The sequence below is a fragment of the Mixophyes fleayi genome, chromosome 2, assembly GCF_038048845.1.
Source record: "Mixophyes fleayi isolate aMixFle1 chromosome 2, aMixFle1.hap1, whole genome shotgun sequence".
In the NCBI taxonomy this organism is placed as follows: domain Eukaryota; kingdom Metazoa; phylum Chordata; class Amphibia; order Anura; family Limnodynastidae; genus Mixophyes; species Mixophyes fleayi.
In genome coordinates this window covers 193,910,029-194,054,207 of record NC_134403.1, presented here as the reverse complement: position 1 = coordinate 194,054,207, position 144,179 = coordinate 193,910,029, and the positions used below count along the sequence as shown (strand labels likewise).

Genomic DNA, 144,179 nt, shown 5'->3' with positions numbered 1-144,179 from the left:
GGTTACCCTACTTCAGCCTATCGCTTTGGTTACTCCCTCTTCCACTCAATACTCTTTCTGCTGAGAAATTGCTGTTGACACCTTCCTAGGCCAGACTGGAATAGCTTATACAGAACAGTTACTGGAAATTCAGTATTGGTGTCAGGTGGTTGGGTCGAGACAAGCTAGGCCTTTTACAACAATGCAAAGAATCCCCAAACAATAATAAATTATATTTATTACAAATCCAAACTATGTCCTTTTGATAAATTATGCACAACTTAGAACGAATGCACTTTTTAGACAATTGTGTGGAAAATACCTCTCACTGCTATGAATCCTTGTTTGGTTTCGGACTTATGGAGTGCTCTTAGCTGTTGTGTTTAGGCAATAAACAACCGGAGCCCTCCCCCATCCCCCTCCCAGGCTATTATTTAAATAAAAGTTTATTTATACTCCTTTACTTCTGCTTGCCATAAAGCGTAGGTGGGTTCATCAGTATGTAGTCATCAAAATTGCCAACTCCACCAGTTCAGTCTTAGTTATAGTAATTGCAAGTAAAGTCACAGTTGGATACCCGTGTTGCCGGGTGTCATGGTTCCACACACACACATATATAAACTTTTCAGTTGCTGTCATATGCAGATAAGCAGTGGTTAACATTTCAGAGGTTCTTGCACTCACCACATAACCAGCGTCACTTCTCCTCCTAGTCTAACATCAATAACCAGGGAATCTCCATATATCCATGCACAGTCTCCCAATATACAGGGACCCTCCTATTCACAGCCCCATTGCTGCTGGCAACATCTTGCCTCTATACAGTGTTTTCTCCATACAGATCATATGCAACATTCCAATGTCCAGGGACTCTTGGAACCACCAAATGAATAAATCAAAAATCTTATTTGTAGTGCTTGCTGTCTTATTCATATATTCAAATACATTTTCTTTACAAGCAATCTATTTGTCTCAGGTGTCTATTGTTTTTGAGAGGTGGTATCAAAATCACTTGTCTAATGTGGATATTCAAACCTTGACTGGATTTTTTCTCTGGATATTGAGCGATCATCGGTATCCAAACTTGGGATATATCCCCATCACTGTAAAGTTCAAAAAGAGGATATCTAGAGTGGAAGGAGAAGTGATGATTATGGCCCTGGTTTACCCACAAGCTGCTGCAGAACGACAGAATGTTCCCATCATTAAGAAATGGCAATCATTTCAACACCTTGACCCAGTGGTGTTGAGAAGTCAGGGGGTGTTGCTACCTGACCCTGACTATGTACCCAATATGCAGGGCAGGGTATTTGTAGGGAGTGTGAGTCTGAGACAGATGGTCTAAAGGTGTGTGTAAAAGCCTGTTTCGGAAAGTGATATTTCTTCGGGTTAGTAGAGATAAATCAATAAGAGAAATGATCAAGATGTCCCCAGTATTTTCACTAAGTAATTGGGATTTGGCACTGTGTAAAGGGGTCGAGCACCAACCCTCTGGATCATTCCGAGAATGGTCCAGAGGGTTTGTGCTCACTCCAGCGCTGGTCTCTGAGTGCCGCGATCGGCTTTTAGTGATACAAGTCACATGACCTTGTCACTGGGGCGGGAGTTAAAAATCTTCCCCTATATAAACCCGTCACTGACACTTGCTCAGTGTCAGTGCAACTAGTTTGTTGTGCCTCTGACTCCCCTGTCGTTCTCTATTGCTGCATTATCCTTGGAGCTCCTAGTGTACCAGCTGTGCATGTCTGACAGTGGAATCTCCTAGTTTACCATTTGCCAGAACCGTGCACCACTTATCACCTGTCTGACCAAGTCGGTGGATTCTTTTCGTTTACCTATCAGCCTGATACCCGTGTACCAGTTCCTCGCTTGTCTGACTACTCTCTGCCTGATATCCTGTGTACCAGTTCCCGACTTGTTTGACTATTCTCTGCTGATATCCGTGTACCAGTTCCTGACTTGTCTGACTACTTTTAGGCTGATATTCCATGTACCAGTTCTCGGTTTGCCTGACTACTCTCTGCCAGATATTCCGTGTACCAGTTCCCGGCTTGTCTGACTACTCTCTGCCTGATATTCCATGTACCAGTTCCTGGCTTGCTGACATTATCTACCCACCTCTCGGGTACCTACACCACGTTGGTACTGCCGCTATCCCTGCAGCCACCTTCCTACTCCTAGTCCTGCAGAGGTTTCTTCATTTTACTCGAGACTTCCTCCTTTGGCTCGGACCTTGTGTTAGATCCTGAGGGCCGCAATCTGCGGGTTCCATGCAGCTAAGTCCATCCCTCCTTGCGGTGGTTCTTGGTGAACACCGGGGAATCCGTTAGACTCTGCGCCTCTGGTCTGCCAGTGTTAATCAGGATTGAGACAAGTACTCCTGAAGTTGTAACAATAAGAAGCTATGTAGTGTTAATTGCCCAATATACAAACGTACATATAAAATATAATTGTGCAAAGGTTCACAAAAAGCTTAAAGTTCTGCGGTCACCTACACCCCGTGATGGAAGAGCCGGATTGTCTTATCTTCTCTTCTCCATACTATGTTCCCCTTCTTTATACAGTAAGTTGGTGGTGTCCCTCTGTTATTTCAAAGCAACTGCTGCTTTAGTACCATGAGGAAGAGGAGCTATAATGAGTCAGTGCCTAAAAGCTTCTGTCTTCTTGCCATTTAATTGGTAAAGCCAGAATGCAGCACCTGGCTCTCTCTTGGGCCTCATCCCTGTGGGAGAAAAATTACCTCTTTTATTGAACTATTCTGAGTTTCTGAAGGCTTTCAAAAACATTTTTGATGAGCCAGGACGAATCTCTAGTGCAGCCACGGAATCCGTTGTTTACGTCAAGGATCCCAGACTGTTGGACAATACGCAGTTCACTTTCAGAACAATGTCATCCGAACTGTTTTATCTGTTTATCGGTTTATCTGATAAGATAAAAGACGAGCTGGCCACCCTGGGAGCTTTTTTCTTTGCTTGACGATCTTATTTCTATGTGTGCAAAGGTGGACTTACATTTCCAAGAGAGATCACAAGAGAGAGAACGGTTTCGGCGCCCTAACATTCGTTTTACTCCTCAGTTCCAGACTCCCCATGCACCTGCTGAGGAACCTATGGAACAAGGGCGAGCTCGGGTAACTCCCGAGAAAAGAGAAAGAAAATTTAAAAACAAATTATGCCTCTATTGCGAAAGGAATGGTCATCTTATTGGTACATGTCCTATCCGTTCGTGAAATGACAAGGCCTAGCGAGACAGGGAGAGGTCTCGCTAGATTCGCTTGGTCTCTCTCTCCTATACTCTTTTCAAAAAGAGAATCTCCTTTTCCCTGTTCTTCTCTTTTCTGAGAAACACTCTATTTCTCTATCTGCCCTTTTAGACTGTGGAGCAATGGGGAACTTCATTTCTGCTTCTGTAACTGGCATGTGGCATTTCCACTGTTTCCCTGGAACGTCCGGTACGTCTCACGGCCATTGATGGCTGTAAGATATCTGGGGGTTTGATTCAGTTCCAGACAGTTCCACTTACACTTCAGATTGGAGCCTTGCATAAGGAGAAGATTTCCTTATTAGTGATTCCTAGGGAAATAAATCCTCTAGTCCTAGGCCTTCCAAGGCTTCGCCTCCACTCTCCTACCCTGAATTGGCAATCTGCTCAAATCCTATCTTGGAGACCACAGTGCCACTCCCGTTGTCTAAACAAAGTAGTATCTCTCTGTTTCTCATCTGCTGCATCTCTACCACCCCAGTACCAGGAGTTCTTGGACATCTTTTGCGAACAGAAGGCTACCAAACTTCCATCTCATCGCGTCTGGGATTATGGTATTGAGCTTTTTCCTTGGAAACCTATTCCTCGCAGTCGCATCTACCCTCTCTCTATTCCGGAGACACAGGCCATGTCGAAATATATTCAAGAAAACCTAAAGAGAGGTGTCATAAGGAAATCCACCTCCCCTGCTGGCGCCGGATTCTTTTTGTAAAGAAAAAAGACGTTGGTCTTCATCCGTGCATAGATTTTCATAACCTTAATGCAATAACTGTCAAAAACAGTTATCCACTGCCACTAATCTTGGAGCTCTACAATCGAAATCAAAGGAGCCACCATCTTTTCCAAATTAGACTTAAGAGTGGCATACAACCTCATCCGCATTAAAGAAGGGGACAAATGGAGGATGGCTTTTAATACTCATGATGGCCATTTTGATTATTTGGTGATGCCTTTTGGGTTGTGTAACGCCCCAGCGGTGTTCCAGAACTTCATGAATGAAATTTTAAAAGATCTTCTTTTTCAGTTTGTTGTCATATATTTGGATGATATTCTCATCTTCTCTAGGGATCTTTTCTCCCATAGGAGACATGTTCGGATTGTCCTTACTGACCTCACGAAACATCATCTTTTTTGTAAATTAGAAAAATGCCTTTTTGAACAAGAAAAATTACCCTTTTTGAGATATATTCTCTTGGGGCGCAACCTGCAGATGGATCCCACTAAATTGAAAGCCATTTTGGAATGGCTGCTTCCCACAGGTTTAAAGACCATTCAGCGGTTTCTTGGGTTTTCTAACTATTACAGGCAATTTATCAAGGGATACTCCACCGTCATTGCTCCCATTACTGCTCTTACCAAGAAGACTGCGAACCCTAAACTCTGGCCTCCTGAGGCTCATAACAACTTCAACCAACTAAAAATGTAATTTTTCTCGGCACCCATTCTGCAGCAGTCGGATCCCCAGCATCCTTTTTTCCTGGAGGTAGACGCTTCCTCCTATGGCACGGGTGTGGTGTTATCTCAACGGGGTCCTATTGGAAAATTGCACCCTTGCGTTTTTTTCTCTCGCAGATTTTTTCCAGCGGAGAAAACTTATGGGATCCGGGTTCAAGAATTATTAGCCATCAAACTTGCCCTCTCAGAATAGCGGCATCTTTTAGAAGGAGCTTTATATCATGTGTCCATTTATACTGACCACAAAAACCTTCTTTATCTCCATTCTGCTAAGTGTCTAAATCCTCGTCAGGCCAGATAGGCGATATTCTTTTCGAGATTCAATATTAAGCTGACTTTTCGCCTGGATCAAAAAATAAGAAGGCTGATGCACTTTCCAGATCCTTTAATTCAGACGATCTGAATTCTTCTGAAGAGCCTAAATCTGTTTTGGATCCGAACCGCATTCTAGCTCCCACTCCTCTTGAAATCCTCAGTTGTCCTCCCAATAGAACATTCATTTTGCCTCATCTTCCCCGTAAGTTATTACACTGGGCTCATGTCTCCCATTTTGCACCTCACACTGGAGTCAAGAAGACTGGAGAACTTCCTACCCGTTATTATTGGTGGACCTCGGAGCTTTAGGAGGTAAAGAACTTTATGGCAGCTTGTTCGGTATATACTCAACATAAGGTGCCTCGGCCAGACCTTTTGGCCTGCTGATTCCGTTACCCATTCCTGAAGTTCCTTGGTCTCAGCTTTCCATGGATTTCATCACCGATTTACCTTCCTCCTGGTCGCAAACAGTCATCTGGGTTATCATGGAATGATTCTTGAGAGCAGCCCACTTTGTACCTCTCAAGGTACTTCCCTCTTCCTCACTTTTAGCAGATCTTTTTATTAAAGAGGTGTTCTGTATATATGGTTGTCCTCTTCACATCGTTTCTGATCACTGTTCACAATTCATTTCAAAATTCTGGAGGGCGTTCTGTACCAAATTAGGTATTAAATTGGACTTTTCTTCAGCTTATCACCTGCAGTCCAATGGACTCACCGAAAGGACTAATCAAGAAATCGAAAAGTTCCTTCGGATGTTTGTGTCGGCTCATCAGACGGATTGGGTTGAACTATTTGCTTGGGCAGAATTTGCCCATAATAATCATTTCCATGAGGCAATGGTGAATTCACCCTTTTTTGTTATGTACGGCTGACACCCGGGACCTCCAACGTTCTCTCAAGCTCCCATTTTTTCAGTACCGGCAGATGACACCCTCACACGCAACTTTGTTCTTATTTGGGCTCACACCACAACCAATTTGAAGAACTCCACCATCCGCTCCAAGGGAATTCTACGTTAAGAAGAGGCGTACTGTTCCTAAGTTGGTTCCTGGAAATGAGGTTTGGTTGTTAACCAAGAATATCCATCTAAAAGTTCCCAGTATGAAGCTGGCACCTAGATACTTTGGGCCTTTCCCCATTGCTGAAGTTATCAATCCAGTAGCCTGCAGGCTTAAACTTCCTGTCACACTTTATGCAGGAAATATCACTGACTGGTATTACCGCAACTAACCTGAGAGGCGCGGAGTCTAACACACCACCGGTGTTCACCAGCGACCCCCGCATGGAGGTTTGGGCTTCGCTGCGTGCGATGTGCAGGTCGCGGTTCTCCCGGGAAGTCACCAGTGCAGCGATTGGAGGGTAGTCAGACAGGCCGAGTCGAAACCAGGGAAGCGAGGTACCACGAGGAAAAGGCAAGAGAGTAGTCAGGAACAGTCCAAAGGTCAATACCAGTGCAGGCAACGAAGTACAGGGGATATCCGGAAGAGAGGTCAAACAAGCCAAGGAGTCAAATACACAGGAGAAAAACAAACTAATAGCTGGAGCTGGTAGAACCAATACTCTGGCACTCAAATGGTGCCAGAGTGGAGTTTAAATAGTGGCTGGCAGGAAGTCCTCATGATGGAGTTCCGGCGATCAGCCTCAGCTGATCGCCGGGGAAGCGTCTGGGTTGCCAGGCAACCGAATCGGCGCATCGCGCGTGCGCGAGCGCCGCGGTCACGTGATCGCGTCCCGTTGCTTAGCAATGGGACGTTCCTTCCGGGCAGAAGGTGTCCGTCTCCGGCACCCAGCGGGGGTGCGGAGGCGGCACCTGACAGTATCCTCCCCCTCTCTCTTGCGGGTGGTGCAAGAATCCTGCAGAAATTTTGCCAGCAGACGTGGAGCATGGATATCCTCTTCACAGACCCAGGATCTCTCCTCCGGGCCGTAGCCTTTCCAATGAATAAGAAATTGGCGTTTACCTCTAGATATGCGAGATTTTAGAATACGCTCAACTAGGAATTCTTCGCCACGAATAGTCTTGACTGGGGGAGGTGGCGAGGATTTACTGGAAAATTCGTTAAGAATGAGTGGTTTCAGCAGAGAAATATGAAATGTATTATGAATCCGCAGGGAAGCTGGTAGATGAAGCCTGTAGGTGACTGGATTAATCACGGAGGAGATGGAGAAAGGCCCTATATAGCGTGGGGCCAGTTTCATGGTAGGAACCTTGAGTCCAAGGATTACGGGTAGCTACACACTTTAGCTCCTACCCGAAGACTTGGAAGGTCTCTTCTATGACGATCAGAAAAGTGTTTGTACTGATTAGAAGACTGTAGTAACCTGGAACGAACTTGGGACCAGATTTGGGAGAAATTGCGGACCAAGTCTTGTGCGGCAGGTACTGAGGAATCCGATAGGTCGGAGAAGGTGGGGAGAATAGGGTGTCTCCCGTAGATGGTAAAGAAGGGAGATTTGCCTGTAGACCCGTGTTGGTGGTTATTGTGAGTAAATTCCGCCCAAGGTAAAAGTTCACTCCAGGAAGATTGTTGGTTTGAACAATAACACCTCAGAAATGCTTCCAGATCTTGATTGGTCCGTTCCGTTTGCCCATTCGTTTGCGGGTGGTACAAAATTTGACACTAATACCCAGCTGTTTGCAAAAGGACCTCTAGAACTGGGAGACAAATTGGACTCCTCTATCAGAGATGATGTCCCTCAGGCAGCCATGCAAGCAGAAGATCTCTAGAATAAACAGATGGGCCAACTGGGAAGCAGAGGGAAGTCCCTTGAGGGGAACGAAGTGGGCTAGTTTAGAAAAACGGTCCACTACTACCCAGATGGTGTTAAAGCCATGGCTGGCGGGAAGGTCCGTGATGAAGTCCATACTAATACTGAACCATGGTAGATCTGGAATGGGCAGAGGGTGTAGAAGGCCAGCCGGGGATCTCCTAGGCGTTTTGTGTTGAGCGCAGACTTCGCAAGAGCGGATGTATTTCTGGATGTCCGAGAATAACGAGGGCCACCAATATAAGCGAGATAGGAGAGCAACTGTCTTCTTGACTCCAGCATGACCAGCAAATTTGGCGTTGTGGGCCCATTTCAAGAGTTTGATGCGTAGATGTTCTTGCACAAAGGAACGACCAGGAGGAGGAGTCTTGAAAGAGGAGTTGGTCAAGGCTAGAATTGTGGAGGGATTGAGGATAGGTTTGACAACCATGGATGACGAGACATCGGAGAAATCAAAAGATCGAGATAATGCGTCAGCATGCAAATTCTTGGAACCGGGCCGGAAGGTTAGTATCAGCTGGAATCTGTTCAAAAATAGCGACCAGCGAGCCTGTCGTGGGTTCAGACATTGCGCAGACTGTAAGTAGGTGAGGTTTTTATGATCAGTATACACTGTGATGGGAAAGTGTGCCCCCTCCAACAGATAACGCCATTCCTCCAGGGCTGTCTTGATGGCGAGGAGTTCCTTATCCCCAATTCCGTAGTTGGTTTCACTGGCAGAAAATCTCTTAGAGAAAAAACCACAAGGAACAGGAAAGCCTTCCGAATTCTTTTGGGATAGTACCGCTCCGATTCCAACGGAGGATGCGTCCACCTCTAAGAAAAATGGCTTATTTTGGTCAGTTTGGGATAAGATGGGTGCAGACAAGAAGGCCTCCTTGATTGCTAGAAATGCTCGTACAGCCTCTGGGGGCCAAGACTTGGATTGGCCGCCTCTCCGAGTGAGAAGAGTAATGGGAGAAATTATCGTAGAAAACCCCTTAATGAATTGGGGATAATAATTAGTGAAGCCTATAAAGCGCTGGGTAGCCTTGAGCCCAGAAGGTTGAGGCCAGTTACGAATAGCCTCCAATTTGCTTGGATCCATCCGAAGACCGGAGCCTGATACAATGTATCCTAGGAAGGGTACTTGAGAGCAATTGAAGAGACATTTCTCGAGCTTGCAGAATAGGAGATTAGCACGTAAACGGGAAAACACCTCTTTCACATGTATGAGATAAGAGGACAGATCTTGTGAAAAGATTAGGATATCATACAAATAAACAACCACTGATTGGTAGAGCAAATCCCTAAATATTTCGTTCACAAAGTCCTGAAAGACAGCTGGGGCGTTACTTAGCCCAAACGGCATCACCAGGTATTCATAGTGGCCGTCTCTGGTATTAAATGCGGTTTTCCACTCGTCTCCTCTGCGAATTCTGATTAGGTTATAGGCTCCCCTAAGGTCCAACTTCGTAAAGATCCGTGCTCCTCGAATACGGTCAAAGAGCTCAGAGATTAAAGGAAGGAGGTAGCGATTTTTAATCGTGATGGCATTAAGTCTCCTGTAATCAATGCACGGTCTGAGAGAGCCATCCTTCTTCTTTACAAAAAAAAAGCCTGCACCTGCTGGAGAAGATGATTTCCTAATGAATCCCTTTATGAGATTCTCAGCCACATATTCCGACATAGCCTGTGTCTCGGGCAAGGACAGTGGGTATACCCTGCCTCTAGGAATGTTCTTTCCAGGGATGAGGTCGATGGGGCAATCCCAAGGCCAATGAGGAGGAAGGATCTCGGAAGCAGTTTTAGAGAACACATCAGCGAACTCAGAGTAGACTTCAGGAAGGTCCTCCAAGGCAGAAGTACGGAGACAGACCAGCTTAGGTCTAGATGGAGAAACAGATTCCAGACATCTTTTTTTGCAGGATGAACCCCAATGGATAACTTGAGCTTGCTGCCAGTCGAATTGTGGAGAATGGAGCTTCAGCCAGGGTAGACCCAAGATGATAGGGTTAATGGATTGGGGTAGCACAAGGAAACTTATAGTCTCAGAGTGAAGTGCACCTATCTCCATCCGAAGCGAAGAAGTAGAGAGAGAGATTGAGCCATTGGAGACTCTATTTCCATCCACCGCAGTGAGCATCAAATGTTGAGACAAGGGTATAGTATCCAGGCAGAGTTCGGTCACTAGCTTGGAAGAAATGAAGTTCCCTGCGGACCCCGAGTCCACAAAGGCCCAGGTAGTAAATGGGCCATTAGGGAAAACCAAGGTGACTGGCATCAAAAACTCCGACTCCTTCCGAAGGTAGGGAGAAAGGGACTGAGGTCCTAGGTTGACCTCCCTATTATCACCTAGGAGGTGGCGTTTCCCGGCCTCTTGGGACAAACAGAGAGATGTCCTGGTTCACCGCAATACAAGCAGAGGCGGTTTTTCATGCGTCTCTCACGTTCCTCTGGGGACAGACGAGAACGGCCGATCTGCATAGGCTCCTCTGTATGCTGAGTAGGAGGAATAAAGTTAGGTGCTAAACGAGGAAACGTCCGGCGAGTGCGGTCCAGTTCGCAAGCTCGTTCTCTATGGCGGATGTCCACCTTGATACACAAGGATATGATGTCATCCAGAGTGGAAGGAAGATCACGAGAAGCTAAATCATCCTTGATGCACTCATTAAGACCCTGCCAGAAGGTAGCGATGAGAGCTTCGTCATTCCACCGGAGTTCGGCTGCAAGGGTCCGAAATTGTACTGCATATTGTCCTGCTGTCAGAGAGCCTTGGCGTAGTCCTAGGAGACCAGAGGCGGCAGAAGAGATTCTTCCGGGTTCATCAAACACCTTGCGGAATCCTTCAATAAAGACCACAGAATTTTGTAGAATTGGATCATCTCGTTCCCAGAGAGGGGAAGCCCAGGCCAATGCTTGCCCTGATAGAAGAGAAATTAGATAAGCCACTTTCGCTCTTTCTGATGAGAAATTCTCCGGAGCTAACACAAATTGAATCGAACACTGGTTGAGGAAACCACGGCATTTCAATGGATCGCCATCATATTTCTCAGGAGGAGGAAGACGGAGACCTTTGACGGTAGTACCCCTAGCGGGGATGGTAGGTTCTGATGCCTCAGAGGACGTGGTGGCCGAGGAAGTGGTAGATGGTAATGCTTGTAAGGAGTCCAAACGGGAGATGACCCCCTGAAGGCATTGCAGTAGTTGGGCCTGGTTGGACTTTTGTCGTTCCACTCTTTGACCCAGGTGAATTAATAAGTCGCGGGCCGAAGGTTCGTCCGGTCCGCTCATGGCCAGAGTATTCTGTCACACTTTATGCAGGAAATATCACTGACTGGTATTAACGCAACTAACCTGAGAGGCGCGGAGTCTAACACACCACCGGTGTTCACCAGGGACCCCCGCAAGGAGGTTTGGGCTTCGCTGCGTGCGATGTGCAGGTCGCGGTTCTCCCGGGAAGTCACCAGTGCAGCGATTGGAGGGTAGTCAGACAGGCCGAGTCGAAACCAGGGAAGCGAGGTACCACGAGGAAAAGGCAAGAGAGTAGTCAGGAACGGTCCAAAGGTCAATACCAGTGCAGGCAACGAAGTACAGGGGATATCCGGAAGAGAGGTCAAACAAGCCAAGGAGTCAAATACACAGGAGATCAAGAACTGTAAACAAACTTATAGCTAAAACCAATACTCTGGCACTCAAATGGTGCCAGAGTGGAGTTTAAATAGTGGCTGGCAGGAAGTCCTCATGATGGAGTTCCGGCGATCAGTCTCAGCTGATCGCCGGGGAAGCGTCTGGGTTGCCAGGCAACCGAATCGGCGCATCGCGCATGCGCCGCGGTCACGTGATCGGCAACGGGACGTTCCTTCCGGGCAGAAGGTGTCCGTCTCCGGCACCCAGCGGGGGTGCGGAGGCGGCACCTGACACTTCCATCATCTCTTCGAATTCCCAATGTTTTTCATATTTCGCTTTTGAAACGAAATGTGAGGGCTGCCCACATAAAAAACAAGACATTCTGGGCCTGAGTCATCATTGGACATAAGTCCTGCTGCGTGCTGTATTTTTGTGTGAAATTGTTCTGTTTATGCTCAGAAGCTGACTTTATGCCAGTGAATCCAATTCAAGTCCAAATGCAAATCAGATTTTCTGCCTACAATGTTAAGCACGGAACGGGAGATGAAAGGAGCATATGCACATGGGCAATGTACAGTAAGGGTATGTCAAGGTCGAACGCACGTATATTTATAATATTCAAGCTCTGGGATCTCTGAGGTTCGTGATTTTTATCAATTGCACCAGCAAAAGGGCAGATGTAAATGCCGATTGATAGTGATGGACTCAGATGCATGCCGGAACATGTGTTTACAATTAAGAGCTGTAAAAATGCATTTTATGTACAGTAGGCATTAAGAAGATCCTGGTATTTGTATTTCATCTAAAAAAAAATGATAACTTTTTTTTAATTTAAATGTATTTTTATTATTATGATTATGGTATTTACAGATGTATTTAATACATATGTGGCCCAATCTTCTATAGTGCCATCAAAGGCCATGCCAATATATCCTGACACTGTACACTAGAGCAATGGCTGACTTAAAACATGTGTTCCAGATCTGGACCTATATGACACTTTGGAGTTTTTACGCTGGCTCCCACTTTCACTGATTCACTGCTCATCTCCTGGCGATTTCTTTGTGCAGCGATGAATGTGGTTTTATCCTCTTCGCCAGTTTATGTAGTTTTGATTATACACACAGACCACTTGAATAGATTAGGAAAAACAACCTCTAAACCGTTTTTTTCTGCGCATAAGATGACAGTTGTGCACATGATAAAAATACATTTCATAGAACACACTTCTAACGGCCACCTCTGTGGAACTATAAAGTAGTCTACATATACTACAATTTGGATTGTAATTCCCAGTCAGTTTGGGCCTACATATCATCATCATTTGTTTATTAGGCGCCACAGAATCAGTAGCGCTGAACAGTCATCTTACAGATATTAAAAAAACACGAGTACAATAAATATAATGACAGATACAGGTAATAACATGAATACAATTAACCATAGTAATGCCTCCATGGGTAGTCATGAGCTAGCAATAATATCATGAGTTATAAGAGATCAGCTTAAGACATGACAACAAGGATGTACAAGGGAGACAGAGACATAAGGAGGAGAGGATCTTGCCTGCGAGAGCTTACATACACAATGATGTGTGGCTAATTTGGTCTAAAACCATCTGGCTATCCAAATGGCTGCAGGTATGTCAAGCTTAATACATAGAGTTGTTATTTACCCTCTTTGGCATATTTCACATTTTATTTTAGTATACCATGAAATTAAAATGGTTTGAATAAGGAATTTTTACTTGTCATCATCACAACATATTATGTAATGACACAAAAACAACAACTTTAAAGTGTTTTGTTAACTACTATTAAAGAACAGACAATTGATTATATACATATGCACCCTCCTCCCCTCCATTTTTTTATACTTGGTTGAAACACATATAGCTGTAATTATAGGTACATTTCTTTCTACCAGCTTTGCACCGTCCTCTGGACATAGCATATTGCTCACACAACATGTGCAGTTACAAAACAAGGAAATGTAATCAAGATACTCTGCAATGAATACAAAAACATACAGTGAAACAGAAGGTGAATAGATCCTACATATCATAAAGAGAACATATAAACATGTAATAAGTACTACATTCACAATGGAGTTTCCCCAATAAGGATGTAGTAGTGGTCACTCCCATGTAGGGACAATGAAGGAGAGGGGGGGACACCTGTCATGGTAACAACTGTCTCCCCTATGTTGTGGGGACCATTGCTCCCCTTTTGGCCACACTCTTCTGCTGCTTAAGAACTGGCAGGAGCAGATCATGGAGCTGCTCTTAGCCTATCTTCTACATTAAATTACTGTAGTAGAGTTCAATGAAGGACAGGAAACTATTCGCCTGTTTTATTGTTGGCATCAGTTTCCTGTTCTGGAAACAGAGCTGACATTAGCCGATAATCTGGTATCTATTGTGACCTGAGAAGAGCAGGGAATGGGCATTACACACCAGAGAACAGGATCTGTATTATTGTTGAAAATGGCATAATTCCATCGAATTCAACCTATTATGTTTGTCCTGTGTTGATCCAAAGGAAGGCAGAACAAAACCCCATTGAGGAAGCTGCTGATTTAACCTTACAGTGGGAACAAATTAATGCCTGACCCCTCAGATGAATTTCCTTTAAAAACCACCCCAATATTTTTTCCTAACAGTGGTAGCTGCAGATACCATTTTTAGCATAAAAAAGCAAAACTTTTAAATCAGATAATTGTCAATAACCACCTCCCTTGGTAAAAAAAAAACAACAACAATCTGTAGTTTGACTACTATTACAGTGAAGAACCTTGTTCTATGCTAATAGCAAATCTATACTTCTTGCAGCCAAAGTTGATGTCCCTTTATCACCTGCACATTCCTAGGTGTAAAAAGTCACGTCTTTGCGTTGACCTTTGTATATTTATACAAACACATACAAACAAATTAAGTTACCTCTAAGGCACATTTTTTCCAATGTAAACAAGTCCAATTTGTGTTCCTTGTAAATTAAACATCTCCATTTCTTTAGTAAAGTTGCCAGTCTCTGAATCCTTGTGATGATACCCGGAGATGAAAATGTATATTCCAGGCTCTTGTTGGGTCAATATCCCCAACGCAAACTACCTCAAGGCTACTCATCCCTATTGGACCCCTTTTATGTGACTTAGGGCATTGGGTACCTTGTTGCAGGTAAAAATAATGATGAGACAGGTGCAAAATAAAACAATGGATTTTTAAGAAGAGCACCGCAACCACCGTATAAGTGTTAAAATGGTTGACCACACTGGTCTAAGTAGACACACATAGGATACATACACACAGTAATAGTCAGTACATATCACAAAATCATCTCAATCTCCGCTGGTTTTAGATTTTTAAACCCCTGGCATTTGCCACTTTTTGGCTTACTGCATACCGGGACCAGGTTCCCCAGGAAAGAGACCTTTTTTGTCTGGGCTTATCTAGGGATCCTGGCTCTGGGTGATATGACTACACCTCATTCCCCTCCTGGCTTTCCACTGGGATAAGCTCATTTGAGCCAGACAATTTGTCATGGGGAAAAATGCATGCTAAACATCCAATACATTTACACTACTGACTACAGGCGGAATGTGTGCCCTAGACACCCCCCCCCCCCCCCCCGCCCTGGTGACTCCCTGATCACCCCCTTCCCCACTGGTGTTCCTAATATGGACCTGGGGCAGGACAGCATCTTCTACTCTTGGGTGTGTGGCCGTGGTCTGTGACATCATAGCCAAGTGCCACACCCACAGCCCATTACAAACATGGAGGTGCAGCAGAAGATAAGTAGCTGTGTTAGTTTCTGTCGCTTGGTGTGTGAGTGCTGCAGTGGCAATATACCCACAGAATCAGTGACATTATGTCACTCAACCAGTGTTTTATGCACCCTCTACACAGTGGAGCCCTGGGCCACCGCCTAGGTTTCACTAGTGGTAATGCCGGCCCTGAGAATAGTCAAAGCTTGCACAGATAATTTAAGACTTACCGTTATTGTTAATAATAATAAACATACATTGAGGGCCTGATTCAAGTCCGAAAGCAACTTGCACGTACGTTGCAAATGAAAAAATAGCACAGACCTTAGTGCGTAGTTCCAACCTTATTGAAATCCAAGTGTATCTCAAAATACATTTCCATTTCAATCTGGGTATAAGTTCACTCTGCCTACACAGTATTTGCCTTACACGGACCCACAGAACAGTCCTTCGTTTGCCCAGAACCACTTGTCCACATGTCCGTGGTTAAGTGGACAGTGGGTACAACCGCATTTTTCAGAGCACTGAGGACACTTGATCGAACTTCTCTGTACATTTTTGGTATCACCTGCCTAGTGAAGTGGAATCTCGACGGGATTTGGTACCGGGGACACAATACCTCCATCAACCCTCTAAATCCCACTCCACTGATGGCGGACACCGGGCGCACGTCTAACACCAACATTGCAGTTACAGCCGCAGTTATATGCTTTGCAATAGGGTGACTACTATCGTATTTTGTGGTCATGGCAAACGACTGTTGGACGGTCAATTGTTTTGTGAAAGACTTAGCGGTCTTACGACTTCCCCTCTGAGAAGATGACCGACTAACAGCAGCAACAGCAGCAGTGGCAGTAGTAGGCGTACCGCTGCAGGATTCCTCGGATGAATCCCGTATTGGAGAGGACTCAGTCTGGCTGCTGACTTGGGCTGCAGGACTCAATCTGATGGAGATCGTGGAGGAAGTTGACGAGGAGGGTGTTGCTGGTGTGTATCCAACTGGACCACGGGATTTAGGTGTCCCTGTACCGATGACGGTCCAAGCCCCAGTTCCTGAACTAACCACTGAACTATGAAGGTTATTCAGGTGACATATAAGGGAGGATGTCCCTAGGTGGGCAAGATCCTTAACCCTGCTTATTTGAGCTTTACATAAGCTACATATGGCCATACATTGGTTGTCCGGATTTGGATAAAAATAACTCCAGACCGAAGAGGTTCATTTTTTGGTCTTCTTACCAGGCATGACGATGGGCTTTTTCATCCCATGGACATCAGCTGTTTCCCCCCCTGGTGCCTCATTTACAATAACCACATCACCAATCTCATCATCAAGTTCCTCCACAGCGCCAGCTACATCATCAATAGCCTCCTCCCGAGCCACCTCTTCCCGTACAGTGATGGGAAGGTCAGGCTTGACAACCACCAACACCCTTGGACTCGCCTTGGGGATTTGTGATAATTTCTCTTTAGAAGGCAGAGTTGTTTGCTGTTTTGTTGCTGACATCATAACTCTCTTCAATTTTTTTGTAGGGGGGGAGGAGGAGGAGGAGGGCTAAGATCCTTGGGTGAAGATGGACCACTAGTCATGAACACGGGCCAGGGCCTAAGCTGTTCCTTGCCACTACGTGTCGTAAATGGCATATTGCCAACTTTATGTTTCTCCTCAGATGATTTTAAGTTTCTCTTTTTGCTTTTTTTTGAGAACTTGGGCTTTTTGGATTTTACATGCCCTGTACTAGGAGATTGGGCATCGGGCTTGGAAGACGACGTTGATGGCATTTCATCGTCTATGTCATGACTAGTGGCAGCAGCTTCAGCATTAGGAGGAAGTGGGTCTTGATCTTTCCCTACTTTATCCTCCAAATTTTTGCTCTCCATTATATGTAGCACAAGATACTGCAGAATGTGTGAACTTGGTAATATTGCAGTACTAATGGGCTTTTACTGCAGGATTGGTTTTGCAAATTTTGTTGTAATTTAATTTTTTTTTAAAAAAAAATTTGTATTTTTTTTTTTATTAACTTTTTTTAAATTTTTTAAACAGCAGATATAAAACAGTTCTTGCAATTCACATACTAAGTATTCTGGGTACAGTAGTTCCACAGCAAACAGTCTGCCTGTCTGTATTCATACAGACAGGCAGACAGTTGGCATGTGTCAGAGATTTTTGCACTCCACTACCATCCCAATATCCAGGGACTCTTCTCCATCAGAGCTCACCATCCCTTACACCAGAGACCCTATTCTATATCTTATAACCACATTGCCTTAGTGCAGCAACTCCCTTTCATGGTATGGGGTTACATTCCAAGGGGGCTTTCCTCCTGCTGCTGCTTTACAGACTATAACCCCCAATCTCCATAGACCTTCCTTCATCACTCTATTGAAGCTGGCAACTAATTGTATTTCTGCTTCCAGATAATGCATCCCAGTAACCAGGGATTCTCTGACTGCAGCCTCGCAGTCTCTCGAAGCACTCCCTTTACTGCAGGGTCCAACCATGCTGCTGTACAATAAGGGCACAATAATTATTAGTTCCACATGGCATCTGGCCATGAACCCTCTCCCAGGGTCCTGATATTCTTTGAGTTAATTAATGCAGTGACTCTTAAATATTGGGTCTCTCTCCCCTTTTTTTTCAGAATATTCTCCTGGAAGAGGCCACACACTCACCCCTTTCTGTTGGCTTCTCCTTGTGGACAATTCCCTATCAACATTTATTTTGCTCCTGGTGTACCCCTGATGGTGGGAATCCCCCTCTGTCATTGCTCCAACATCACAGGCTTTAAATGACTGGTGCCTCGCTGCCTCTGCCTCGCAACCCCCTTCTACAGGTGCCTCCAATATTTGTCCAGACTCCCTAATGGAGTCACACACTCATGGTTTCACAGCATCTGACGCACAAACCCCTTCTGCCAGAGACCTGGGACCTTTCTCCCAACTCCTGAGTCCCAAAACTGCAATATGCCCACCTCCATAGAGACGCAGAAATCCTGAGTCTTTTAAAGACTCCGGTCCCCACATGAATTCCCTATCAGCAGCGTTAGGCGCTGGTACGCCGTGCGGCTGGTCACACACCCAATCTGGTCTGGATGCATGTTTCTCACTGCTCTGCTGATTGTTACGTTCTATGGATTCTGCGCCACATTACTATCACACCTTCTGAATAGTCTGACACTTATCTGTCACTCACCAGACTGTGAGTGCTTCTTCCCGTATGTTTAGGAACCGTGGCCGTCCACCATCCTGAGGGTCTGCGCATGTGCAGCCCTTTCAAACCTTCAGTACATGTTCCTTTTAGTTAATTGGCTGATCAGGCAACACTCCCTATTTAAAGCACCTGCTGTCTATACCTCGTTGCCTGATCTTGGAGTCTCATTCCCCATGAGCCTCTGAAGGTGTTCCTGTGTTTCCTCGTGTATTCAGCCCAGCTGATTCCTGTGGTTTCCAGACCACTTCAAACTCTCCTGTGTTTCATCGTGACTGCACCAGCTGATTCCTATCCGCTGCCTCCGTGCACTACAGTTACCAGCTCACTTCAACTCTCCTGTGTTTCATCGTGACTGCACCAGCTGATTCCTATCTGCTGCCTCCGTGCACTACAGTTACCAGCTCACTTCAACTCTCCTGTGTTTCATCGTGACTGCACTAGCTGATTCCTATCCGCTGCCTCCGTGCACGACAGTTACCAGCTCACTTCAACTCTCCCGTGTTTCATCGAGACTGCACCAGCTGATTCCTATCCGCTGCCTCCGTGCTCAACAGTTCCAGCTCACCTCAACTCTCCCGTGTTTCATCGTGACTGCACCTGCTGATTCCTATCCGCTACCTCCGTGTATCTGCAGTGTCCTACTTATCGCTACCCTCCAGTACTCCTCGTGTCTGCAGCCAGTTGATCCGCTCTCCGTGCTTCTACAGTGTTCCTGCCTGTGTCAACTCGCCTGTCTGCATTGGATCAACGCTCCGCTGCTGTCTTCTCTGCCATACCACTTCTACTCTTCAGTGATCTCCAGGTGTCCAGTTCTATATACTACTGCTTCCTGAGTATTGTTTCCATCGTTGCTGGTCTACCTACCTGTGCGCTGCACCTACTTGGTTACCGCTTCCATTTTCCTAGGACTTCGTATCCTGCCGGCCTCCTGCCGCTCAGGTATCCCTGCACTCCTTTCTGACAGCCTGCTCTCCTGAACCACGGTATGCATACTTATCATTGACTGTCCTGGTGTATTGCATACCTTGCTGGACTGAGTTGTTCTTCTCTGGAGTGGCCTATCCACTGAGACTATTGCCATCATTTGACTGTGTTACCTTGTAGTCTGGATAGTTCCTGTGACTTTGTATATTTGTGCAGTGCTGCTCAGTTATTATTACTTTGTGCATATCATCGTGGGATCAAGTTCAGTGTGCCCGTGTATACTCTGCATTACATTTATCTCCCCGTGCTCCTCCTCACATATATATTTCAGTGGTACAACTTGCTAGAGGCAGACCACTGATTCCTGTTTCCTGTGTCACCTGTTTCCAGTATCCTTCCACATAGCAGTGGTACAACTTGCTAACGCAGACCACTGACTCCCTGGATACCTCCACCTGGATTCCGTTCCCTCACCTAGACAGCGGTACAACTTGCTAAACGCAGACCGCTGACTCTCATCACCTCCTCGTTACTTCTGGACATTCCTCCTCACTAGAGCAGTGGTACAACTTGCTATCCGCAGACCACTGACTACCCTCACGTTTCCTTTGTCCATTCAGTTCCTCGTGTACTATTACCTATATATTACCAGTGCTGCTAGTCATAGACTTTCCACGAGCATGCTCTACCATCTGCTGTCGCCTGTTCCGTGATCACCCCGCTACCAGAGTACCATATTACCACCTATACTGCTCTGGTAAGTCCATCACCTGGTGATCCCTGGGTAAAGACTCCTAGTGCCCGTGACATTATCTCTCTCAGTGGTTGCTATTCCACTGACCTGTCATCTGGCTGAAAAGCTCACATCTACTGTGCCTGAAGATTACTTTACTGATGCTACTGATTTTCCTAAAGCTTCTTCTTTGCCAGGTTTTATCAGCATTTGTGCTGCTCCACACTACCACAGCAGTACTAGCCAAACAAATTGGAATTACAGCTTGCATTTGTGGATCACTCTACTACTCAGTACTCGCTACTGCCAAAAGTAGTACTGGTTGAACTTGTGTACTGCATCCTTCCTGTTCCATCATTCATACCTGCTACATCAGTATCTAATTTGTGCTTCATCCATCCCAACTGTCGCAGTACTCAGATTACTACTCTCAAGTCAGTCTATTATTTTTACTTGTAACCTATTGCGCCAACCTTTCTCTGCTAAGTTATCATTACTCGAGAAAAAGTCCTGGGGGTAAATGTATTAACTTCCAATTTTTTTCAACTTGATGCTTGTCGGCGAGTTTGTAGTGAAAATTTAAAGCGGCAATAGCTTAAAGGCAAAACAATGCCTTTAAAGCCATTGCCGCTTAAATTTTCACTGCAAACTCACCGAAAAGCGGTGAGTTGAAAATATACATTTACCCCCAGGAGACAGCCAAGCACCAACGAATATATAACCATTTCTATGGTTGCAATAGGTTATTACATTTTATATGGAGCATGCAAATAACACATTATGATGTGTATGAAAAGGACTATAGGACTTTTGCATTTACTACTAACACTGTCAAGCCATGATATTGTTGGGCGTAAGTGTATACATTTGAAATACTGCTGTTTTGAGTTTTACATGTCTTGAGACACATGCAAATTTTTGGGCAGAATATTTTATGTGTATGTTTGGGATGCAAAATGCATCAAACTCTAAAGTAGGCCCCATGTGGGCAACTATCTGGATAGACAGTTACAAAGAAAGTTGTATTCACTAAGAGCCTGATGCGTGAAGTAAAGTTGCATCATGGTGCACTGCCCATGCCCCCAAATTGCATTTGTATATACAATTGACTTGTCCCTTGTGCTTGGAGTTGCGGTTCATTGTCAATAATGTGCAATTGCAGTACAGTAAGAGCGGATAAAAGTTATGTTCTCCTTTTGAAAAACATCTTATTTCAAAAAATATGTTAGCTGAGAGATCTAAATTTCACACTTTAACTGGGTGCAAATTTTGGAGATGATGATGACTGTTACATTCAAGATGCATGCAACTAAAAATCCTGGGCTTAATTCATCAAGGAACGCATACTGAGCGCAACCTACAATTAGTAAAAAACAGAAGCCGGAATTCATCAAGGCACGGATCTCAAGAAATGAGTGCTGTTGTATTTGGGTGTAGGTCTGCTGTGCACTGATATACAAGGCACTGCACGATACATCCAAAGCATATGTGGATTATAAATTTGCAAAAGAACGAGAGAAGAAAAAAAATCTATAATTAATGCCACGAGTTAAAAATAAAAGGCCTGATTCATTAAGGAAAGTAAAGCAAAGTAAATTAGTTACTTTAAACCTTGGTAAAACCATGTTGTAATGCAAAGGGTGCAAATGAGTTTATTATTTTGCACATAAGGAAAATACTGGCTGTTTTTTCATGTAGGATACAAATACTTGATAGCTTTATTTTTACGCTGACATTAAAAGATTATCTAGGACATGCTCTACCCCAATTATATATCTGTCCTCACATTTTAAATTTACCCTCCAATGCAACATGGTTTTTTAATAAATCAGGCCCAAAGGCATTAATGATCAAATAGTAAAAAGAAAAAATTTTTTTCCCCCTCCATGAAATACATTTATTAGTATGCTGTTAATGTCTACTGAACATAAAATAAATTTTTACAGTTGCTCGTGATTACAAACACATGTTATAGCATACATATGAGGCAGTCATCAGTACTGATCAGGACGTAGACTAGAGATGTATTTGAAAAAAAGTAATACAGCAGAAACACAAATAACTTTGAGGAGCTCAGAGCTTGATCTGGACGTGGCTGCGTGTGTTTGGCACTCCCCTAATGTACTTTGATTACTGCAAAATACCCCTTCCCTGGCCTGTTCCCTCCCCGAAATCACAGGTTGAAGTAAGTGTCCTTTGCATTTAAAGACAGAGCAGACAGGGCTGCATTTACTGGTGTATATGAATCAGACCTACTAGCATGGAAACTTTCTGCTTTCAATTTTACATCAGGCCCTAAATATTAACTTAACATTAACTTATAAAGCTTATAAAGCCCTGGGAATAAAAATAAATAATTGAAATGTAATACACAATAAGAACTATATATACAGACACAGATACAACGTGGCGCTTCACTCAATAATCCAGATAAAAGTCCATAGAGATGTGTTATAATAAAATCACTCCTCGTGTACATGCGGCTGCCACACTCCCAAGAGCTGGGTGGTCGGACCGGAGAAATCTACAAGCAAAAAAGAGGGGGTGAAGGGGGGTAGGCTCCTAATAGTGTAGTATTATTAGAACACTTTTGTTCCACCAAAATAAATATTCATAAATGCGTACCAGACATATGTAGAAATAGGCATATAGCAGACAATCAGTCCCACAGGTTCAGTTGATGGTCTTTAGAGGTTTCAGATATAGAATGCAAAATGCTTATCTGTGTCTTTCAATGTTGTTTGGTCATCTTAGATGTTCTTTGCCACTTTCAAACAAAGTAAGGAAACCGCATATGATGTAAATTTGCCATATAAAAAATGCACTTTAATAAACATAAACTTATTGCACTCACAATAAAACAAGTAAAATCAGCTTATCTGCTATTAAAGTGTTATGAACCAGAGGCACCCCTTTCGTCAGGGTGTCCAACGTGCCAAAAGAGGAATGTTACAGATGTTCCACTGTCTGTCCAGCAACCGTTTATAAATCACTCAAACATATATAATAAGACTTCATCAGGAAATAAACAACCAATTCATCCAGCGCTGTTTTTTGTAGTGTACAGCACCACCTTGCTCATATGCGCTCAGGCACGGTTTCTAACACTCAGTCTTGCGATGAACACGAGAGACCTCCGTCCACAATAAGAACTAATCTAGCATAGTCCTCTTCCGCATGTTCAAGGGAAAGCAAGGTTGCCACTAAAACTACGCATCCTATCTGATTTCATATACAAGAAGCAACAATAAAACTGACTAGAAGAGAGCAGTGGCGGGGCCATCTTGGGCACGCTGGGCAGTTGCCAGGGGGCTCCACGAGCATAGGGGCCTTATATGCTTGCCAACTTTTCCGTATAATATTCCTGGAGATATATTCAGAACCTTCAAATGCTCTTTATTAAGAAGTTTAAGTGGACTAATCACCTCAGTAGCAGCTGTTATCTGTACATGCGATCTTGCTGTTGCGAATACATATCTTGACCTTGACGAAAATAACGTACACGTACTAATTGTACATAAATGGGAGAGTGGTTGTGTAGGTAAGGCCCCAGTGCACTGCTTTGCCCAGGGGCCTATAATGCTGTTAAGTTGGCCCTGAGCGGTGGATCATGTGTTGCTCCAAACCATTTTTAGTGATGCTTCCAAATAAACATTCTCAATAGCCTGTTTTGAATGACCGCCAATTTAGTAAAATCTGTATCTCGAGCATGTTTGTATAACCTGTATGCATCTGTTCCCATAGAAAAAAATGGGGAGCCTGGTACACCTTCCAGCAGTTATAGAAATGGTTTCTGAAAAGATGATGTTGTGTTGTGAGCTATGCAATAATTAAACAGAAACACGTATCCCTGGATGGTTCCATGTGTGTTAGTGACAAGTTCCTGCTGGGGAATTACAGGGAGAATAAATAGACTGAACATTGCATTAGAGATGCATATGTGAGGCAGATTCTTTTAAGGTTGAAAACAAACATTCAGCTCTACCTCTCACCAAGCTGTGTTCATTTGCTATTGCTTTTGTTCTCCCTGCTTTCACTCTCAATGTTGTGCATGTATCCCCCTCAGATGTATTGTTCCCTCCTGCAGAGTTCCTTACGTTAGGAATTAACTGACGAGATAAGTCAGCATGGCGGCATTCTGATATTAACCAGCTCTGTTCTAAATTACAAAGAAAAAACAGAAGAAATCACAGAAAGGAGATGTCTGTAACCTTTGGCGACTTTCTCATAACCTTTCACCTCTCTATCTGCCTAAACCTAAAACATCTTGATGTGCGTGGGAGGAGGACAAATGTTCTCACTAAACTTCTCTGGGACATTTTACCTATTATTTTATTGCAAAGCCTATATTTATTTATATGCGTCTGCTTACAAAAGAATAGGCAACATGTAACATGCTCCCTCTTATAGTTAGACAACCCGCCTTTTGAATCCCAAACCTATTTTCCACTTCTCATCCAAAATGTGTCTTTTTGCATCTTACTTATCAATGTGTATGTATAAACTCCTCAGTTATTTCTCAAATATTTCTTTTTTGACTACTAAATTTAGAATAGCATTCACCCAGTATATTTGTGTGTGTTTTTATAGTAGCATGGTGGCTTAGTGGTTAGCACTACTGCCTCACAGCACTGGGGCTATGAGTTTGATTCCCGACCATGGACTTAACTGTGTGGAGTTTGTATGTTCTCCCCGTGTTTGCGTGGGTTTCCTCCAGGTGCTCCGGTTGCCTCCCACACTCCAAAAACATATTAGTAGTTAATTGGCTGCCATAGCCGTAACTTTGAATTCTAGTGCCTAGGGCGATAAAGACAAATGCCGCCCCCCTAGCCCTCAATTTAACCAAATGGACCTAAAATATTCCTAAATTGCACCCCCCTTCAGAGTTGCGCCCTGGGCAGTCGCCCCCTGTTGCACAGCCCTAGTTACGGCCCTGTTGGCTGCTATCAAATTGACCTTGGTGTGTGTATGTTAGGGAATTTGGACAGTAAGCCCCAATGCGGCAGGGACTGATGTGAGTGAGTTCTCTGTACAACGCTGCGGAATTAGTGGCGCTATATACATTGCTGATGATGAACTGCACGTAACTTGGCTTTGCATATTCCGGAAGTCAACAAGGAATGGATCTAAAGATACGTGTGGTGGTGACTACAGATGTAGATTTACTTTGCTTTTGGAGACCAGATACTACAGTATATGTACAATACCTATGTGAAATATAAGACCTCAAAAGAACGCACAGAAAAAAAAAAAATGAATGTTACATGTCAATATTATAGTCATTTATAATTAAACATGGACATTTAAAAAAAAATGTATACAGTATATTTTTCTTTCTAGAAGAACATTTAATAGGGTGTTCTTAAAGTGTACTGTACATAAAAGACATTTTACAGTTGTTCCTGATTACAAACACATATTTTACAAGGCATACTTAGCCGTCATAACTACTACACGGGACTTAGACTAGGCCTCTAGCTGGAGCAAGAGATATGGCAGAAAACCAGCGTACTTCTGCATCCGTCTGAGTTTGACTTGGACGTGGCTTACAGCCTACTGTAATAAGGCTGTAATAAGTGCTGTTTTGCGCTCTAAGATGATTTGGACGTGGCTCCCTTCTGATGTGTATCATCCGGTTCTGAGCATGCGCAGAGTGATTTTATGGACGATATTCACAAAATCAGCAGATACATTCCTAAATGACTCAGGTCCTTTGTTTTTAATACTCAGCTTTGGATTATGTATCTCCATATGTTATCTATCTGGACTCTCATGACTGGGAACATTATCTGTATGTCTCCCCCAAGTTGCATTTTAGACCTAATTGGCTACAAGTTACAACTTCTATGGATCTAAAAAGACTGCCATTGCCAATCAATATCTGATTGTAAGCCATCTGATGTTGGTCAGGACAGACAGTAAATTTAGTTAGATGATGTCAACATCTGATTGTGCATATGGTCATGGTCTTTCAGCTCCGCATTTCCCTGTATCAGTATTTGGATAACATTGTGGCACAGTGGTTAGCGTTACTGCTTCACAGCACGGGGTCATGAGGTCAACTCTGATCAGGGTATGTGTGGATTTCATATGTTTTCCCTGCTTTTGTGACAGTTTCTTTTGGATGCTCGGTTTCCACCCACATTTCAAACTGGTAGGTTAATTGGCTTCTGATAAAATGGACCCTAGTCGGTGTGTGTGTAAGGGAGTTTAGATTGTAAGCTCCCCTGGGGCAGGGACTGATGTGAATGGATAAATATTCCCTGTGCAGCACTGCGTACTACAAATATCATATATATATACATATAAATACATATATATATATATATATATATATATATATATATACACAAGTTAACCCGTGCATGATACTCATGCATTCTAGTCAAATCAAGGTACTTAAGGTGCTAAAAAGGTTCTTGTCATGCATTTGGGCCATAGCCCAGGCCTCCTCAGGGGAAGAGCGTTACTTCCCGACGTAAGCGCCCTTTTTTCCACATGTCACCACCTCATCATTCTTCTCCATCACCTCATCCTTCATCTTTATCGCCACATCTATCCAGATGTCTATCCAGACACAGGGATCTCTCTCAGCGGTCCTGAGTATCACACTCCTCTCACTCTGTCACCCCCGGCAACCACCAACCACTCCCCACTGTCACCCCCGGCAACCACCAACCACTCCCAACTGTCACTTCTCCTTCAAGAAATATATATATATTTTTTTTAAATCTTTATAAACACTTTTAACAATTAACAAATTAAATTAACAAATTAAAAACATCTTAGTATACCAAATTTCAGCCCTTTCTGAATTTTTTTTTCCACACACTCTAAGAAGTAGGTCAGTGTATAACTCCGCCCAGCAGGTGGCGCTGCAGCTTGGTTTTATTTTTTCCACACACACACAGACAGACTAACACACCCCACTAAGCATTTATATTATAGATATATATATATACATATATATATATACATATATACATACATATGAACATACATACATATATATATATATATATATATATATATATATATATATATATATATATATATATATATATATATATATATATATATATATACACACACACATATATATACATATATATATATATACACATATATACAATTCAAATGCTATTAAAAAGAACACCATTCAGTCTAGCAGTGTGTGGAGGTTGCCAATGATGGTGTGGGCTATGATTTGGTCCTTTGGCCTCCAGCTGACATCCCTGTGCTATAATATTCACTATTTTGCTGTATTTATCAAAGTCTGTCCTGCACAATCTAGATGGAATTTGTGTTTTTTTGCTTTCATGTTCCTATTGCCTAGTTACACATTTAATACAGTTACTTGTGATGTTCTTGTTCTGCCTGTTTGTGCACCTGTCTGTCTGGCATTCAGCTATTTGATTCTGCATACCTACCATGCCCCAATCAACCAACCCTCCAAATGAACAACATCAACTTCTAGATTGCAAAGCTGCATATATTTTGCACAAATCAAGACTACTGGGGATTTATGAAATTCAATTACTATGTAACATTCACATTTCAGTACTAGGGAATATACCATGGTTTGGTGTCACATTGTCACATATTGAAAAAGATTCATTGTATGGTGGCTCCTTTTCTGCTACAAATGAAACAGTGATAGGCACTGCTTCTATGGATTACAGTTGTCATTGGTTGCATCCTAATTCTTTCTAGTGAATCCAATCAAAGATCACTAGGAAAGGTTGTAACCAGAGCTGTAACTAGATACTTTAGTGCCCTGGGCAAGAGAAAACTTTGGCACACCATCCAATGGTGTGGATATGACTAGCCCTCTACAAGCGCAAGACCATTCTCCAATCCTGTACTTCACTCTCCTACCTGTTTTTATAGCTTTGAGTACCTGGTGCTGCTGTTGGTGTGTTAAGCTCAGTTGCTGCTTGGCTAGATCCTGGAATGTTGGGGTTCTGTTTGAAAAATAGATAGTTCCTTGGCAAGCTAAGCAGTGAGTCAGCATTCTAGGCCTACCTCCTCACCAACCAGTCGGACATTATATCAATAGTTTTTTTGTTTCTTGAGTTACACACTGTTTTGTTTCTTCCAAAATTTATATACTGAGCTTAACACACCAGCAGCAGCACCAGGTACTCAAAGCTATAAGAACAGGTAGGAGAGTGCAGTACAGGGTTGGAGAAGGGTCTTGCGCTTGTAGAGGGCTAGGCATATCCACACCATAGGATGGTGAGCCAAAGTTTTCTCTTGCAATATCCCGGGTTTTTCAAGCTGGGATTTTGCTGTGTCACAGAGCACCCCAACTCAGAGACACTGTTCACATTGCACCTTTGACGCTGGGAATTTCTCAGGTTCATCCCGTTCATACTGAACCCGGGTCTGCCCTGGCAATAAGTGTCAGTCATCACAAGAGGAGCTTTAAATGGTGAGAGGGCTGAAAAATGAAGGTCATTTAAAGGAAACTTTTTTTTGCACACAAAGATGAGGCCAAAGTCAATGGTGACTGTTCACAGCATTGCTTTAATCATGGCCGGATCTGTTAGTATTACTTTATTTTATTATTATTTCATCTGTTAGTATTTTGCTATGTTATAGTACACTGTTGCGTCCTTTACAGTGCCTGTGATCTGTTTTTTTATTTCCTCCTCCTCTAATGGCCAGCAGCTCACGCACTTCTCCCTCTAGCCAGTGTGTCATACTTTCTCCTATCTCTCTTCTCTGCAGCATTGAAATGATGTTAACCTCCAGCATTCCTATTCCCCCAATCAGCTTCTTATGTGAGACCCGAATTGAAAAACCAGGGTCGCAACGTTCACACTGCAGGCGACCTGGGAATGACACGGGAATAAGCCTGCAAAAGTCCCAAGTCTAATTCCCAAGTCATCAGACCCGGGAATTTGCACTGACCCCCTTTCACACTGAGCCTCAACCTTAGTCATCGGAGCTCGCCCTGGCAAAAGCCCGGGTTTTTTAGGCAGTGTGAATGGGGTATTAGTCTGCCAAAAATGATCAGGGATTAAAAGGAGACTGGTCTTTATTATGGGTCCACCTGAAGATGTTTTTGTGTAGAGCATGAAATATACAAAAAAATAATAAATAAGTTATGTAATTCATCTTTTTAATAATTCTTATTTTAGTTTGTCAAGAGTATTACGAGTATAGGTATCAGTGCAATTGGACAATACAATCAGGAAACAGCAAATGTAAGGTAAAGAATAAACAAGTCAAACATAAAAAAGCATAATAAAAGCATTGACAGTGCATCACGATATGAAAAAGCATTATCAAATTTTTAAGGCTTAGGTGAATTTAGGAGTGGAGTGACTAAAGGATAAATGGATGCGAAGCAGGGAGGCAAGGGGCAGAGGTGTCCTAGCAACTCAAAATTAGGAGTTAGTCACAAACAGCTGGGCATATAGGGGAGATGGCATCACAGGGCTGATTCTTAATGCTGAGGTTTATCCAAATATGTATGCTTGTAAGGGAAAATCAGGGGGTGGAGGAAGAAGAGGAGGAAGGACATCTACTCTCTGCAAAAGCCACAGAGCCCATACTTGATTAAACTCATGACCTCTATCACGGTAGCAATACGTTAATTCATCCATGGTGTCTAATTGCTAAATTAGTTTATGTGCCAAGAAGTAGACAGAAATTCTTATTATTTTGGCTAATAAGCTGCTGTTAGAGCGTGTGCAGCTAGCTTCCTAGAGAATTTATTGAGTTCTTCAACAGGGTAGCATAGCAAGAATACACAAGAGATCTTTGCTACCAGGTTCTTTAAGAGGCTATTAAGAAATATGTGTATGAGCCATGGTGCCCCTGTGGCTGCAATTTCTCCTGCTATCATATGAAACAAGGGAAATATTTTAATGAGCCTTTAATGGAAAAAAGGAATTATATTTGCATAAAGATTGTACCTCAAAGTTTTACAGGGCTTAAGCTGGGTACACATTACAGAAATTTCGACCAACTTTTTATGCAGAGCGATTTTACATGCGATTGATGATCCGATCGCTCGGTCCATGGACTGCATACACACTAGCCTTGTTTAGGACGATAAAGGGAAGAGCAGACGTCCCTTTAGCAACTTTTTACAGCCATGTTGTCGTGAGCAATGACTGTAATTTCGTACGCACTGTTGTGGATCGGTCGGAAGTTTATACACACTACACAGCGGAAATGAGATTGTACCGAAAATATTAAACGGTACGACCAACCAAATGAGGCGATAATCGTACATTTGGGCAGACTTTCGACCATCGTGTCACTGCACACACTGACCCGACTTTTGAATGAGCGGTCGTATGTCGGCTGTTTGAGCCGATTATTGGATGAAAACAGTGTAGTGTGTACCCAGCTTTAGGGACAGTATTGTGTTTGAATCCTGCAAACTTGTGGGCATTTGTGGCAATTTTTAATGTCCTTTTCTCTACTCCTTAATTTCTCCTTTTTTTGGCAGCTGAATCTATTCCAAGTATGTCTGTGTCTCTCTAATACTTTTATTAAATCGATAAGCACATATATGTTTTGTTTTATTGTACTGTTCTTTGTCTTCTTTCAATATAATAAATACAAATGAAGAACAATGTGTGTAATTCTTGGTAGATGTTTAATAAAAGCTACTGATGGGTTTTATCTAATGTATATGCTTCCTCCATGCATAGAAGCCATAAAATAGAATAAGGAGGAGATTGTGAAAAGAGACCTGAAAAACCTGTCAAAGAGATGCTAATTTTATGGCTCTGCATTTTAGAGTTTAGGACACAGCAGTAAAGAGGAAAACAATACCCTCCACACAGTTCTTTATCTCCTTTAAATCAGTTTAGGATTGAAGACACAAAGGGTGGTTGCTTGGGGCCAGAAGATTTAGAAGATTAATAATTTCTTTCCCTCCTAGTTGAGTGGCAATAAATGGTTAGTGTTGAATGGACACATCTTGTGGGAGTCTTGATTTTGTCTTCATTTTTATATAATGTTCAAAGTTGAGCTCTACCCTTCGGAGTACCATAGATTTCAATGTTAGAATACAATTTCCAGTTACATGTATGCACTATACCGTGCTGTGATTGTTCTTGGTTGAAATAAAGCATGACTATCCTACTATTACAGCATCTGATCATTATGAATGTCTATTATATTTTAAATCAAGCTTATTAAGCAAGTGATGCTGTACAGTTGGTTAGTGTTCTGCTCAGCTACATTGTGAGAGAAATGAAACCACAATTGGGGTTTTACTGCACATGCACCTGACCCTTTGCATGCTCAGAAGGGCAGTGTGTGAGGTCCTGTACGACATTGCCGAGTCTCCCCCACCTCCAGGCCCCATGTAGCATATAGGTGTATCTGAAGCAAAGGTTTGACAATCATCATCAACTCCAAAACTTGCAACCAATATATGTATGTGCAAATTTTTATTTCACAAATAATGTATTTCAAGATCTAAAACTCAAAATTAGATGCATGTCAAAGGGTAGTGCTTAATTTGTGTCTGTATGCCTCCTACCATTCTCACTACGATCTCCAAACATAAGCTCTAACTACTTGGAGTTAAGACCTGGGGGCATCCAAGTACCTGTGAGCAAATCAGCCCTATGGGAAAGACGGCTGCTATAGGCGAAGACCTCTACTGCCTGTTCCAGGAGTTCATGTTTGGGACGCTAGCCATGACACAATGGACACCCCTGAATGTGAATACATGAAAGCTGATACCTGAACACCTTGTATTCCAAAAACACGTGATCTTTTGTGCAATATTGCCTCTCAAGAGAATAGCCCTTTGTGTATCTGCTTAAATTCAGTGCAGTTTCAACATGCACGTAGTAATCAAGGTCCTTTGATTTGTGCTCCTCTTTCAAAAGTTTTTAATAGTACCCATTTAATTTTCAAACATGGCAGAAATAAAAAGGAAAAAGTATCTCATCATCATCATCACCATTTATTTATATAACGCCACTAATTCCGCAGCGCTGTACACAGAACTCATTCACATTAGTCCCTGCCCCATTGGAGCTTCTTTATTTAAAACCACATGAAAAATCATAAAACTTATATTCAAAAAGTAGACAAGTACAATATTCCCCAGCTGGGGTAAGATTAGCGGCTTAGTCCTGGGGTCTTTAACTCAAATAATTGTTCTACCAGGTGGATAGGAAATCTTATTCAAAGACCCACCGCCCTGGAGAACAAGATGTCAGTGCACCCAGTTTTCCAGTGAGGACTCAAGTAGACCAAATGGAATGGAGCCATGTTTCTAAAGCATTGACTGTATAGTGATACATATTACTTGCTCTTCACTATTTCCTTTACTACTGCTGCCTACAGCTAACATTTTCCTCAAACGTTGACTACATGGGTAAAAGCCCAATGACATATGTGAATATGCTTTTTTTTTCATGTAGCCAATACACAAGTAAAGCAGTAATTGTCACTGGGTATGAAGGTACAGTGGAAGGAGCAGTGAAAAGATGAAGGTCGGGGGACACTGCAGGAGGTGCGTTAGACAGTTTAGGGGAAAGGAATGCTGTCTATCTAATTCATGTCCATTATGTTCTTCAAATACTTACCTGCTCCTCTGGTGACCTCTCATAGTTTGATAGTTTACCAGTTAGTCACTACTGGATTCAGAGTTGGTCTGCACAAAGAGTCAAATAAAATGGAGTTTCATACAATCAATACATATTTTACTTAGCTATGTGGCAAGTAAATTTATGGGAGATTTACAGCGTCACTCAGTAGTTATTATTATCTTTTTAATTATAACTTGGTTGAAAAGTACAGACTTCTGACCTAAAGAGAAGGAACTAAACTGGTTTTGCACACAAGAACTGAGTCTTTGTTCTCTGTTTGTGCATTACTATATGAAAATCTGAATATAATTCTGTGTGCATGCCCATATTCAGTATGTAGTTCAGTTCTGTATACAGATCTTTTACAGTGTACAGAACACTAATAAAAATGTTTAAGAGATCAGAACGGTGATTTTCAGCTTCCTCCTCAGGCAAGAAAATGTTGGTGCAGGCGTTTTTATAATGAATTTTGTAAAACCAAAACATGTGAACGAGTCAAGCAGACCAAATAGAATGGTTAAATGTAAACATTGTTCTATCTGCTTTTTTTCCATTACATCTATACATTTCTCTTTATGGGGCCGATTTATGAATCTTTTTAATGCCTTAACTCATGTAATACTTTTCACACGAGTAAGACAAACTTAAGTATCTGTGTAATTTATCAACCCTCTAATGCCAGAGACATCACAATTATCTCTTAGGGAAGGATGCCTATGCCTGTTTGTATACATATAACTGAAGAACGTATTTTAATCTGTTTGAGGCAGTAAGGGTGTAAATATTATTATTCATCTATCTCATGAGATGTTGACATGGGTATAATCAGCACATACTAGTGGTTACTAACCATATTGGCATATAAACCCTTGAAGAAAATTAGTTGCATATGAGTCAATTTGGGAAGAAGACTGTGAAGATTTATGCAATAGAAATGTTGCTGTTTTATATTTATAAATATATTTTTAGAAATTCTCACAAAACAACCGTAGATATCATAAGGCGCTCAACTCAATATTTGGTTTAGAAAACAGTCCATACACTAGTACACCTTGATGAACTTCCTTATGTACAAGTGGCAGGCAAAAATATGTCTATAAAAGAGGAGAAGGAACAGGGCGCCTAATAGTGTAGTATGTACAATGTTTTCAGATCTGCTGTGGGCAGCACGGTGGCGTAGTGGTTAGCACCTCTGCCTCACAGCACTGGGGTCATGAGTTCAATTCCTGACCATGGCCTTATCTGTGAGGAGTTTGTATGTTCTCCCATGTTTGCGTGGGTTTCCTCCCACACTCCAAAAACATACTGGTAGGTTAATTGGCTGCTAACAAATTGACCCTAGTATGTCTGTCTGTGTATGTGTGTGTGTGTGTGTGTGTTAGGGAATTTAGACTGTAAGCCCCAATGGGGCAGGGACTGATGTGAGTGAGTTCTCTGTACAGCGCTGCGGGATTAGTGGCGCTATATAAATAGATGATGATGCTCTGGGGATGCTTATCTGGATCCTCGAAAGTTTGGACCCAGGATGATGCAATATCCAGGCACACTAAACAGTTTAGTTCTGAAAACCGCCAGAACAGTTATCTTCCTATGGGCAATACAAAGACTGTGCAATGGCTTCGGCCTCTTTCCTGCTGCTACTCCATTTCTTTCAATGTGTCCATAATTGCAAAGCAATACCTGGGAATTATACAGATAAACGTGATTTCTTTGTCTATCTGGTACGCTTAAACACAATCGGTGGAGGTGGTGTTATAATTATTAGTATATCTGAAGATAATACACTATCTCTGGTTGTTTTAATTTTTTGCCTTATGTTTGGGAGGCCTTCGAGATCTGAGTCCGAGTACCTGGGACCCTAACATAGATGAGCTTCATTCACTCATATACTCGGTACGCATAATCATATCACCTTGGGTATTGGACACTACTGTTACATACTGCACTATTAAGCACCCTGCTCCTTCTTCTCTTTTATAAACATAATTTTAGAAATGTATATCAAATTAAAATTGTAATCTCTGTCATGCAAATGATCTTTACATTATAATTCTATGTCACTGTAAAAAGTGAATGACAAACTTCAATATAACATACAATTATACATATGCACATTTCAATCTCTTTAAATCACTAATCTGTAATTCTAATGGTGAGTAGCCTTAAACTTAAATCAAAAGTGTGCTTGGCTTTAGCACATGTCCTATTTGGCCTACTAGCGCTGGGGTTAATTATGAGACAATGGTTGACAGGCCACCAATTCATTATATTTGCACAGAAGTGACCTGGGGTCGGTGTAAACCAGATGTAAGTGACCACTGTGTACGGACAGATGTCAGGGGTGCAGACTTGCTTTGTACAGATGTACTTGTGCCAATTGTTTGGTGGGTTACCAGGGAGAATCAGAGCAAATGGAAATAATGTGTTCAAAGGGGAAAGAGACATAGGGAGAGATTAGAAGTGTGGCAGCATCATCCTCTTTACGGAATCAGAATTTTAAACAAACAAAGGCATTTCCTCCCAATTAGCCAATTTTAGAGTTTTGTGAGCAGAAGAACTAAAAAACATACTGAAACAAATCTTTACTGACAAAGAAGCTACAAAATATAAACTCATACTTAATGAAGTCATCTGTGACTAAAACAGGCTCGGTACAACCATTTAACATGAGGGAGACAAATGTAGTAAAATAATTACTGAAATATATTCTCATAGTCACACTATATAATAAGTCACCAGTAAGTACTGTACTGGTAAAAACAATAAATGTTCAGGGAAATCTTGGACATCTGCTCTGACTAGTTTATGCTCATTTCCACATCTCTGGAATTACCAAATATGTCATTATGCATAGCTCAAATATAGAAACAAAACCCTATATAATACATGTCAAGAGCCTGAATTCTGTCAATACTATTAATTACAAAATCTGGTTCCTGTGATTCCTATTTTTGCCTTTATATGTGATTGCCTTTGCTTTATCCGATTATTTAAGCTTTGTCTTTGTCTTTCTGTTGTGTCACAATGCATCAGTTAAATATTGGGTTTCAATTGCTTCCTTCTTAAATAGGTTTCTGCTCAGATGCACTCGGACACAGCCCTACAAGCCTTTAAAACTCTTTTAATGGGCATGTACTATCCCTCTGCTGTGTGTATAATGCTTCATTGTAAATCAAATCGTCATTAGACACAACCCTGCAACCATACAACAATAAAAGTGTCCTATTATCTTTCCTGGGTAAAGTGCCATGCAGAGGTATAAAAGAATACAAATATTTCTGCCTAAAGTACCCGTGAAATGTCTTTTTTTATGCATTGGTAGGCACACTTCTTAGGAATATCCTATATATTGAGGAGATAAAAGAGTTAATGGCTCTTTTCAAGCGTAGGGGCTTTCAGTGGAAAGAGAATAGGAATATTTAACCCTTCTTTTTTTAAATAATGAATGTTACCAAGATAGTTAACAATATTGTTTGATATACTGTAAGCTGTGGTTTAAGCGGCCTTGTCAATTGAGTCAATATTTTTGGAGTCACCCTACAGAGTTATATTAATTAATAACGTAGGCCATATGTATTCATACTTTACAACTACAAACAAAAATACATGAAGCAGTAATGTGGATTCAAAGAACAATACACAGCATTACAAATATAATTGTATTTTTTCACCCAATGTATAAAGAAAAGGACTGACCCGTCGATAATAGATGCCTCTTACATGGCTTTTCCTACATTTATGAATTATTCTTCAAGTGTGGTTCAAACATTTCACACTGGATATAACAAAATAACAATACTATATATGTGAAGAATAGTAACTAGTAGAAATGACCTTTAGAGTAACGGGATAACAGACTTACCTTTGTTGATCTTCTTGGTTTTTTTACATTGACTTACTGTATGTAATAATATTAATGTACTTCTAGTATGAAATGGTCTTGGTGACACAAAAGGCATCCCATTGAAAGAAGTGGATGAGGTCTGAATGCTACCGTCTCTGAGGTGTGGTAAAATCAGTCTGTTTTACCCAAAAACAAAAAAAGGCTCTGCAGATAAAATCATAAAAACACTTTAAACAATGGGCAGTCTATGCCCATGGAAGTTTAGTAACCTTTATTGTCAAACAAGAGAGAAGAAGAAATGATCGAATGGGGCACTCATTAATGGGTGTAAACATATATATTGTTATTATATAAATATGTAAAGTTCTAATAAAATAAATCTTTATTAATATCAAATTAAAAACTGTTGTCTAGTAGCGAAATATTAAAAGATGATGATTGACACATACAATGATATAAACACAGATTCAGTTAAGATAGACAATTATTAATTGTCTAGCCGCGGGGCTACTTTTGTATCATTTGGCTCATTTGTATTAATTGGATCATAGCTCCACCTTATTGAATACTTCTAAACTCCAAACTTTATTCATAACTCATTATAGTTCCTCTATTATCCTGATAAAAGGACCTCTTTACAATATGTTCTCAATAGATAAATCCAGCAGTAGGTTGTATAGATTCTAATTTGCCCTCAAACACCTCAAGGGTGATAGTGGTTTCAACAGGCTTATACTAATCCACTTGTGGGATTATGGGGTTAAGTATCCTGTCATATAAGAATCAATGACTCCCAATATATGGGGATAGTAACCTACCCTATCATAACATAACTCCCTTTGATGATACCATAAATAAAGACCTTGGAGGAGTTAAATATGATTGCCTTAGGTTGTATAATAAATATCCCTCCAAAATGGGCTGCCTATGTTCAACAATAAGGATTCTGATTCTTTCCTCCACTTAATTGTTTAAATTCCGCTATCAATTCCAGCGCTATTGAACCCCATATGAACATGAGCCACTATTGCTAACTGCTCAAGATATTATCTATCTATTGGTTAAAGAGGTAGAGATTGGATCTAGGTTCTAGGAGTTTAGTGAGTAGCGAGCGCGGCATCCCCCGACGCGCGTTTCGCTAGTAGCTTTAACGAGGCAAGCCGATATTACGGCTTGGTTGAAAATATAAAGGAGAGAGCCCTCCCCTTCAATGACGTGTTGCAAAGCAACGTTGTAGCAACCATCGGGTTGCAAGAGGTAAACTCCGGAAGGAAGATATGTAAATATACTCCCCTTCGATGACTCCTTCCTTGGTAACTTGACCTTGTCTTCTCTCACCTATGTGATCTCTCTGACTTCTCCAACTCTCCCTTTCCACTGTCCGATCACCATCTACTCTCCTTCAATCTGTCCTTTTCCCCTGCTTCCCCTCTCCCTAAAACTACCCTCACTAGGCGCAATCTTGATGCTGTCGACCCCACTTCCTTTTCCTCCTCTCTTGAAACTCTTCTATCCCCTCTTCCCTCCATGATCTGTCCTGACCAAGCCGCCTCTCTCTATAACCACTCTCTCACCACGGCCCTGGACGCGATCGCCCCTGCCTCTTCAGTCCGTCGCCGCCGCCTAATTCCCCAACCCTGGCACTCCAATTTCACCCGCTTTCTTCAGAAGTGCACCCGTGCTGCTGAATGCCTCTGGAGGAAATCTCGCTCCCTGGCTGACTTCCTTCACTTCAAATTCATCCTCTCTTCCTACTGCTCCGCCCTCTCCCTTGCCAAACAATCCTTCTTTAAGTCCCTCATTTCTTCCCAGTCCTCTAACCCCCGCCGCCTCTTTGCCACATTCCCCTCTCTCCTCACCCCTCCCCCTCCTCCTATCCCACTCTCCCTGTCTGCTACTGATTTTGCCTCCTTTTTCTCCTCCAAAATTGAGGCCATCTGCCTTAATATCTCCTCCTCCCTTTCCTCTCTTGCCCCCCTCTCCGCTCCTCCCTCCCTGGTGCTCCTTCCGCCCCACTACGGGTGAAGAAGTACACTCCCTCATTCTTTCCTCTCCCCCTTCTACCTGCCAACTCGATCCCATCCCATCTTACCTTCTTCGCTCCCTCTCCCCCACTGTGTGCGACTACTTAGCTCACCTCTTCAACCTGTCTCTCTCCACTGGCACTGTCCCCTCCACCTTCAAACATGCCCTTATCTCTCCTATTCTCAAAAAACCTAATCTTGACCCCACCTCACTCGCCAACTACCGTCCCATTTCTCTTCTCCCCTACGCCTCCAAACTTCTCGAGCGAATTGTTTGCAGCCGCCTCTCCCGTCACCTCTCTGACTATTCCCTCCTTGACCCCCTCCAATCTGGTTTACGCCCCCTCCACTCTACTGAAACCGCCCTGACCACTGTAACTAATGATCTCCTCTCTGCTAAATCCAGGGGTCACTTCTCCCTGCTCATCCTCCTAGACCTATCTGCAGCCTTTGAAACTGTAGAACACCCCCTCCTCTTGCAGACCCTTCACTCTCTCGGCCTCTCTGGTTCTGTCCTTACATGGTTCACCTCATACCTCGCCAACCGTTCTTTTTCTGTATCCATTTCCGGCTCATCCTCCCCCCCCTCTGCCCTCCCAATTGGAGTCCCTCAGGGCTCTGTTCTTGGCCCTCCACTCTTCTCACTTTACACTTCCTCCCTCGGTGCTCTCATCACCTCATTCGGCCTTCAGTATCACCTATATGCCGATGATATTTAACTTTACATCTCTTCTCCTGATCTCCCCCCCCCTCCTCTCTCGTGTATCTGACTGCCTCTCTGCCATCTCTTCTTGGATGTCCTCACGCTTTCTTAAAATTAACATCGCTAAAACCAAACTCATTGTTTTCCCTCCATCTAAATCCTCATCCCATCTGGATCTCTCCATAACTGTTAATAACTCCACCATCTCCTCTGTTCCCCAACTCCGCTGCCTGGGCGTCACCCTCGACTCCTCGCTCTCTTTTGCCCCCCACATTCAATCCGTTGCCCAATCCTGTCGCTTCCAACTTCGCAATATTGCCCGCATCCGGCCCTTCCTTTCTCATGAAGCAACCAAAACCATTATCCATGCTCTTATCATCTCCAGGCTGGACTACTGCAACCTTCTCCTCACCGGCCTCCCCGGCTCTCATCTCGCCACCCTTCGTTCTATACTCAATGCAGCTGCGAGGCTCATCTTCCTTTCTCGCCGCTCCTCTTCTGCCTCACCTCTCTGCCATGCCCTTCACTGGCTCCCCTTCCCCTACCGTATCCTTTTCAAACTTCTTACCCTCACCTACAAGACCCTCTCCCACTCTACTGCCCCCTATATCTCCAACCTTCTCTCCATCCACACTCCTGCCCGGTCCCTGTGTTCGGCCAATGACCGTCGCCTCTCGTCCACTCTGATCACCTCATCCCACTCTAGAATTCAAGACTTCTCCCGAGCTGCCCCCCTCAACTGGAATGACCTCCCACGCTCCATCCGTTTGTCCCCTAACTTGTGCTCCTTCAAACGGGCACTCAAAACCCATCTCTTCCTTAAAGCCTACCAGCCTTCCACCTAACCCTCTCTCCATGTTCACTCCCATCCCCTTGCTCCTCCTCTGTTGGGGTGCACGCTTGCTCCCTCCCCTCTGACTCCCTTTGTGCCGGCTGTCTGTTTCCCCTCCCTTTAGGATGTAAGCTCTTATGAGCAGGGCCCTTCTCCCTCCTGTCTCTCTACCTTCTCTTCTGCTCCTACTCCATTACATCTGCTTTGCCTGGAGCCTCTGAAGTTTTGGTACTAGTTGTTTATTGTTCTGTACTGTTATTCCCTGTACTGTCCATTGTTTGTACTGTGTTCGGCGCTACGGAAACCTTGTGGCGCCTTATAAATAAATAATAATAATAATAATAATAATAATAATAATAACTCATATTCTTCACCCCCATGTCTTGTTAGGTCCTGCCATCATGAGAAGAAATATGCTATCAACACCATCACACTAAGTGATTTGTTGGCATGTACACAAAGACAGGCACAACTGTGCAGAGCATGATGAACAAGCTGCCTGCTGGCTATGCCTTCACATTACAAAAGCTAAAAAACACAACAAAACGTCACAGTATCTTATTAAGTAGGCACCACCCGACTGCATCTACAATATTTTATGAATATAGGACATGGTGCAAATATTAGGCAATGGTAACAAACTGAAATACAGTGCCCCAAACTCTTTGGAAGAGATTATCTGCGGATAATAAGATGAGCAGTTTGAAAAATTTGTAAATAGATCTCTGACTGAAGAGTGAATGTGTAACAATACATGTTCTATAGAACACATCTATATAGCACATCTACATAGAAGTTAAAAAAAATGATTAGTAGAAAAGTAATGTGACACAGTTTCTATTTATCTTTCGAACAGCATATCACTTAGTAATAACAAACTGTTTAACAATGTTTAAAAAATAAATGTTTTGTTAATAATTTTGCATTGTATACTATCATGAAATTAGGGCTGTATTACCATATATGAGAAATAGGAACACATTACAACTATGGTGGGCAGCACAGTTTTATTTTTATTTTGTTTTATATTTTATTTAAAATTACTTTTTTAGTTTTGATTTTTATTTTTCATTACTTTACCTTTAGCTGTGCAAATAATGTTTAGAGGGATGTTGATGATAGCGGTACGATAATGTGGGATGTATAGACACTAATGTTGTAATCACCTGGGGGCGCGATATTCTGAGGAACACCATTGAATCTACCCCATATAGTCTTGTATATACCCTGACGTTTTGCCAACATTTTGTAGGTTAACTGAACAGGATTAAGTGCTGATATACTGATAACCTGTTAATGTCACTTATGAAAAGTGTTTTGCTCTCCTAAATTAAATAGAGCATTTTACTGCTGAAATACATATGTCTGATAACAAGGTATGTCATCTCATGCCATTTTAATCTACAATGAGCTAAGCAACTTGAACCCGCTGATATATAACAAATATATGCAAGGTGTAAAAAATAAAATAAACTCAAAATTTGTCACACTTTATACAAAATATTTTGCACATACACATTCCACTAAATATATCTAGCCTGCTGAGGTATAAACCATATTGTATGTGTGATTGAAAGGTAATTTTAAATAACAGGTTAATATATAAAAACCAAGCTAAATGTTAACTGCTAGATCTGCCTTGTGATTGGGTTACAGCTCAAGCCAACTTTTCTGAGCTTTCTTTGTATCCATTGTGAAACATAGTGTATAAATGACACAAGCACTGCAGGGACCCCAGTATAACCAGACGGATAGTGACTGAGGGGGACTTCTAAAGAAAAAGCCATCCTTGCAAAATATTTGCAATTCAAATCAGAACTGATTTAACCTACTTCAAACCACTGACCCCAGCATTTATTGACTAATCACTGCTAATAATGGTTTCAGACTGTCAGTCTAGCAGATCCTCCTCACCAGAGTTGGAGAGAACAGAAAGCCCCAACTTCATGGCTGGGCAAATGTTCCAGAAACTGTGTGCGGGACAAAGAATGCCAACTCTGGGAAAAGTAAGATCCAGCAGAAGAGAGAGTCACGAGAGCCTACATGATCTGCGTCTTAAGGTGAACAGTCGTGAACGACAACGAATGCATGACCTTAACCAAGCTCTGGATGGTCTACGGGAAGTTATGCCATACTCTCATGGGCCATCTGTACGTAAGCTCTCCAAGATTTCAACCTTGCTGCTTGCTCGTAACTATATCCTTATGCTATCCAATTCACTGGAGGAGATGAAGAAGTTGGTGAGTGATGTATATGGTGGTCACCGTCTGCCTGCCTGTACAAGTTCTTTACATCTCCAGCATATTACAAGTCTACCACCTGTTATGCGCACAATGCCACTCTCAGATGCCAACAGTTACATGGGATTGATGACTCCAGAAGTTCACCGCACCCCAGCTTCTCACCATTTTTCAGAACTACTTTGCCATTGCGCCATGTGCCAGCCCTTCTCTCACCAACTGTCAAGGACTGTATCCAACCTGCCAGCTTCAAGACCAGGCAAATTATAGATAGTATGCTGCTATGCTTGTCTGCCAAATGTTCCACCTAAACTCTCATTTCCTCTATAAATAAGCTGCTTATACCTGATGTTGAACAATGAGTAGTTTGTGTCTATATGCTAAAGACAATCTAAAAAACTATTATGAACAAGATTTGTTTATTTCTGTAACCCAACTGCAGAAGTTTCTAGTAAATGTAACATTAATTACTTCTCTGTAGAACATGTAACTGTCTATTACAGAGGTCTTGATGTCCTATATTTTTCATTGTACAATGTAGTCATTTTTATAAATAAAATGAAAAAAAAAATACAACTGTGAAGTTTATTTTTGACCTGAAAATCCAATGCTCTAGCTATTTTAACCAATATGTTAATTATTTGGATTTTGTAGTTGCTTTATTATGTATAAGATCTACCTGCACTACAATAAGCTCAATAAAATAAAACAAATAATTTCCAAAGTGCAGCATTCCTGCTTGAAAATGACATGTACATTTTTGTCTCTTCCTAAAAAAATACAAAATTATTGCTGTTAGAAAATATTGTTTTAATTAAATAGTAGATGCTTGTGACAGACTGTAAAAGCAATCATAAATATAGGTATTCATGCTTTGGATAAACATGTCTCTTATGAGAATAAACTATCAATGACTAAGATAAGCAGTCTATTAAATTAGCCTACAATGTTTCAACATTCTACATTTGTACTGGAGCTTGTAATACTGATATAAAGATGTGTGCATGTTGAAATTTATTACACATTACAATCACATCTTACCTTGCTCTTGTTACTACTTATTTTCCAATTGCAGTTGCCTGTGTTGGAATCATAATTTGTTTATTTTCATCAATTAAAGGTGTTTTAAAACTTTTGGACAAAACCCCCCCTTAATATCAACTGTCCCAACCCCTATATCAAACCAGGAACCACAATTACAAAAATCCAAAAATAGCTCATGCCTATAAAGAGTTCAGTCTGTCTAGTCCTCTTCAGTACAGCTCCACAGAGATCCTTTGAAGAGGACTGGGTGGATTGTTGTACTGCAATGGGCAGTTTGTTCAACAGCAATGTAATAAATGAACACAGTGCTCTCATAGGGAAACATGACAGTTCATGCTCTTATATATCACAAATTACATTGGCTGTCAGTAAGAGTGCCAACTCACCAACTTATTAAGTTATCCCAGCTAGAGCAAGAAAGGAAAAAAATGAGCTGCTCTACAGGCTGGCATTAAGTTGGGATCTGGTGAGTTTTCAACCTTACTGACATCTATGCCAAAAGTGACGTTTACAAAAACTGAATTTTTTTCCTAGCAGAGTGCTGTGTTAATTTGTTACATTATCATGTGGTCCAGCTCCCAGTAACAAGAGGTTTCAGGAGTGATCCGCCTATTTGCTATATGGGGGATAGGGCAAATAAAATTAATTCTGTTCCAAGAATGGCAATTTAAAAAAAACCAAAACACTGTTTGAAATATCCAAGTCAGCAACAAATTGCATAAATAGCTTGAAAATTATTCTCGTGTATGCCTGAAAATACTGTATACTCATGGTTATCCCAGAATGTAAATGAGCAAAATAATGTTTGATATTTTAATGGCTTAATTTATCCCAATTTTTCAATATTGTGAAGTCCATCAAAACAGGGTAATTTAATATAAAGTATTGTTTAGTCTCCTTACTCTGATACGCTAATGGTTGTCCACTGACATACACAATTAGCGTTTATCCTCACCCTTGGAGTATGTATAGCACAAGTTTAAAAACCTGATATATACAATACAATATAATGTGTCAGATATAAACTTGAATAGAATAGTGGCACATTTGGGACAAATTACGATTACATTTTGCAAAAGATCAGGAAAGCAACCATCGAACACCACAGATACATAGCTTCAGACAGCACAAATCCCAAGGTGACATATGAGAACAGTTGCTGTTTCAAGGAATAATTTATAGCATAACCAATGATGAGGCATCTGGCAACACCAGCACCAATGAATATAGCAGCAGCATCAATGTGACTGTTGAGAGCACTAATCTGGAATTCCCACAGTACCAACTGGGTGCATGGTTTATGTGTCCCACTGAGGAAAGTAGCATTTAGTACTATTTGGCATCTCCAATTAGGTTTACCAGGTCTGACATTTAATATTAAGCACTTATAAAAGACACATGGTGCAAACATTCATCTTAATTGAGAAGCAGCCATGCATCATGTCTCTTTCATATGCCGTGAGAGGGGGGAGGGGCTAGTGTGGTGGCTGGCTGACGTCCACCACATGACACATGACCCATGTGCTGCAGAGAGCGCGCGGCGCGGATGGAAGGTGAGTGTTATTAGTGTGTGTGTTTTAATAAAAAAGGGAAAGATAAAATACCTGTACAGTTGTAAATCCCATCTTATTCCCGCATTGTGCACATTTATCCAAATAAAAATTGATGATTCTGTTGACAGCTGTTTAGTATTTTACAAGTTGATTGATGCTATCTATAGTTGTCCCATTTGATGGCTGATTGCATCAAATTCATTGTTTGATTGTTGCTTTTTTTATATATAGATTGAGTGTTAAGTGCATAAAAAAACAGCAGAAAGAACAATTTAAGTTTAAGTTTTATAATGGACATCAAAGGTAATTTACTTACTTGTAAGATATGTAGCATACCTACTTTTCTACAAATATGTATATTTATTCGTAAACATAACAAGATCCATGCCAAAATTACGCATTTGGGAACCTTTTTCCATGCACACATGAGTTTGCATGACCATTTCTGGCGTTGTGGCACGCATGGGATTGTGCATATTAAAAAAAAATACAAATGTCAGTTCTCTTTTCTTTATTAAATTTTCAGTTTTTCTCTTAAATAGCTGTGCGGATTGGTGTAAAAGAGAGGTTTTGAAGCTCTGTGAATGAAAAGAGTTGATTATGTTATGTTTTGTCAATGCAGTGTGTGGTCAGCATATATATGTGTGTGTGTGGGGGTCAGCATATGAATGTAGCTTGTGTGGGGGCCAGTGAATTAATGCACTGTGTGTGTGTGGGGGCCAGTGAATTAATGCACTGTGTGTGTGTGTGGGGGCCAGTGAATTAATGCACTGTGTGTGTGGGGGGGGGCCAGTGAATTAATGCACTGTGTGTGTTTGTGGGGGCCAGTGAATGAATGTAGTGAGGGAGGGAGGGTGGTCTTAATATAATGTAGGTAGGCTATTAATTTAATTGTGGAGTGCACGTGGCGGCTAATTATTGGGTGCTATTTTATTTGTGGGGTGATGGTGGGGCTATTTAATTTAATAGTGGGTCCTATGAATTTAAGATGGAGTAATTGGACCTTTAATTTAATGCTGGGGTGGTGAGCTATTAATTGATTGTGGGGCTGTTTGGGGAGAATGAGATCTATTTATTAAATGTGATTATTAATTATTTAATGCCTGGGATTGTTGTGGGAAATGCTATCTAATGTCAGGGTTGGTTGGAGAGAAAGAGATCTATTTAGCAAATGTGAATATTATTATTTTAGTGTTGTGGCTGGAGGGAGGCCTAATTATAAAACGTGAGTGCTATTAATTTAACACTGGGACTGTTTGCAGTTTTCTAAATTTTATGTACCCATTTTTTTTCCCCCCAAATAGGGCCTCCAATATTCCAGAATGCAGACAACCAGCAAATGAGCTAAAGACACCAGCAGCCACAAGTGGTGACAGTGACAAGAACAGGTAGGAGAGAGCAGTACAGTCTGCCAACTGTCCTGAATCTGGTGGGACAGTCCCGAATTTGGGTGACTGTCTCGCTTAGAACAGTTGGAAGGTATGTCCCGCTTCACCGTGTACTGCTCGTGAAGGCAGAACTGTGTGCACCCAACAGTAGTGCACACTGTATTGCCTGTTTATTTGTCTAAAATGATAACCATGCTACATCATAGGAGCCCCCCTGCCTTAAGTGCCCCGGGCCCCCCAAAGCCTTAATCCAGCTCTGTATGTGAGGGGCCACTGTGTGTGTGTGTGTGTGTATTATGTGTATGTGAGGGGCTACTGTGTGTGTGAAGGGGGAGGCCCAAACCAATATCTTGCCTAGGGCCCCATGAGGTGTAAATCTCGCTCTGATAGATATATATATATATATATATAATCATGCATTTGCAAATATGTGTAACAGAATTCTTTCAGTAAAGTTCTAGCCAGTGTGCTTTACTCTGCTTGAGAATGAGGTCTCCTGTGCCCTGAGTCTGCTGCAGTCCTGACCGTGTGCACCTTTCTTCATCTCTCCTCCTTCTCCTGTGTGAATGGTGGCTGAGGGGATTGGACTAAGACGCAGCGTGTAAGTGTATGCTTGCTTGGCTAGATGACCAGCGCAAACTACACACCGCTACATCGCTGCTGGTGAGGTCTCACTACTCACTGTTCCCCCCCCCTCTCTCATTTTACCACAGTGGGAGGAGGTGCCCTGCTAGTGCCACTGCTAACGAGATCTAAGCAGGCTTTGCTAGACGTGCTACATACTGTGCTCAATATTACAGGTTGAAAGAGCCATTACCTCCCGGCTTCTTTGGGAGCTTCCACAATTTCTCCACAATACTAGTGACTATCTGGCAATTTAGACTGTGGTGCTCCTCCATTTTATCTACCTGTCAGTTCCTTTGGGCTGTTGGGAGAAAGCTGTGCTGCCATCTGCTGGATCAGTGACATTTTGCTCTACTCGTGGTATCTTGGCATATATTGAATCTGTTACTCCTTCATTATAGTTCTATGTAAGCTCTTCTCGGTTTGCGGGTGTGGGGCTGTGCTACCATCTACTGGACTTATGTATTACTACAGGGCTCACTTTTTTGCCTTGCTGGCTCTGGTGCCTCTTGGCAGCTGGTGGACCTATCACCTCTTCCGACAGAGACCAATTAATAAACCTCTTTCCCCTGGAGTAACAGCAGTGTCTTAGCTCCTCCCCTTTCATTATCCTGAGCTACAGCCATGGGGAAAAAAACTGTGGCCCCCGTGGCCGGAAAACTTAAAAAGTATGCACTGTTATGGCTCTTCTACCACCGCAGAAGCTGCAGGCGCCTGTAGGTTGCCCACGGAACTCACTGACTCACCTCCGCCTCCTGCAGATGACACCTCTTCCACTTAGCAAGTTCTTTGGCCATTACCTCCTCAGAGAAGAGGTTAAGGATAGCATTGGGGAGAATTAGGCAAACCTCTCCCTTATCTGTCAGGAAATTAAAAAGATGAGGGAGCGCATAGAGGCTGAGCAACAGATATCTATGCTGGAAGCCACTACGGCGCCCATTAAGCAGGACATGGTTAACATCTCAAAACAAAAACCATCGGATCTAGAGGACCGCTTGCGCCGTAACAATTTACGCTTTGTTGGCCTCCCTGAGAGAGCGGAAGGCTCCAATCCTTCCTCGAATCTTGGCTCATAACTGCATTCGGAAAGGAGGCCTTTACTGCACAGTTTGCAGTCGAGCAGGCTCACTGCCTACCTCCCCAGCCCCCACAACCAGGTGCTCCAGCTCGAACATTTATAGGTATACTGTTTCACTACCAAGACAGAGACGCTGTTCTCCAGCTGGTAAAGACCAAGGGCACACGTAAATATTAAAATCAACCTGTGTCAGTCTTCCCTAATTTCGCACTTAAAGTCCAGAAGTGTAAAGCCCAATTTGTCCAAGTAATGAGGAGGCTTTGAGACCTGCAGCTCCTATTCGCAATGCTATTTCCTTCCTGGCTACATGTGGTGGTGGATGGCCAGACGCATTTCTTTCCTACACCCAAGGAGGCTGGATGGCAATTCTCAAGCTGATCACAAGGTGACACAGAGAAATTTAATTCATACTGTTTCTTCTTATTCAGATCTAGGGCAGGGGACCTGCTAGTATAGTTATGTAGAATGTTATACTACGAGTTCTTTGATTTTCAGAAATGTTTTGGATGCAGTGTGTGAGGGCTATATATCTTGGGAGAGCTCCTTGTCACAAGTTAGTAGCAGATATTTCTTAGGTTAGTTAGATAGTTAAGTTACAGGCTGTTTATGGGATTAAGTGTACCCATGTATTTTTGTTACGTATGGGGTGGGGGTGGGTTGGGAAAGGGGTTAGTTTGTTAAGGGGTCCTAATGACCGGGTTATACGATCCCTGGTCCTAGCACAGACAAAAAAGTACAAGCCTGACATAGCCTGGTGGAGACTCATTTGCTTGGAAGTCGTGTTTTGGCCTTTAAGAAGTCCTGAGTGGGATGAGCCTACCACTCTGTCCACTCGACACATTCTCGAGGGGTGTTGGTATTGGTGAGAAAAAATTTACGATTTGTGCTTGAACTGGTGCAATTGGACTCTTATGGTCACTCTGTATTCCTCCATGTTCTGATAGACAATTCTCCTTCCATATTGGTGACCGTTTACATCCCTCCACATTTAAACACCGAGGTGCTCAAGAAGGCCTCCAAATTTATTGCACTTTACCTGCGTGCTCCTGTAGTGTGGATGGAGGACTTCAATGCAGATATGGACGCTGGTCATTGACAGGTGGAGGGAGACGTCCCCGATAGTAAGTTAGGGTACCTTCCCCATTGCCAAATTAGTAGCAGACTTGGGACTGTTTGATATTTGGAGGGCTCGCTTCCCCTCACAGTGAGTGTTCTCCTGTTACTCCTCCTCTCATCACATCTTTTCCCACCTTGATCTCTAGTAGACTGACCCCCTTTATTCGTGAAATTCGCCATTTTCCAAAGGGAAAATCCGACCACTACCCTGTGCTACTGGTCGCTGCCCTTTCCCCAAAAATCGGAATCCAATTCTGGAAATCAAACCCATTTTGGCTGACACTCATGGGGGCGGGTAGTTATCTAATTGCGGACTGGGAGGGTTTCTTTTCTGTAAATGTCACCACAATTAGGCCACCGTTCTTTTGGGATGCCGTTAAAGTCTACCTCCAGGGTACTCTGATCAACCGAATGGATTGTCATAAGCGGTTCTCTAGGGAGGAGAAATCTGGCCTGGAGCAGAACTGTCTGGATTTTGAGCAGACCTATCTAGCCACATGGTTGCCAGCTGACCGGCTGCCCTGGTTACATGCGCAGAAGGCATGGGCCCAATATTTACTAAATCTAACCGCCGAATTCTCTTCTTCAGACAAGCCCTGTATGCACAGGGGGCCAAGAATGGTAGTTTCATTGCGCATTTAACTAGGACGGAGCTGCAGAACAACACTGTCACCGCCATCTCTGACTGGTCAGGAACCACCCACTTTCAAAGGGAGCGTATTGATATTGTTTTCCGCACTTATTATTCCGATTTGTACCCCTCCCGGGTAGACGACTCCGCACCTCAGTTGCACGAGTATTTGGCTTGGGTGCGTCTCAACAAACTTCCCGGAGGATGTGGATTGCCTTGAGACTCGTATCACTGTGAAGATTTAAGTGGCCATAGTGTCCTTTCCCTGCGGTAAAGCACCGGGGGTTGATGAGCTGCCCATGGAGCTTTACAAAAAATTTGATGAAGTGGCCACTCTGCCGCCGTCCATGTCAGAGGTGGTAATAGTTGTAATCCCTAAGGTCTGTAAAGACCTGCTGTTGCCCGAGTCCTACAGGCCTATCTCTTAGCTGATTCATGAAGACCAGATGGACTTTTTGCCCAGAAAATCTACATCCATCAACCCTAGATGATTGTTTACTCACTTACAGATGCTGATGGGGGGGGGGAGGCAAGAGGATGGGGCTGTTGTTGTATCCCTTGACAGGGCCAAGGCATTTGATTCAGTGGAGAGCATTTGTGGGCAGATTTGGAATTGGCCTTAGATGTCTTGGTGTCCAGAAATAGTACTAATGGCCACACTACCTCTCCTTTTGATCTGGGCAGGGGCGTGAGGCGGCGCCCTCTCCCCACATCTGTTCATCATAGCTATCAAACCATTGGTGTGCCTGACAGGGTGCTTTATGCCGACAATATGTTCTTTTTCCTGAAAGACTCGGAGATGTCTGTAGTCATGCTGTTGAGGCTTGTGGATGAGTTTGATGGTTTTTCTGGCCTGAAGATCAACTGGTTCAAGTCTAGTATCTTTCCTATTGGCAGGAGACTCCCTGCATCTACTGCCGCGTCCCTTTCATTTCAATGATTGTTAATATTTAAATACCTGGGTATATCGTTCACGAATCTGGTTGCTGACTATATCCTGTTGAATTTTGACTCAGTGATTAGCTATCTTCAGGCCAAGATTTCCATCTGGATAAAGCTACCCCTGTTCATGTCTGGCAGAGTCAATCTAATTAAAATGGTCCTTCAACCAACATTTCTATACATGCTGCACCACTTTCCTATCTCCTGAGATGGCTTTTTTTCCAAATTAACATGCACATGTACTCTATGGTCTGGGGGGGAGAGGCGGATGAGATTCAGGGGTCTTGCCCTTCCAGATTTTAGTGTCCACTACTTTGCTGCATAGTTGGCACATCTCCGGCGGTAGCTAGGGGATTCCCCGATGGATGACTTGCTGGGCTCCCTTGCTAGGGGGACAGGATTTGAGAGGCCACCCATACAGGCCCTACTGGGCACCCAAGTTATAAGAACTGTTCCTCCACTCCTCTGACTAGCTTTGTTGATTTGGAATGCGGGGGATGTTGGATAGTATGGGGATAGACTGACACTCTGCTTTGGTTTAACACCGCTCTACCAGAGCACTTTAAAGTACGGCAGCTCCCCCATTGGCGAGCTACGAGGGTCATTTCGCTTGGACAGCTTACTCTAATGGTACCCTCAAAACGTTTGCTCAGCTGTGGCTGGACTCCCCCCTGCCAAACTGCCTATTTTATAACTATTTGCAGCTCTGTCACACTCTGATGTCACAGTTCGGCCAAACTCCTCTCTCCTTCTGCCTGGACCCTCTTTGTCTGCTTCTCCAGCAGGTGGGCTCATCTAAGACTATCTCTTTACTTTATGCTAAAGTCCGCTCCCTCCTTACTGCTGATAATCTGGATGGGCTACGTCTGGGATGGGAGACTGATTTGAGGCCCTTGGACGACAAAGACTGGTGATTTATGCTCAATAGTGCTAAGGAGGCTACCCCTTGTACCAGATATAGACAAGTCCAATTGTACATTCTACAAAGAGTTTGCTATTCTCCACACAGGCTGCTCCAGATGGGTGCTAGATCTGACTTGAATTGTCCAAAATGTGGGGATACTTCTGCCACCTTTTTGCATCTGTTCTGGGGCTATCATGTGGTTGGAGACTTCTGGTCGAGGGTGGTGAAGGGCATACGGGACGCTGGTATTGAAATTCCCCTGAAGTTCCCTAGGACTTGTGTGTTTGGTCTGGGGGAGGATCTGTTGTTGGGGAGGAGTGTAACCTGCTATGTTATTAATTTCCTAGCGCTGGCAAAAGTTTTTTTTAAAGGTTATTATCACTAGAGCATGGATGGCCCAGGACAGACCTCACTTTAATGACTAGGTAGCCCTAGTTAATGAAGCTGTAGGGCATGAGCGATTTGCTTACTGGCGCATAATTACTATGCCGAAATACTTTAGGTTTGGTCAAGATGGACTAAGTCTTTATATGCAATATGCTCATTGGCAGCTGACTTTGACCTTGACTGTTATTTCCTTATTACTGCAACACTGGTTCACTCACCCCCCCCCCTCCCTTTCAAACTTTGAATGGCAGTGGTCATCCCGCTGTCTCTCCTATGGGTAATGCTCTTGCTGTAGCATTGTGAGCAAGCAAGCTGGAACCCTTCTGATAGATCGGTGCATATTATTGTGGTTATGTTATGTCTCGAGAAAATGCGTTTGTTATGTTATATTGTACTAAGTAGCATATATTAGACCACTGTATGCTGTATGTATTGTAACTGTGTCTTATTTTTCTTTTATGTTTTCTTTTTCTGTACTGTCTTTGAAATCCAAATATAAATATTTGATTAAAAAAAATAAAAGTATATATATATATATATATATATATACACATACATATACACACATACATATACACACATACACGCACACATACATGAGATATATGAGACTCATGAATGCAAGATTTATTGTGAAGTTTACCTTTATCTTTGCAGTAAATATAATATAAAAGTGAAAGTAAATCCAATACTTAGCTTCCACTATGTTCAAGAGTCAATTTCCAGGACCCCTCTTTCATGCGAAAGATGGAAAAACCATGGGCACCTTTCTGCATCAAGGTCCAGTCATGAGACAAGGGTCTCTCTGGCTGTATTCCAGCTTTTATACTCGGAGAACAAAGGGTCATAGAATCAAATTACATATATGGGTATAAACATATTTTCAGACTCTCTATTGGTACATACTGATAAATATATTCTCGCTCATGTGCAGAAGCATCTGAGACACCGCCCTGACATAAAATGTGGAGATGTCTCAGCCCAGCCTTTGATCAGATAAGCATTTTACAATACACACAGAAAAGTATGAATACAACAAAATAGAGCTCAGTGGCCATTTTGATAGGCCTGTCACAGTCGGTTTGAAGAGTTCCGTGACTTCAAGCGTGGTACTGTGATAGGATGGTATCTTTGTAATAAGACAGTTCGTGAAATTTCATTGCTGCTGGATATTCCACGGTCATCTGTAAGTGATATTATTAGAAAGTGAACGTGTTTAGGAACAACAGCAACTCAGCCACTAAGCAGAAGACCCTTAGCAGTCATCGACATGGTCCGTAAAAGTCGTCAAAGCTCTGCTGATTCCATAGCTGAAGAGTTACGATCTTCCACTGACATTAATTCAAGCACAAAAACTTGGGGCTGGAGCTTAATGGAATGGGTTTCCATGGCCATGCAGCTGCATGCAAGCCTCACATCAATAAGACCAATGCCAAGTGTTGGATGGAGTGGTGTAAAGCACGCCGGCACAGGACTGTGGAAACGTGTTCTGTGGAGTGATGAATCACGCTTCCCCGCTTAGCAGTCAGATGAGCGAGTCTGGGTTTGGCGGATGCCAGAAGAACGTCACTGTCACACAGCGCTTATTCGGCTTCCATAAACAGAGACTAAGATATTCATCTGTGCCTCATTAAGCAGACCTCAAACCCTTAGTCTTGATCTGCACATGTGCAGACTGAGTACCTGTCTGCTTCTGGCAAGATTCCTATTGGTTCCTGGTTCTGGCTCTAAACTTGAAAAGGCACTTCCTCCCTTTCCTCTGGGCCTGTTGATCAAGTTACCTGTCTGATTATGTTCCTACCTATTCTGTGAGCTTCACCTGGATCGTCAGTGCCTCTGCTGTGTTGCTGTTCCACAGGCTATACCGCTCAAGCTTCACCAGTCTCCGCTGTGTTGCTGTTCCATGGGCTATACCGCTCAAGCTTCACCTGTCTCCACTGTGTCGCTGTTCCACGAGCTATACCGCTCAAGCTTCACCTGTTTCCGCTTTGTCGCTTTTCCACGGGCTATACCGCTCAAGCTGCACCTGTCTCCGCTGTGCCACGGGCTATACTGCTCAAGCTGCACCTGACTCCGCTGTGTTGCTGTTTCACGGCTACACTACTCAAGCTGCACCTGCCCCTGTTGTATTGCTGTTCCACGGGCTGGATCACTTAAGCTACACTTGTCTTCATTGTGCCGCTGCTACACGGGCCGTGCTGCTCAAGTTACATCTGACCCTATCGTGTCACCACTCCGGATTGCATTACTCAAGCTTCATCTACTCCACATTTACCTCTGTGGCTCAGTGGCATTACAGGTCTCATCATCTAGCTGCTTGTTCTCATCTTCTCCCGCTGGCTGAACTGTTCCTATTCATCTAAGCGTATTAAGGCATTACATGGTATCTTACCCTTGCTACATCTTCTGTTACTATATTGCTTCCTAGACTGTTACTTATACCTTCGATGTTGTGCTGCCTTATTGTAGTTCCATATACCTGCTGCATTACCAACTTTACTTTGTTGCTGGACTGTTCATGCTATTGCTATATTTGAATATATTGATTATATCTCTATTGTATTCACTTCATACGATATTGCCGGTGGCACTGTTCACCTTGTACTACGTTCCTAGTGTCAATATACTGAGACTGTCCTGTTGATCATCAAGTCATCATTAAATCGCTGATTGTACTTTTATCCTGCATCTGTTGTCTATCCGCTCTCTGGGTGTAGAACTACAACTTTACCAGTGTGCCTACATTACACCAGTCACTATCACTCCCCTGGGACCCTGCCCAACACCCCTGGTAGGGACCACGACCTGCGGGCGAACGCCGCTGAGTCCAAGTCATCTTGCGGTGACCGCTGGTGAAAACCATTCGCCCGTTAGACTCCGCGCCCTGCTAGGGGTAACATCTGTTGGGCGGATTCAAGAGTCCAGAATACCAAACCGTGACAGTCACCTGTCTGTCTGTGAAGTTTGGTGGAGGAGGGATAATGGTATGGGGCTGTTTTTCAGGGTTTGGACTAGGCCCCTTATCTCCAGTGAAGGGCACACTTAATGCTTCAGCATACCAAGTCATTTTGGACAATGCTATGCTTACAAGTTTGTGGCAACAGTTTGGGGAATGCCCTTTTCTATTCCAACATGACTGTGCCCCAGTGAGCACAGCAAGGACTACAACGACATGGTTTGATGAGAAAGAACTTGACTGGCCCATACAAAGCTCTGACCTCAACCCCATCAAACACCTTTGGAATGAACGAGAACGAAATTTGCGAGCCAGGCCTTCTTGTCTAACATCAGTACCTGACCTCATAAATGCTTTACAGAATGAATTGGCACAAATTCTCACAGAAACACTCCAACTTCTTGTGAAAAGCCTTCCGAGAAGAGTGGAAGCTGTTATCGCTGCAAAAGGGGGACCAACTCCATATTAAAGTATATATATCAAGCATCCATATAGTTATTGTGTGTGTGTGTGTACAAAACTTTCAACTGGACCCTTTATTGAAGAATAACCAGAATATTGCCATAGTAGTGCCTTGCCCTTGTTTATCTCATGTAACACATTTGTAGATGTGGTGAAATATTTTTATAAATAGTGTTTGTGAACACAGCTACAATTTTCATAACGGTTTGCCATTGTTTAAAATAATCTATTTTTGGTGAGATGCATAGAAATGCAGGATTGATACTAAAAAACTATCTTACTGCATTACACTTGGAAAAAGGAGAGAAAAGAACAGAAGGAAGGAAAGAAAACAGGATTTATACTTACGATAAATCTTTTTCTGAGTCCATCTGGGGGACACTCCTTAGCCATGGGGTTGAGTCGGGGGGAGGAGTCTGGCACCCAAAGAGTTAACTTTTTTCAGCTGACAGCATATCACCCCCGCCAATTCCCACATACCTCAGTTTGATTACAAAAGCCATTAGGAAGATAGGCCAATCAACCAAGACACACCACTCAACCGAGGGGGGAGTGGAGACAAAACAACGAAAAGACGGGGGGGATCGGAGTGTCCCCCAGATGGACTCAGAGAAAGTGATTTATCGTAAGTATAAATCCCATTTTCTCTTTCATCCATCTGGGGGGACACTCCTTAACCATGGGGACTTACAAAAGCAATCCCTCTGAAGGGTGGAACCACTCTGATCTCCTTGCACGCAGAACACTACGGCCAAAGGAGGCGTCCCCAGACGCAAATATATTACATTTGGAACAGACAATATGTTTGGCACGCCCAAACACTTCCACAACCTTTATCAGAAAATACAGACTAGGTTATTTAACATATCATAGTATTTCTGATTAAATAAGACAGGTTTGGAGAACTTTATAGTTTTCCTTAAACACAGTTCTCTCAACACCTCATAGTCTTATAATACACATGCATACACAGAAGAAACAAAGTGATACTTAGCGTGGAAGATATGTGTCAACAGTGCACTTCTCTCCAAATGACTGTTGCATCTGTCCTCCTTTTGAACTTGGGCGCCAAAAGGGATCTTCCACGTGCTCACTCAGCGGGGGGGGGGGGAGGGGGAAGCGGTGTTCCTCAAACACATTCCCCTTCCACTGGCTCTCCTTCTGTGTTGTTTACCTTAACAGCGTTTTGCCCTTTCTCTTATATTAGGGGAAAACCTGTTAGAATGTGTTCCCCGCTAGCGCTATTCAAAGCGCGCCATCCTCAAGAATTCACTGCCATCCCCATGGGAGGAGGAACTTGGTATACTCCAGCTGGCTTCCGGGGAACCTCAGCAGTAAAGGCGCTCTCTGCCTAATGGCAGCGCCCGTCCTGCATCAGCGGGGAGAGTCTCTTGCCGACTGCTTCCCGCTGTGAGAAGCGCTTCTTACCTCTCTGTCAGCGGGCCCCCCCCGACAGGCGCTTCTCCCACGAGTCAGCTCCGTTTGCACGGAGCCTCTCGCCACTGTCAAAAGAAAAAAAACTGTAAAAGAAAAGGAAAAAAACCTATAACCAGTGAACCCTGTTCACGGTCTCTCTTGGAGCTCTTCAGGTGCAACCTTCTTTCAAGGGCACCCAATTCAAACTGAGGTATGTGGGAATTGGCGGGGGTGATATGCTGTCAGCTGAAAAAAGTTAACTCTTTGGGTGCCAGACTCCTCCCCACGACTCAACCCCATGGTTAAGGAGTGTCCCCCAGATGGATGAAAGAGAAATGTATATTGAATGAGAAGGCAGTTACTGTAATGCAAATTTATTTCACAAATCTTTATTGTGGCTGTTTCTCATATCATCATATTAAGACTCTGATCCCGAGTTGAACTTACACCAGTTTCCATAGTGTAAATTAGCACTGTGCATGCTCACAAAGAGAATGCTTGCATCTAACATTTGCACCTGATTACTGTGGAGAGGCGGAACGGGGGAGGAAGGGATGTTTTGATGCAAATATGATCAGATGCACACCCGCACGGGCAAAAATATAGGCCTGTCAGGAAGCATTTCTGTTGAGGGTGTGTGAGGGTTGATGTAAAAGCGTATCCATGTAGCTCATTGCAGGTAGTGGCAAGACTCCACGTAGGGTCTCACCACTATTACCCAATACAGAGTGGATTTACCATGCTCTGATCAATGAGAGCAAAGCCACTCTGTTGATTAGTCCGACAGGCAGCGAGGCTGCTCCTGGTAAAGCATGGCCTCCGATTCCTGTAGTTTTTGTATTTTTTCTAAAGGGATTTTTACTTGAAGCTTGAAGAGAGAATCAGGGCCCCCAAGGTGAGAAATAAATTGATGATCGAGGATGTGTGGGGTGTATATATTTATAATAAAGGACTTTTTACATGGTATTTTTATTTTACTTATTTTACTGTATTTTCTTTCTACTGTATCTCTAATTACTCTTCTATTCCAGCAATAACTCCCATTTCAAGAGTTAATGCGGGTTTCAGGCACCTTTACATTCCGGATATATTAATCGAGTGTATGCTACGCATAAGGGCTACTGCTTCCAGGATTTATTGTTTGCGCCCATAGTATTACAGTGTCCGTACTCAAGAGATATCCAATGTAGATATCTAGATGTACACTGTTACTCTCTATTATTGTGTTCCCAAAAAATTGTGCATTACGCCATAATCCTGTCTATATGAAATTTCCGCTAGGTCATTCATACTCTGAAATGACGTGACAAACACGTCACCACCCGAGATAGCTTTTGATTAAATGTGACGTGTGCCAAGTATAAAGGATGATCCTTTCTTTTTGTCAGAATTACAGCTATCAGGTATCACAGGTAGTACAATCCCTGCTCTATTCACTCTCAAATTATCATCCAATCTCTCAGCTCCCATGCCCCTCCAAGCTTCTCAAATGCCTACACTTGTCTCACACTTTCTTTCCTCACACAACCTATTGACCCATCTTCAGTCAGACTTCCGTTCACAATACTCCACAGACTAAAGTTGTCAATGATTTGATTACTGCTAAATCTAAAGGCCATTACTCACTTCTAATTCTCCTGTATGTGTCGCATTTTACAATGATGACCACCCTCTTCTCATACAAAAGCTACAATCCCTAGGTCTTTAAGACACTGTACTATTCTGGTTCTCATTCTACCTATCTAATCGCTCTTTCATTGGTAATTTCTCTGGATCCACTTCTGCTCCACTTCCTTTATCAGTTGGAGTGGCACAAGGCTCAGTATTAGGTCATCTGATGTTCTCTAAATATACCCTTTTCCTGATCTCTCACCATCTGTCATGGCCCTCGTTATCGGTCTCCCACATTAACTATTGAAATGCCATCCTTACCGGTCTTCCCGAATTAGACTTTCACCCCTACAATCTATTTTACATACCGCGGCTAAATTGATTTTCTTTGCAAATTGTTCCTCCACTGCTGATCCACTTTGTCAATCTCTACATTGGTTGCCTGTTTTTCACCAAATCCAACATAAAATACTTCTAACAAAACAGCACCAACATACATCTCCTCACTTGTCTCAAAATATCTCTCAACTCGACACCTCCGTTCTTCACAAGCTCCGAGTCCCTCATCCACACTCATTACCTGTCTCATTCATCTTTTTGGGTTATAACCACTTTGTGGAATTCCCTCCCTAACACAGTAAGAATTTCCTCTAGCCTTGAAGCGTTCTCTGAAAACCAACCTCTTCAGGTAAGCTTATAAAATTCCTCAACCACACTATTAACCTATGTAGGTTACCCTATTACCACCCATTACACCCAGGGCGAGGAACGTCCGGCTGGTAGGCCGTATAAGGCCTGTGACCTCAATTGTTCTGGCCCTCTGCCATCCCCTGCTTCTCCATCCAAAATAATTTTTTTTTGTTTAAAAAAACCCCCAAAAAACAAAATGCTATGTGACAGTCAGGACCGGGGCACGCCTCCCTGAGCACAGAATGTCAGGCTTGACGGCATCACATCTGACAGTTGCAGTGCGAATTGCCCAGGGAGCAGCCACAAGAAGACAGAAGGTAAGAAGACAGAAGAGAAGAAAGAATGCAATAAAGCGGTAAGTGAAGGGGAAAAAAAGCAGGATGAAGGGTACAGTAAGGGGAGACAGATAAAAGAGAAAAAAGCAGGATGAAGTTGATTATTTATAAGTTGACAATTTTTTATGGCCCCCGACTGATGTTATAAATATCCAAATGACCCTTGGCAGATAAAAAAAAAAAAATAAAAAAAAAAAAAAAAAGATTCCCCACCCCTGCTTTACAAGACAACTTTTTGACCAACATTGCTATGTGACTGGATCATACAACGCACTAAGCACTTTTTACATTTGCAAGCTGCCTGGACCAATATGCAATACTTAACACTTAACCTCATGTATTAAACTCCCATTGTTCCATAGATTGTAAACTTGCAAACAGGGCCCGCTTACCTGTCTGTCTGTATTACCCAGTCTTGTTTTATTACTGTGTTTGTTCCCAAATGTAAAGAGCTACAGAATATGCTGGAAATATATAAATAAATATTAACTGGTCAACAGCATTTTTGCTGCCCAACATGTTAAAGTTGTTTTAGTACTAGTTTTTGGTGCTGATTCCAGATTTCCCAGATTGGCTTCAGTTTTTGAGATATGAGGGGGTTACGCAAATTTGTTGAAAACCGACGATTTAGCGTCATCAGATAGGTATGCTTGTAAATAATACATAGGTAATTGCAAAAAATGAACACTTTATTTTTTCCTGAAGCACACACAAAATTCCTTAGAATAATTACAACTAATAAGTTAGAAATCCTGTAAAAATCATTTGTAAAGCAAATATTCAATCGTCAATTTTCTTATACCTGTCAATAACGCTGCCTGTAGGATTTTCTTTTGTACTGTAACTTAGAACAGTCACGCTGGAGGTTCCAATAGTAGTCCGCCATCGTATGTATGTCCCAACTGCCCTGGTATCTCTCCTCCATCACCTTGATGTCCTGTTGAAACCACTCCCCTTGTTCTTCACTGAAAGCACCTAGGTTATGTCGAAATTTGCCTAAATGGCCTTGCAGGAACTGCACCTTTATGCTCATATTAATTCCCAAATTTTGGAACTGTGTGAGCATATATATTTCTTACCAGTTCTTCATAATTTTCTGCTTTGTTATTGCCCAAGAAATTCTTCATAAGTGAACCAAAACTGCACCAAGCAGAGGCTTCATCATTCATACTTGGTATGAAATTTGGGTCATTAACAAGTTGTCGGATTTGTGGGCCAATAAATATCGCTGATTTGATTTTATCTATACTTAGTTGCGGGAATGATCTACATAAGTATATGAAACAATTACCATATTTCATCGTTCCTCCTGAGAGAAAGGCTGAGGTGTCGAGGTACATCCTTCAAATTCATTTCCACTGTTGTCTCCTACAGCAGTACCTGATGGCAGAGTGGTAAACACTGGCACAGGAACATCTTCCCCATATGGTATAGGTCTTCTGGCTGATTCCAAGTCAGGGTAATCATACTTGAGCTTCTTGTACTGATTAAAACCTTGAAAGCACATAAATAATAGTCATCACAGTGATTTTTTGGCTCTCTCCAAACCATGGGCACACCAAAGCTTAAGCTTTTCCGTTTAACATTTTTCCAGTGTTGTAGGTCCTCTACACATGGTTTGCAAACCTTATGTGGTGCCCATGCCTTGTCCTGGTCTCCTAATTTGATCTCAAAATATGCCAAGTAAACTTGTTTCACAAAGTTGGTGATGGGTTTTCTTTGTTTCACAAGAATATAGCTACCACATATGTAGCAGTATACATCTGGGTCATTCAAACAGCTTCTATGGGAGGAATTTCTTTTTTTCTTTTAAATCCCAAAGTTATATTAACATTATTTAAATGTTTGACCAAAGTGTAATAAGCTGCACAACATGTTATGTTAAAGGAAACATTAATTTAAAAAAAGACAACTCAAAAAATATCCACCTATGGATATCAGCAGCAACGCAAATGTTGTAGGAAAAGCAATTAAGAGCTAGAATAGTACCTCAAATATCTCGAGAACCATAGCGAATTGCGAAAAACAAATTACATTTCTGGGGGTAAATGTATGAACATGCAGGTTCTTCAACACCCGCGTGTTCAGGGTGTTCGGCGATTAAATTTCAAGCGGCGCTGCATTGTAAAGGGAAACTTCCCTTTACAATGCAGCGCCGCTTGAAATTTAATCGCCGAACACGCGGGTGTTGAAGAAACCGCATGTTCATACATTTACCCCCTGGAATCAGCACCACTGATATACCCCAAATCCATTTAAAGTTCTTGGGCAGCAGAAAAAAAGTTACATTTTGTTGAGCAGTGTAGTTATAGTATAGGGTGGTACATAAGCGTGGAAACACTCATTTACAACAGTAATTAGTAAGGAAATATTAATCCAGTGTCTATTAATATTTACTTACTCATTTTCATTTTAAAATGGTGTTTCCACACTTATGTACCACCCTGTATTTATTGAGTTATTTATATAGCACCTCCATATTACACAGTGATTTGCAGAGAATATTTAATCATTCACAACAGCTCATGTCCTAATGAAGTTTACAATCTATATACCTTACCACAGACACTAGGGCTAAAGTAGTCAGAAGCCAATAAACTAAACAAAGAACATACAAACTCCCCACATATGTGCTGCCCAATCGCTATTCTAATAATTATTCCAAAAATATCATAATTGGGAACTTTATGGGCCTCTCTTCCGAGATGCGACAATTGCTAGTATGCTATTTTACATAAGATTCGTCTAAATGTCTCCCTGAAACGATGCCAAGCCGAGACCACTAAATCCTGACAGTCAGAACAAGACTTGTAACGCCGTCATGATATCTACCATCAGGTATCGGACCACTGGGACATGAACTAGGAACCACGGAGATGATCATGGTTTCTGTCAGAACTCAGTAGAGCCGCCCGCACACTTCCGGCCTGGTGGTTATTGTCGGAAGTGCGGGATCAAAGGTTGGTAAATATTGGTGATGTCACGGAGCCAACATGGCGGAAGGGTGAGAGTGGTGTTTTAGGGTCCGAGATACCAAAAAATATAAACAACACCCGAGAGCATATTACATTTTCTACAAGGCAGCGAATGAAAAATCCTCTAACCTCTTGCGCATCAGATCTGCTATTTCACACACACATAGTGTCATCATGACACCTCCTCTATATGTTAGACTACACCAGTCTAACATATGTCGCACGGTGACACAAGTCCTCTGCTTTATGTGCATTGCAGATCTCTGTAATGTGTTTCATATGCCTGCATAGTAATAACACGATTACTGCACAAACGCATGTCATTCTTATGTATGCGTATAGCAGAAGATCCTAAATATAATATAAACATACACACTCTTCTCGTTTCCTTAGCATATAGGACTTTCTATGGCTACAGTTTGCAGTCGTTTTGTAGTTCTGTATGCTGTAAAATGGCCATTAGCACTTTGAAATGTGTGTTTGCATATACTTAGGCATCTATTATAGAAATGCTCATGTGTGTTGGGTATACAATGCCTTGGTTTATCAGGCTTCTTAGGCAACTGATTGAAGTCGGCAATTAATTTGTTTTAGCTTTATGCATGCATTCTTGTCACTTGCGTTTTTTTATTGGTCTTTTTTATTTATATTTTGCAAAGCGTACTAAAGAAATTGTACTACAATACCATGGTTGAATTAATCCTTTTAGTCTCCATCCTTTTACAATGCAATATTGCTTATATTCATTAGGCCTTTTTAAAGTTTTGTTTTCTTCTAATTACCTATTCCTTTCTTGCAGCTGTGTACTAAAATTATATATACTATTTTGCTTGGCAGGGAGGATGGGGGCTGGTGGAGAAGTTGGCTTCAGCAAAGTTACAGCAATGTACGGGAAAAGGTATGTAGTTGTTTAGCACTAGTGAATAATTATATGTTTAAGTATTTTAAAACAACATTTCTCTGTCATGCCTTTGGGGGACTCTGCAAACACTCCAACAAAGTGTTCAGAGGATAGCTCCTCCCTTACTTTGCCCCTCCTAGATGGAACCATCTTCAGGTGTTTTTGTTTTTTTGTGTCTTTTTGAGTAGGGTGTTCTTTTAGCGCTTTTGCCATGGATTTTTCATTGTTTTATGCCATTCTTCTCTTTTATTGGGCTCAAGAATGCCTCGCAGGGAGTGGATAGCCTACAGACTTCCTTTAATCTGGGTCCTTGAGCCAAGGTGAGTAGCCTGCGGCTTACCTCACCTTCAACATGCCGCAGCCGTTTCGACTCTCAGCCTGCAAGAGTTTGTCAGCAGCTGTACAGATACACCGTTCGAGTGGCTGGTGCTGACAGGCTCAGCTCTGGGTGGAGCAGCTGTGTTTGTGGTCAGGTTCCCCTGGGCAATGAGCAGTTCTACAAATGAAGAGAACACTTCAGCCGGAGGACGGCAGCCACAGCAGATCTCAGAATCAGAGAGAATAGCTGTGGCTTCTCTCACTCAGGAGCTGCAGCATATGTCAGCGGGGGCACATTCACATTTTTTCTGTTCCTTGCTGGTGGTGAGTAGGAAAGGGCAGACTTGGCTGGATTCCTCATTGGGGATTGCATTTTTTTTTATCCAGCCTGACGTCTCTCCTGCTGTGCTCCTCCTGTTGGTGCAGTTTTTCACACTCTATAGACTTTATACCTGTCTGGTTTGCTGTTTTCAGACTCATTTCTACCCCATTAATCTTGTGTAGTGTGAGTGAGCCCACCTATATATCTATGTTAATTTATAGTTACTGTATACTGGGCTCCCCAGGAGGCACTGCTACCCATCAACTTGCTGGAGTTCAGGGCGATTTACACCTTTTAAAGGCTCAGGGTATTCTGACTGGCAAGCCCCTGAAAGTTCAATTGCACAATGCTATAGCAGTAGCCTACCCGAACCACCAGAGAGAAACTGCAGCACCATGGGCGTGAAGGAGATGGTGTGGATCATGTCCTTGGCGGAATGACATGTTCCCGTGATATCGGCCATTTTCATCTCGCGGTCAGCCAGAGACCAATCCCATGACGCTCTGTCTACACTTCAAAGTCCCTCTTTTCTGCGCGAAGTTCAGGGACCTCGCTGTGAGGTACACCAATGCCATTACTCTTCTGTGGCAGTTTGCCTTTGGAATCAGTGGATTTCCATTATGTCACCTTGACGGTTGTGTTCTTACGCTCTATCTCTTCTGCTTATAGGGTGTCCAAGTTGGGGGCGCTGTGCTTTAACCTCCCCTTTATGGTGTTTTATTCGGATCAGGCTGTGCTTTGCACTAAACTTTCTTTTGTACTTAAAATGGTATTGCATTTTCACTTAAACCAGGATATTGTCGTTCCACTGTTTTCTCCTAGGTTTCAGTTTTTTGATGTGTCTTTGCAGCTTCTGGATGTGGTCCAGGCCCTCAAGTGCTATGTGGACTATGTGGTTCGTAAGACAGATGACTTGGTTGTTCTGTATGAAGTGCACAGGTGTGGTTGGCCGGCATCTAAGTTTCTTGCTCATTGGATCACTTCCACTATTCGGTTGACTTGCGGTCAGGCGGCTTTGGCCACTGCCGAAGGACTTGAAAGGTCATTTGACCAGGGCTCTCTGTTTCGTGGGCGGCGTGTCATGGGCTGCTACATGGTCGTCTGTCCACACCTTTTCCAAATTCTACAAGTTGCAGGGCTTTGCATCTTAGGATGCTAGCTTTGGGTGCAAGGCTTTACGCGCCGCTGCTTCAGAGCAATCCCTCCCGTAGGGTCCGCATTGGAATGTCCACATTGTTGCAGGGTCCCCCAGTGGCATGACAAAGAAAACAGGATTTTTTTTACTCATTGTAAAATCCATTTCTCAGAGTCCATTTGGGGACACTGCACTCCCTCCCTTTGCCCTAATTCTTGTTTCACTTTGTTAGGCCCTATCTTCTGGACTTTGTTTTTTGTTTTTTTCTGTTTTTTTTCTTTTATAACAAAGAAAAACACCTTAGTTCTCTGGTATCTTCGTCCCAGACGTTTGGTCTGATATCCCTCCCCTCCACCAGCGTGGTAGAGGATGTAGTGGAAATGTCGACAAAGATAATGTTGTCATTCAGAATGTCGACCTGTTCATTCGTCGGGGTTAAAATGTCGACATGCTGTAAAGTCAACAGTAAAATGCTGACAAAAAGCATTACATTTAAAATGGCAATGTTGCAACAGTCAGTACAATAAACAAAAACCAACAAAAAAGTAAATACATTTTTTAAAAAACAAAGAAGCGTGCTCACAGCTCCAAAAAGCTTAACCGACCATAGTGCTATCAAAATTGGGGGGGCCAAAAACTTTAGTGTCCCTCTCTGATTTTACTATTAACAGCACTAGGCTTTGGGCTGGTGGCACTATGGCAGGGGAACCCTGTTCAGCACGAGGCTGGATTACATTGAACCAGTGTGTCTAAGAGCTCACTTTGCGCAAGTTACTCTTTAATTTGAAACGGCAATGCAGTATGAATGTGTGTGTGTGTGTGTGTTTATGTATATATATATATATATATAATGTGTGTGTATATAGATATATTGTATATCTCTGGGTTGTTTTTTTTGTTTTGTTTTAACTGTATTGCTGGTATAGTCATTAGGTCGACAGGGTTTAAAACGAACACCTTTTAACCTGAATGCCCACACTTTTTAATTGTCAACATTTCGTACCCAACCCTGTGTTAGGAGTCATGCCCAAGGTCTCCCTGCTGTAGCAGGCTCACCAAGTACCAGGGCTCAAGGGGTTTCAACGTTTTCCAACAGCAATAACATGATGCTGAGTCTAGCAGAAGCCTAAACTGCAACGTATGCACTTTCTGAAGCAGGACACACCCCACCTGGCTCCTTTTGGTACCTATGCTTACTTGGCTGGCCCAGGGGAGGCCTTACATAGGGAATCCTACCATGGTTTGGCAGCTGCCATAAGGGGATTTAACCAAGTGGTCCCTTCGCAAACCCAGACACCCACCAGCCTCCTTGCTGACTTGACTTCGGGCAGTCTACATGGCCACAGCCCGGAACAGTGGGGCACCACTTAGGATAACTAAGGGGCTGGTTAAGAGCTTGGCAACTCCCAATTTAATCTCATTACTTTTCCCTAAAATCTGGCTACCACATGATTGGGACTTCCTGTCTCTTGGTGGGACATGGTACTGCAGGCCCTCTACAGTACATGTTACATGTTAACCCGAAACCCACCTGGCAACATTTAAGAGTAAACAATAAGAATGTCATAATACGATACAAGCATCAAAATATTAAAGGTAACATATGGGGTAAGTTAAACATATATATGTACACTGCCCCCCTTACAAGCCTAAAGTGGGAGAGCAGGTGTTCAGTGGGTATACCCTTTTAATTGCACTGGCCAAACACCATGCTTTCACCACATTTGGCCATTTCAGCCACAACCATTTCTAACAGGTACATTAAATCAAGAATACAGCCATACACTTTCCATAGTCAAACATTAGCAGTAGAATGGGTCATACTGAAGAGCTCAGTAACATTCAACATGGTGCTGTCATAGGATCCTACCTTTTCATCAAGTTAGTTTGTCAAATTTCTGACATGCTAGAGCTGCTGGGGTCAACTGTATGTTGTCTTATTGTGAATGTAGACATCTAAGAGCAATAGCAATTAAGTCGTAGGCTACACAAGTTCACAGAACGGGACCTGCTGACTGCTGAAGCAAGTAGGGAGTAGAAACCATGTGTCCGCAGTTGCAGCACTCGCAACCAATTTACAAACTGCTTCTGGAAGCAACATCTACACACAAATTTTGTTTTTCAAGGGTAACTGGGATAGGGAGGGAGGGAGCAGATGCAAAACAGTATACAAATTCAGGTACTATACTAACAATAGTGCAAAATAAATAATATAAAAAAAATATCAAACATAATTCCAGAACATCAAGAGAAGAGAGAAAAATAAAAAAACAACAAGATAACTCGCAAATCTGGAGATTAGACATTGTATATGATGCAGCAGAGGTCCCAGGGACAGCCATCAAATTATCCAGATGATGAAGGACCCAGGTATATCTCAAGGAGGAGTTGACGCTCCTGAGAGTTGTTGCCTATGATGGCTTCCCTGAAGTACCAAGATCATATGGCATCAAATTCAGTTTTTTTGTTGTGAAAATAATAAGTGAAGCTCTCTGTGCATGCAATATGCCAATACTGTGTCTTTTAGTACTACAGTGGTGTCTCATGTCCACATATTCAAGTATTTGTAATTGGGTCAGGATTCTAAATGCCCTCTAGCGCGAAGAGTGATATTGGACTCCTTTCTTCCCTGGCCCCCAATTCTGGAGAGTCTCAGTGTGCAGGTCTAATCAGGCACCATTGTGACTTATGGAAGGATTGGACCTTTACTCTGATCTTGAACATTTGCTTCTTTAAGGTTCAGAATTCTGTGTATGTAATGCTTTTCCAGGTGGCAATTCCTTTCCTCACATCCTCAGGTTTCTTCAAGTCATGGCCATGTGGCTCATTTTTATCGCTTTCCGGCACAGCCCTGGTATCCAACTTGGGTTAGAAGGGGCTGTCGTGTAGTACTCCAAAGACCATCTCCAATTTTCTTTTGAGATACCGAGGTACATGGTGGTTTTTTCTCATTGCTGTCACCTCTGCCTTAAGGATATCTGAGCTGGTGGCTCTTGCCTGCAAGGAGCCTATTGTCCTTTTTTTTTTTTTTTACCACGACAAGGTGGTGCTGCAGTGGGTTCCTGAACACCTCCCCAAGGTGGTTTTCTTATTCCAGCTTAACCTGAACCTAGGTTTCCAACATGTCCTTGGTTAGTTTTTTGTTTTTTTATGTGGTTGACTTGTAGCCCAATTCTATTTTGTTGCCTGTGTTGTTTTTTAAATATCCTTTTGGGACTGAATAGCTATTGTTAATTCCTTAAAGAGTCAACTTTTCCTTAATAAGCTTCAGGAAGCAGGGCCTATATTTAACATTAATGTGTCTCTCAAATACAAGAAAAGATGATTTTATGATACATCCTGTTTTTTACCCTTTATCTTCAGAAAAGATTGAATTGGGATCTGTTTCAGTATTTGATTTTCAGTCAAACAGCTCATCATCATCATCACCATTTATTTATATAGCGCCACTGATTCCGCAGCGCTGTACAGAGAACTCATATACATCAGTCCCTGCCCCATTAGAGCTTACAGTCTAAATTCCCTAACATACACACATACATACACACACACACACAGAGACAGACTAGGGTCAATTTTTTTTTTATAGTCTTCCTTGTATGCAGGACAAATAAGAACACTTAGTAGCCTCAGGTGCTTATTATTTACACACTTCTAGAGGAAGAAACAACCAATAAGGAAATTGTTATCAGCAAGTATAAATTATAATTGTCTTGCTAAGTATTAGGTATTGGTAATCATGCTACTGAGAAACACCAACCAGACATATAGTGTAGTGATCAGCTTGGGCAATTTGGTTCTCCCAAACAAAATTGTCCAGAATGGCTAACCTCACAATATTGGTTTTAACCCTATATTTGCTGTCTGCTCAGTCTGCAGAGGCTTTGGAGTTTATGAAGAGGGACCTAACAGAGTTTACCAGAGTTGTACAGCATGACACAGCCTGCACTATCGCAGCCACAGCTACTGTTGTCAAGGAGAAACTGGCGGTGAGTTTGAATTATTGTCAAGCATAAATATGTTTACAGTGCAAAAATCTAGATATATTAGTGTGCATGGACGAGTCACTAATACTAAAAGACCAATCTAATGATGATCATATATATATATATATATATATGATTAAGAGTATATAAAAATAAGATAAAGTAAGTTAAAATATTAAGTATATAATAAATGCAATAGATTGATTCACCAGTATGTAGAGTAGGAAACAGATATAGATTTCAGGTAGTTAGTCCAAACATCATCAGGAATACTACTTCAATTGAAGGGATCCAGCAACTGAAAAGCAAACAAAATGAGCACAAAACTCTAGTACAGATCACAACAGTACATAAAAACAGATGGACCCGTAAAGATTGAAGCCGATTTAATACGGCTTTAGAAATCACCACATCATTAAAGGGCCATCGCATAGCTTTACTTTGAAGCAGACTCTGAGATTATTTCACCATTTGTTATGCAATGGATGTCTCCTTCATATAGGAGATATAAATGCAAGGTGCTTTCTGTTGCACATTCGTGTTTGTGCTTACTTTCTAGTATTGTGGCACAGTTCTTTGGACATGATGGTGTAATTGTTCAGATATTTCTGCCGTTACAGGTGGAAGGATCTGCAGGGACTACAGAAAAGGTGAAGAAAGGTCTGTCAGACTTTCTCGGAGTCATTTCCGACACATTTGCTCCATCTCCTGACAAGACAATTGATTGTGATGTTATCACTTTAATGGCAACACCATCTGGGACAACAGAACTATATGATAGCACTAAGGTATTGGTACATTTGTTTCCACCAAAAATTAGTATACATAACATATGTTGATAGTTAAATCTGACTCTGAAATACTTTTGTTCAGGATCTGCTATTTACTGTTTTTGTTTTTTTCTTACAGGCACGCTTGTATAGTTTGCAGTCTGATCCAGCTACTTACTGCAATGAACCTGATGGTAATGCATTGCAATATTTGACTTGTGGTAGAGCAAAGACTAATGTCAATCAGTAGTTTTTTACAAATTGTGCCTTAATACTATCACAAATAGTCTTACACTGGCTTGTCTTGTGTATAACAGGTCCTCCTGCCCAATTTGATGAATGGTTGACTCACTGGGACCCTGAGGAGCGCAAAGCAGCAATCTCAGAATTGTTGGTTTCCAGCCCATCCATCCGCGCACTCTATACCAAAATGGTATGGATAATTTAGTTCTCTGTATAGGTCCATATTTCAGCCTCGCATGAAGGACAATTGCCATATAGTTTTTGGAATTTATAAGAACCATAGAGATATGTTATATATGTTGAGTGGAAATCTTCAATCGCTTGCAAAAAGAGCATTGTAGTATCCAATTAATCAACTGCATATATTATATACAGACAGTCAGACTCTCTGAACAGCTTTAAGGAGTCATAAACACTAGGTAAAACAATTCTTAGCTCATGTACAGTTAGTCTCATCCACCACACAGTGTACACAGCTAGAATGCTTGTAATTCTAGAGATCATTGTGCTCTAATGTAAACTTGCTTCTGTGTTCCCTGAACTCAGGATGTGCAAATCAATTGTGACTTGTGGCATTTCAGGTTTGTTCTGTATTTCAGTGAGTACACATAGAGATCAATGGCATCTATTAAGATTGACATTCTAGCTGTGATGACATGCAGTGGGTATAAGTGCCATGTTGTAGATTGAGTAATTGTCCATAATACTAACTTGAGAGCCAATATAATAATTTAATTTGTGATTACATTAGTCATATGTATGCAAATAACAGACCAAAATTTTCAGAATGCCGATGGGTAATATAGTTATACCTCCTTTTTGATAAGTAAATATTTCTCACAGGTACCTGCAGCTGTTTCCCACTCTGAATTCTGGCAGAGATATTTCTACAAAGTATACCAGTTGGAAAAGGTGTGTGGAAATGTTTTTTACAGCTCGAGTTATGCAAGTATCTTTTTTGTCTTATGACTAAAATCTGGTGATTAATTGTGGTGCTCTTCTGTTTCCTCTAATTATTTGTGTGTTGTGATTCACGTTTGTGGGAATGCATATAATTGCCTGTGACTGCGCAAATCATTACATAGCACTTTTCAGGCTTATGATATGTATTGAGTGATTAATAGTTTCCAATGATCTATCCTGCTCCTCATACCTCCAGACACTTTTCTCATCTTAGTTTCTTTCCCAAGCTTTTTCATATTGTTCCTGTTCTTGAATTTCTCTCTCCACCAAACATCCTGCTATTTACTTCAATAAGTGTCTTCATATTCCACACTCTCTCGACTCCTATTCCTAAGCCCAAGGCTTGAAAGCCACATAACCCAATACATCCTTCACCCACTCTATTGTAACACACAGCTGAATAGCTCCGTCCTTTATTCTTCATCACAGACATCACCCATACATTGTCGGTAGGCGTTCTCCCATTGTCTGTATGTGTGTTATCCCTGCTCTAAAATGTTCAGTGTTTCTGTGTGTGTGTGATTTCTCCCCCTCCCCCAGCCTCCAAATGTACCATGCTGTAGATAGATATATCTCTATATATATATATATATATATATATATATATATATATATATATATATATATATATATATATATATATATATAGATATAGATATATCTATCTCTGCACTGTTTTTTATGCACAATTATGTTACACTGCTGATTTCCATATCAGGAAGAAGCCCGTAGGGACGCTCTGAAGCAGAGAGCAGAGCAGAGTGTACATACTGAAGAGCCGAGGTGGGAGGAGGAGGGTGAGTACTTGAGTCCACCCATCTACAGCCCTCACAAAATCATACCAGGGGCCAATGGGACAGATAGTTTTTGTGCTGGTAACCAAGTGAGAATCATGCTTCTTTAACTGATAGGCCCATCTTTTGGTTATACATTTACTATTTGTTTTTTTTTAGTAAGAAAGTAATTAGGAAATAAGAAAACTGGTAACATCTACAGTCATGGCCAAAAGTTTTGAGAATGACACAAATATTATTTTTCACAATGTCTGCTGCCTCAGTTTTTATGATGGCAATTTGCATATATTCCAGAATGTCATGAGGAGTGACCAGATTAATTTCAAAGTCCATCTTTGCCATGGCAATGACCTTTTTCCCAAAAATGACATTTCTACTGCATTTCAGCCCGGCCACAAAAGGACCAGCTCATATCAGGTCAGTGATTTTCTCATTAACACAGGTGAGAGTGTTGACGAAGACAAAGATGGATATCACTCTGGCATGCTGATTGAGTTAGAATAACAGACTGGAAGCTTTAAAAGGAGGGTGGTGCTTGAAATCATTGTTCTTCCTCTGTTCACCATGGTTACCTGCAAGGAAACTCTGGCAGTCATCATTGCTTTGCACAAAAAAGGGCTTCACAGGCAAGCATATTGCCACTAGTAAGATTGATTCTAAATCAACCGTTTATCGGATCATCAAGAACTTCAAGAAAAGAGGTTCAGTAGTTGTGAAGAAGGCTCCAGGGTTCCCAAGAATGTCCAGCAAACGCCAGAACCGTCTCCTACTGTTGATTCAGCTGCGGGATTGGGCCACCACCAGTGTAGAGCTTGCTCAGGAATGGCAGCAGGCAGGTGTGAGGCGAAGACTTTTGGAGATGGCCTGGTGTCAAGAAGACCAGCAAAGAAGCCACTTCTCTCCAGGAAAAACATCAGGGACAGACTAATATTCTGCAAAAAGGTACAGGGATTGGACTGCTGAGGACTGGGGTAAAGTCATTTTCTCTTATGAATCCCCTTTCAGATTGTTTGGGGCATCTGGAAAAATGCTTGTCCGGAGAAGGAAAGGTGAGCGCTACCATCAGTCCTGTGTCATGCCAACAGTAAAGCATCTTGAGAGCATTCATGTGTGGGGTTGCTTCTCAGCCCAGCGAGTGGGCTCATTCACAATTTGGCCTATGAACACAGCCATGAATAAAGAATGGTACCAAAATTTTCTCCCAAGAGCAGCTTCACCCAACCATCCAAGAACAGTTTGGTGATGAACAATGCCTTTTCCAGCATGATGAAGCACCTTGCCATAAGGCAAAAGTGATAACTAAGTGGCTCGAGGGTCAAAACATTGACATTTTGTGTCCATGGCCAGGAAACTCCTGACCATAATCTCATTGAGAACTTGTAGTCAATCCTCAAAATGTGGGTGAACTAACAAAAACCACAAATTCTGACAAACTCCAAGCATTGACTAGGCAAAAATGGGCAGTCATAAGTCAGTATGTGGCCTAGAAGTTGATTGACGGCATGCCAGGGTGTATTGCAGAGGTTTTCAAAAGGAAGGGTCAACACTGCAAATATTGACTGTTTGCATAAACTTAATGTAATTGTCAATAAAAGCCTTTGACACTTATGAAATGCTTGGAATTTTACTTCAGTATACCATAGCAACATCTGACAAAAGGTCTAAAAACACTGAAGCAGAAAACTTTGTGAAAACCAATACTTGTCATTCTCAAAACTTTTGTCCATGACTGTATAACTCTGCCCTTATTATTTTCATGCAATTAATACATATCATCATCATCACCATTTATTTATATAGCGCTACTGATTCCACAGCGCTGTACAGAGAACTCATTCACATCATAACCTATTAGTATGTTTTTGGAGTGTGGGAGGAAACTGGAGCACCCAGAGAAAAACCCACGCAAACACAGGGAGAACATACAAACTCCACACAGATAAGGTCATTGCCGGGAACTGAACTCATGACCCCAGCACTGTGAGGCAGAAGTGCTAACTACTTAGCCACCCTGCTGCCCTCGAATATGCAATTTATTCAGCTTTTTCCCCTTTTTACTTCTACACCAGGGAAATTACCAGGACTGTACAATCCTGGTGGCCATGTATCATTGTTTACTGTGAATTAATTTCAGCTGTGAGTACTGCAAAGATTATATTGTGCCTCAATGTTTCACCAGAGGACTTTATTGGGAAAGGCTCACCTCGTGTTTCCAGTTTTGAGGAGAAGATAAAGATGTTGCCATCTGCCATTCCTACTCTAAATGTGGAAACCAGTTCCGAGGAGCCAAAGAAACAGTGCAGAGAAACTATCGGTGTCACAAGCCCCTCTGAGAGCAGCGAAAGTATATCTCCTGTCACTCAGATTGACAACCCAGCATACCATGGTCCCACAGCTTCAACTGAATCCTCTGCTAGTCCAACTACGGGAACTGAGGAGTTACAGGAGGACAAACCAGATGAACAGTCTACTCCGACCTCTGATGAAAACACAGTGGCCAAAGGAAATACACAAAGTGCAGTTCGGAAGGACGAGCCACCTTCTGATCTACGTGTGTTTGAGCTGAACAGTGACAGTGGCAAATCAACACCTTCTAACAATGGGCAGAAAGGTAAGCACAACAATAATTTTTATTTAACTCTTTCTAAAAGCCATTGGGTATATTTTGCTGATATGGATGTGTTATGTTGGTTTGCAGTATACACTACAAGTTAGTTATTAATCTCTTGCTGGGTTTCATTAAAAGAGTTCTCTTTTTCCAGGGTCAAGTACTGATGTCAGTGAGGACTGGGAGAAGGACTTTGACATGACAGAAGAAGAAGTACAGTTGGCCTTGTCCAGGGTGGAAGTGTCTGGAGAGGTGGGTCTCTTAGGTCAGGCTGATTTGTCACCCAGTATGATGAGAAGAAAGGGGTGGTCAGAGTGAGATATACATCTCTAAAACAGATATGGCAATCCTTGACCAAACATTCCCCTTTACTTGGCATTGCCATAAAATAAAATACTTGGGGGTTTTTCTTACCAAAAATCTCTCCCATCTATTCCAAGCTAATTTCCCCAATACCCTTTCCCAAATTAAGAAAGATTTCAACACCTGGTCCCTCCAATTTATCTCCTGGATAGGTCGTATAAACTCTGTTAAAATGAATATTCTTCCCAGGCTGTTATACTTTTTCAAACCTAACCTATCCCCCCTATGTATTTAAATTCCTTCAATTTGAGTCTTCTAAATTTATTTGGGCAGGTAGACGCCCACGAGTACGACTCGGGGTCCTACAGAGGTCCTCGCGGGGTGGTGGTCTGGGAATACCTAATTTTAAAAAATATTACCTATCGGCCCAATTCACTCAATGTGTCCTATGGAACGGTCCTGTTTTTGCTAGGTTCTGGGTGACATTAGAGGCGGAAAGTCTGGGGATGCTCACTCCTGCCTCCCTTCTGTGGATTCCAAGGGCACGACGCCCCAAAAAAGCTTTGTCCCATCCCATAATTTCCCACACTCTGGCTATATGGGACTCGTCTATCAGGCTCTATGGTCTCTCTCCACATCCATCACCAATTATCCCCCTTTTTAATAACCCTGATTTCTCTCCTGGTCTACACCATTCCGCATTTCTTCCGTGGCATTCCCGAGGGATACGTTTCCTAAATGACATAACCCGCGATATAACATTTCCCCAATATGCGGACATTCAAACTAAAATTGGCCTGCCCACACGGATATTTTATCAATTCCTGCAAATTCGCAACTTTCACTCCTCCTCCAAACTACGTGTTATTTCTCGACATCTCACAACAATTGAAACATTGTGTCTGCGCCAGGCATCGACGTCAGGTCTTATTTCTAATATCTACTCTGAACTAATTGCTCCCTCTACTCCTTCTCGAGACCCTCATGAGATATCATGGGAACATGACTTGGGCTCTCCTCTTGATGAGGAGTGGTGGTCGGAAATTCGGGATAATGCTGCCTCCAGCTCAATCTGCGTTCGAATAAAGGAAAATGTTTACAAACTCCTCTACCGATGGTACTATGTTCCTACCCGACTACAAAAGATACTGCCTGATTCCTCTGACAGATGGCGTCTATGCTCTGGCGCGGGCTCTTTCTTACATATATGGTGGGAGTGCCCGAAACTGATTCCCTTCTGGCGCGAAATTAAAGCTTTGATAGAAATGTTAATTCAAACCCCCATACCCTTTGACCCTAAATTTTTCCTTTTACCCCTTGGGTTCCCCACGGCCACTAGACACCGAAATAAACTTGCTCGGCACATTATTTCAGTGGCCACATGTCAAATCGCCATAGATTGGAAGCAGGCTGCCCCCCGTTCTTTCTCCGCTGTAACTAATAGAATTTGGCATACATATAAGATGGAATACATGACCAGTATTATACGAAACACGGCCAAATCTTTTAACAAGGTCTGGGATCCCTGGATGTCTCACTTTCAATACCGCTCTCCCTTTTCCTAATCATATTCCCTACCCTTACGTATCCCCCCTCCCCTCCCCTCTCATTGCCTCTGATTCAAAAGTGATCCCCCCCGCACCTCTCCTTCTTCCCCTCCACCTGTCATCTTCTCGTTTCTCTTCCTCTTTCTCTTCCTTCTCCTTCTCTGTTCTTTCTTCTCTTTTAAAATATAAAAAATGCCGGTCTTTAATTCACAGAATCTGTGCTATTTCATCTCCGACACACGGAGAGTTCTACTTCACTATCCTATGTACTGAATATATTCTGTTTGATATAACATTTATCCTTTTGCACTGTTAATTCTTTTTGACTGTTAATAAACACTTGTTTAAAAAAAAAAAAAAAAGCAGAGTGAGACAAAATGCATGCTCAGATATTAGAGGTAAACATCAAATGAGCTTTTCTAGAAGCAGACATGTTGTTAAACAGTGAGAAGAAATGCGTTCGCTGGGACCTTTAGGTTCCTATATTGTATTTTGTATGAGTGAAGCTTTTCATTTGTTCATTTTTAAGTTTTATTTATTGTCAAGTCAGCAATACACTGCTACGACAAAGAAACGGGAAAAAATGCAAGAAATACTCTAGGTCTCCCATGTCTTACAAAGAATTCTGATGTTTTGTTGATAAGATTAGTCATAAAATACATCTGGTACACATACCAGACTTTATTAAGAATTGTTTGTCTGGTAGATGCGGTGGGAGATTTCCAATCCTCCATTAGTTAGCAGGTGGGAACTGAAATTCTGATCAGTATTAGGATCAAATGTCTGATCAGTATTTTTTTGATGACTGGTAGCAAGATGATTAGATCCTGAATAGAGTTTTTAAGAGTTTAATATCTCTTCATTAGTTTTGGACACCATATGTAAAGAAAAGTTCAGAAGATACTAACTAATCTATGACAGGAGTCAAAAGATAGTATCCCTGTAGAGGCTATATGTGAAAGCAAAAGTATTTATGCAAGTAATATTCTATCTACTAATATATATGCTTGAATAGTTTTCGAATACCCCTCTATCTAAGGCAAAGCTGGAGCAGGAGAAGTCTGTCAGCAGCTCTGCATATTCCTCAGAAGGAGCCGATGCTTTTCCCGGGCAGATCTTGGCGCCTTGGGAGAGTCCAATATTCCTATGCAGGCGGGGGAGCTCTATTATCCTAGCTCTCCCCGTCCTGCATGTGTTCCATTTTAGCAGGGTAACGATGTTAAGGCGATTTACTGCTTCTCTGTAAGCAGTAATCGCATCTGCATTTTTTTTTCCTGGCCCCTACGGATGAATACCAAGTTCCCCCCACCTTTTCTGAGGAGGGGACTTGGAACAGTCCATCATGTCAGCCTCCGATGGCAGGGGTTACAGGCGCTCTCTGCCTCCGTGTCAGCGCCGGTAACCTGTAGCGATCAGTGTGACAGCGGCTTATATAAGCCGCCTGTGAGCACTGTATAGAAGCCAGCACAAAAGTTAAAAAAGAATCTGTCTGCTGTCAGTGAGAGCCATCCGGCTCTCAACTGACAGCTGCTTCTTCAACTAACGAGTGTGCTCTGTAAGAGAACAGAGCACACTGCTGTTAAACTATAAAAATAATCAAGTGAAATAAAACATTTAAAGTAAGAAAATACTTACTGCCTAGCTAAGTGAGCCCAACTCCATTGGGCACTCAACAGAAACATGAAGGCTACAGGAGTTTTGTTGAGGGGAGGGGTTTGTCAGCAGCATACATTAACAGAGTTAACTAGTTAAGTGCTAAACTCCTCTTCCCCTCACACAACCCAATGGTAGCAGTGTCCCCCAGAAATCCCCTTTTCTCCTTCAGCGGCAGGGAGAAACATATGTTGGGATGTCTCAAGAACATACTGAACAAGGCAAGGGGGAAAATGCCACAAGGGCCTTCCTGCCAAAAGTAACCAGCAAAAGTGACAACATCCACCTTAAAGAACTCTGAAAAGGTGCCAAATGGACTGTCTGCAGAAATGGTTGTTATAGCCCCATAATGCACTGCTCAAGAGGTACCAACTGGCCTGGTCAAGTTCCCTGACAGCTCAGAAGAAACGGACACCCCCTCTGAAGAAAAGGGTAGCCGAATAGCTATCCAAATCCATTGGAAGATCGACTGCGTGGACGAGCCACATACCTTGTATAACCATCAAAAAGAACATTCATAATCCAACATTCCCGTGTCCTGAAAAAGTAAATTCCTAAGCAGGGCACTAACACCAAGAGAGGAAAGAATCAACTTGTTAGGGTTCCACAAACCGAAAGTTGATGTGAGAACTGAAGATCACAATTAGGCTGAAAAGATCACACAGTGCAACTGATAACCTTGTGTTTATGAAAGTACGCAGACTGGATGACCAGGAAAAAGATTTTCTTTAACTTTATTAAGCATAGTGGAACCAACCTAATATACCCAAAAATAGAGACTTCAGAACAAGGTCCCAAGGTGAACATGGAGAACAAAAGCGTGGTGGAATGTGGCCAGATCTTTACAGAAACTCTGTCTAGAAACAGCATGAACTGGTGTTTGAAGCAAAGACAGAAACCTGCAACTCCAGAAAACTGAGAGCTGCACATTTTTCATGTCCCTCAGTGGAGAAATAAGAAAAACAACCATATGCTTTGAACCAAACAAAGTGCAATCTTCAGACCCTATAATAGACACATAAGCAAGAAGGTTTCTGTGACCGCAGCAGGGTCCATCTCTGAGTCAGCAAGACCCTTCCAGATTAAAGAAAATGTATACAAGCTCTTGTACAGCCAGCGCTACGTACCTTCAAGGCTGCATAAAATAAACCCTGATGTATTAGATGCTTTTTGGCACAGTTGCTCTGTTAGTTAGTATCTTCTGTCTATTTCTTGTGTGATGTACTCTGTTACCTTAAAATGTCTAACAAGGGTAAAGCACCTCGTGCTAAATATTATACTTGCTGCAAGTGTAAAGTTAAATTACCCATTGAACAGCAGTACCCGGGGGTGCTTTGTACTGACTGTGGTGGGGCACCCATGGTAGCGCAGGCACAGACTAACGACCTAACTATAACGGAAACGCCAGCATGGACGACTGCCCTGACGCAGGGGGTTACCACATTGGTACAACTGCTTTCTAAACCCACAGAAATTCCAGCGGTTGCTGCGGTACTCCCTTCAACTTCTGGAATGATGGCCCCCCTTAGTTCATTTGGAACCAAGGGGACTACCGAGTCTGTTGTCTCTGGACAAGCGGAAGATCCATACATGCTACTATCTCAAGCCCCCCTTACAGGAGAACCGGCTTGGTCTACATCATTGGTCAGGGGCCTAGATCGGTTAAACCGTTTTTTCGGAGGTCCCAAGACCTTTACTCAAGAAAAAGACACCGATCCACTATCCCCCTTCTGTCCCTCTCTGATTCTGAGAGATCCTCAGAAGAGGAGGGTGAGGTTTTAGAAGATTCCGATTCCACACAGGTTACGGACCCAGAGGAGTCTCCCAGATATGACCTAGTGGGAGCAGTGCGTCAGGCACTGGGACTTTTAGACATAGAGAAGACTAGATCTACAGATCGTAGTCTATTTAAAAGGTCAGAAGACAGGCGATCCGTTTTCCTCCATCTGTGGAGTTGAAAGAGATCGCAAAAGCATCCTGGAAACAACCTGACCATATTTTTTTATTCCACGAACGTAGCTGGCTTTATACTGGCTACAGGAAGATGATCTAATTCGTTGAGAACAGGTCCCAAGGGTCGATTCGCCAGTGGCACGCTTAGCTCGCCACACCACACTCCCTGTTCCAGTGAAGGCATCCCTGCAGGACTCCACTGACCGTAAGATGGAGGCTTTCTTAAAGTCTATCTACACGGCAGCAGGTACTTCATTCAGACCCATGTTTTCATCTGCCTGGGTTGCCAGAGCTATGGAAACATGGGCTGACCAGTTGGCTACAGCTTGCAAGATTCTGACTTACTTCCCCTGGCCCTTCACCCCAAGGAGGCGTCTGAGTACGTATATCAAGCTGCCCAGAACGCAGCTTCCGTTTCCTCCTCTGTTTCAGCAACAGCAGTAGCTGCAAGGAAGGCCCTATGGCTGAGGTCCTGGGATGCGGACACTGAATCTAAGAAGTCCTTGGAGCACTCCCTTATTCCAGTGGAGTGTTATTTGGGCCGGAATTGGACAGCATAGTTTCCCAGGCCACAGGACGCAAAAGTACCTTCTTACCAGTTAATGTCCCAAAAGCGTAGGACACCCAGTTTTTGGCTCATTTAGACAACCCTTTCGAGGGGGGCCCATTTGGTAGGGGCCAGACACACAGGTACAGACCATCTGGCACCAGAGGACACTCGCACAGAGGTAGGTCTTCCTCCTCCACAAGTCCTCCCTCTTCTGAGCTCCCGGATAAATCGTCAGCGTGCGGCGGCCGGAGTGGTGGGATATCTGCTTCTGTTCAGAGATCAGAGGACAGTTGGATTCACGGGATCATGACAAGAGGTTACATAATAGACCTAGTGGGCCCAGTCCCTCGTCGTTTTTTTTGCAACCAGCCCCGCAAAGAAGACAGGCAATGCTTCTCTGTGTTGCCTCTCTTCTTTCCACAGGAGTTATCCGACAAGTTCCGGAAGACCAAAAGAGACGATGGTTCTACTCAAACCTCTTCTTGGCGCAAAAGCCGGATGGCTCCTTCCGTCCCATCTTGAACCTAAAACAGTTGAACCTTCACCTGCAGGTGGTCAGATTTCGAAAGGATTCCCCGAGGTCAGTTATTAACGGACTGGAAGCAATCCAGTCCATGGCGTCGATAGACATCAAAGATGCCTACGTCCACGTTTCTATCTGGAAGGCACATCTGGCTCTTAGGTTCACGGTAGGATCTTCTCACTACACGTTCATGACTCTCCCACTCGGCCTTGCAACAGCACCAAGGGTGTTCTACTAAAATATGGCAGTGATGGCGGCTTATCTTCATTCCAGAGGTGTGCAATTAGTGCCCTACCTGGACGATTTACTAATTAAGGCTGCTTCGGCTCACCTGCTCGAGCAACATCTTCAGCTCACCATCAGGATCCTCGAGAGGCATGGGTGGCTCATAAATTGCCCCAAATCCCAGTTAACGCCTTGTCAGAGAATGACTTTTCTGGGACTGATAATGGATACTAACAATCAGAAAGTATTCCTTTCAGAGGACAAAATACGATCCCTGCGGGACTCAGCAATTCGAGTTTTGTCCTGCCGCAGACTGTCGGTCCTCTTATGCATGTGCCTACTAGGAAAGATGGTGTCAACTTTCGAGACTCTCCCTTATGGTCGAATCCACTCTCGTTGCTTCCAATGGGACCTCCTAAAAATCTGTTCATGATCCCATCAGAAGTTAAAACGTCAATTGATTCGAAGCAGGACAATCCCTCAGATGGTAGATAGCCCGGGACAATTTGCTAGTCGACAGGTCCTTTGCCCCATGGTCTTGTATCTTAGTATCCACAGACGCCAGCCTTCGGGGGTGGGGGGCTGTGGCCCTTCATCTGAGACTTCAAGCGCTCTGGTCCGCTCAGAAGACTTCCCCATCAACATACTGCTCCCCATCAACATACTGGAACTAACCGCCGTGTTATAGACCTTACAGGGCGCACAGTCCATCCTTCAGGGCCCACCTGTCCGTATGCAGTCCGACAATGCCACGGCAGTGTCGTACGTCAACAGACAGAGGCACCAGGAGTGCAAGAACAATGGAGGTGACGACTCATATTTTCACCTGGGCCGAAAAACCACGTCCCCACCATTTCTGCAGTCATTATTCCAGGCATCCGGAACTGGCAAGCAGGCTATCTAAGCCGGCATGCAATTCTGCTGGGGGAATGGTCTCTTCATCCGGTGGCTTTTCAGTCTCTGATCGTCTAATGGGGGACCTCGGATCGAGACCTAATGGCATCTCGTTACAACAGAAAGGTCCTACAATTTTGCTCAAGGGCAAGAGATTCCTTTGCAGTGGCCGTAGATGTAATGACAATGCCCTGGGATTTCAGGTTAGGATACCTATTCCCTCCCATTTCCATGATTTCCCACGTCGTTCGGATAGTCAAGCAGGGCGGACTGCCAGTCATACTGGTGGCTCCAGCTTGGCCGCGGAGGGTCTGGTATCCAGAAATAATGTTGATGACAGGTCCAGGTCTTCGGTTACCTCTTCGAAAAGACCTTTTACTTCAGGAACCATTACTACATCAGGACTTACCGGAGCTGAATTTAACGGCACAGCTGTTGAAGCCAACCTTTGGAATTCAGAGGGTCCATATTGTTGCCCATTCTACCCATTCTGTGGGTGCGTCTTGGGCTGCGCGAAATGGGGCCTCGGTGGACCAGTTATGCAGAGCAGCCACCTGGTCCACGAGGCCCCATTTTCATACCTTTACTAAATTTTCCCAATTCAGTGTTTTGGTCGTAGTGCTCTACGTGCCAGGCGTTCAGAGCGGTCCCTCCCTTAAGGGGGCTGCTTTAGAAAGTCCCCATGGTAGCAGTGTCCCCCAGATAGGATGAAAGAGAAAAGAGGATTTTTATACTCGGGATAAATCCGTTTCTCTGATTCCATCTGAGGGACACTGCGTTTCCTCCCTTCTGCTGTTTGGTCTTTGGTTGGTTGACTCCCCTTCTTGGGGCTTTATACTTAAACTGAAGGCTACAGGGGCGTTTGCGGAGGGGAGGGGTTTATCAGCAACATACATTAACAGAGTTAACTAGTTAAGTGCCAAACTCCTCTTCCCCTCACACAAGGCCATGGTAGCAGTGTCCCCCAGATGGAATCATAGAAACGGATTTATTGTGAGTATAAAAATCCTCTTATTTGACTTACCGGTACTTTTACATCTTTTTTTTTTTTTTTGAGGTTGTAGGGAACATGGATCAGCATTCCCAACAAGGGCGATTTCTGTTCTACACTACTCTTCTTGTTCTTATCTCTTTTCTGGATTAGTGGTAACCTAAGGAGGAGTAGAAAAGTAAGAAGGTTTATAGAGGTGAGAGTTTTCCAAATGCCTGCCTCCTAGGGATGCTACAAACCTAGCATCTGTGTCCCATTGAAAACCATTTTTCAAAGTGGTGTAGTAGCTGAGAGGTTTAAAAATTTAAATGAAAGAAATTGGTAACAAACATTTTCGTACAAAATATGCTTTGTAAAAGTTATAATATTTAATAAAAATGTTAACAAATGAAGCAATTTAACACAATATAACATAAATCTACTTTTAGAAAAATAACACTTGCCATAGGATCCCTTACTTATAACGCATAATACTGGCAATTATATAGAATAGAACACAAGGCAAAGTTTTGTTCCACTAGATGTGTGGGTATGTGTGTGTTATCCATTTGTTTTACTATGCGTACAACTGTCTGTGAATTCTATTCTTATTGTTGTCTGTGGTGAACAAGATGGTTTTGCTCCACATTCAATTCTTTGAAAACACGCACCTTTACCATATGTGTACTTGGCACAGACTGGAAAACCAGGATGCCTTATTTAAAAAACACTTAGTGGTATATACTAGAAGATATAAATGACAAAAATGTATTGGCACGATGAGATGCACATCATATATGAAAAAGTAATACGGTTGTAATGAGCACTCATGGGGATTTTTTCTTTTGTAACATTCTGGCCGATGGTCAGTAAAGTATAACTGCCAGGTTTAACAGAAACTGACAATTTACTTTGGTAACATTTCTTCTTGGGTATTATATGGGAAAAAATATGATTTGGGAAATATTTTTGTTTTGTATAGCTCTTATTTCTTATTAACTATTATTAGAATATACACATGTTGTTATGCTTAACCATTCACACATTATGACGGTGGCCTAATCTGTGTGGAGTTTGTATGTTCTGTTTGCTGGGTTTCCTCCCACACTCCAAAAACATACTGATATCTTGGCTGCTGGCAAAATTCTCCTCTGCTTGTGTTAGGGAATTTAGACTGTAAGCTCCAGTGAGGCAGGGACTGATGTGAACAACAAATATTCTCTGCATAGTGCTGCTGAATTGATGGCGCTATATAAATGATTGTGTTTGCAAACATCCATTTTTTCTCTGTGGATTCTTAATTTAGTCTTGTGTATATGATGCCTATTTATCAGGGTGCTGGCTGAGTGATGTTGATTTAATACCTGTTTTAATTAAAAAAATTCTTCTGGGGTCATTCAAACTGTTTTGTTTATATATATATGTTTTTGTTTGGCATGATTTAATTTTCTTGAGAGTTTGATACCTATTCCTTTTATTTCTTTCAGATAGAGGATGAAGATTGGGATAACTGGGAATAATTGCTGGAGAGAGATTACTGCTTTTTCACTAGGACACTATACGAAGAACCTAACTTTCTCCTCTGAGTTCATCTGCCTGACATACATCACATTCCTCTGATCTATACAGGATAAGACATCATATGAACAGAACAGATCAAGTGCATCTCCTAGATTGTACTGGCATGGCAGGGGGGCTAAGGAGTCATGGTGGAAGTTTCTTATTTGTTATCTTAACTCTTTCACTGCCGGAAAGTTGCAGTTCCCTGGTATGGTAAAGAAGATGATTCTCAATCCGCTATGACTTCTTACAATCTGAAGTTGACTGCATGTGGTCACAGTGTTCCTTGGCAGGGCTACCTGGTAGTTGCTTTTTTGTGTTGTGCAAAGTTAAAACTAACATGGTAGAAAAAAACTGGTTGCACAATGAACACTTCTTTCTGATCCTGGTGAAATCACTGTAAGAGTTTAGTCAGACTGGTGTAAACGATTGTTTATGCAAAACATTTAGCAGAAAAACACTATACAGAATGCTTAGTTGCTAAAAACCATTTTTTTTTACATCCAGTCTTCCCATACTCAAAAAAGGTCATTTTTTTTGAGGGTTTTCGTGTTAGGGTACTTTTTTGGGTTAATTACTAACCCAGTTAAATTGCTTAATTAAACTGGATGATTAAGAGAGAATCCTCAAACATGAACTGTTGGTCCTTGCCAACCAGATGTGAAAAGACCCTATTATAAATTGGACAGAATTGCTTTTTAATTTCGGTGTGGATAAGGCTTTGAGGACCATATTCTTCTGTGTACAGGCTCTTGGTATGTTAGGCTCCCTCTCTCTGTTATTAACTCATCCTTCTATCCTGTCAGTTGTTTGTGCAATATATATTATCTATTTAAGTTATATGGCAGCAGGGAGGAGGAGGGGGCAGCTTATTTTTGGGGAAACATAAATCTCACAAGAAGATTCTACCGGCTTTTTTTCTTCTGAATAATTAAAATTTGCTCTCGAATCTTACACAAGTCAGCGGCTAAGAAATGGTGGGACGTCATCTAAATTCTCTTTACACTTACTGCATAGAAATCCAACAAGAAAGCTCCTTTATTTTATAGTAAATAAATTGCGTTCCGCAACCCTGTAACTTTTTCTGAGTGTTTTTTTTGTTTTTTTTTTTGTTTTTTTAACTGTGTACCTTGAACGCCATCATTATTAATATTATTAATTTGTATTATGCCATACATTCGAATTGGGTATGGTGATGTTACCATAGCCGGATTAAGGGGGGGGCACAGGGGGCACGTGCCCCGGGCCCCCCTATCTCTGAGGGCCCCCCGCCGCCAGTATGACTTCTTCTACTGTCAGTTGACAGCAACTGACAGAAAGCGCACCAGACATCGCTATCTCCGCCGGCGGGGGGGGCCCCCCGCCGCCCGCATTGCCTCTGTAGCTGCCCAGCTGTCAGTTGCTGTCTGACAGCAACTGACAGAAACTGCACCAGATATCCCTCGCTCCGCCGGCGGGGGGGGGCCCTACCGCCCCCCGCATTGCCTCTTTAGCTGCCCAGCTGTCAGTTGCTGTCTGACAGCAACTGACAGAAACTGCACCAGATATCCCTCGCTCCGCCGGCGGGGGGGGGGCCCCCCGCCGCCCGCATTGCCTCTGTAGCTGCCCAGCTGACAGAATCGCGGCCATCTGACACCCGACGCATGCGCAATGTACCCACTCTTTTCTTAGCAGCACTGCGGCTGCTGTAATACCTAAAATGGCCAAAATGGAGCTGCTGCGCATGTGCAGATGCAGCAGCTCCTCCTCTGCATGAAGACTTGAGAGAGACAGTAGGTAAGTGACCAAATAATTATACTAAAACTAAATATATATAGAAAACCCTTAATAACATGGGTATATCTTGACTAAATATGTAAACTGTAGCCACCTATAACAGTAAGAGTACTATATATATATATATATATATATATATATATATATATATATATATATATATATATATATATATATATACTGGCTACATTTTACATATTTAATCAAGCAATCAAGTCACCATGCTATGAGGGGGTCTTCTTAAATATGATTTTTTGTTTTATCAGTAGTGTTTCAATAAATATACATTAAACATTGAGATTAGGCTGCTAGAGCAAATTAAGTGGCAAATTATATTTTATTAATCATTAGTAAAGTAATTACTGAAGCTGTATAGTTATATTAAAGTTTGAAAAAAATTGTAATACATTATGTATAATTTATATTTATTTATATATATATATATATATATATATATATATATATATATATATATATATACACACATATTTATGTCATCTAATTAAAGCTTTAATATAAGTGGCAGACTTCGATAATAATAATAAAACAGATGGTCCTGCATGATTATTACACATATGTATACATAAACTTATTTTTTTATATATATATATATATATATATATATATATATATATATATAGACATATATAGTCAAAATTGGTGTTACGTTAACATTTTCATGTTAGTTTAAATATGCGGTATCATTGCTATTTTTAATGTGCATTATAAATTGTATTTTTAAAGTGCGTTATCAGTGCTAGTTTTAGCGTGCGGCATCATTAGTAGTTTTAGCGTGCGGTATCATTGGTAGTTTTAGCGTGCGGTATCATTGGTAGTTTTAGCTTGCGGTATCATTGGTAGTTTTAGCGTGCGGTATCATTGGTAGTTTTAGCGTGCGGTATCATTGGTAGTTTTAGTGTGCGTTATCAATGGTATTTTTAATGTGCAGTTCCAATGCTAGTTTTAATGTGTGGTGTCAATACCCATTTTAATGTTGCCTTTTGATGATTGTTTTAATGTACAGTATTTTAGTTTGTGTAAGCAATGATTTGTCTTGTGCAGACAACATAGGCGAGCCCTCGGGGAGTCATACTGTGGACTGTAGGTGATGTAGGTGTGTCAATGCTTATAGCCTTATACCCAATGGCGTTATTTTACATGCTTTTTATACAGAGGTGCCTGTACATTTTACAAGTACCTGTACTAATATATATATATATATATATTATATATTCTACAGTGGTGGTAGTGCGGGTATATATGTTGAGGGTGATAGGAAACAGCAACGGAGGGGCAAAAGAATGAAGGAGGGGGCAGTGAGAGGATGCAGAGGGGCACAGAGTGTGTGGATGCAGAGGGGCACAGAGGGTGTGGATGCAGAGGGGCACAGAGGGTGTGGATGCAGAGGGGCACAGAGTGTGTGGATGCAGAGGGGCACAGAGGGTGTGGAGATGATGCAGAGGGGCACAGAGGGTGTGGATGCAGAGGGGCACAGAGGGTGTGGATGCGATGCAGAGGGGCACAGAGGGTGTGGATATGATGCAGAGGGGCACAGAGGGTGTGGATGCAGAGGGGCACAGAGGGTGTGGATGCGATGCAGAGGGGCACAGAGGGTGTGGATATGATGCAGAGGGGCACAGAGGGTGTGGATGCAGAGGAACACAGATTGTGTGGCGATGATGCAGAGGGGCACAGAGTGTGTGTATGCAGAGGGGCACAGAGTGTGTGTATGCAGAGGGGCACAGAGTGTGTGTATGCAGAGGGGCACAGAGTGTATGGAGATGATGCAGGGGCACAGAGTGTGAGGAGATGATGCAGGGGCACAGAGTGTGTGGAGATGATGCAGGGGCACAGAGTATGGAGATGATGCAGGGGAGGGCACAGAGTGAGTTAGCTGTAAATTATTCTTTGACAGAAATATAATAGAAAAAAAAAATATAAAAATATTATTTTCCCTTGGATTTATGTGTATTATTTTTGCAAACAACTTACTAAGTATGTTCGTCCTGACCTAAATACTTATTACATTATTTTGACCCAACTACTTATAAAAAACGGGACTGCTAGGTAATTATTTTGGATGGGTGCCTTGAAAAAATTATGGAGACTCTAAAGGGTGCCGCAAACTTGAAAAGTTTGGGAACCACTGCCTTAATTTTAGATCTTAGGGGCCCCCCTGTCTGAAGTGCCCCGGGCCCCCCAAAGCCTTAATCCAGCTCTGGATGTTACATATCCAAACCTACGAGTACAAGAGAGTTAATTCAGCTCCTAGAGTAACACATGTGACATGGAATAAAATATTTCAGCTGTCTAAAGCAGGGAAAGAAAAATGATCATCAAGCACGCACAATTATGTCATAGGCTCATAACATCAGGACAGATAAGTTTAGTCAATTTTTTTTCTTTTAATCTGAAATTTCAACCACCCAGGCCCCCTGAAAAAGCAAAGATCAGTTGGATTTATTTTTTTTTAGTAATGAAGGCTATAGATCAGATAATCAGCACAACCCCTCATTTGGAGCCAAGAGTGCAATTTTTGATCAATCATGAGATTGCTTAAGGATAGGAAAGATATACCGTATATACTCGAGTATAAGCCGACCCGAATATAAGCCGAGGCACTTAATTTTACCACAAAAAACTGGGAAAACTTATTGACTCGAGTATAAGCCTAGGGTGGGAAATGCAGCAGCTACTGGTAAATTTCAAAAATAAAAAAAGTGCTGGATATCGTTAACACTGGGCTCCCAATAATACAAACGTGAGGTTGTAAATAAATATATCAAAATTTATTGTTATTAAACATCAATAAAATTATATAAATACATAATATATACCCATATCCTAATAAATTGTACACACATGGTTAAACTAAATCCTTTGCACTTGGTATCAAGCCTAATAGGTGAACACAGATCATTAATATAGAAATCAATGAGACAGTCTGTGGATACTAAATACATGTGCCAGTTCCGTTTATTCTCCTTTAGAAGGTGATGAGCAGTTACTCCTAAGTGTTCAGAACAGTACAGTAATTTAGGCTTTAGTAATGCAAAAGATGCTGCACATACGCTAAATAGAATTTGATATAATAGCTCAGATAAAGATAAGTTTGATTTTGTTTGCTGGAAGAAACATTTTAACAGAACAATACAATTTGCTTTGTGTGATTTAACCCTTATTATACTTGAAGTTTGGGATGGTTTTCGACTTTTCAATGATTTCACAGTTATGCAAAGGAATCTACAGACACTTATTAATAGGTGACACAAAATGAAAATATTGGACTTTAGAAAACTGATGCAAATAATTGCAGTGGACAAGTCAGGGTACTCACATGTGTCTCTGACCAGCGGGGCTAAATGGAAATGTCCCGGTCTTTAGCTTTGACTGACAGGCTCCTTTTCATTTAACTTTATTGTTCCATGTGCAATGAACACACAAAAACGGGCTACAATAAAATGGTGGCTGACAGTGATCCACAGAGAATGCAGATGCCTGCAGATGAGCGGAGGAGACTGGAGAACGGAGACCAGGTAAGTGGGACTCGAGTATAAGCCGAGGGGGGCTTTTTTCAGCACAAAAAATGTGCTGAAAAACTTGACTTATACACGAGTATATACGGTATTCTATAACATAAACCAAATTGGCAGTCTATCCATCCAGGCATATACTGTCTTTGCTGTAACGTAGTTTTGAAGGCAAGTTACAACTCCCAGAAACCCTCCTGCAGCTTCAGGGACCTTGTCTTACCACCAGTCTCTCTGTCACAGAAAAACTGACTTTTCCTTAACTTGGACAATGCGCTACATTTTGCTTTTATCCTGTAACAAAGATATTTAGCTCTAATAGTATTCGGTGACCCTATAACCTTATTTACCTTAAGCCAGTGTCTCCCAAACCCAGGCCTCAGGGAGCAATATCGGTGCATGTTTTCTAGATCTCCTTGCTGAAGCCATGTGGTACTAATTATTTCACATGTGACCTGGAAACCTGCATTGTTAGGACTCTGCGGACTGCACGTGGGAATCCCTGGGTCAAGCTGTTTGTGCTTTACATTAATAAAAGCAGTGTGCTGTCAGTCATGAACCAGTGAAGGCTTCTTGGGTGCCTAATAGCACTTTCTTTGCTCTATTAGCACAAGTAGTTAAAAGCAAAAATAAGCTACAACGAACATTCTCACTAAGAGAAGTGTTGTTACAAAATGAAAGAACTATTTATAAACTTTTTACTGAAAGAGAAAAGAATAAGTGTACCAAGGACCCAATCTTACTATGGATGGTGACCCTAACCCTGGCAAAGTAGATGTTGTGGCTTTATTACGTTATGCCCTATTACTTATAATGAATCTTGACACGCATTTAATAAGAAAATTAAAGTACGTTAGATCACTTCCATAGTTGTATTAAAAGCATGGAAACTGTTCCAGGATTGTAAAGGCCACATTTAAATTGTTTTTATAAGTCTTACATTTGGAGGTAAAGGTAGGTTTGCAAATATTTTTTTTTTATTTTTAATTTGCATGTAATATCTGAAAGGGAGCTTCAGTGGCTTTAACTTATAATTTCAAAATTAATAAAGCAATTCAATATTATCTGACCTCACTTTTTATATTACTAACACAAACATTTATATTAAATTACACTTGGATTTCTAGCCAGCATTTTAGGTTTTTTAAAGCCTTTTCAAATTTGATTAGTGTCTCAAATTTCCACAAAGGAAATCTACATTCTCTATGCTCTAATGAAAACATCCACTACATATACTCTTGTTTACTATATTGATTGAATTCATTTCCTTGATTTCTATAAATATAGAATTGTTATTGAACAGCATATCAGTCCATAGAATCGAGGAAGGTGATATGTTTCTAAAACATATCTGTCAATTATATTTCCAAAATTAGACCTGTGAATTAATTTTATGCATTAAATGTGGTATGACTTCTTTAGAGTTGTTCCATATGTTGTACAGTATGTGTGCAGTAAAGAAAGAGGTTTATGGAATCAGGCTTGGAACTGAATAATGGAAAAATCTGTTTTATACCTGTGATTTTCCTCTCAGTTTCTGAGGCAGTACAGCAGGCACTAAAGGGTTATCTCCCTCTCCACCTTGCAGGGGAAACAAAATGAGACTACCTCAGCACATAAATGAATCTCAAGTCTTAACAACTGGAAACAATAGATTGACTTTATAACGCCATAAAGGTAAATCGGTGGTTTAGTAAGTCTTGCGGTGGAATTCAATACCAGGCTATGAGCTGCTGACAGACATCATTGCGATGTCTGGCTCCGCTCATTTCTGCGTACTATGTCTTAGGAACTCCCAAGTCAGTACAGTGAAACTCGGGAACTACTCAGAAGGCCAGGTGTTCGCTGGAGCCCCTAGTGGTGGGGACAGACTGGGCTGCGGGCCGACCGAGGGTCGAGTAGCGTATACTGACTTAAAGGAGTTTCCCAGGAGTGATAGGTGGACTGTATATAAGAGAAATCCAAGGTCCAAAGGTCACAGGTACAGATGCAATATCCAAGGGCAAGCGAAGGGTCAAACTCACAGGCAAAGAAGCAAAATCCGAATTCCAGGCAAAAGGTCAAGGTCAGAAAAGAAGGGTCATAGGTCCAATAACAAGCAGGGGTCAAACACGGGTGGTCAAATCTAAGGTAGCAGGAACCTAAACCGATAGTACAAGCAGGCAGCAGGACTGAGGACAGAACGCTATAACCGGCAATGAGGCATCAGCCTCATTGCCTCAAATGCAGCCCAGAGCCAATCACAAACAGAGCCACAGTTGCAGACTAATTGCCAGATAATAAAAGGCCAATCAGGGCTTAGCCCTGAATCCCACACCTGCAGGCTAACGACTGCTAATTCAGCCACAGGCTGAATCTAACTATTAGCCCCTAATGCGCAGGCGCGCCTGGCTGCAGCGACGCTGCCCGGCCGTTGCCTTGGCAACGGTCGGGAGCTGGAAGGAAGTGACGTGCCGGTCGTCATAGCGACGGCCGGGACCGACAGGATGCTAGCCGTGGCGGCTGTGAGTACCGCCGCGGCTCGTGACACTATGGTACTCGGAACATCACTCATTTTCCTGCGCACCTCTATGGAGGCATTTTAAGAAACCATATGCTTTAATTCTGTATTTGTGATCAAGTCTTGTTGAGTATATTGCAACTGCAAGGAAATCCAACCCACAAATAAAAGTCCATGGTAAATCTGCAAGAGAGAAGAAACTCAAATATCATGTAATATTTCTAATTCAATTCTCTGACAGGGTAGTCTCTGCGAAGGCTAAACTTTTCCAAGATGCTACCATTTTTAATTGAGAAATCCAGTTGCCACCTCTGCTGTGTAAAAAAATAAAATGGGTTGCAATGTGAGTTCTAGATATTATCATAAATTTGTAAGGTGCCATAGTGTTCCGCTGTGCCGTACAGTAGGGAAAACAGTACATACGTAAAACAAGGACATACAAGGAAGACAAAATAAATGCAGTCATGAAAACAAAGGGCATGGAGGACCCTGCTCTTTAGAGATCTTACATTCTAAGTGGAAGAGGGCACAGCTGAAACGAGGAGTGAGTGTGGCTTAGAGTGGAGATTGGAACATCTGTGAGGGTATATTAGTGTGAATCATCGGGTAAGGTAAGCATTAAGAAGGAGGTTTTTAGACAGCGTCTAAAGATTTGCAGGCTGTGGGAAAGCCTGATTGGGCGTGGTAGGTAATTCCATAAGTGGGGAGCAGCATGGGAGAAGTCTTGTAGGCGGGAGTGAGAGGTGGCTACCAGAGAGGAGACCAGGTGCAGGTCAGCAGTAGATCTAAGGGCAGGAGGGAGAGTATTTTGACATGAGATTTGAGATGTATGAAGGGGTGGTGTTGAGGACTTTGTAGGTAAGGGTTAGTAATTTAAATTGGATTCTGGAGGACACAGGGAGCCAGTGTAAGGATTTGCAAAGTGGTGCAGCAGATGTGGAGAGGTGAGAGAGGAAGATCAGTCTAGCAGCAGCATTTAGGATGGATTGAAGTGTGAATATATGGGTGTCGGGAATGTCAGATAGCAGGAGGTTGCAGTAGTCAAGATGGGAGATGATGAGAGAATGGATAAGAGTTTTGGTAGCGTGTTGAGTAAGAAAATAAAAGGTTGTATTCTGGCAATGTTTTGAAGGTGGAATGGACAGGGCTGGGAGTGAATCTGGATGGGAGGAATAAAGCAGAGGGTGAAGTCAAGTGTGACATCAAGGCAACGGGCTTGGGAGACTGAGGAAATGGTGGTGTTATTGACAGTGAGGGAGATTTGAGGAGAGGTGCTGATTCTGACAGGAGCGAAGATAATAAGATCTGTAAAAATATATGATCCTTGATGGAAGTTACAAAGCCAACAAACAATGCATGCATAATCATTCCTGGTAAACAAAACACAGCACAGGTGTGAGTGAGGCCTCATCTTTGTCATTTAGCAATTTTAATTATTGGAGGGTGGTTGGTAACACCATTAACAGAATTATTTAACATGTCACCAGCTACAGGAGTAATTCCAGAGGACTGGAAAGGAGCGAATGTAGTCCCACTGCACAGAAGTGGAAGCAAGGAAAAGGCAAGCAGCTGCAGATCAGTGAGGCTTACATCAGTAGTAGGGAAATTGATGGAAGCACTCTTAAAACAAAGAACTGTACAATATCTCAAATCCAGAAATTTACAGGATCCCAAGCAGCATAGATTTACTGGGGAGAAGATTGTGTTGAACAAATCTTAGGGTTTTGACACTGTCCCACATTGCAGCCTGTTAAACTTGAAAGCTTGGAATTGGATACTAAGATAGTTGAATGGATAAGATCTTGGTTGCAGGATAGAAAACAGAGTTATAGTAAATTGAGTACTTTCACTGGAGGGAAATGTTACCGGTGGAGTAATCCAGGGATCAGTACTTGGACCAGTGCTTTTTAATATCTTCATTGGTGATATTGCAAATGGTATTGAAGGGAAAATATGTCTTTTTGCAGATGACACAAAGATATACAAAAGGGTAGGCACACCAGGAGGAGTAAACCGATTGAAGATCGAGGTAGACTAGAGGAATGGTCAAGATCATAACAAATACAGTTTAATGCCAAGAAATGCAAAATCATGCACTTGGGTTTCAAAAACACAAAGGCTAAATATAGTATTAACTATAGAAACAACTGAGGAGGAAAGGGATCCAAGGGACTATTTCAGGTGACTTAAAGACAAGTAAGTAATGTAACAAAATAATGAGAAAGGCAAGCCAGATGCTTGGTTAAATAGGGAGAGGAATCAGTAGCAGAAAGAAAGAAGTAACAATGCCACTGTATAAGCCATTGATACAGCCTCATCTAGAATACTGTGTTTAGTTCCGGAGACCATATCTCCAGAAGGATGTATATAGATTAGAGAATGTACAGAGAAGGGCAACTAAAATGGTGCATGTCCTACATTACAAAACTTACCTGGAAATACTAATTAATCTTAATATGTATAGCTTCGAGCAGAGAAGAGAAAGGGCACTTCAAGGTGTACTCCCAGCTCTCGAGACAAATCCGCAAACTAAAAGTGTGCTGGAAGGCAGAAACATCTTGTTATGAGCGGCACCGCCGCGACTCGCTCTGACCCTCAGACTCTCCCACACATCGCCGCGACCTGACAAGCTGGTCATTCGGGCGCGTACACTAACATTAACAGTTAATTCATTCCCAGCTGGGAATGATTGTCTGTCATGTCCCTCAATTCCTATTGGTCCTTCCAGGTATATTAAGCAGGGAGGGCTTAGCCTCCCTGCCGGTTATAGCTCTCTGTTTCAGTTTGCTGACCTGCTCTCTTTCTCTGCTCCTCTGCTCCATGTTATTTGGATTGATTCTTCTGTGTATGATCCCTGGCTTGCTTACTGGATGCTGTTGGCTTGCTTGTGACCCTAATCTCTGCCTGTTCTCTGGATACGCTGTTTTCTGACGGCCCTGACCTCTGTCTGGACCTCACTACCGCTGCCTGCTGTTGCCCTTTGACCTTGGCCTGTTTTGGACTTCGCTGTTCTCTACCACCAGGCCCTCCCCTATGTTACGGTAATATTATAAACTTGTACTACTCTGAGTTTAAGACCTGGGGGCATCTGAGTACCAGTGAGCAAGTTCAGCTCTACGGGAAAGGCGGCTGCTATAGGGGAAGACCTCTTCTGCCTGTTCTACGAGTTTATGATATTTGCCGTCAGCCCTGACACATCTCCTGAGGTGAACGGTGCAAATGTGAAAATTTTAAATTAAAGTCCAAGTCCTACTACTTTAATACCACCCATTTCATTGGAAAAAAAAATCATTTTTTCCTAAAATACTGTAAGGCTTAAATTAATCATGAGCGATGGAACACTGGGATGGTTTTATTACATGTCATGTGTGTGTGTGTAGCTTTTTATTATGTTGCTTAGGGTGCGCCTAGACGTGAGCTTCTCCACCAAAGTGGAACATAGAGGTGCAAAATAAGTCTATTTAAAAGTATAGAACAAGACATGAAGACCACCAGCTGATGCACCTTTAACTCATTTTGAATCTCACAGTATACAAAATAAAATCCCCATCTTGGCACTGTTCCTCAAAACTAGTCTCAAGAGTGCACCTGCTTTATCCTTTAAAAGGAAAGCCTCACTCTGCCCTACTCCTCGTCAGCCTGCTCATGCGCAAACACTGTCATATTTTCCCCCAAACCTATAGACAGAAGAAATCTACGCACACTTGTCACACAATGGAACCAATGTTGATCTTGTACTCTATTTTTTGTGCTTTGTAAATTACCTTTCATTGACTGAAGTCAAGATATTTGACATTGCATGTTATACTCACAAAGCCAGTGGTAATGTTGGCAAAAAATATCCTTAACAATAATATATTCACAAACTAATGAAAAATTCTTTGCAAAGTTTATTCAACCAAGTATCCCTTTAAGTGTGTTAATGTGTATGAATGTAACCCAAAAATGTGTTACTTTGTGTTGATTTGAACATTACACCTTGCATCTGTATAAAGTATATCTGAGAGGGCACATACCACAGGTGGAAAAACCCTGCTATAGATGAATTGTAGGAAAAAGAAAGATAATCTGTGCAAATATAATATAAAAGGAAGATGTTTTTATATAGATATATTTTGTGTTTATTAACTTGTTAGCTTGAATTTATGACCTAATAATTCAGAAATATAAATGACATAACAATATCTATTTTTAGAAATGGATGACAATATTTTACATAAATTATAACAGAAATATAAAGCCATATTTCGGTGTCAGCCTACTCACAAGAAACTTACACCACAATAATACAGACTCAAATCAAACATAGGAGTAGTTTAGAAAACAGCAATGGTTCAAATTCACAAAAAATGGAGTTAAATAAAAAATGTGATTAATAATGTCACGTATAAAAATAAAATAATAAAATAAGCAGTCTTTACATAATTAACGGTAAAATCTTTCAATTTAAATTATTTGCTACTACTCCTGATGTGCAGCTTTATTGTGGACAGCACCCTACAATGACTTCTGCAACAATATAGCTTTCCCACTCTTGTATCAATAACTGGACTAGATCAATGCTGAACTCACTTTGCCTCTTAAAACAAAACTTAAGAGCGGAATTCAATTAGCCGCGAAATGTTTCCGGAACGTCCGTGAGACACTTCGCAGTGGAGATTTGACAGAAATCCCCATTTATTTTTCCTCACAATGAGCGTAGATTTTTTACTGTAATTGCCCGCAATGTGCATGGCGTGATGTTCGCGCGCCAAAATGCCGGCAGTTGAATTTTCCCCTAAGAGTCTTAAGTCTAAACACACATAGACCACTTATAGCTGAATATAGTAAAACCTATTTTGTAAGTTGCACATAGTGGACCTGATTCATTAACAAATGCAAACCAATAATGTGCTTTTTTTTAAAAAAAAAAAAAACAACACACATACTTAGGGCATACGCACATCCGTATTCAAAAAGGAGCTGATGTAAAGATACAATTGTTGATGAATACAGGCCTGTGTCCGCTCTACACTAATATACAATACACTGCAGGATACGTCCAATACATATGTGGAACATAAAGTCCCAAAAGAACCAATGGGAAAAAATGTTTAATTAATATTATAGTCATTATGACAAAACATGAATAAAAAGGTTTTTGTTATTTTTTTCCCATTAAATACAGTTATTTGGATGTTCTTAATGTCTACTGTAAATAAAATGCATTTTTACAGTTGCTTCTGATTGCAAACACATGTTCTGCTTTGCATATGCGGCCGTCATCACTGTCACTCGGCACTTACACCTGACCTGTATCTGATGCAAGTGATACGACTGAAAATCACTTACGTTAGAAATGGCAAAAGTTTAAATCTGCCGTTACTGTTTTCGCTTAAGCTTTGCACATCCTTACTGTACATTGACTATATGCATAAGCCCAGTCCACTCCCCGTTCCACCCATGAAAACCTAGGCTGTAGTAAAGGTCCTTTGCGCTTAAGTAAATGGATGATGCTCTCTCAGGAGTGGCAACAACAACAAAAATGGTGCTTTAGTAGGAGCCTTCTGGGGGACATGTCTGATTAGGTTAACACTGAACAAAAATTAATAAAACCATGTATTTTATCTTATCTTAACTTTAACCAAATTATATATTAGAGATGTATATGTGATATTTTTATATATAAATTACTGTACATTGACAATATGCATACGCCAAGTCTACTCCCTGTTCCCCTCATGAACTCGTAGGTTGTTCTAAGGGTCCTTTGCGCTCGTGAAATTAATGTTGCTGCGTTTTGTGAAGTATCAGTTCTGGCCATGTGCAGTACAATTTTACACAAAATATGGCACGTATCAGCATTTTTGCTCATTAATGAATCAGTCCCAGTGTGCGTTTCATAACTAATATTCTATGGCTGATGCATAATGTTTAAAAATAAATAGCATTTTGCACCCTGTAATTAAAATACCACCAAAAACAAAACAAAAAAATAGTTTTGGATTTAGTAAAGTAAGCTTAGATGAAGTTCTAATTAATTTTGGTCCAACTTTATCCCGATGTGGCAGATCCCAAAGGTCCAGCGCTGTGATCCTCTCTCTAACTACCATCTGTTGATGCTCCTTCTCAGTGAACTTTCCATTCATGTGAAAAGGAGGTTTATAGGAAAGTGGGATCGACAGCACTGCTGGTAGTTTGAAAAATGGGTGCTTTAGTATAAGCTGTCTGGGGGACATGTCTGATCAGGTTAATACTGAACGAAGTTAATAAAACCATGTATTTTATCTTATCTTTATTAACTTTAACCAAATTATAGTTTAGGGGAAGAGATGTGTTGTATATGTGATATTTTTATATATAAATATAGCGTATTATAGGGGAATACAACATTGGGTTAATTGGTGCTGAAATCAACCACTTTATTAGCTCTAGTAAATTGTAAAAACCTAATTCGGCAAGTTTGGGGACTCTATATATTAGCAATTGGGTTGCAAAAGTCCCTGTCAGTGTACTTCTTCTCCACGTAGTTTTTTTTTTTTGATATTTTAGTTGTTCCTCTTTTAATTCCCTCTTTTTTTCCAAACATTTTCAAATAAATAGATTATTTTAAAAAAGATGTTGTAACATAATTCTGATCAAAGTGTTGTAGAGATAACTTAATATTTCCCAATATGATTTATGCATGACTGACCCTTTAACTGTTGGGCAGGTTTGCTGATATGATTAGCTCTCAGCACATCTTATCCAATGTTCATTTTCTTAACCAGTTTTATTTTTACAATACATGGGTAAGGTGCACTAAACATTAGACAGAACAAATAGTGCCTAATAAAATTGCTACTGGGAATCATTGTGTAGAGACCCAGGGATGCCAAATGACTTCCTCAATAGAAGGTCGTAGATCCATGTTTGGTTCCAGCAGCCTAATCACCAAGTCTTTGCAATCTTCAGAAATATTAATGTGCCCAGGCAGCGTAACTCCTCTCTGCTGCTGCCACAGCATTTTAGGAATGTTATGATCATCAAAAGGAAGACTTGCACAGAGCATTACATACAGCACCACACCCATGCTCCAGATGTCACCCTTTCGACTGTCATAAGGCACTCCTTGGAGAACCTCTGGTGCTGCATAAGCTATGCTACCACAGAAAGTATAGGTCAGGTCAGTGTTGGAAGAAGGCAGTGTCTTAGCAAACCCAAAGTCAGTCAGTTTGAGGATGCCTTTATCCAATAGAGCATTCTCACACTTGAGGTCTCTGTGTGCCACACCCTGGCCATGTAGATAATGGATGGCTTCTACAAGTTGACGGAAGAGTATTTGGACACGATCCTCTGGAAATGCTCCACCATGCATAACACAGTCAAAGATGTCTCCCCCTTCTGCAAGTTCCATTACCATGTACAGCTTGCCTGAAGACCCTGACTCAATTATCTCATATACTTCAATTATGTTTTTATGGCGCAGGCGTTGCACAATCTGCAGCTCTCTTGGCAAAAAACGCTGAATGAACTCTGAGGAGAGAGGGGACACAAGGTGATTATTGTTTCTGCAGTAAACCCATCAAGAAAACATGTTTATTGTTTGTTTTTATAACTGTATGATAAAGGGCATATGCTGTTCTCTTCAGATAATCTTTTGATCAAAATATGAACTAATACCTCATGTTTTCATTTTGCTAGACACACACAGATATGAAATGTGAAGGATAAGCGCTGACAACTGTCTTTTTGTTTTGTATACATATATGAGCATTCATATTGCCACGCAGATGGTACCACATACAATATGGGATATACCAAGCGCGGGCTTATTGCCAAGCAGCTGGTACCATATATAATGTGGGATATACCGAGAGCTGTCCATTAAGCCTATTTAAGGCACATTAGGGTGTGGCTCACAAGCTAGCCCTTGCTAGATGTAAACCCCTATACCTGGAAGGTGAGTGCATCTGATTTTAACTGCATTTTAATGGTGTTTAAAGCATATAGGTCAGTCTAGATCCTGCATATAATGAGGTTCCCTTGACGTTTGGATGTAGGCTTAAATCTTTTGATCAAAATATGAACTAATACCTCATGTTTTCATTTTGCTAGACACACACAGATATGCAGTGTGAAGGATAAGCGCTGACAACTGTCTTTTTTTTTTTGTTCTCCTCAGATAACCTGATATCCCGGCATAATTTTCATTTATGGTGGGAGTAGGAGCTGTCAAGTTACTTGCTATGCTAAGTAAAATTATATAAGGCGGATTACCTGCTTTACCAGAGCAAATGTGAATCTAACGTACTAAAGCCGTTCCTTTATGCACTAAATATGGAATTTAACATTTTACTCATTATGATGAGTGGCCCTGAATTACATGGATAGATCAGGTTGTTCCATTCAGAAGGCAGGATTCCTTCAAAAATGCACCTGTGTTTACCATGCCCACAAAAAAAAAGAGTTACAACAGAGATGATTTCACAGCACCTAAAGTGTAATCACTAATAGATAACTTATTACTACAGGGAGGAAGAATGATTGCTAGGCAATGTGGTCCATGTGACCCTCTGTTTTCTCCTTCCAATTCCTGTGTTATGTTTACAGCTGAGTTGCTTGTTCCCTATGTCCAACTGTCCTTATTAACAATGAACCTGACCTTATAGATCTGTTTTCCAACATGAATGAACTTCAGGGATGGGGATTGTGTCATATTTGGAGGTATTCACAATTTAAAAGGAGTGTACAGAGACTTTTTAACTAGGCAAAAATACTTTCAACCCACAAAAGGAGGTGAAGATAAGCTTGGCCCTCACTTTTGATGGGATGCCTTTTGAGGAACCTAGGGACATTGGATACATTAATTTGTTCACAGGTTCAGACCTCCGCACCAAGATATTCTCAATGGGCCTCTCTGCAGCCCACCTTCCACATTGAAGCATATCACTATGCCCATGGGAAGCAACACAGATACAGGGAGACCCAAGACATTTGGTGGATAGTATGTATTTCTACAGATGGGAGAGGGGAAATGTGTTATTACAAAAGTAAAAATGGTATTTGTTACAGGGGAGAGGGAAATGTGGTGAGGGAGGTGTGTTACTACAGGGGTGATGTGAGGGATGTGCTACAAAGGATGGTGGGAGTAAATGTGCTATTACAGGTGTGATAGGGGATGTCTAAGTACATAGGTGAGGGGGGATGAGGGGATGTGTTACTACAGAGGTGACAGGGGGAAATGGCATAAAAGAAATCAGTTTAAAGATGTTCCTCTTTTCCTATAGTAAATTTGATGTGTTTTACATGTTTAAGCAAGTTAACTTATATTGTGGTCCCTTCAAATGAATTCTGTCTCTCAATACGGCCCTCAGACCAAAAACGGTTGTGCACCCCTGCTCTCTAGTCAGGGAAAAAGTGACAGACTGCCTCTACCACAGCAGACACAGACGTATCCCTACCGGCTGCCAATAGTAATTCTATATCCATTTTTGTGGCATAAATATACACATTTCCTATACATGTACACCAAAATACATCTAGAAAGGAGTGGAAAAGGGTCCGTCAAGCATTAGTTTTGTACACTAAAGACGTGATGTGTTTATTAGGAAGCTTATTTTTTGTGGGTACCGTAGTGCAGAAGACACCAGCAGCATGATGATGATGATTAAGACAACAGCAGCACTATCTAGACTGTTCTGATTGGCTTCTTGCGTATTGGCCCCACCAGCTGATAATATCTAATTCATTAGTGCCATGGCCATAATATGTTATGTTGTACCCTATATACTGTATGTCTTTTGTATATGGCACTTCATTACATTATATTGTGTATGAACAGGATAATGCAACTTCACATTTCTAACACTGTCAAGCCGCATCTTTTGTTGGGTGTTAAGTATACGTATTTGTACTCCTGACAAACATTTCATGTACTAATGTGTTTGTCAGTTGGACTTATCTTGGGATATGTGAGACTAAACATGCACAAGTCACACCCCGTCACTCATCTCCTGAGTGGGGCGTTGTGGATATGCTGTGTTCACGTTGCTCACTTACACTCTTCTTAGCGCTGTGCCTCAACCCAAATCTTGTATGCAGCATGCTGTGGGGATGTGGCTAGCTTGTCTTACCAGGGGACCACTTAGGAGACCCCCTTGAATTCACACAGACCTCTTAAGGATAACACAACATATATATAAAAAAACTCCAACACAACTCTCAATCATGATTAGAATGCAACTTGTCAATCACCTCACTACTATGAGATATGTCTCACAAAACAGAATTCATACACTTCTATCACTTTGACAGACAACACCCCATACTACACCTGGTTACCTGTCAGGAATCATCACTCTTTCAGGTAAACAACACGTATAGGTCTGCACGGTTGTTAACCGCTAGTCTCGCTCTGTGCGGGTTGACCATGTACCCTCCACAGGCTGGCCATACCTCCTTCAGTGCCATGCCACTCATGCTATTATGTGGACCCCTACTTTGGATTTCCCTGTGGGTCCTTCTTACGGCAGTGTATGTTCACATAAACCAATGTAATAAAAAGTATTATTGTGGCACATGAAATAAAGGCGACTTTTAGGAGCACAACAGTAAAAACAAATGTTAGGCAAATATGACATTTGGATTTAAACAAAATATTTGAGTATACACAGTCAATAATCAACTTTGAGTTGGGAGAACATGTAGTTGATTGGAGCATTTAACACTAACATCACCACAGAGTAGTGATGTGAGGCTGTCAAACTGAACAGAAGTATGAAGTTCTTCCTGTAACATGTTGCTCTATGTGACATCTGATGAGTTTGGAATATATATGTTTATGAACTTTTGGTGAGTGCCCGGGCCCATGGCATTTTCTTCTGTTCTGCTATAGTAATCTATAGAATCTAATCTTAACCCTAGAGCAGTAAGTGCCAGGGCTTAGGGGGTGCCTACAACACTAAATGAGTGACATAATGCCACTCATTCAACGTTCTTATCTACCCGTGGAGCCTTTACGTGTTCCGGCTGATGACATGGAGGGGCGGCTTCTTACCTGTGAAGCTGCAGGCTGCTGCTCCCCCATGTTGGTAAGGGGCAGGGAGTGTGGTGTTGGGCATATGTATATTGGTGTCACACAGAATTAATGTTGCCCCAACCCATGAAAAAGGAGCAACACCCTTAAATTTGTGTACCTACAGAAGCCTTATCTCCGCTTACTCCCACAATAAAGCCTTTTGCAGAAGGATGCTTTCTTTATGCAGTGACAACGTATTTTACAATAAAAAAAAACTTTCATTATTGAACAATGTAGCTTTGTTCCTAGCCTTATAACTTCCTCAGAGCTTCCATAAAATACATATATTTGCTACTGCCATCATCGGGAGAACAAGCCAATTACATTATGGGGTACATTTCTGGGGAAAATAGACATAAGTGGCCCATGCAATTGAAACACCACTTACATATTTACAATACCAGGTTATTAGGGAAAGGAAAGCAGAAGTAGCTAGCCATGCTGGTTCAGGAGCTGCACACACAGTCAATAGTGTTTTAGATAGCCCTTAACCAAACTCACCTACTGAGGCTTTGGCCTTATTAATGATTTTGATGGCTACCTTCTTTTGTTGATGCATGCTGTACGCCTCTTTTACTTTTGAGTATGTTCCTTCTCCAATGGTTTTACCGACACGATAACCATTAACAAACAGGATCCTCTCATCGTCCATCCTCCACTCCAGTAAAGCTTCCCTTGGGATGTCACCATGTCACCTCCAAACTGAGCTGCTTCCAGGACTGTGTCATATCTGAGCCAAGACAAAAACCGAGTTTGCTAAGTCATCCCCAACAGCTGGGCACTAGGTGGGTTGTTCAGGTCATTAGGGGTTTCCTTGGGTTACACCCCAGTTTCATTATGATGTAAAATGAGATGCAGTACTTATCTCTTGTGAGTCAGTGACAGGCATGAGTGGAAAAGCAGAGATTTAGGAATTTTAAAATGATAGCTAGTGCAAGATGTCTCACCTCAAAAAGACAAGTACCAATATATTGTATATAGTAACATAGAATGACTTTCATAGACAAAGTTTTAGACATGATATCGTGTTACATTGCCTAATAACTGTGCCAATATAGTACTGTATGATTTCCTTCTCATTGTGGCACAGTGTAATGACATTGTGACATCACTTCAGTGAGTCACAATGCTTTAACTCTCATAATGTGCATGTGCCCTGAAAACGCTTGTATTTCCACATTTTCATCGAACACCTCCACAGTATAGCAGCTTTGATAGGAGACCTCACTCCTGGGAGATCCAGGGAGACAAGGGTAAGAAATGGAGCGTAGTACATATGTGTTCTTTGGGGGGCACAGTAAGGATGTCATTTAGCATGGCCATGTGATTCTTCCACTTATATTACAGTAGAATGATTTATTGTTTATATAAAATCACCGCTATAAACAATGCTAGATCATATATTGCAGGAAAAACTACATTTTAGAAGAAATACAGGAATGTCAGTACAGTTTGCTGAATAATACTCTTGCAAAGTGTTTTAGAATGAAGGCCAGGACATTGTAGAGTCATATACTCATACTCATGGGTGAAGAAAATACATTTATTATTAAGTGGGTTAGTACATTTGAGAAACACCATAACTGAAATGAACAGTAATTAAACCCTTTTTATTGGCAGAAATAATTTTTAAAAATCTACCTTCGTAGATAATTGATATGACTCTATTAACAACCTTTATTGATTCTAATAGAGTCATATCAATTATCTATGGAAGTATAAAATATATATATATATATATATATATATATATATATATATAATTTATGTTAGGTGGTAAATACTCAGTAAGCTACATGAGATTATTACATATTATTTAACTCTGCCCCATGATACACTATAAGGGAGACATAATACACATTTTCTATAGTTGGTGTATACACCCACAAGACTGTCATTATATTGATATATCTCCTTAGAACATATTGTTGTTTATTACTGAAGTGTTCTTGATATTCTATTAGATAGTGGGTGTGTCTCTACAGACATAGACAGGGACCAGTTATGAGTGTCCCAGAGTCAGACCTGCAGTCCTCCTTGAGGTTTCCCATTGAAGGAGGAGACTCTCCCAGAATATCTACTGGACAACAACCCCAGGATCCCACTGCTCCTGCCAGGTATTGGAACAATCCTACACTGCAGTACCTATATTTCAACAGCATACAAATTTAGTGCCTTACAGCGAGCACACCATAGCATTTAAAACTAACATGGAGGGGATATTTTGCTTGTTCTTGTTGTATCTTCTAAAAACAATATGTACAACAACTGCAATAACAACTATAATCGTAAAAATAATAAGGTGTGACTTAGATTATAATAATAATGCTGGTCTGTTCCTGTGATATAATTTTAAGCCCTTTCTATGGTTGGTAACATAATTCTTCTAAAGTATAGTTAATCCTAGTTATGGTAGACATAGAATTTACACATAATTATTTATTCTCACTATTATCCTTTGCTTATATAGCACCAACATATGGTGCAGCACTGTACAATCAGGGAATATTTAATCATTCACATCAGTCCCTGGGCCAGTGGAGATTACAATCCAATGCCCTATGCTGGACACATACATACTATGGACTATTTTAACAGAGCCACAGACAGATGAGATTACTAAACGTAATAGTGATTTCCTTATTAGGAAAATTACTAAGTGAACTATATATCAAGATATAGATTTGTTTTTTACCCAGTCTTTGCACTGTGAATTGCTTTTTGACTGTTTGTTAGACCTTGAACACATATATCTCACACAACCCTCTGAGTTGTTCCCCAGGATTCCTCTTCTATCCATTATTATGGCAGATTGCCATGCCCATTATAAGAGTGCTTGCGCTGCTCCATCCTTCTTATTAGTTAATGTTCAATGTGCTATCACACGTCAACTTAGCGCCTACTGTCATCCGCAGATGCCAGGTTTAAAAGCTTGCTCAATGCACTACTCTGTGTCTGAGAAATAGCATATATTAGCTTCTAGTTCGATATTCGGTATTACTTGTCTGAACACCTGCTACTGACCAAGCCTGTTTCCTGACTTGTCTGCTTTTGATCCTTAACTTCGGCTTGTTTGCATTGTCCTTACCGCTGGTCTGACTTTATTTGTCTTCTGACCCAGGTTCCATGGTCCTTTGTCTACCAGCAGCTAACAGTGTAAACCTGGAGGCCCCAACTTTCAGGTCTCTCACCTCAAAGTTCGTGACCTCTTTGTACAGAACATCGGACATCCAATACACTGCATGACTCAGATAAGGCATGGAATCTATTGGATGTTCACTAGATGCCCAGGGGGTCCTGTGACAGCACCCTCAGCTTGTGACATCACCCACAGTGTATGACAGCATCTGTCACATGTATTTTTAATGCTTTGTGCCAATTTACGTTTATGTCCTTGTTGAGTCAAAAACTGATCAAACACAATACAGTAGATATAATCTGCCAATTTACCAATTCCTAAAAGTACTTTAACCAATTCAGCACTAGAATAAACCATTACTTTATAAGGAACAATGAAATTGCAGTCTAAAATGTCAGGTTAAAGTGTTACTTTAAACATTGCAGTACATTTGGAATTGATTTAAAGGAAATTCCATATTTTGCGCCTTGCCTTCCCTTGTAAGTTAAGCAGGAGCTAGGGAGGAGTGGCATCTGAAAGTTGTGTGACCCCGTGACAAAGTTGCAACTCCAGAAGTTCCAAATTTGTTAATTACTCTGTCTTACAGTACAAGAGGTAGAGGAAGTGCATCATTGTTTTTCTGCAGGCTGCTGAAATCAAGTGGAAAGGTTCCAATCTAACCAGATAAGTTTAGAATGCATGTATACTTTTGGTAATGAGGAGATGCAGAAATGAAGTTAAGTTCCAAAAGTGGACCTAGCAATAGGAGCGTAACAGTCAGAACCACTATTCCTTTAGAAAATGGTAATCCTCTAAGAGATCCGCTGGATAGGAAGACGGAAAGTTGTTTTAAAAGGCTTCATATTTCTTCTGGAACTACTTTGAAATCACAGGTAGCTAAAGCTTTAGTGGCTAGAACATTCAGACTTTGATTTTAAATTTCTAGGCACAGTTAGATACTATTAGCTTTTTCAGCCAGATCTAAGGCTTCAGTGGTGGTAGCCAGAAGATCTATCTGGCTCTGACCATGGGCAGCAGATTCTCAATCAAAAATTAGTACAGCAATACTACCATTTGAATGTTCTTTACTCTTTGGCGGTTAACTATGATTCACAAGTGATTCTTGGGGTAAATCTTACCGTCTGAAGCAGGGTGGGAAGGTGAAGTATTTCCCTTCTTCCACATCTCACCAACACTTCAAGGATGTAAAGAGCTATAAGCCTGGCAGGCAAAAGATCTTGCAATGACACCTGTGGACGGCAGGCGCAGAGTATGCAGAAAGATGGACACATAGGTGCGTAAGCAGAGTTGTCCGCAGAGTGGGAGTAAACTACTCCTAAAAAGAAAAGCATGGAAAGTGAATGTACTTCCTCCCATATGCAGAGCCGTACACATCTTGAGATGCGCCACCTCTGCATCAGCAGAATATATGCGCTGGTTTATTAAGTCATCATCATCAGGTGCAAAAGATACCCCTCCAAACAGGCAAATATGTATAGTTTGGCAGGTCTGCATGAGCCGCAATTGCGCAAACATGCCTTTACTGTACTTGAACAATGATAAAATGCCCCTTCCTTATCATTTGGTTGGAAGTGGGAGCTTGGGAAGTTGCTCAAAGACACTGAGGAAGAGTAGAAGCAGCACTATATACTACCTGGGGGCAGAGCCGGACTGGTCATCTGGCACTTCTGGCAAATTCCAGAAGGGCCAATGGCTAGATGTGCCGGTCCGCATTGCCACCCGAGCAGCACCTCCTTTCTGCGTGCTGCTCGGCGGACAGAGACTCAGTGGTGTGTCGCCTATGCAAGTAATCACGTGGGACAGCACCACGTGACAGGTGCCCTCCCACTTGATTACTTGCATAGGCGACACGCCACTGAAGAAGGAGGTGCTGCTGCTCGGACGGGCATGCGGATGGCTGGATCGGATGTAATAAGGTAAGTGTGTGTCCGTCCATCCGTGTCCCCACATGTTAATGTAGTGTGTGTGTGGGGACACACATACATCTTCAACTGCCACCTTTGAAAATAAATATGATCACATACATAGAATGCGCACTTGCACCAGCGGAGTGTGCACCTATGCATGTACCGTCCTGTTAAAAAAATAGCAGAATTATACATACATATATAGACGTTCTGCAATACACAAGTTTTTTTCTGCAATGACGTCAGTAAAAACCACAGTTGAAAATGGCAACAAATATGTTGCCTTAGATATCCATTAAATGTTATTGAAGGATGTCACACCAGTGATTTTCCTCTAGTGATTGTTAGCAGTTGTGGAACACAGCTGTTCAGCTCATAGGATGATACAATACTGGAAAATGCAACTATAGTGTAATAAATGTTATCTGACATATTTCTGGCACACAGAGCAAATTTATTTAATTACTCTCAATATTGAAAGAATTTCAGCAGCATAAAATTGCTGCAGAAAAATTGCTCATTATTTTTTTTCCACTGTGCAAGATTGCAGCCAGAATGACACTACCCTCTACCTCCACAACTAGGAGGTCTATTGGTGAGCAACTCCCTATTCACTGCCTCTTTTATTGATTTATTAAAATGGCTCTGCCTGTCAGAAAAAGATTTGCTTGCACTCTTAGGGGCATATTCAATTGTCGGCGGGATCGCCGAAAATCCCGCGGTCCGTTATCACGGTAATCGTGCGCGGAAGAACAGTTAATACTGTAATTTTACCGTATTAACTTTAATAGTTTTTACGCCGCAGAACTTTTTAAGAATTGAATATGCCCCTTAAAGACTTTATAAATGTTTTGTATACATTATGTTTAATATATGTTGTTTCTATAGTAGCAATAAAATTAGCATAAAAGTATCAGTGTTGCTGTTTTATTGTTTGAATTAATATCTAACTTTTCTCTCAGTCCCAAAGTCCAGTGACTTTTCACTGGGCTGCAAAAATCGGAAGTGGCTACTGTATCCCTATTTAGCTGACAGTGTTGGCTCTAGCCAGCCTGCATCATTGAGTGAATGGAACAGGAGATACCACTAAGTGCTAGCTACTGTGCAAGGCTTTTGAAGAGACGCAGTAGACCTACACACACAGTGATATCAACACAATACTAGAGAGAAAAAGATTTTTGAAATCACAGGACTAATATTCTACTTGATATCTAAAAGTATAAAGCATATTTTTTAATGACAGTGACACTTAAATTCCACATTGTTGTTTGTTGCTTTAGATCTATGTCAGCAAGTGGCGAGTGTAATTTTCGGAATATAGCATAGTAACATAATAATAAAGTGGTATAGAACACAGAGTGCTAAATTAATCCAATCCGTATTCCTGGCTCTGCAGGCAGCTGAGGAGATGCCCAGGATGTCATTGTCTAACCACGCTCCATGTACCAATTGATGTATACTTGGCTATGGGTGCGAATAACAGAATGCGCACAACCTAAGAAGACCAAGGAAAGAGGGATGAGAAGACAACACATTGTAAGCTGCACACCAGCCAGCTAAAGGAATATTCACATTATAATAAACGGACACCTTGAAATGTTTTATTCAATGTATTACTGTCATCTTCATTTTGTGCATGCTGAATAGATAGGTATGTAGATGCAACATGTGTTATTGGTTCATAGAGCAGCACATTAGTGGCTTGTGAATCCTACTATATTTTTCTGATGTATGTAAAGTCACAACCTAACAATGTTGTTCCAGCTGGAATGAGAAATTTCCAAATACAGTGCGGAATGGCATTCTGTGGAACTGAAGTATTGTTTTGCCGGAACTTCGCACATCTGCAAAATTACCTGTTTCACTGTGACATTCACACAAAATTTGAGGCAGCTTTACTTATCTCTACCTCATAGTCAGTGATTGATAGTGTATTCCATAGAGCAAAGCCTCCTGCAGACATTGTTGCATCTTGTACCAGTGGCGGATCCAAAGGGGCCAATCGGGGCTATCGTCCCCATCCCTAGCAGCACTTCACATACCTTTAAATTGCGGTCGAGAGAGACGATCAAAGTAAAGCAGGGGCGGGGCAACCAAAAGTGTAGGAGGAGCTTGGTTATGCTAAATCACCCCCCTTAGAAAAAGTCTAGGTCCGTCTTGTACTAAGGTTGACCAGTGACAACAATATCATAACACTTCTGAATTTAGCCTGTGATGATCCATATGTAACCAGTGAGGTTCTCGGTGACCACTTCTGCTCAGCTAAGTAATTTGAGAGCAATGATTAGTGATGACTTGTGGATGCTTCTAGGGCAGTGTTGGCTAACCTGTGACACTCCAGGTGTTGTGAAACTACAAGTCCCAGCATGCTTTGCCAATATATAGCAGCTTATTGCTGGAAGGGTATGCTGGGACTTGTGACACTCCAGGTGTTGTGAAACTACAGATTAGCCAACACTGTTCTAGGGTAAGTGCTTTGAGCGATGCAGAAACTGGCATTTTGTGTCCCCTCCAATGTCGAACAGGAATGTGTGTTGAAAGAACCCCTAGGGCTAAATGCAGGCTCGGACTGGCCTGGAGGGCAGCAGGACTATCCACCGGTAGGCCCTGCCACATTATAGCCACGCCCCCTCCATTGTTAGGGAGGAGCTAAGAAAACAGCTGACTCCCGACTTGCATACAGTTCATCTTTTGGACATACGCGAGAACAGGAAGGGACAGATGCGTTCCACAGTGGAACGCAGGCACCTTCCTCTCCAACAGTAACAAGCACAGACCACGAGAAACATCCTCTGATTTCAGCACACTGGGTACCCGGCCACCATCTCTATATACATCGAAACTGCAAGTAAACAAAGTTAAATTTGAAAGCATCGCAGCAATAACCATGTGATATATGTGGACAGTGATCTGAATATTTATATTGCACTAGCAGAGACTTAAAGAAATACCAATTCCCATCTACTGGACTTGTATGCTATGAACATTATTTTATTGAGATATCAGTGACTGTGTTATATCTGGATCAATGCAGCATTTATACCCACTGCCATTTGCCTCCCAGTAGCTAGACTAGTCCAGGTCTATATACCTAGGTTTGTCTGATTTTTTATGTATGTTCAATTGATGCCATACCATATGTATGTATATAGAAATCAATGCCTCATAATATAAATACTGTGGTTTAATTGGAGTATTTTATTTGTCTATATTAATGTATTTTTATGTATTTTAACCAGGATTCAATAAATTGTGATAAAACTAACATTAAATGTTATCCCACTAATTGAACCGAGCCTCTTGCTCACAGCCTAATACAAGATATAGAAAAATACGAATTGTATTCAAGATAAAAGAATACAAATTTTATTATTAGCATTACACTTGGAATAATACATAAGTCAATGAGCGCTTAACTTTCAGTATATTATTAGTTCGTAGAGAGGGATAACCTGTGTTAATGCTGCTCTTGCAACAGTAGGGGTAGAGCGCAACTCCCCCCCCCATTTTTGCCAAACACTCCCGTTAAACACACTACCACACAGGTGCAGAGAGTCGCGTCTGGGCTCTCTGAACCTGCGCGGTAGTGTGTTTTTCACTTTGAGCAGGGCAGATGAGAGTAGTCGTTCCGGATATCCAACCGCCAAGAGGAGCATGAGCAGGTTAGTAACTAAGTGCGTAGTCAGCCTGTCATTTTAAAAGAGAAGGATGAGCACACTACATTCTTTATATACTACACTATGGTGCTAGCTGTCCTTCGTGGGCTGACCACTCTCCCTTTAGTGTCTGGTCTCGCCTCTATGATGGCTGGCCACATCCCCTCTGGTGGGCCCCTAGCGTTGCAGTCCCCCGGTGGGCCCTTCATGCCCCAGTCCGACACTGGGTAAATGTATCAAGGTGTGATTTGAAAATCCAGCGATTTTCTCGGGAGAGTTGAAACTCGCAAATGTATGAACCTGAGATTTCATGTAAAATCGCCAGAGATGTGTTTCTGTCAAAATCGCTATTTCCAAAATCAATAGAGATCAAACTCCCGACTGTTTGCCACTCTATCTATACAAGTCTCAAATGTATGAAGCTGCGATTAAGCAAACTCTCCTGAGTTTGCTTTAAAAATCGCTACATACAACACGCTGCTACACATCACTGTTACACTGTCTGCCTATAGAGCCGGAGGTCCCAGCAGCTGTCAAAAGTGTTAAAAATAGATAAAAAAAGAAAAAGGGTGGGGTCCCCCCCCCGCCCGAGCACTATTGACCCTAGTGCTGCCAGCCTACTGCTGGTTACGTCAAAATTGGGGAAAAACTTTGTGTGGGGTCTCCCCCCTCCCCCCCGATTTTCACTTAACCAGCACTAGGCAAACCAGCCGGGGTGGGTGGCACTATAGCAGAGGAACATGCGGCAGGGTTCCCCCTGCCATAATGACAAACCAACCCCAGGCTGTTCAGCGCTTGGCTGGATTGCCTAGGGAGCAGGCCCCCCCTCTAGGGACAACCAGCCCAGTGCTGAAAGCACTAGGGCTCTTCCTACCCCCATGGGCTGTGGGTAGTAGGGTAATAACAGTGATATAAATGTAAAAAAACAAACGGACACCATTGTGTTTGAACTATAAGTCCCGGTCAGCCAAGGTGCCATAAACAGTCTGGGCATGCTGATGCTTGTGTAACTACAAGCACCAGCATACCCATGGCAGCCGGGGCATGTTGGCACTTGGAGAACCACAAGTGCCAACATGCCCTGACACCCACGGCTGGCTGGGACCTGAAGTACCACAATACAAAATGTTAAATAAATCACAACTCCCTCATTCAAACCACATACATTTAATACAAATAATAAACCCCAATAAAGACAATAAATACCCTCATTTATACCACATAATTTTATTCAAAATAATAAATCCCCAGAATACTCACCAGTGATCTTTTCATCTGTCGTCAGCAGCTTTTAATCCTAAAATGAGTGTAAACCAAGTCCCAATTAAATTTGTATCCAAAGTCCGGCTTGACCACGTCCAAAATAAATTTGTATCCAAAAGTCCAGCTTGACCATGTCCAAAATAATTTTGTATCCAAAATTCCTGCTTGTAAATGTCCCAAATTAATTTGTAATTCCAGTAGTCCATGCTTGGAAAATTCTTAATTTCTTCTGGCCAGGAGGGCCCCCTTGTTGATTGAAGTCTTTTATCTTCAGCCAGAAGGGCCCCATATTTGTAAGATTCAATCCGGAACATGTTTGTTTACAAAAAATAAAAAAGATGACAGACGCCGCAAACAGCTTCTACACTGTAGAAGCTCCGATCTGCAATGAACTTAGCTCTTGCGTGAGGTCTATTTATAGTATTAGAGGTTTCCCATGACCAGCGTCCGAAAATCCCCCAATACTGTAAATAGACCATGTGCAAGAGCTAAGCTCATCTTTTTTTTATTTTTGTAAGCAAGCATGTGCTTGTAGTTATACAAGCATCAGCGTGCCCAGACTGTTTATGGCACCCTGGCTGGCTGGGACTTGTAGTTCCACAAAACAATTTTTTTTTAACACAATAATCACCGTTATTACCCTACACCCACCGCTCAGTGGTGTAGGAAGAGCTCTAGTGCTTTCAGCACTGGGCTGGTTGTACTTAGAGGGGGGACCCGCTCGTTTATTTCGGTGGACCACACTCCCAGAATGAACAGCCTGGGGTTGGTTGTCATTATGGCAGGGGGACCCCTGCTGCGTGTCCCCCTGCTATAGTGCCATCCACCCTAAGTTGGTGTGCCTAGTGCTGGGGGGACCCCACGCAAACATTTTCCCTGATTTTCATGTAACGCCAGCCTACTGCTAGTTACTAGGGTTAATAGTGGTAGGACGGGGGGACCCCACAAATTTTTTTTGGGTAACTTTTATCTATTTTTAAACATTTGACAGCTTGTGGGAGCTCTGGCTGTATAGGCAGGGGCAGTGTAACAGTGAAACACGGGAGTGTTTGACATCGCAGCAAAGTGCCAGAGATCACCAGCGATTTTTAAGATCAAAGTAAAAATCACAGTTTTAAACATCTGGCAACTTGGGGACTAAAATCACGGGTTATCACCCACGATTTGCCGCGATTTTAAAACGCTGAAAAAAATCGGACCTTGATACATTTACCCTCTGGTCTCTTTTAGGGCCTGGGAACAGGTCTTTAGATTTGAAAGTATAGAACATTAGAAATAGACAAACCAGAAAAAAAATCATGATTGTGTTCCTACAAATTCCACATTGTTCTTTGTGGCTTTATGCTCAATGTCATTCAATAATAAAGTCACCACTTTTCTTATCTCTACCTCATAGTCTGTGATTAATAGGGCGTTCCATATAGCAAAGAACACCGTATATGAAATAGAGAACAATTAACACAAATAATAGTTACTTCATGTATACACTAGATGTCAAAATGTGCCTATCATGCACATTTCTAAACTCTAACAATAAAGGTATCATCCACTTTTGGACAACCCACCCATATATTTGTTACATGGGATGGCAGGTTTTATAAGAGGCAGGGTTTTCCAAGAGAGAACAATGCATTTAATAGTCCAACCTGAGTAAAATCTAGTTGTACTGTACAGTTAACAACAAAATACTAGAGATGCTCCAGGATTGGTGTAATTCTGGAGTCCAATTCTACTGTGTTATATAGGTAACACACAAAAAGGAGAGCTGCATTGCTAATTGTCTTTGCTGAAATACATATAGTAGTCCTTGCAGTCTTTTCTTCTGAATTTCCACTAAAAAGTGTACGGTGTTATATACACCCAAAGACAAGAGCTCCATTGCGCCATTGCTAATTGTTATTGCTGAAATACAAATACTAGTCCTTGCAGGCTCTTCTTCTGAATTTGCAGGCAAATTCAGAAGTGTTATATAGGTAACAGTCAAAGAGGAGTGCTCCATTACTAAGAGTCATTGCTGAAATACAAATAGGAGGGCAAGCAGGCTTGTCTTCTGAATTTGCAGGCAAATTCTCCTGCGTTATATAGATAACAGACAAAGAGGAGTGCTCCATTGCTAAGAGTCATTGCCGAAATACAAATAGGAGGGCTAGCAGGCTTGTCTTCTGAATTTGCAGGCAAATGCTACTGCGTTATATAGGTAACAGACAAAGAGGAGTGCTCCATTGCTAAGAGTCATTGCTGAAATAGAAATTATAGGGCTAGCTGGCTTGGTCTAAACCTGCAGTTACATTTTACTGTACCATAGCTCACTCAGAAACAGGAGAGGTGGCAGGGATCAGTGCTGAAACAGAAATTGTGATAATAGGGCTGTCAGTGTTCTTCAAAGTCTCCAGTGACATTGTACTGTGCCATAGCTCATACAGAAAAAGGAGGGCTGACATTGTTGGTACTCTCCAGTCTCAGTCGTGATGATACTAATCCCTCTACCTCATGTGCTAAAAGCCTATGTTCAAGTGCATAGTGGTTTTAAGTCAGGGGAACAAAAATGTAAATAAAAAGCTTGTCCCTTTTTATAGAAAAACAATCCTCTCTAAAAAAAGGTGAAAGTTTACTATAGAAAAACATAAAATTGCCAAGATACCATTCTGCCCAAAATATTACTAGGCATACCAGCATCAGGTAGCTCCCTTCTCTTAGCTAGATTTCAGCACCTGCAATCTACACTGTCATCATATTCACCCTCATCATTGTGTACATCTTCCTCAAACAATACTAATTCATCCCCGCTGGAATCCACCATCACAGAAGGCTGTGTACTTTGATGTAATTGCCGGTAATGGCCTTCCTCATGGAATTTGTAGTTCATTTTATGGCAGAGCTGTCACGATTTTTGGGCAATTCTTCTAGAGCAGAACAAATGTCAAAATGTTGTGCTGACTCATCTGCATCACCACTGGGTGTCTTGGGAAAGCTATGTTTTTTCCGAGAAGCAGTTGCCAGAGAAACTGAAGATGTTGATAGCTCCTGGATCCTGGCGAAGCGAATTAAGCCCTAGATCTACAACTACAATATAGTTAGCGGATTTGCTTAGTTTAATTTCATCCTTAAATTTCTCTAGCTGCTTCTCAAAAAGTATAATTAAGACAATCACTTGACTCAAGCTAACCATGTCTGGACTCTTTTCACAGGTGCCTACTTTGCTGGACTAAAGTACATTTTCCCTCAAATTCTAGTCTTCTTGCAGCTGCTGCATTCTCCTACATGCTGTTGCAGAATCCCGAAAATGACCCTAAATTTTTCGGGACACAGACAGCATCTCCTGCATGTCATTGTCATTTTTTAAAAGTTCTGTAACACCAAGCTGATTGTGTGAGCAAAACAGGAAATGTGATGGAATTCCCCCCGCTGTATTGCTTTAAGAATATTGGTGACATATCCTGGGGAGAGTCCAAGTGGTATAAGCCATATATCAATCACATATCTTAGTTTGCGTAACAAATTGTCAGCTGTATGCCTGTTAGTGAAGCCGGTGAAACAAAGAGTGGCCAGTGGGCTGTCACAGTCATATAGTCTTTGGTTTGCCCAGTTCCGCTTGTCCCCATATCTGTGATTAAGTGTACAGTGGATAGAATGGCATTTTGTAGCCCAATAATTACATTTTTACGAAGTTTCTGGTAGAGGTGAGGAACAGCTTTTCTAGTAAAATGGTGTTGTGATGGAATTTGATAATAGGGACAGAAGACCTTAAGTAACTGTCTAAAACCAGCTGTATTAATAGTGTATATTGGACGCAGATCTAATACTAGCATAGTCCCCATGGCGTCTGTGATCCGCTTTGCGACTGGGTGACCGCTTTCTGACTTTCTTCCTCTAGCAAAGGATTGTTTAACAGTTAATTGTTGTAAACTACTAGTAGTATTCTTCTGGGATGAAAATCGGCCCCCAGCAGCAGCTGCAGCAGCAGCAGTGGGACTAATGCTCAAGAATTCTTCAGAGGAATCATGGTTAGTGGAGGTGTCATCTGGCCTTAGCAACTTGGATGCAAGACTAACTCCCATCACTTGTGAGGATATTGATGATGAAGGTGTTGGGGGTGTAGTTTGCAGGTGCTGGAATCTAGATGAGAGAAGGCAAGTAGATGATGCTGGACTGCTTGTTGTTATTTTTTTAACATAAGTTTCTGATTTTCCCAACATCTTTCCATGAACTCGCTTCAAATGGCGTAATATGGATGAGGATCCTAGATGGTTAAGGTTCCTACCTCTACTGAGTGTGGCTTTACAAATGCTACAAATGGCTAGACAACTGTTGTCAGGATTTGTGTAAAAATAATTCCACACTTAAGAGATGGATTTTTGGTCTTAGGTCCAAGCATGACAATGGCCTTTTTCTTATCACTGGCAAGAACTGCTGCAATCTTTGTAATGAAAGTGTATGAAAATAATATGGTGACCTGTGAGGTGGCCAAAATTGACTGCAAATGACTTTAAATTAGTGTTAGTGAGGTTAATAATAATGTAGGATATAAAAAAAAGAACAAAAATATGTGATTTTAGCATATTTTAGCAATTTGTCTAAAAAAATACAGATCCAAAACCAAAACCAAAACACAAAGCTAATACAGATAAAAAAAAAACAAAACCACTTCACGGGGGTCAGTGAGCATCTCTACAAAATACCATCCTTGAGAAAATAAGTTATAGCACTTTGTCCTCCTTCCACGTATGTCTTCTAATTACTGCCATAATGACTTAATAATACATAATAATATACAATACAAAATAGCAGTTGGTGTGGGCTGTCATGTGGGTTCAAGATCCTGTGATTCTACTCTCATGTGATGATTCAGAGCTTATCTGGAGTATAAAGTACACTTTTGATGATGTCACAGAAACTTTTTATGAAGCATAGTATGCAGCTCTGGCCAACACATTGGATAAAAATGCATAGTGTTGATTACCCTTCAAATGCATTCCCCTCTTTGTTTAAACATCCCCACATATACAACCATAAAATAAAGACACGGACAACGACTTAAGTTTGGAATAAAAAAGGTCCTTTTATTACATTATTATTTTTAAATTATTTGTTTATTTTTATTTTATTTTATTTATCTTTATTTTATTTTATCTATCAATACTATCAAAATGCTATAAACAATTTGGACCTTTTTCTTTATAGAGGTGGCGAAGAGCCAGGGCAGCCAGCTAAAACCAACATAAACCAATACGGTGGAAGATCGCCTCCTTTCCACCAACCCAGGTTAACACCTTAACTATTGGCCGGTACTATACACTATAAATTAACTCAATACCCTCTGAACTCAAACTGGTCAAGCCCTTTCTAGGCAAAAACCTGATACTCCTTACAAGAGTATCAACGAGTCTAATAACATTGAGGGAACCAAGGCTATATTGCCAACACATTAAGTACCGTATGTTTAACAACCTTATGACTGCCATGCTCTCCTGCCACAGCCGAGTGCCCTACGGACCACGAGGCCCGCCACCTAAAGAAAGAACTAAACCCTTGAGCTCTGAAAAAATCCTCTCTATAAAGAAAACCGTTCCTTCTGGCGACAAATGAACCCCATCCGCTCTAAAAAGATGCCTCTTGTCTACTGTTAAACCAGGATGACTAATGACAACCCCCTGTATGCCCCTAATGTTCTGCCTCGCGTATCCGTTTATCTTTTTAACCACCTTTATCAATGTGGCCAGGGGGATAGATGACCTCCAGGACAACCGAGGTATTATATTAGACCAACAAACCTTCATTGAAGGCCATCGGGCATGTATTTGCGCGAGATCCTCACGAATGTTAATGATTAAATCAAGGGATTTGCCCTTTCCTACATCATTACCTCCCAAGTGAATCACCACTATATCCGGGGTACCGTGATCTTCTATTTCTTCCCCTAACGTGGGAATCAAAGCCGCCCATACCATGCCCCTTTTACCCAACCAGCGGATGTCAACTGGGTGTGTGAAACCGGACCACCTCTCCGCTATTCTGTGTTTCGCTGCCCAAAAGATAAACGAATGACCCACGACCCATATCCTTGTCTTCTTCACCGAAAAACCTAAAACAAATGAATAGTCTCATCAATCATAACCGTATCTGAGAAACGTGCGCCACCAAACAACCATGTTAAAAAACAGAACTATTTTTTTTATTTTTATTTTAATTTTAACAACTTGCTGAGGTATCCCCTCCCTACCAGAGGGGCCACCCCAACTCAACTCGAATATTGGAAATGGGAAAAGATCCTATCTTTAGCTCTAAAAGCAATTAATTTTATCTATTTTGTCTCGTTTATTGACTGATTTATTTATTTATTTCTCTTTAACTGAAATTATCTTATTCTTTAATTCTTAACAAAATGAAATGGAAAATTGGTAACCCATATTAAGGTAAAAACCCCTTATTAACACACACATGGGAGGCACACACACTAATCAGGCCTTGCCAAGGAAAACAAGAGAAAAAATAACTCCATGCCCCCGTTTAACACAGCGAGCAGCATAGCCCTGAGTCATCAAGTGATAGATGAGAACAGAAAAGATGAAAGCGATAAAGAACCATGAGAGACATAAGGAGATACAGGACAATATATATAAGAGCCCTTACAAGGCTCATTTATCCGGCCGGATATATTTCTTATAGGCCTGCGACTTCCATCTCCCTAGAGCTTGAATCTCATTGACAGATGCCCCTCTAGCTGCAGCGGCGGTGGCCGCCCCTATTCTGAAAGAATGCGTGCCATACTCAACAGGGTTAAGGCCAACCTCCCCAAGGGCCCGTTTTAACAAAGCGCTAAATTGAAATTTAGTTACTGGTGTATTGTCCGAATGACTTAACCATAAACCTTCCCCTGGGGGCCGAATTTTAGCAAATTGATTGGCCAGCGTGACCGGGCATATGGATGTTTCCTGCTGCTCCGTAATCGCTAACCAATGACCTCTGCCTAACTGATCCGTTTTGGACTTGACTATCTTACAATGCATCACATTAGTTTGTAAAATAACATTTCTAAACAACAAAGCTCCCCCTATGTCGTTCTTAGATCTGGCTACCAACTCACTAACCCTAAAAGCTCCGTGATACGCCATTGAGAAAGCCAGCCCAAACAGCAAAGCCTCGTAATCATCTGTAGCTAAATTATGCAAAACCGCAATCAATCTGGCTAAAATTTGCCCGTCAATCGGCCAGCGAGTGTCATTACCTATAGGCTGAATTCTGGACCAACCCTTCAGTGCTTTAGTTATGATAAATGACTTTGTGGGATCCTGTGCGCTGTTCAACTTAGCCATGAATGAAATACCAGCTAAAAGGGACCCCATCTTTGCTCTAGAAACCCCTTCGTTGTACAATTCCACATAAAACCCATAATAGAGGGAATCTGACCTGAAGCGTTGCTGTTGCAAGATGCGCGGTAACTCAACCAACGTTCCCATGCCCCTTGATAACATTTTCTAGTTGCCGGAGCCAAGGACGCTTCTTCTGCAAGCCACCTTATCCCTAACGGACCATCTGCCAAACATAAGGAGGACACTGTAAGCCGGTTAAACGTGCCTGTGGGGCCAGAGATCTAAAACGTTGCCAGTCGAAACGAGAAAGAGCATCGGCTATTTGGTTATCCACGCCAGGGACATGGCATGCCCGAAAGGTAATGTCAAACTCTAAACATCTCAACACCAGGACACGGAGCAAATTAATTGCCGTGCGTGAGGAGGCGCTTTGCCTGTTGATAGCCTGCACCACACCTAAGTTGTCACACCAAAAAATCACGCTCCTGCCACGCAACCGGTCAGCCCACAGCTCCAAAGCCACAACAATGGGAAACAACTCTAACGTTAACAAATTTCGCACCAAACCTTCGGACCTCCATAACTGCGGCCAGGGTGCCGCGCACCATTCCCCTTGGAAAAAGGCACCGAAACCTTTCGAGCCTGATGCGTCTATGCAAATCCAGAGATGTACTAGCTACTGTGGGTGCTGGCCATACTCTTACACCGTTAAAAACCGCTAGAAAATGACTCCATACACACAAATCCTCCCTAATCTCTGCCGACAACCGCACCTGGGAATGGGGACTACGCAAGCCTGACGTTGCTAGCTGAAGCTTTCTACAAAAAACTCGGCCCATAGGTATTACTCGGCAAGCAAAATTGAAAGAGCCTAACAATGACTGAACTTTACGCAACGCGCAAGATGGGACAGCCAAAACCTCTTCTATCAGGGATTGTAACTTAGCCACTTTATCAGATGGTAAACGACAACAACCTTCTATTGTGTCAATTTCAATACCTAAAAACGCCAGGCATGTGGCCGGGCCCTCTGTTTTATCCGCAGCTACTGGCACCCCCATCATCCGAAATAGCGCTTGCGCAGCATACAATGTTTCCTTACAACAAGGGGAATTAGCCGGACCTATAAACAGGAAGTCATCCAGATAATGCGCTATGCCGCGATGTCTCGTCCCTGCCCCGACACACCAGTGGAGGAAGGAACTAAACGCCTCAAAATATGCGCATGACACTGAACAGCCCATTGGCAGGCATCGATCCACATAGTACTCGTTCTGAATTCTGAAACCCATAAATTTAAAGGACTCGGGATGCAACGGGAGGAGGCGAAAAGCCGATTCTATGTCCAATTTAGCCATCAGCGCGCCATTACCAAATTCTCTCACTAATGTTAACGCATCATCAAAGGATTGGTACACCACTGAGCTGATTTTTGGGTCGACTGCATCATTAACTGACTTCCCCGCCGGGTGAGATAAATGCTGGATTAATCTAAATTTCCCTGGGGCCTTTTTAGGTACTATTCCCACCGGGGAAATGACTAAATCTTGAATGGGAGGGGATGAAAAAGGACCCAACATGCGACCAAGGCCTATCTCTTTTCCTACTTTTTGCGCTAGTATGTCAGGGTGCACATACGCTGAGCGAAGGTTTCTGGCGGCAGTACCCGCCACCCCACTATTTATGGGGAGACGAAAACCAAGGCGAAAACCCTCCCTAAGGAAAGAGGCCTGCGCCGCATCTGGGTAAAGGGCCAGCCATTTACAAAGGATTGGGAATATAATGGGGGAGTCTGCTTTAGACAGTACCCCCACGCCCCTCCCCGTCCCCTACTGACTCCGACGGAGCCCCTAGGGCATTCTTTAAGGGGATGACTTCCTCTACAATTGGTGCAGACGTGTCTATACCGGCACGAATCCCCCCTCCCGCATGAGGAATTGTTAAAGGCAAAGCAACGGTTTTTGGAAGACTGGGGAGCACCTCGTCTCCCCCCATACGGAAACCTGGCTAACTGAGGGGGACCATACTCCATGCTCACCTCCCACACCTGGGCTCTATTTAACTTTAACCATCTCAACATCCTTAAAAGCCAGGGGCATATAAAGCTGACCGTGCACCTTCTCGCGAAACAGCTTATCGTACAACCTCCAGGTACCTGGGCGTTCACAACTATGCATCTCATTAATAAGGTGAAGATATTTCCATACGTCTAAGATTGCATCAGGTCTAGTTTCCAAATAACAAGCTGAGAAAACGCAATACCCTGTCAGCCAGTTCGAAAAGTTTCTGTATGTATCCTCCCCGACTCCCCCTCGCGCGCACGCAGCTGCCAACTCCTTTTGTGCGACCTTCGTCAGCTCGAATATATCAACATAATGACCTTTCTTAATCTTGTGCCTCATGCTGCGCCTAACTCCTATCAACAATGCCGTATTTTCACATCTAACCAGGGGACATCCAGCCGGAGTGGAAGACGCTGCCTCCCGCTGATCTACGCTCTTACTTTTAGTTCCCCCGAAGTGGGTGTTAAGGATTTTAATAAGCTTGTGCTGCCCCTGCCTAGGGGAAGATGGGGCTAACTCATCACTGGTGGTAGTTATGCTTGAACTGGACATGTATGTGTTGCTTATAGTAGAACCATCATACTCACCGACCGCTCCCTGCGCCTCCTGCAGATCCAATCTCGCTCCACCCTCGCCCTCCGAAACGACTTGTTGCGACCCTTGTTGCCCTGTCGAGCTCCCTGCCGCCTCATCCTGGTGCACCTGCGACCCTGTTCCATCCATGCTCGTACGCCCTGTCCCCGAAGATGGCTGCGCCTGTGAAACTGGATAAGAAGAAATGTTAACACGTGGAGAAGACAGATTGCCCGACTGCTGAGTCGGAACCCCATCCGGGGGGGAACCATGAGATGACCTAGAAAACCCGCCTGAGGGGGAACCCCTTGATCCCTATCCTCCCGTTTTCTGACCAAAGAAAGCAGATCCCTACCAGAAACGCCAGTTATATGAACCAAGGCGGGTTAAGGGTAACAATGTAAGTACTGACCAGATAAAGCTGGATAAGGGGCCGACCACAAGTTCCCCGCTTCAACTACAGACCCATAGCCCCCAGTGGGGTATGGTAATGACCAAGAGGAGGCAGGTCCCTCCGCCCTGGGTTGATTGCTGAAATTCTGCTGAAGCGGCCATGTAACGGCTGGGTCCAAAACCAGAGGTAGGGAAGCAGAAGCACAAACAGAAGGGAATTGTTGATAGGCTGCACCCCCGCTCCCGGGGGGGAAACACGACAGGGGCAGGACCCAGCAACCCAGGGGCCCTATTAGATGATATCACCGTCCCAGCCTGAGACACAGCGTCCCCAGAAAAAAGGAGGGGGGGGGTCTCTGACCTGGGAGAGGGAAAGAGGGGGAGGGAGTTGAGGGGCATCACCCCTTGGAAAGGGGGAAGGAGGAGGGATGGGACCAGCTGGGACCCCTTGGGTAGGGTATTGGGTGGTTGTACTGAGACCTGCTGGCCGGAAAAGGAAAAGGGCAAAGCCCCTGAGACTACCGCCCCCTGTCCTTGTGACCCCGGGGGAACGACAGGATCGAGAATAACAGGCCCCAGACCTTTATATGGGGACACCTGCGCCCGCTCTCCAGAAGACTGGACCCTCTCCCCAACATTTCCCACATCACTCACAGGGATGCCTGCGGTGGAACTGGCGGGAGCCCTGACAGAGGGGGATACTAAAGATGGCCCCCGGGCGCCAAAGAGCACCACATGAGCGGGGGAAGGAGATCCCCTGCCCCTGGCTCTGGCAGACAGCCTGATACGCTGCATGCCTCCGGGCACAAGCGCCCTCGCCGCCCGCTTCGGAGCCCTGGACCTCCTAACTCGACTCGGCCCCGCCCCGCGAGAACCCGGAGTGTGTAGCTGACCCTGGGCAGAGAGGGGGGTGGAAAGTGAAGGGACAGGCAGTATTACAGGCGCGGAAAGCGCCGCCAGTGGGGGAGGGGAACCGGCAAACCTAGCGGGGATGGACCGGGACCTTCTGGGCCGTGATGATGCCATGACCGTGAACGGGTAGAGGGGGGAAATAAAAGAAAGGGGGGAAGAATGGACAGAAAAGAGAAGACAAGGGGCAGAGAAAGGAAGAGGGAGAGAAAAAGAATCAAAACAGCACAAGAGAACAGAGAACAAAAAACAAGAGCAGCCAGATACTAAGCCTGATGCTGCAGCTTCTCCGGATCCAGGAAACAGGAAGCTCTCTCCTTCTCCCACTGCTTGATATATTCTTTCCACGACACTCCCACTTCCTTCCTATTGGCTGATTACACTACAGACTTAAACCCCCCAGTGGTGAGTAACATTATCAGCTTCACATCACATGATTTTAAACTCCTTCGGCTAATGGTCTCTCTCATAATTTCATACTTACATTAACCCCTTCGCTGCTAACACTTTTTTCACTGCTGTGCTGAGCCTATTCTGGCACTTGGAATTCTGGTCACAATTTCAACAAATTTTCAATATCATTTATTCATTTATGCAGTACTCACACAAATTATATATTTTTTCTTCAGAAGAAGCATTTTCAAAAAACCTATTTTTGCTTTTCTTCTAAACACCACAAACAAATGCTTTGTGGCTCTGCTTTAGCAACAATCCCCTTATCCAAAATAGCAAACATCAGAACTCTACACATAGGTTTTTATAATAAAATCTGCACTTGAAAATGATAATGTATTCTTTAAAGAATTTTTTTTTTTGCCATTTGGAGTGAAATGCATACAATGCGTAGTAATATTTAAAAATAGCAACCTAACGTAATCAAATCAGAGTACTCCTCTGTTAAATCAGAATCAAGATGGGGTAGATATGAGCATAAGAACACCTCCCCCCCAACTCTGGATTAATGTTTTCTGCAGTGTTGGGTATTATTGCCTGGTGATCACCAAACAAAAACTACTAAGGTGCCACATCATATGAAAGAGGGGAGCCCTGAGCAGAGCCGTAACTTAGAATTTTAGCGCCTGGGGCGAGAAGAACAAATGCCGCCCCCCCTAGCCCTCAATTTTAACCAAATGAACCTAAAACATTCCTAAATTGCGCCCCCCTTCAGCGTTGCGCCCTGGGCAGTCGCCCCTATCGCACAGCCCTAGTTACAGCCCTGGCCCTGAGTTTATTAAAACCAGGATGGGAGAGATCCTCACCCATCATTGGATTTCTTAATGATTTCTATAGTGTAGGGCAGGGGTCCTCAAACTTTTTAAACAGGGGGCCAGTTCCAGTGCCGGTGCTAGGGTCCTTGGCACCCTAGGCACAGTGTGAAAATCAGCGCCCCCCCTTTAAAAATCGGTGCCCCCCGCCGTGGGTACCCTGTCAAAATTGGCGCTGCGCTTCCCTCCGCTCAGCTCCCCTCCCCATGTCTTTCTTTATCTTACCTGCATTAAGCTGCTCCTCTCTGCTCTGTCTTCTCCCCTCCCCTCACAGACACTGTTGGGCCGTGATGATGTCATCATCACGGCCTGTCACTGTCAGTGAGCGGAGGGGAGGAGACAGAGCAGAGAGGAGCAGCTTCATGCAGGTAAGATTCATAGCCCCCCTCTCCTCCCCGTGGATTTCCGCACAGTTTTAAATGACCATAGTCATTTTTTTTTTATTTTGAGGCGCCCTGCAGAGCCCAGCGCCCTAGGCAATTGCCTAACCTTGCCTAATGGGAGCGCCGGGCCTGGCCAGTTTACTGTCCTGCAGACCATTGGAGGGCCGGACTATAGTAAAAACAAAAACTATGAACAAATTCCCATGCACACTGCATATATCTTATTTTGAAGTGAAGAAACAAAACGGGAACAAATACAATATTTAAAATGAAGTAAAGTTAAATCAACAAATTTACCAGTATTTCAATGGGAACTATGGGCCTGCTTTTGGCTAATGAGATGGTCAATGTCTGGTTCCAGTGTATGTGTGCCCAGGGTGTCTGTACCAGTGTATGTTTGCCTAGTGTGTGTACCAGTGTATCTGTGCCCAGTGTCAGCGTGCCAAGTGTCTGTCCCTTTGTATGTGTGCCTAGTGTGTGTACCAGTGTATGTGTGCCCAGTGTCAGCGTGCCAAGTGTCCATACCTGTGTATCTGTGCCCAGTGTAAGTGTTCCCAGTGTATCTGTGCCCAGTGTCAGCGTGCCAAGTGTCTGTACCTGTGTATGTGTGCCCAGTGTCATCGTGCCAAGTGTCTGTACCAGTGTATCTGTGCCCAGTGTCAGTGTGCCAAGTGTCTGTACCTGTGTGTGTGCCCAGTGTGTGTACCAGTGTAAGTGTGCCCAGTGTGTCTGTACAAGTGTATGTGTGCCCAGTGTGTCTGTACAAGTGTATGCGTGCCCAGGATGCCTGTCCAAGTGTATGTACCAGTATATGTGTGCCCAGTGTGTGTGCGCCTAATGTATATATCAGTGTATGTGTGTCCCTGTATTTCTTGAAAATTACTCACCTTAAGATTCCTAGCTGTTGTACAGGACGGCAGGGCGCAGCCACAGGTCAGAAGAAGTGGGCCCCACCGTGGAGTTTGAACAGGAGTGGCCATCAGACGTGAGGTAGGTGCTGTGCACTGTATCAATAGACTGCACAGTCCCCACTTTGAAAAAGAAGCAAGGAGAGACTAGGGCGCGCTGAACATTCATTCATTCATTACTTAGGCAGACTCCGCGCCCATCCTCCCGCGTAGTACACCCGCACCAAGCGCTGGCGTGCGCGCTGCGTGTACTTGGGGAAAAAAATTGCCTGAGACTGCCTCTTGGCGGCGCTGCAGGGTACCCCTCCCTCCTCCTTGCGCCGACTGGCGGCACACACGCCGAGTGTATTTGAAAAAAAAATCCGGCGCTGCTGACAGGTGAGATGATGCGGGCAGCGGCGGGCCCTTGGAGAGAGGGGGGCCCCCTGTTTCCCCCCCCTTAATCCGGCCATGCCTGCGGGCCATATAAATGTCCTCAGTGGGCCGCATGTGGCCCGCGGGCCGTAGTTTGAGGACCCCTGGTGTAGGGCTTACTGTCTCATGATCACACTGATCACCAGAAAGTAACTTCTTCAGGGCCACATAGTTTGAAAGAGGGGATGTCCCTCTTGCAAATGAGGGTAGGTGCCAGGATTGGGGATATATGGTACTTATAGTGCCCTCTCCGCATCCCTTGCATTACAGATTTTTTTCTGTAGTGCAGTGACCTAGCTCCGCCCCCTCAGCGACATCATTAAACACCGAGACGATGGTGTAACCACACCCTTCATACACTGCCATGGCCCTATCATGAGGTGACTACACCCCCTTCCTGACTAAAAAAAAAATTGAATTTTGGAAGATATGATAAAAAACTATTTTAACATTACCAAATATATTGCATTAGCAACTAACTATATTAACTCTCACCCCTATTGTTTCAACTACTTTTGCAAAGACTTGCATAATCATTAAGGACTGATACAGAGTTGGACGCAAAACAGAAATAACTTACCTGCACAACCATGGAAAAATTAGTGCATTTCTGCCCACATCTCTGACCATCTCTCTATCAGCAGCAGATGCACCCGTTTTACAATAAGTCATCATCATCAGTGCATACTTGCACCTGCCGTATAGCAAGTTCAAAACATATGCCTCCTAAGAGGCGTAAATGTGTGTTTCTGCAGGTCTGTATGAGCCGCATTCAGGGTCGGACTGGCCCACCGGTGGACCGGACTATCCACCGGTAGGCCCCGACCCTGAATCGCTCCCCTCTTCGTTGGTGGGGGGAGCTAGAAACTTTAATAGTAAAAATAAAAAAATAAAAACCTCATGTGACCGCAGCGCCGCCTCCGTTCGCACTGAATGCCGGGCGTGACGTCATCACGCCCGACGTTCAGTGAGGAGCGCCGGCAAGACAGAGGAGAAGAAAAAGAAGAAGCAGATAGAAAAGGTAAGTGATAGGGGAGCATGGAACAGAGAAGGAGGAGCATGGAACAGAGAAGGGGGAGCATGGAACAGAAATAGGAGCATGGAACAGAAATAGGAGCATGGAACAGAGAAGGGGGAGTATGGAACAGAGAAGGGGGAGCATGGAACAGAAATAGGAGCATGGAACAGAGAAGGGGGAGCATGGAACAGAAATAGGAGCATGGAACAGAAATAGGGGAACATGGAACAGAGAAGGGGGAACATGGAACAGAGAAGGGGGAACATGGAACAGAGAAGGGGGAACATGGAACAGAGAAGGGGGAACATGGAACAGAGAAGGGGGAACATGGAACAGAGAAGGGGGAACATGGAACAGAGAAGGGGGAACATGGAACAGAGAAGGGGGAGCATGGAACAGAGAAGGGGGAGCATGGAACAGAAATAGAAGTATGGAACAGAGAAGGGGAAGCATGGAACAGAAATAGGAGTATGGAACAGAGAAGGGGGAACATTGAACAGAGAAGGGGGAGCATGGAACAGAGAAGGGGGAGCATGGAACAGAGAAGGGGGAGCATGGAACAGAAATAGGAGCATGGAACAGAGAAGGGGGAACATGGAACAGAGAAGGAGGAGCATGGAACAGAAATAGGAGTATGGAACAGAGAAGGGGGAGCATGGAACAGAGAAGGGGGAGCATGGAACAGAGAAGGGGGAGCATGGAACAGAGAAGGGGGAGCATGGAACAGAGAAGGGGGAGCATGGAACAGAGAAGGGGGAGTATGGAACAGAGAAGGGGGAGCATGGAACAGAAATAGGAGCATGGAACAGAGAAGGGGGAGCATGGAACAGAAATAGGAACATGGAACAGAGAAGGGGGAACATGGAACAGAGAAGGGGGAACATGGAACAGAGAAGGGGGAACATGGAACAGAGAAGGGGGAGCATGGAACAGAAATAGAAGTATGGAACAGAGAAGGGGGAGCATGGAACAGAAATAGGAGTATGGAACAGAGAAGGGGGAACATTGAACAGAGAAGGGGGAGCATGGAACAGAGAAGGGGGAGCATGGAACAGAAATAGGAGCATGGAACAGAAATAGGAGCATGGAACAGAGAAGGGGGAGTATGGAACAGAGAAGGGGGAGCATGGAACAGAAATAGGAGCATGGAACAGAGAAGGGGGAGCATGGAACAGAAATAGGAGCATGGAACAGAGAAGGGGGAACATGGAACAGAGAAGGGGGAACATGGAACAGAGAAGGGGGAACATGGAACAGAGAAGGGGGAACATGGAACAGAGAAGGGGGAACATGGAACAGAGAAGGGGGAACATGGAACAGAGAAGGGGGAGCATGGAACAGAGAAGGGGGAGCATGGAACAGAAATAGAAGTATGGAACAGAGAAGGGGAAGCATGGAACAGAAATAGGAGTATGGAACAGAGAAGGGGGAACATTGAACAGAGAAGGGGGAGCATGGAACAGAGAAGGGGGAGCATGGAACAGAGAAGGGGGAGCATGGAACAGAAATAGGAGCATGGAACAGAGAAGGGGGAACATGGAACAGAGAAGGAGGAGCATGGAACAGAAATAGGAGTATGGAACAGAGAAGGGGGAGCATGGAACAGAGAAGGGGGAGCATGGAACAGAGAAGGGGGAGCATGGAACAGAGAAGGGGGAGCATGGAACAGAGAAGGGGGAGCATGGAACAGAGAAGGGGGAGCATGGAACAGAGAAGGGGGAGCATGGAACAGAAATAGGAGCATGGAACAGAGAAGGGGGAGCATGGAACAGAAATAGGAACATGGAACAGAGAAGGGGGAACATGGAACAGAGAAGGGGGAACATGGAACAGAGAAGGGGGAACATGGAACAGAGAAGGGGGAACATGGAACAGAGAAGGGGGAGCATGGAACAGAAATAGAAGTATGGAACAGAGAAGGGGGAGCATGGAACAGAGAAGGGGGAACATGGAACAGAGAAGGGGGAGCATGGAACAGAAATAGAAGTATGGAACAGAGAAGGGGAAGCATGGAACAGAAATAGAAGTATGGAACAGAGAAGGGGGAACATGGAACAGAGAAGGGGGAACATGGAACAGAGAATGGGGAACATGGAACAGAGAAGGGGGAGCATGGAACAGAAATAGGAGCATGGAACAGAAATAGAAGTATGGAACAGAGAAGGGGGAGCATGGAACAGAAATAGGAGTATGGAACAGAGAAGGGGGAGCATGGAACAGAGATGGGGGAGCATGGAACAGAGAAGGGGGAGCATGGAACAGAGAAGGGGGAGCATGGAACAGAGAAGGGGGAACATGGAACAGAGAAGGAGGAGCATGGAACAGAAATAGGAGTATGGAACAGAGAAGGGGGAGCATGGAACAGAGAAGGGGGAGCATGGAACAGAGAAGGGGAGCATGGCAGAGTGAAGGGGGAGCACAGACAGTATGGCAGTGTGTGAAGGGGAGCCAGGAGAAGGGGGGAGCAAAAGCAGCATGAAGGGTGCAGTGTGATTATAAGGAGGCACATCATGGTGATGAAGGGGCACAGTAATGTGTGTGTGATGGCACAACGGGCTTGTGGCAATGTAATGTGTGTGTGGTGGGTGGTGGCTAAATAATGGGTGCTATTTTCTTTGTAGGGTGAAGATGGGGCAATTTAATTTTATAGTGGGGACTATTAATTTAAGATGGGGTGGTTTGGGCGCTATTAATTGAATGTGGGGCTGAGTTTGAGGAGCATGAGGTATATTTATTAAATGTGAATATGAATTATTTAATGGTAGTGACGGTTGCAGGAAATAGGTATATTTATTATATGTAAATGTGATTAATTTATTGCAGGGGCTGTCTGTTGGGAGGGAAATAGGTTTATTAAATGGGAATACTATTACTTTTATGTTGGGGCTGGAGGAAGTCCTAAGTATTAAATGTGGGTCCTATTGATTTAACGCCGGGGTTGGTTGGAATTTTCTAAATGTACCCATTATTTTTTCCAAATAGGACCCCTCAACATTCCAGGATCCAGACAAGCCGCAGCTAAAGAAACCAGCAGCCACAGGTGGTGACAAGAACAGGTAGGACAGTCTGTCAAATGTTCTGAGTCTAGTGCAGGCTTGGCTAACCTGTGGCACTCCAGGTTTTGTGAAACTACAAGTCCCAGCATACCCTTCCAGCAATAGGCTGCTATATATTGGTAAAGCATGCTGAGGCTTGTAGTTTCACAACACCTGGAGTGCCACAGGTTAGTCAAGCCTGGTCTAGTGGGGTAATCCCGATTTTTGGTGACTGTTCTGCCCAATCTAAGGTGCAGATCAAAGACTGTACTCTTTATACACACTGCATTCTTTATATACTACACTATTGTGCTAGCTGTCCTTTGTGGGCTGACCACTCCTCCTCCACTGTCTGGTCTCGCCTCTTTGATGGTTGGCCACACCCCCTCTGGTGGGCCCCTAGCGTTGCTGTCCCCTGGTGGGCCCTTCATGTCCCAGTCCGACACTGGCCGCATTTACGTGAACATGCCTTTAGTATACTCAACATGCTTTTGCACACCCTGTCCTCCCTCATTACTCCTCTCCTAGCACCAGAGAGATTTCACGCAAGAATCACTACACAAACTGGAGTACGTCCCACTCTGAATCAGCCCCACAGTGTACAATTTTTGGCATGGCCTTTGTTCTTATTATCTTGAAATTGTACTTAGTCCAATTTCACTAAGTGCACTTTTGGGGCTGTAAGATATACATATTTGCTGAGCCATGGTAACACTACCGTAACTTTATTACTCACTATATAAATGCTCCTATCGGGCTAATCGCCCTTGTAGTAGTTACCATTTACACTAGATACCAGTAAGCAGAACAATCTAATATATTGCTGTGATTTCTCATCTCTATTTTAGAAATACAAATTGCACTGCAGCTACCGCTAGTCATAAACATAACTTTATTGCTATAACTGCCTTAAAAGGAGAGCAATATAATTTTCATTTATAGTAGAAATCTGTCTGCAAAGCTATTTCATTTATTGCTGTAACTATACACTAGGGGTGGTCAACCTGTGGCTCTCGAGCTGCATGAGGCTCTTTGAACCAATAATTGAGGCTCCTGGCCGTCTGGCCGCTAGCATCACCCAAGTGCTCCGGATGCCGAGGAGGAGAGCTGTAGTGTGCTCTCCTTTCTTCCTCTGCGTGGGATCCTGCGTGTGTGAGTGGTGTGACAAATAAGTAAGAGGTATGTGAAAGGCTGAAAGGCATGTAAGGAAATCTGAGGGCATTTTGGGGAGATTTGTTGGAATGTGTGGAGGGCTGATTGGCATGTAAGGTGGATTTTGGAAGTCTGATGGCATGTATGAGGAATGTGGGTAGATTTCATGGCATGTGGGGAGGCTGATGGCATGTATGAGGAATGTGGGTAAATCTCTTGGCATGTGGGGAGGCTGATGGGCATGTAAGTGGCATGTGGGGAGGCTGATGGGCATGTATGTGGCATGTGGGGGGGTGATGGGTATGTAAGCGGCATGTATGGAAGTCTGATGGCATTAAAGTAATGAAATGAGATCTGGGGGTAAATGTATTATGGTCCGGTTTTGTCAACTCGCGGGAGTTCGGCGAGTTGACAGCTAAAACTTAAAGTGACGCTGACTTGTAAAGGCAAGTTTGCCTTTACAAGCCAGCGCCGCTTTAAATTTTAGCTGTCAACTCGCCGAACTCCGGCGAGTTGACAAAACCGGACCATAATTCATTTACCCCCTGGTGGCACGAGGGTAGGCTAATGGGTATGTAAGGGGCATGTTGGGAGGTCTGATGGCATTTAAGGGGCATGTGGAGAGGTCTGATGACATGTGGATAGGCTGATTGTAAATTATGTTATATTTTCAATGTATGTGTGTAAAGTATGTAAGCGCATGTTTCTACTGTGTGTCACTCACCGGACCGTGAGTGCCTCTGCTCTTGTGCGTGGTTCTCTCTCCTTCCTGCCGGCGCCTGTCCTGAGCCGCAGCCGTCTGCCATCTTGATGGGACTGCACATGTGCAGGATCCCTGAACTCTTATGACCTTGCTTTTAACTTAATTGGTGGATCAATCACCTCTCCCTATTTAAGGCACCTGTGGCCTTTGTATCGTGGCCTGATCTTGATTCTCACTCCCTGTGAGTCTCTGAAGGTGTTTCCTGTGTCCTGCTTGTGTCTTCAGTTTCCTGCTGGATTACCTGCTCTGCTCATCGGCGGTTCCCATACCCGCTACAGACTCCTAGCTCTCCTGCTCGTGTCTTCTGCTTCCTACTGGATTACCTGCTCTACTCACCGGCGGTTCCCATACCCGCTACAGCCTCCCAGCTCTCCTGCTGTGTCTGCACCGGGACAAGCCTCTCTACTCAGCAGCGGTATGCATACTTGTTATTGACTATTAGCTGTTATCCTGCATATCTGTTTGAACAAGCTTCTCTACTCAGCAGCGGTATGTATACCTGTTATTGACTATCAGCTGTTATCCTGCATATCTGCTTTGGACAAGCCTCTCTACTCAGCAGCGGTATACATACCTGCTATAGACTATTAGCTGTTACCCTGCATATCTGTTTGAACAAGCTTCTCTACTCAGCAGCGGTATGCATACCTGTTATTGACTATCAGCTGTTATCCTGCATATCTGCTTTGGACAAGCCTCTACTCAGCAGCGGTATACATACCTGCTATAGACTATTAGCTGTTACCCTGCATATCTGCTTTGGACAAGCCTCTCTACTCAGCAGCGGTATACATACCCGCTATAGACTATTAGCTGTTCCCCTGCATATCTGTTTGGACAAGCTTCTCTGCTCTCCAGCTGTATACATACAGCCATAGACTATTACTATTACTCTACTTACCCGCACCTGGACAAGTCCTCACCTCCTCGCAGTGGTACAACTTGCTATCCGCAGACCACTGACTTCCCCGCTACCTACCTGCACCTGGACAAGTCTTCCCATCACAGCAGTGGTACAACTTGCTATCCGCAGACCACTGACTCCTCCGCTATCTACCTGCACCTGGACAAGTCTTCCCATCACAGCAGTGGTACAACTTGCTATCCGCAGACCACTGACTCTCCCGCTACCTACCTGCACCTGGACAAGTCCTCACCTCCTCGCAGTGGTACAACTTGCTATCCGCAGACCACTGACTCTCCCGCTACCTACCTGCACCTGGAAAAGTCTTCTCATCACAGCAGCGGTACAACTTGCTATCCGCAGACCACTGACTCTCCCGCTACCTACCTGCACCTGGAAAAGTCTTCTCATCACAGCAGCGGTACAACTTGCTATCCGCAGACCACTGACTCTCCCGTTACCTTCCTTCACCTACTCATGTCCGTTCTGCTCTTCTTGGTTGACACCTGCCTCTCCACTATAGTTGCAAGTCGCTGACTTTCCTACCATTATAGCTGCAAGTCGCTGACTCCTATCTATTCCATTGGCATTCTCTCTCCATCTGCTGTTATATAACGTTCCTGCTATTCACCCTACTGCCCAGAGGACCGCTGTGTAAACCCCGCCCCTCTGGTAAGCATTATCATCTGGTGAATCCTGGGTAGAACTCCTAGTGCCCGTGACAATCTGAAACAAAGTGGCACTTCAGCTTCTGACCAATTACTGTATATGCACAAAAACCGTCCAGCAGTGAGGGTATGTGAAGTGATTTGTCCTATTATACCTATTCCTGCATACCAGTAGAACTTATTACACTCCCAACTCATTTTTTGGAATGCAGTTGACCTTATGACTCCTATTAAATGATGGTAAACTGCATCCTTCCCCCCCAAAATGCACTTGTACGATTGTAATCATAAGGAAACTCAGTGGTTGCTGGAAAGGATTCTACCCCAATAAATTACTCAGCCAAAATGATAGAATGCTTCCTAGCGCAACTAACTCTTGCAAAAGCTTAATCTGCTAACTTTGAGTTCCCCCATCCCTATTAAGGAGGTGTCTTGGTGTTCCCAGTTCAGGGAGCCCTAGGTGTTTTTCCCATCTGCTTGTTTTCCACCTGCCTTGTGATCGAATTGAGGCTTGGAGAGCTGACTAATCTCGGCTGGTGGTTGCTGGTCGGGTGGGCCTTGTGTGAGTGCATGCCATGGGAGGACTGCCTTGGAGCATCCAAGACGTGAGCTGTTTGCCCTGTTCTTCTGAGAACTAGCGATGGGCTCGGATAGCGGGGACACATGGGCCTGGAGTGCAGCTTGCTTGTGGAGGATGCCCAGCCTCGCTGTCTTAATCCACTGGAGGTCCCCAGTGATTTGATACTGTGATTTGTTCCAGCCACTTCATCAGTGTTTTTGCTCCTATTGTCTCTCTATACAGCTCCCTTTAGAATGTCATCTCTCATGGGCAGGGCCTTTTATCCCTATGACTCATGTCTGTCCTCTCTCCATCTTCCTTGTTTGTCTCTATCATGTCTTATGATGAATTGTTTCTTACGCCATGCAATTTGTTCTGTTAATGTCTTATCTATATGATTATGTCAGGCGCTACGTAAACTGTGGCACATACAAATAATTGATGATGATGAATTAATGTATTTTGGTTCCATATCAAGGACCGAAACGCAATTCTCCTGAGACAAAACTTAGGACAAGGGGCCTGATTCATTAAGGATCTTAACTTAAGAAACTTCTTATTTCAGTCTCCTGGACAAAACAATGGTACAATGCAAGGGGTGCAAATTAGTATTCAGTTTTGCACATAAGTTAAATACTGACTGTTTTTTCATGTAACACACAAATACTTGATAGCTTATTTGTACACTAAAATTTAAAGTTCAAATTTGTGTGCTACATGAAAAAACAGTCAGTATTTAACTTATCTGCAAAACAGAATACTAATTTGCACCCCTTGCATTGACATGGTTTTGTCCAGGAGACTTAAATAAGACGTTTCTTAAGTTAAGATCCTTAATGAATCAGGCCCAAGATTATTAACTCAGAGTGTTGCTTTATCCTCCTGTATGTCTGAATATTTAACACAAGTTAAATATCCCCAACACCTTCAAAGAATTTTTTCCTAATATTTCACAATTCTTGGCTCAGAGATTCACCCCAAATCTTTTGATCAATTGGGACTTTAACGCAGTTGATAATACAGTATTGGATAAGTTCTCCCCCTTCCCCAAACTGCACTCCCAACTGTGGGAGCAAGTTAATTTTTTGAAGCACTAACATAATCTTTCAGATATGTGGATACATTTAAATACGTCTGATAGGATTTAATATTGAGCACTGGAACAACACTGTCCTCTTCTGGGAAGAGTCTGTTATGCATGGACATATCATAACATGCATAGCTAAAAGAAAGAAGGAAACAAATAAATGCTATCAATCTTTACAGGAATCCATGGCATCCATGTAGCATCCCCTAGTGACGATTCCCTAGAAAAATACATAAAAGTTCTTAAAAAGTTTTCTTCTATCTCAAGCTCAAATCAAACTAGACTACATAAAAAACAAATTATATAGATGGGGGAACAAGACAGAACATGAACTATGAAGTAGCAACCAAAGACAAAACATTGGGCTATCTGCCTACAAAATCTGATGACATAATAACGAAATTCCATAACTTTTACACTACTCTACATCAGACTACTCCTATGGACTTAGCGCATCAAACAAAATCATAGAAGCTAATCTTCCTTAGCTCTCTTCGACTCCAAGAGAGATTCCATTTCTTCAATGAGCTTAGAACATTTGGTCCTAGATTTTTTCATCTCACTGGATACTTTTATAATAATCCTACCAGCTTCTTCCTAATAAATGGTTTGAGAGGGGATAGGGTGAGAATGGCCAGAGCACACACCACGGATGCACCTTGTGACCATTACTGTTTAACCTTTTCTTGGATCCTATGCTACTCTTGCCCCAAAATTGGTCTACCCTCGAAGTTCATAAAAATTAGATATACTATTATATATTTCTAACTGGAAACTGTCAGTTTAGCCCCTAATTGTCATAAAAAAATGAATGATTTTGTGAAACCACTTGTTTCTCAGTGAATCTGGATAAATTAACAATTAGTTTCCCTAGCAGGAGGTGTACAGCCTCCAAACCCATCCCCATCCCCATTAAATCAGCAAAAATTCTATTATCATCTGTGCAGAAACTTACCTAAAAACCCACCTTGTTTAAGACGAACATTACCCAGACATTAAACAATATATCAAACATAACTCAATGGTTTGAGTAATGTCCAGTTATGTTATGTAGGCAGAGCCAATTAAATAAAAATGATTGATTCCCCCAAATTAATGTACCTTACCCAGTCCACGTCTTTACTTATTGCACGTAAAGTAACCACATTTTGCATTTTATTGAGAAGTGCAATAGACCCAGGATTAGCCTAATTAAACTACAATAACCAAGACTGGGATATCAATCTCTCCAACAGTAGTCAATACAATCAAGATACCCTACTGTGCTACCTGATCAACTGGTTTCAGAATTATTTCTTTACAGACACTGGCATGGCAACCTATTGATTATGGTGTGGGACAAGGCACGGTTTTTACTGTCAAGTTACTGCTTAATTGACAGATCTTCTAAGAAACCTTATACTGAAGCTTCAGCTAAATACAAGATTTTACGCCCATTTAACCTAGCTTTCCTTCAGGCTGGAGGCATCACTCCAAAATGACAGACCTATACATTCCTTGCAACATGGGAGATATTTATACACACCATCGCAACCTCCACCAAGGGGCAGATCCAGAGATGCTTTCACTGTTCTGCATGGTATGAATTACACCTATTAGTCAATTCAAATCCCCATTCAACTAAAACTCAGCCCCAATTAGTTCTCTTAACCTATCTGAGGAGTTTGAGATGTAGAACAATCTACCTGTGTGGGTCTTCCCATGCCATGTCAGTACATAGTATGAATATTTTAAAACTAGTATATATATATATATATATATATATATATATATTGTAACAAAAGGAGTATTTAACTGGCAATATGCAGATAAAGCAGGGAAGTAGAGTAAAACATTGGCACAGCTATGTACCTAGGTGGAGATTAAACCAGGTAAAAACATATGTGTAGTTTAAAATTGATTTACTTACATGATTTAAAAGCTGCTTCCTCTCAGAAAACAGACAGGTTGGGTCTGATAGTCTAAACAGAACCAGGGATGGGCGTTTCCTTTTAAAGAGAAGGTGGGTGTGTCACCTGTCCATCAAGCTAGGCCTGTGGGAGGAGTGTCAGGTATAAAACCCTGCTTGTTTCATTGTTCAGGGAGACTAATGCTGGGGTAGCTGGCTAGTCTTGAGAGAGAGCTGGACTATGTATAGTAAGCGTTTAGGGTCTCCATAATTGCTGTGAAAGTATACGGTGTCAAAACATTTATTACCATCCTGACAATAAAGAACCATAAAAAGGAAGAAGTTGTACACGTGTGCTTCAACAGTAGCGGGCTTATGCCACAATATCTAATATATAAATGCTTAGTGGCGTCTGTCTGTCTGTGTGTGGAAAAAAAAAAAACCAAGTTGCAGCGCCACCTGCTGGGCAGAGTTATACACTGACCTACTAAATTCTTAGTGTGTGTGGGAAAAAAATTTCAAAAAGGGCTGAAATTTGGTAGGGCTCAAACTCATTTTCGTGAGGTAATTTTACCTCATGAACACACATGTGTAGAGGCGTGCGTTAGTGTGTGTGTGTGTGTGTGTGTGTGTGTGTGTAAAAAACACAAAGGGCTCATCCAATTGACCTAAATTTGGTATACTGACATTATTTGACAAAAAAATTAGAATAGTCAAGTCAGTTAACTTCCATCATCCCCCCTTCCCCCCGTGGGAGGGGTAGTAAAGGCTAAATTTACGAGTTGAGGGGTCAAACTCATTTTCGTGAGGTAATTTTACCTCATGAACACACATTAAAAAGGCTGCTTGCGTCAGGAAGTAACGCTCTTCCACTGAGGAGGCCTGGGCTAGGTCCAAATGCATGACAAGAACCTTTTTAAGACCTTAAGTAGCTTGATTTGCCTAGAGTGCATGAGTATCATGCACGGGTTAACTTGTATATATATATATCTATAATATAAATGTCTAGTGGCGTGTGTTAGCCTGTCTGTGTGTGCGTGGCAAAAATAAAACCAAGCTGCAGCGCCACCTGCTGGGCGGAGTTATACACTGACCTCCTAAATTCTTAGTGTGTGTGGAAAAAAAAATTCAGAAAGGGCTGAAATTTGGTATACTAAGATGTTTTTAATTTGTTAATTTAATTTGTTAATTGTTAAAAGTGTTTATAAAGATTTAAAAAAAATATATATATATTTCTTGAAGGAGAAGTGACAGTTGGGAGTGGTTGGTGGTTGCCGGGGGTGACAGTGGGGAGTGGTTGGTGGTTGAGGCCTGGGCTATGGCCCAAATGCATGACAAGAACCTTTTTAACACCCTAAGTAGCTTGATTTGACTAGAATGCATGAGTATCATACACGGGTTAACTTGTATATATATATATATATACACACTAGAATATACTAGAATATATTAAAAATATTAATACAAAATACTAGCTAAAATTAGCGCTGCTGAATTAGTGATGCTATATAAATAGCTGCTGCTGATGATGTTGAAAACAAATTTATTTATTGCTGTTTCTCAGCTTATCTCATCTTGGCCCATATGTGTAAACCTAATCTTATATTTCAACACAGGTGAAATTGTTCTCCATGGACATATGTATTTTTCTTTAATCTGTTGTAGAATAACAATTCCATAATCTGGTCTTCCAAACTGTAGATACCCATCTACCATGAAAAGGAAACCTAACAGATGTGTCCCTACGCTAACAATTTATTTTTATAACATAGGATTTACCTCTCTTTTTGCCTCTGAACTACAAATAATAAGAATTATTAGCTCAGATTAAAAACTCCTAAGGCTAGACAGATGGGGTGCTGGCCAAAAAGAAGGCAGTCGCAACCTTCAAAATACACAAAATTCCAGGCAAGTTGCTCTGCACACCCTAATTTCAAATAAATTACAATATGCGACACTGCTATGTCTAATATACTATACACCCTAGGTTTGCAAACTGTGCGCTGCGGCTCCCAGGGGTGCCGCGGCGCTGTCACAGGGGTGCCGTGGACAGGAAGAAGAAGAGGAAGGAAAAAGAAAAAAAAGAAAAAAAAACTACTTACCAATCCGGCGGCGCCCGGGACCCAGCATCCTCCTCCTTCCTCGCTTCTCACTGAATGCTGGGCGTGACGTCACGGCGGGATACAGAGGGGGCACAGCGAGTGGCAGAGGCTGAGGGGGCACAGCGAGTGGCAGAAGCTGAGGGGGCACAGCGAGGGGCAGAGGCTGAGGGGACACAGCGAGGGGCAGAGGCTGAGGGGGCAGAGCGCAGAGGCTAAGGGGGCAGAGGCTGAGGGGGCAGAGCGCAGATGCTGAGGGGACACAGTGTGTGTGGATGCAGGGGGCACAGTGTGTGTGGATGAGTGTGTGGATGCAGGGGGCACAGTGTGTGTGGATGCAGAGGGGCACAGAGTGTGTGGATGCAGAGGGGCACAGAGTGTGTGGATGCAGAGGGGCACAGAGTGTGTGAATGCAGAGGGGCACAGAGTGTGTGGATGCAGAGGGGCACAGAGTGTGTGAATGCAGAGGGGCACAGAGTGTGTGGATGCAGAGGGGCACAGAGTGTGTGGATGCAGAGGGGCACAGAGTGTGTGAATGCAGAGGGGCACAGAGTGTGTGGATGCAGAGGGGCACAGTGTGTGGATGCAGAGGGGCACAGAGTGTGTGGATGCAAAGGGGCACAGAGTGTGTGGATGCAGAGGGGCACAGAGTGTGTGGATGCAGAGGGGCACAGAGTGTGTGGATGCAGAGGGCCCCAGAGTGTGTGGATACAGGGGGCACAGAGTGTGTGGATGCAGAGGGGCACAGAGTGTGTGGATGCAGGGGGCCAGTGTGTGTTAGCTGTAAATTATTCTTTGACAGAAATATAATTGAAAAAAATATACATAAATAAATTATTTTACCTTGGATTTATGTGTATTATTTTTGCATACAACTAAATAAGTATTTCTGTTCTGACCTAAATACTTATTACGTCTTTTTGACTACTTATAAAACAGGACTGCTCGGTAATTATTTTGGAGGGGTGTCTTGAAAAAATTATGGAAACTCTAAGGGTGCCGCAAACTGCAAAAGTTTGGGAACCACTGCTATACACTATGAAAAAATGCATATGTAGGTGGACATTGTCAGCGGTAAAACCATATTTAAATATAATTATAGACAGATATTTGTTAAACTCTGCAGTAATATAAAAAGTGTATGTACTGGATGTAGACACCTCGTTGTGGTGGATGCGTGTATATATATATATATATATATATAGATAGATAGATAGATAGATAGATAGATAGATAGATAGATAGATAGATAGATGGATAGGATTCAAAGGCAGAGATGTCTGGTTCAGATATTTTTATTGCATTTTGAATGTGAATTCCCTTCTTAGGCTTTCATTTGCAAGTGAGATCATTGAGGATGAAATCACCTTTCTTGTTGTGAGTATTAGGAAAAAGTCTATTTAGATTTTTTAAACAACAATTTTTCACAACAAATAGCCTCATCCCATGGCCTCACCATCTAAGATCCTGCAGGGATAATTCACCAGGTTAAATTCTTTCTTATGTGAATTTAATAAATAGGACAAGGATCTACAATAGAGATTTTTTGATAGATGTTAACAAAATCCTAAATGCAGAGAAGTAGGGGAAGTTCTACAAAGACATTGGAGTGTTTTGTACATTTATATGAAACATAGTTTGGTCTATTTCCTGGAATGCCCCTTGATCACATGGCAGCATAGGAGCTAGCTCATGTTACCTCCCATCCCATATAACTGAAGAATTCCATGGATACACATAGTTATTGTCAATGGCAGCACAAACATTGAAGCGCCCACAGGGCTGGCTCCTATGCTTACCAGCATAGTAGGTATTTGAAAGATTGGTTGGTACACGGACACTTTCAAGATGAAACCATACTTGCCAACTCTCCTGGAATGTCCGGGCGACTCCCAAAACTCGGGTCGGTCTCACAGACTCCCGGGAGAGCAGGCAACTCTCCCGCATCCCGCAACTGCCTAGCCTAAATGACGCCCCCGCGACAATACAGTATTTGCGTTGTGGGGGCTGGGCCAAAATTATGCGTTTGGCCGTGCCCCGCCCTCTAGTCACGCCTCTCTCCCAGACTACACTTGTCGAAAGTAGGCAAGTATGCATAAAACAACAGGCAAAAGCAAGCTGCGAAGCAATATTAGAGTGAGTGAGATAGTGTAATATTGATTCAGTTTTACCTGTGCAAGAGTATTAATTGATTTCCTTAGGGTTTAACTAAAGATTGCGTGTCAAACCTTGTGCTGGTAGTGTAATAGCGGATAGTGTTCCCAAAAGGTCATCAGCAATATTCAGGCTATTTGTGGTTTTCACCTTTAGCAGCCCTCTCTCCTATAAAACTCAACGGGCCTGATTCATTAAGGAAAGTAAGGAAAGAAGAAAGTAAGTTTTCTCCTGGATAAAACAATGTTACAATGCAAGGGGTGCAATTAGTTTATTATTTTGCACATAAGATAAATAAATACTGGCTGTTTTTTTCATTTAGCACACAAATACTAGATAACTTGAAATTTCAGTGTACAAATAAAGCTAATCTAAAACATACTCTACCCCAACTATAAATCTGTCCCCACATTTTAAATATGCCTCCCCCTCCAATGCAACATGGTTTTGCCCAGGTGCAAAAGTTACTCAATTGTTTGATTTCCTTTCCTTAATGAATCAGACCCAATGTGTTCACCTGCCCTTGGCTGCCTCCAGGTCATGAACATAAAACTATAGTTACTGTCAATGCGGGTACAGGCAAGTTCAATCAAATCGGTTGAAGGAGCATAAAATCGTCAGGCAAAAGCAGGGTCAGAAATAGGTCAAAGAGTCAGCGGAACTCAGAAATGGTTATGAAGTCTAATGAAAGTAATGGTGAACAATGAATACCAAGGAGGATAAAACACATAAACCTATAAAGGATGCAAATGTATTGACAGACCTGAACTTATTTAAGTGCTGAGGCCCAAGTCACATCAGGATATGTGAATGCTACCATGTCTGAGTATGCACACTAAATGACAAAATTATTAAAGAGCAGACGTTTGGAAGTGTATGGCAGCTAAGAAGATATTTACCAAATAAGCATAATACATCTAGCTCCTTTTAATTTTCACATTTAGCACAGTTTACCAGTACCCACGGCCGCTGAAAGAAAGGGGGGGAGGGTACTAATTACCCGGTCCGGGCTGTACCAAAAAATAGGTACTGCTATTTCAAAGTCAAACTATTTCAAAGTCAAACTACATTCCCTGTTGCTGCTGTACCAAAAAATAGGTACTGCTATTTCAAAGTCAAACTACGTTCACTGTTGCTGCTGTACCAAAAAATAGTTACTGCTATTTCAAAGTCAAACTACGTTCACTGTTGCTGCTGTACCAAAAAATAGCTACTGCTGTATAACTCCAGTCCAGTGGTACTCTCCTGTGCCG

The 144,179-nt window shown here is 42.6% G+C and overlaps 3 protein-coding genes and 1 long non-coding RNA gene across 7 annotated transcripts; 3 read left to right on the top strand and 1 right to left on the bottom strand.

The window, feature by feature from the left end:
- Positions 1-41,761: 41,761 nt before the first annotated feature.
- Positions 41,762-49,025, top strand: LOC142139883 (uncharacterized). Its single transcript, XM_075197742.1, has 2 exons — positions 41,762-42,501; positions 48,874-49,025. Exons 1-2 carry the CDS (start codon positions 41,880-41,882, stop codon positions 49,023-49,025), a joined length of 774 nt encoding a protein of 257 aa, XP_075053843.1. The 5' UTR covers positions 41,762-41,879.
- Positions 49,026-62,325: 13,300 nt separating this feature from the next.
- On the top strand, positions 62,326-85,650 carry BSDC1 (BSD domain containing 1). Of its 2 annotated transcripts, none has more exons than XM_075195226.1 (11): positions 62,326-62,383; positions 63,192-63,252; positions 68,903-69,019; positions 69,637-69,804; positions 69,926-69,980; positions 70,104-70,219; positions 70,873-70,941; positions 71,711-71,789; positions 73,966-74,397; positions 74,549-74,659; positions 84,500-85,650. In XM_075195226.1, exons 1-11 carry the CDS (start codon positions 62,373-62,375, stop codon positions 84,508-84,510), a joined length of 1,230 nt encoding a protein of 409 aa, XP_075051327.1. In that variant the 5' UTR covers positions 62,326-62,372; the 3' UTR covers positions 84,511-85,650. The 2 variants fall into 2 exon arrangements, with proteins under 2 accessions (XP_075051327.1, XP_075051325.1); XM_075195224.1 differs by having other exon boundaries at positions 62,327-62,383; positions 74,549-74,646.
- A 13,464-nt stretch (positions 85,651-99,114) lies between these two features.
- TSSK3 (testis specific serine kinase 3) lies at positions 99,115-106,623 on the bottom strand. Of its 3 annotated transcripts, none has more exons than XM_075195223.1 (3): positions 106,505-106,623; positions 103,918-104,146; positions 99,115-99,872 (listed from the first exon to the last, which is right to left on the bottom strand). In XM_075195223.1, the coding sequence occupies exons 2-3, from the start codon at positions 104,066-104,068 to the stop codon at positions 99,208-99,210; spliced, it is 816 nt and encodes a 271-aa protein (XP_075051324.1). In that variant the 5' UTR covers positions 104,069-104,146; positions 106,505-106,623; the 3' UTR covers positions 99,115-99,207. The 3 variants fall into 3 exon arrangements, with proteins under 3 accessions (XP_075051324.1, XP_075051323.1, XP_075051322.1); XM_075195222.1 differs by lacking the exon at positions 106,505-106,623 and adding an exon at positions 104,364-104,446; XM_075195221.1 differs by lacking the exon at positions 106,505-106,623 and having other exon boundaries at positions 103,918-104,321.
- LOC142138498 (uncharacterized) lies at positions 104,582-110,066 on the top strand. Its single transcript, XR_012688044.1, has 3 exons — positions 104,582-104,669; positions 105,381-105,533; positions 109,859-110,066. It is a non-coding gene; the product is annotated as an uncharacterized LOC142138498 (long non-coding RNA).
- The last annotated feature ends 34,113 nt before the right edge of the window (positions 110,067-144,179 follow it).

Bases quoted from the DNA above. Each gene is read 5' to 3' on its own strand.
- LOC142139883 (XM_075197742.1), top strand. From the start codon at position 41,880: ATGGTTTCAGACTGTCAGTCTAGCAGATCCTCCTCACCAGAGTTGGAG. The intron at 42,502-48,873 runs GCAAATTATAGA...ATGTTCTGATAG, and splicing joins CCTGCCAGCTTCAAGACCAG to ACAATTCTCCTTCCATATTG.
- BSDC1 (XM_075195224.1), top strand. The intron at 69,020-69,636 runs GTGAGTTTGAAT...CTGCCGTTACAG, and splicing joins TTGTCAAGGAGAAACTGGCG to GTGGAAGGATCTGCAGGGAC. The intron at 70,942-71,710 runs GTGTGTGGAAAT...TTTCCATATCAG, and splicing joins AAGTATACCAGTTGGAAAAG to GAAGAAGCCCGTAGGGACGC.
- TSSK3 (XM_075195223.1), bottom strand. From the start codon at position 104,068: ATGGACGATGAGAGGATCCTGTTTGTTAATGGTTATCGTGTCGGTAAA. The intron at 99,873-103,917 runs GTGAGTTTGGTT...CTCTCTCCTCAG, and splicing joins TAAGGCCAAAGCCTCAGTAG to AGTTCATTCAGCGTTTTTTG.